At 37.6% G+C, this 144,179-nt stretch overlaps 8 protein-coding genes and 1 non-coding gene across 11 annotated transcripts; 5 read left to right on the top strand and 4 right to left on the bottom strand.

Moving 5' to 3' along the window:
- The first annotated feature begins 13,187 nt into the window (after positions 1 to 13,187).
- LOC122027570 (casein kinase 1-like protein HD16) lies at positions 13,188 to 35,497 on the top strand. 2 transcript variants are annotated; one of them, XM_042586558.1, is made up of 17 exons: positions 13,188 to 13,453; positions 14,341 to 14,841; positions 16,434 to 16,559; positions 16,638 to 16,711; positions 16,797 to 16,866; positions 16,948 to 17,003; positions 17,084 to 17,155; positions 17,226 to 17,320; positions 17,470 to 17,536; positions 17,601 to 17,730; positions 17,819 to 18,037; positions 18,160 to 18,290; positions 19,630 to 19,804; positions 19,893 to 19,983; positions 32,837 to 32,994; positions 33,579 to 33,767; positions 35,043 to 35,497. In XM_042586558.1, the coding sequence occupies exons 2-17, from the start codon at positions 14,392 to 14,394 to the stop codon at positions 35,100 to 35,102; spliced, it is 2,163 nt and encodes a 720-aa protein (XP_042442492.1). In that variant the 5' UTR covers positions 13,188 to 13,453; positions 14,341 to 14,391; the 3' UTR covers positions 35,103 to 35,497. The 2 variants fall into 2 exon arrangements, with proteins under 2 accessions (XP_042442492.1, XP_042442496.1); XM_042586562.1 differs by lacking the exon at positions 13,188 to 13,453 and adding an exon at positions 13,877 to 14,128.
- Positions 35,498 to 36,127: 630 nt separating this feature from the next.
- On the top strand, positions 36,128 to 39,256 carry LOC122007807 (protein JASON-like). The gene is made up of 7 exons (XM_042563336.1): positions 36,128 to 36,356; positions 36,457 to 36,505; positions 36,607 to 36,695; positions 36,843 to 37,066; positions 37,164 to 37,983; positions 38,071 to 38,153; positions 39,017 to 39,256. The coding sequence occupies exons 1-7, from the start codon at positions 36,243 to 36,245 to the stop codon at positions 39,081 to 39,083; spliced, it is 1,446 nt and encodes a 481-aa protein (XP_042419270.1). The 5' UTR covers positions 36,128 to 36,242; the 3' UTR covers positions 39,084 to 39,256.
- Positions 39,257 to 41,033: 1,777 nt separating this feature from the next.
- Positions 41,034 to 42,918, bottom strand: LOC122027584 (transcription factor JUNGBRUNNEN 1-like). Its single transcript, XM_042586573.1, has 3 exons — positions 42,353 to 42,918; positions 41,670 to 41,959; positions 41,034 to 41,573 (listed from the first exon to the last, which is right to left on the bottom strand). Exons 1-3 carry the CDS (start codon positions 42,561 to 42,563, stop codon positions 41,175 to 41,177), a joined length of 900 nt encoding a protein of 299 aa, XP_042442507.1. The 5' UTR covers positions 42,564 to 42,918; the 3' UTR covers positions 41,034 to 41,174.
- A 2,455-nt stretch (positions 42,919 to 45,373) lies between these two features.
- On the top strand, positions 45,374 to 45,447 carry TRNAE-UUC. The gene has a single exon. It is a non-coding gene; the product is annotated as a tRNA-Glu (tRNA).
- Positions 45,448 to 46,363: 916 nt separating this feature from the next.
- Positions 46,364 to 55,532, bottom strand: LOC122027593 (switch-associated protein 70-like). 2 transcript variants are annotated; one of them, XM_042586584.1, is made up of 10 exons: positions 55,377 to 55,532; positions 55,151 to 55,255; positions 50,619 to 50,680; positions 50,452 to 50,535; positions 50,323 to 50,354; positions 50,110 to 50,191; positions 49,437 to 49,665; positions 49,092 to 49,319; positions 47,271 to 47,563; positions 46,364 to 46,853 (listed from the first exon to the last, which is right to left on the bottom strand). In XM_042586584.1, the coding sequence occupies exons 1-10, from the start codon at positions 55,398 to 55,400 to the stop codon at positions 46,520 to 46,522; spliced, it is 1,473 nt and encodes a 490-aa protein (XP_042442518.1). In that variant the 5' UTR covers positions 55,401 to 55,532; the 3' UTR covers positions 46,364 to 46,519. The 2 variants fall into 2 exon arrangements, with proteins under 2 accessions (XP_042442518.1, XP_042442527.1); XM_042586593.1 differs by lacking the exons at positions 55,151 to 55,255; positions 55,377 to 55,532 and adding an exon at positions 50,779 to 50,939.
- Positions 55,533 to 56,155: 623 nt separating this feature from the next.
- On the top strand, positions 56,156 to 59,279 carry LOC122027607 (ras-related protein Rab5A-like). The gene is made up of 5 exons (XM_042586603.1): positions 56,156 to 56,279; positions 56,701 to 56,778; positions 56,900 to 57,067; positions 58,702 to 58,750; positions 59,108 to 59,279. Exons 1-5 carry the CDS (start codon positions 56,238 to 56,240, stop codon positions 59,233 to 59,235), a joined length of 465 nt encoding a protein of 154 aa, XP_042442537.1. The 5' UTR covers positions 56,156 to 56,237; the 3' UTR covers positions 59,236 to 59,279.
- Positions 59,280 to 61,195: 1,916 nt separating this feature from the next.
- LOC122000768 lies at positions 61,196 to 66,561 on the bottom strand. Its single transcript, XM_042555224.1, has 5 exons — positions 66,409 to 66,561; positions 66,183 to 66,287; positions 61,671 to 61,732; positions 61,504 to 61,587; positions 61,196 to 61,406 (listed from the first exon to the last, which is right to left on the bottom strand). The coding sequence occupies exons 1-5, from the start codon at positions 66,430 to 66,432 to the stop codon at positions 61,196 to 61,198; spliced, it is 486 nt and encodes a 161-aa protein (XP_042411158.1). The 5' UTR covers positions 66,433 to 66,561.
- An 835-nt stretch (positions 66,562 to 67,396) lies between these two features.
- Positions 67,397 to 74,007, top strand: LOC122027627 (ras-related protein Rab5A-like). Its single transcript, XM_042586622.1, has 7 exons — positions 67,397 to 67,520; positions 67,941 to 68,018; positions 68,140 to 68,307; positions 69,969 to 70,017; positions 70,376 to 70,449; positions 73,493 to 73,586; positions 73,704 to 74,007. Exons 1-7 carry the CDS (start codon positions 67,479 to 67,481, stop codon positions 73,808 to 73,810), a joined length of 612 nt encoding a protein of 203 aa, XP_042442556.1. The 5' UTR covers positions 67,397 to 67,478; the 3' UTR covers positions 73,811 to 74,007.
- Positions 73,955 to 76,200, bottom strand: LOC122027618 (L-type lectin-domain containing receptor kinase SIT2-like). Its single transcript, XM_042586611.1, has one exon. It carries the CDS (start codon positions 76,161 to 76,163, stop codon positions 74,139 to 74,141), a length of 2,025 nt encoding a protein of 674 aa, XP_042442545.1. The 5' UTR covers positions 76,164 to 76,200; the 3' UTR covers positions 73,955 to 74,138.
- Positions 76,201 to 144,179: the final 67,979 nt, after the last annotated feature.

Here is a 144,179-nt window from a genome sequence, read left to right on the forward strand (position 1 = left end):
GGCCTCTGCTATAACACCATAGAGCTTAGATCGGCCAGTTGAGCAGACATTATTAGTATCTTGTATTGAAAGACAGGCTGAAATAGAGATACAAGGTGATTGGAGAGCACAAATCATATTATATTTGCAGCAGGGTATTCTTCCGATTGATGCAGAACAAGCAAGAATATTTAAGAAGAGAGTTTCCCAATACACTATGATAGGGGAACAGTTATATAAAAGGGCTTTCTCTAGACCTTTGCTTAAATGTATTGGAACAGAAAATATACAATTTATCTTACAAGAGGTTCATCTGGGCTCATGTGGCAGTCATATAGGAGGAAGATCCTTAGTCCGCAGAATTCTACTAGCAGGATATTTCTGGCCTACTTTACATGAAGATGCTGCCAAATTTGTAAGAACTTGCATTTCTTGTCAGAAACATCAGAATATTCCACATCATCCTACATAATTATTAAGAACCTCTATAGTTTCCTGCCCTTTTGATCAATGGAGCATGGATATAGTTGGTCCATTTCCTATGGCAACTGCACAGAAAAGATTTTTATTAGTAGCAGTACACTATTTCTCTAAATGGGTAGAAGCATAACCACTTGCTCGGATTACTGAAGATGCAGTTATTAAATTCTTGTGGAAAAATATTGTTTGCAGATTCGGTATTCCTCATAAATTAGTCTCTGATAATGGAAGGCAGTTTCAAGGAGACAAAATCTTAGATTGGTGTAAAAGCTATGGTATTACTCAAGCATTCACATCTGTGGCGTATCCATAGAGTAACGGTCAAGCAGAAGTAACCAACAAAGAGATTATAAGAGGTCTAAAAACCAAACTGGATTATGTCGAAGGCAGCTAAGTAGATGAATTGCCCAGTGTTCTTTGGGCATATTGTACTACACCCCGAGAAGTTACAGGGATTACTCACTTCCAACTAGTTTATGAAGGAGAAGCTGTAATTCCTATCGAGGTGGGAGTAGAATCCGACAGAAGACAACTATATGACGATGACAATCTAGGTAGACGACTTATGGAGCTAGATCTAATAGAAGAAATTCGAGACAAAGCTATAACTCGTCTTATATCATACCGACAACGAATGAGACAAAATTATAACAAGAGAGTCATCCCGAGATTCTTTCAAGTGGGGGATCTAGTATGGAAGCGTGCCAAGCCCGCTGGGGATGTTAACAAATTAGCACCATAATGGGAAGGACCCTATAAGGTGGTAGAAAAACTAACATTAGACTCATATTATCTCCAAGACACAGAAGGAAGAATTCTCGGGCGCCGATGGAGTGCAAATTATTTACAGCCCTACCTAACTTAACAAGCTTATATCGCTCGAGAAATATAGATATCCCTGAACGAGCGGATTAATATCTCCTCAGTATATTCCAATCACCCAATCACGTGAAACTTAACACGTCCAAAAGAACAAATCAAGTTTACTTTAAGCAATTTCCCTCTGTTCGGCCTTGCGAACAAATAACAAGTATGCTCATAATTTATGTACTTCATTTAATTTGATAAATACAATGCAGGCCAAGTATTGCCCGAAAAATAGACACGGTTTAAATAGCATGGTGATTACCGGGCAAATATTTTTATTCTGCTCAAGCGGTCGTCAATTGGGAGCTTTAAGGAGTGCCCGATCAGGTTTTCTTAAGGAATCTCGAAGACGTTAAACCATCATAAGGTTAGTGAAAGCATTTTTAGTTTCACTCAAATCATAGTCGATCGGGAAATCTCTTGAAGTAACCCAGACGGGTCTTGTAAAGATAACTTAATTTTGAAAAATGACCTTTTAATTTTTTTTAAAAAAAATTAACTTTAAGCTCCCCTGAAAAGTGTCACTTAATTTTCTTTCTTTTTTTTGAAAAAATTAGATGTTCTTCTTTTATAAAAATACTTAGCTTTTTTGCTTTTCTTTTCCCATAAAAAACTTAACTAAATATTTATCTTTGAAAAGAATTTCTTACTTAGCTTTAAAAGATTTTTTCTTGAAGAATACTTAGCTAAAAAGAATCTCTTTAAAAAAATATTTAGTATAAATGCTTAACTTTGAAAAGAAACTCTTTGAAAAGATACTTATTTTTAACTCCTTTTACTCAGAAGATTTCTTTAAAAGCTACTTAGCTTTAGTTATTCTTAGCTTATCCTTTAAAAAAAATTTTTGAAGATACTTAACTTAACTCTATTTAATGTAACTTCTTTTACTTCTTAGTTTTTGAAACTTTGGTCCCCTTTAAAAAACTTAACTTGAAATTTGGAAAAGTACTTAAGAAAAAAAAAACTTAGGTTTTAAAAAAAAACTACTAATTTTTTTTTGCTCCCCCTTAATTAATTGCCTTAATTTTAAGGAAAATGTAAGCTTTAAATTTAGTCAATGACTATGACACTAAAGTCCAAGCATGAAAAAAAAAAGTTTAAAAATATATTTAAAATCATTATCTATTTTCTTGATTTTCCATCTCACCATTTCTAAATTATCAAACATGTTAAGCTTACGATTTTGTGTAAAATAGAGTTAAGTTAATCTTAATTTTGAAATTGATTTTGAGAACATTATCTTTGAATTTGTGGAAAATAATCATGTTTTAATTTTGAAGAATTGTTAAGTTTGAATTAAAGTTGATTTCAATTTAATCAATTTATTTAAATTTGGTTTGATTTAAGTTTGATTTGAGTTTGATTTGAGTTTGATCAGATTTGATTTAAGTTTGATCATATTTGATTTAGGTTTAATCTAAGTTTTATTTGATTTTGACTTGGTTTGATTTGAGTTTGATCATATTTGATTTAAGTTTGATCAGATTTAATTTAGGTTTAATCTGAATTAAATTTGATTTTGATCATATTTGATTTAAGTTTGATCAGATTTGATTTAACTAATTCTCAATTTGAAACTAAGTCCATCTTACAATTTTCTAGATTTTTAAATAGGGAACCTTATATGTTTTATGAGATAGTTAATTTTATTTCCAATTTAAATTAAAATTAAAGGATTGATTTATATTTAAGTTAGACTAAGGTTTGACAGTTAGCTGATTAAATATTCATTTCAATAATCGACTTCTAGGTTATGGCGAGGCACGAGACCTTCTTGAATATTGGAGCAACAACCACTTCTAGACAAAGTCTTTTAAAGAAATTGAATACCTAACTTTCTTTCTGAAAAATTCTTGGTCTAACTAATCAAGTGTCGATCAAGCCTAAATCCTTATTTATCCTAATCTAAGCAAAAATAGGAAAAACAATAAATCAAATAATCAAGTAAATCTATTTAATAAAGATGATCTTTCTATTAGATCCCCTGGATCATAGCCTTGATAAAGTCTATCAAGATAATGGATTTAATCTTTAGGGATCCAATATTGATTAAGTCCAACTTAATTAATCAAGTTAGACTTAGGGACCCATGATTGGACTAGGTTTCTATTTGATCGATTCACTAAAGATAGGTACGATCTGAATCTTTGTTTAACCTTATATCCGAGTTCGGATCTATTGTATATGACCCTTTGTTTTCCAAGAATCAGACCAAGGTTCTTGGAACCTAAAGTGAGTCATTCCAATGAGTCCTTGAGTTCTTTGACTTGAGTTTTTAAATTAGAATTCTCTTCCTCAAGTTGTTGGACTTGAATTGAGGTTCTATCTTGAACTTGTTTAGTCAAAGGACTTGGGTTAGTCTCTTGTTTAAAGAATTCAATCTCCTTTTGGAGTGACTTGACCTAGATATTAGACTTAGCTAATTTATGCATCAAATAATTAATTAAATTATATAATCATTCTTCTGTAGGAGTACTTACAGTGTTGTTCGACCCTCCAAAAATAGATACAGATCCATGGCTTCACTTAGATTCGGCTTTCGATTTAGCTCTGGTCCTGAACTCGGACTTAGCTTTGGCAACGTAAGCTTCTACCGGTAGAGCAAGAAAGCTCACTTTCTCGTGTTCTTCGTCAAAGTCTTCTGAGGATTCAGACCACATTACTTTCAAAGCTTTCCTTTTTCTTTGCTTTTGGTTTGGACACTCCAACCTGTAGTGTCCCTTCTAGTTGTACCTGTAGCAAGTCACTTCTAATTTTGGCTTCGTAGTTTGATTTGCACTCAGCTGCTTACTCTTGCTCTTGGATTGGATCATCTTTTTCTTCTTAAGTATTTTCTGAACTAGTTTGACTAGTTTGGTGGTGATCTTGTCTTCGTCTTTGAAATATGATTTATCTTCGGATTTGGGGTTGTTCTGTGCTTGGTTTTTGGTTTCTTCATTTTACTTGTATATGCAACCAAAGCAATATTTTTCTTGACTGGCAGTGCATTAGTTTGTTCATACAATTCAAATTCAAAAAATAGCTCGTCTAATCTAATTAAGGAAAGGTTCTTAGATACTTTGTAAGCATCTATCATCGATGCCCACAAGGTATTCCTTGAAAATATGTTTAACGTGTACCTTATTATGTCACAGTTCTCCAATTTTTGTTCAATTATGTGGAGGCCATTGAGTAGAAATTGGATCTGAGCATGTAATTGGCTTGCTAATTCACTATCCTGCATTTTAATATTATACAAGTAATTTAAAATAAGGTCACATTTACTTACTTTTGCATCGGAGGTCCTCTCGTGCGACTCGATTAGTTTCTCTCACAGATCCTTTGCACTTGTGAACGGACTGACTCGGTTTAGTTCCGCTTTGGTTAGTCTACACCGTAGAATCTAAGTAGCTTTAGCGTCAGCTTCGATCTTCTTCATTAGGTGTGGGTCGCATGACACCAATTTTTCGGTTTCGTTGAGTGGTAGTACGAATCCCGTTTAGATGATTATCCACATTTCAACTTGCGTCTTCAAGTGGTACTTCATCCGGCTTTCTAGTAGCCAAAGTCTTCATCAGAGAAAAGAGGTAGATGAGCGGTGTTGTAGCCTTCTTGATGTGCCATTAAAAAAAATCTTGCACATAATAAAGAATATGAAGAATGTCCCAAAACTTGGTCTTAGATTAATATTGCGTGATAAAAAGAAAATTTAAGGACTTGAGTGGTGTTGCACCAACTTTGAGATAAAAAATAACTTTATTGTGAAAAAACTAATCGGAAGGGGTGATAACACCGATTCAAATTGACTCCGAAAAATTTTAAAATGATACCACATAAAAAATTGCTTGAACAGTAGTTTCACCGATTCAAAGCGGCCTCGCTCTGATACTAATTGTAAGATTGCTGCACTAGAGAGGGATGAATAGCCCTCGTGGCTTTCACATTTTTCAGAAAACACTTGCGTAAAGAGTAAGTGCAGTGGAATAAAAAAAGAAACAAAAAGTAAACAACATGTTAACACAACCAAGTTTTACTGGTTCGGAGCCTATGACGACTCCTACTCTAAAGCCCGTACTCGTTGAATGCTTTTGATGGGAAATCCATTAGTAGTTCGAAAAAGGTTACAAGAATAGAGTATAAGAACTACAATGATTTAAAAATAGTAAATAAAATTATACTGACAACTTTTAAAGATCTGAAGTTGTGAGCCTTCGATCGTCGGAGCACTGTTTAGGTGTCATAGAAGCGTTTTTTGAGCAGCGTGCAAGAGAGAAACTTCTTTTAATTGATGTGTTTGAGCTACTGGTCGAAGCCTCCTTTTATAGCCCCGTTTAGGCACCTGGATCCCCTCTTGGGTGCATGGGTTGTGCTGACGTGGCAAGCTCTCGTCGAAACTTCATCCTTGAAGTTTATCCATGTCCAGGCGCCACGGACCCCCTCCAGGCGCCCGGACCACTAACATGGCTCAGCAAGTCGTCGCGTCCAACTCAGCATGAAGATGATATTTTGCTTGTCGGGGCGCCTAGAGCAACTCCGAGTGCCCGGACCATTCAGGTACTTGGTTAAGCACCCACTCTAGCGCACTCCCTCTGTGAAGCTTACCCGAGCGCCTAGACCAACTTCGGGCACCCAGAGTTCGAGCGCCCGGATTACCTTTTCCAACTTTTATCTTTCTGCAAAAAAAAAAGAGTTAGTCCAGGCAACAATATATATAAAGAATAATTTTGACAGCCTCCGGACTGTCCGATCATGACTTTGAGTTTTGCTGAAACTCTAGATCGAACTGATGCCTACTATTCTCTCTTGGGGAACGCATCCTCACCTACTTCTCTCAGGAGAATTTACCTTTTACCAAACTAGTCATTCAGATCGTTTGGACTTTTACTCAGCGTCTGAGATATCAGAACTTTCCACTGGATGTATGATCCCTAACCCGTCCAGCTTTTTGCCTAGTGTTCGCAACCCCAAAGACTAACCCTAGGATTTCGCCCAACGTCCTCAACCCGCCAAGACTTTGCTCAATCCCTCGGACCAGGACTTCGTTGCCTAATCATAGGTAGGACTTTCCACCCACCAAGACTTTGCCCAGTCCCCCGGACCACTCCCCCTTTTATAGTATCTATTAGGACTTCTTTGTCTAGTCTCAACTAAGACTTTCACATTGCCTAAGATCATTTAAAACTTTTATGCACACTTAGTTCAACTTTTTAGAATAACAAGAAATCTTAACTTTGAACTTTTTGTCATAATCAAAACTTAGGTTTGATTATCAGGTACTTCCTGTGCCACAAGAGGCACTTTATAGTTTATCCTTTCTTATGAATGCTTTGGGAAGCATGCAAATACTTTAAGATGCGCACGTAAATATAACAGTGACACTATAAAGGAGGTTTTCATTCAAAGGGGGTTTTCATTCACTAGTGAAGGTATGCGATGCTTTATAATTTTACACGTTTATTTGTTGCTATTCGTCTTCACCATTTCCTCACCACAAACTGATCACGGACTTGAGCATTGGAGAGCTAACGCTGAGGACTCCTTCCTTGACTCGGCACTAACACCCTTGGTATTGCAGGATAGTGCGGAATTTCCATTTCGTCAATAGCAGAGTCACGTCCCGCCTTCACCGTTCTCGGACAGGTACGGACTTGGGTTGCGAATTTGTGCCAATTGGATATTTTTGATATGTTACAGATGAATTCTAGACGCCTGTATGTTGATGGCACAATTTCTTTTATTATTTATTTTTTTTATTTATTTGTTTAACTTTGGGGTTAAGCCAATTGGATTTTACCTTTAGGATTCAGGAGTTGAATTATAGTGTTCAAGCTAAAAGAAAAATAAAATGAAAAAAATAAGTACTCATGAAATATAATATATATATTTAGGATGTTTCGGATTTTAGATTTAAAGAATTTTTTATTTTTAATAAATAAAAAAATCGAGACTCATGGATTAAATCAAAATTCTCAAATAAAAATAAAAATAATAATATATATATAGACAGGTAAATTATAAAAAATATTTTATCTTAGCAAAGTATCTTATTATATAGTAAAGTTAAGAAATCCAATAAAATATTTTATTTCAAGTAAAAATTAATTCATTTATTAAAATAAATACGCATCTAAATATTAACTATGTCAAACTATATGGAAATCTCACAGTCAAGCATGTTTAGTCATTAATTATTTAAATAGAGTAAGGTCATCGAATCTTTTTATCAAAAATATTTAACAATGTAGATGCAATGGAAATACAAATTTTATATAGACTTTTAGAATTTTAAAAAGATATTATTTTAATCATTATCTATTAAATCTAAAATCAAAGTACCATGAAAATATTGCATGTGATAAAACAGAGTAATAAAAACGTGATAAATAGTTAAGTTAATTAAAAGGATAGTAAATACTTATCAGAATTTTAAGGATAGAAGATATAGTAAGTCAAAATATATTTAAATTTGATTTTTTTTCTAAAAAAGTCTACTGTTCAAATTGAAATTCTCATTTCAATTTGTCTTGAGATAAACATTCGCAAATATCTTGGGATTTATCAATCTCAATTTAATTCATTTTAAGCTAATTAGATGTTGACCTTTTTAACCACTACACGAATATCAAAATTAACGATCAAATTAACAACAGATATTAATTTTCAACGTTAATTAGTAAGAAAATAAACATCAGTTAGCAATGAACATTAACATCTGTCATTAATTAACAATAGACTATATTTGTCTATTGCTAATTAACGATAGAAAAAAACTATCATCGATAAAAAATAACGACGGAAACTATTATTCATCACTATTTTGAGGATCAAATCATCAAATGTAGGGCTACATCCTAATTTTTTTATTCTACCCAATCTGGTCTTGCGATTCCCAGTAGCTTCCTATCTTCAACCTCGGACGTCCTCTACTCTCTGATCTCTGGTGTCAACTCATCTCCGATCTCTTGAGAACTCCTCCCTGGCGATACATTAACTCTTCTCCCCTTCTCTCTCCTCTCGGCTTCTTGTCATGAGCTCATGGCTGTCTATCCCCTCGGGGCGGTGCTATGGTTAAGACATAGGGTGTTGTCACATGAGATATTGGGATCGAAACTCGGTATGACCGAGCATAACCTCCCCATGTCTTGGTCATTTGCACTAATGGCTAGTAGTCACCCGTGATTTACCTTTTCCGTATTGGCCTAGCTAGGGACGGGTTGGCGGGGGCGCTGGGGACGAGCGAATCACCTTTTGCCACATGAGCTCATGGCTGTCTAACTATATTTCTGTCCCCTCGAATGGGTCTAGTGGCTAGCACATGAGGTGTTGCCACAATGAGATCTGGGGTTCGAATCTCGACAAAGCCGAGGTAAATGTCTCCCTTATGTGTTAGTCACTATTCTAAAGGCTAGTAGTCGTCTGTGATTTACCTCCTCCGTGTTGGCCCTGGGACGGGTTGGCGGGGACGCTAGGGGCAAGCGTATTCGCCTTTTGCCACAATGAACTCATGGCTGTGAGCTTGGCCGGCCATGAGTTCACAGTCGCGAGCTTGGCCGACCGGGAGATCGCGACTGTGAGCATGGCCTGTAATGCCCCGGTCTGGGCGGGCCCCACCCAGACCAAGCCAGGAATGCTACCAGAATTACTCATCGGGTTGACGACTAGCTCCACAGACCACCGGAGGTCCTTTCAGCGTGCTTTGTCCTCACTCGCACGCATCTTGAAAAACTTCCCAAGAGGGCACCCATCCTCAGATTTCTCCAAGCCAAGCGCGCCTAACTTTGAAGTTCTTAAGTTTGGGCTTCCGAAAAGAAAGGTGCACCTTGATAATATGGATAATACCATCTAACCTTTTAAGTCATACTTAACCAGAATCTCAGAATCGGGGTATTACATGGCCGGCCGGGAGCTCGCAGCCGAGAGCTTGGCCGGCTGGGAGCTCGCGGCCGCGAGCTTGGCCGGCCGGGAGCTTGCGGCCGCGAGCTTGGGCGGCTGGGAGTTCGCGGCCGCGAGCTTGGCCAGTCGAGAGCTCGCAGCCTCGAGTTTGGTAGGTCGCGAGCTTAGGCTCGCGAGTTTGACCGGTTGTGAGATCACATCAACAGTTATGGATTTTGGTTGCCAGATCGTGAGATCACGTCGACGGCTATGGATATTGGTCAGTCGGTTGCTAATTCTATCTACGACCTTAGTTAATTCTGTCCACAATTTTGGTAGCCGCGAGCTCATGTTGTTATATATCTTGTTGTATTTAAGGTATTATGTATTGTGATTGATTTAATTAGCAAATTGTTTGTTATTTTTTTCGTTATCTTCAAGTATATATACGACATTTTTTTATTTACACGAGCTAGGTTGTGAAGGCGACGCTATCTTACTCTGATCTTTCTCTTTCAATGTTATTGCGCATCTTTTAAGGTTCAAATTCAAATTTAATGTTTAGTTTAAATTTAAGTGTTATTGATAGTATTAATTCTACGTGTTTAAGATTAAGTTTAAAACATTTTCATGCTTAGTTTAACACGTTTAATCTCTAAGCAAATTCTTCCCTTATTAGGTTACAATGTACATGAATAAAGTTTAAATATACAGTAGATTAGAAAATAGATTTATCTGAAAAGAATATTTTACTAAAATTGAAGAGTTTATGAACTTTACTAAGAGTCATCTAGAATATATGAATGATGCAGAATTACATTTGTATAATCATTGTAAATGTAGAAATACATCATTCCATGATGAGAATACCATGAAAATATATATATATATATATATATATATATATATATATATATATATATATATATATATATATATATATATATATATATATATATATATATATATATATATATATATATATATATATATATATATAAAAGCTTATTTGTTTCGTCCAATTGAAACTTTAGTTGTTTCTTCATCTGACACAACTGCTCTAGGGGAATGATCATCTAATGAGAATGTAATATAATCAATGGTTTATGACATGATAAATGTAGTTGATTATTCTAATATAGATGAAATACCAACACTTGAAGTTCAACAACTATATGACATGTTAAGAAGTAATGAAAGAAAAGAAGACATTCCATTCGATCATTTCCAACTATCATTTACTATAAGGTTATTGAATATCAAGACATAAATCATTTCTCTGAATAATGTTATGATAACATTATCAATTGATGTCATAGTTGCTTTCTATTGATCACCTAATGACTAATAGCTTGTACCGTATAAAGAAATTGATGAGGGGTTTAAATTTACTAGTAGAGAAAATTTATTGTTGTATAAATAACTACAGGATATTTTTGAATGAAAATAATAAACCAATTGAATGTAGAATTTTATACTCATTCTTGTTATAAGTATTGTAGTTGCATACCAGGGAAGAAGGAAAAAAAAATTACATGAAAAGTTATGTATTATTTCTTGTTAACTGCTATACTTCAACACTTGTATGCATATGTCATAAAAGCTTGCCACATGTGGTAGCATTATGAATATATGCATAAAGGAGGTATAATGTGTTATTCTTGTGACTCCTCTACTTAGAAACATCTTGATACAATATTTTTCTTCTTTGCAATGGAACCATGTAATGTGAGACTATGACTTTACCTAGATGGATTTCAGTTATCTTGTTAGTCGGGACAATAATATTCATCTTGGTCAGTTATATTAACATCATACTATTTATTCTCATGGATGTGCATGAAAGACTAATTCATGTGATTATTCCAGGTTGAACCAATGTGAAAGATAAAATATAGGTTTGCTTGTAACCTCTATATGAAGTTGAATGAATTATGGAATATACTGTTGGAGAGTTATGATATTTTTTTTAATATTTTTAATAAAAACTAAGATATTAATAAACTTTAGAGATAGTTGGAAATTTATGTTGAATTTGTTAAAATCTGAAAAAAAAATCATTTTTTATTACTTATTTTTAATAATATATATATATATATATATATATATATATAAAATTTTGTTCCAAAATACTACAACTGGTACTATTACTGAGAGCCTTATTTATTTCATCCAATTGAAACTTTAGTTGTTTCTTCATCTGACACAACTACTCTAGGGGAATGATCATCTGATGAGAATACAATCAATGGTTTATAACACGATGAATGCAGTTGATTATTCTAATATAGATGAAATACCAACACTTGAAGTTCAACAACTATATGACATGGTAAAAATTAATGAAAGAAAAGTGTGAGAAGTCATTCCATCCGATCATTTCCAACTATTATTTACTATAAGGTTATTAAACATCAAGATAGAAATCATTTCTCAGAACAATGTTATGATCACATTTATCAATTAATGTCAGAGTTACTTCCTACTGATCACCTAATGACTAATAGCTTCTATAGTACAAAGAAATTAGTGAGGGGTTTAAGTTTACTTATAGAGAAAATTTATTGTTATATAAACAACTACATGATATTTTTGAATAAAGACAATAAACTAATTAAATGTAGAATTTGTACTCATTCTTGTTATAAGCATTGTAGTTGCATACTAGGGAAGAAAAAGAAAAATATTGCATGAAAAGTTATGTATTACTTCTTATTAACTGTTAGACTTCAACACTTGTATGCATCTGCCATAACAGCTTGTCACATGTGGTGACATCATGGATATGTATACAAAGGAGGTATAATATTTTCTTTGTGACTCCTCTATATAGAAACATCTTGATGCAATATTTTCCTCCTTTATAATATAATCAATTAATGTGAGATTGAGACTTTACCTAGATTGATTTCAGTTATTTGATTAGTTAGGATAATAATATTCATCTTGGTCAATTATATTAATACTATACGATTTATCCTCATGGATGTATATCAGGCCTAGCTCTAGTCATAGGCCATTATTATTCCATTGATCAAATAATTAAGTAAAGATATTAAAAAAATAAATTGAGTCATTAATATTAATTAATAATAATATACACATTAATAAATATCATGCTAACTCATTAATGACATCTTATTAATTAATTCATTATTCCTATTTACACATTACAGAGATTTTTTTTATATACACAACGTAAAGTAAAATGCTTCGTAAAAAAATTCAAAATTAAAATTAATAAAATTTATTTACGTTCAATGTCTCAAAAATATTAAATAATTTAACAGTGTTAAAAAATATATATCCAAATATTAGCGAGAAAACGAAATTTTATATAAAAATAATATTTTGTTTTAAAAAAAATAAATCAATTTTTTTTAAACCAGTCATTCTCAATCCTAAATTCAAATGAAAAAAAACTTGAGAAAATTTTTTAAAAATATATTAAAGGATTTTTTATTTATTTATTTTTATCTAGGTCTCGGGGAATCTTGAGATGACCCTGATGTGCATGAAAGACTAATTCGTGTGCTTATTCCAAGTTGAACCAATGGGAAAGAGAAAATATAGGTTTTCTTATAACCTTTATAGGAAATTGAATGAATTATGAAATATAGAGTCGGAGAGTTACGATATTCTTTGTAACATTTTTTAATAAATTTTAGAGATTGTTGGAAATTTATGTTGAATTTGTTAAAATATCAAAAAAAATATTTTTAGTGATTACTTACTTTTAATAATATTGATTTTTTTTTAAGATTTGAAGATAAAAATAGTAAATCCAAATTCAACCATATGCTTTTATTTTTATAAAAATGCATATGTTTGTCAGAAAATAAAATAACAATAAATAACCCATGCCCTAAAAATTGAATGAAACAAATCAAATCAATCAAGCACAATAGTGACCATCCAACGGTGATAATAAGGGCCACGTAGCCGATGGCCCACCCTATGCATGCATGAATTGTGGGCAGAGCACAAAATAAAATTTCCTCCAAGGAGCTCCACCTCCTCCTCCTCCTCCACCACCACGACCACCACCAACACCACCACCTCCTCCTCCTCCTACATCTCCTCACTCTCTCTTCCGATCTTGTGTTCACTTATCGCGTTCGATCTCTCCTCCCTCTGTGATTCCCTAGGAAACCCTATCATCGGCCTGATACCACCGCGCTTAGCTTCCCCTCGCATACTGTCGCGCAGGTCACTGCCGCCGCCTTGGTCGCCGGAGATACCTGCGCAATCGGGCATGGTGTACAGGATCTCCATAGTAAGATATCCGATCTTTTGTGTTCCATATTCCGATCGCGTCCGCCTACGCATTCCAGCTCGATCTTCCGGTTTTAAGAGAAATGTTTTCGAACTTTTGTATGCGGATTCACGTCGTGTTGCTGAGATTGATGGTTTTGAGTGAGCGGATGTCAGGATTACTTGAAAAAAAATTCGGTTTTTTTTTGGGCGCTTCGATGGGATGATGAAGGTTAAGTTGGACAGCCGATTGTTTTTTTCCTACATCTTTGTGGTTTCATTAATCTAGAGATGCTTAGTACGGTCCCAAGGTTAGATTTTTTATTGGACGCTCTATTTAGGCTTGATTGAAGGTCCAATCACTTTAGTCTCTGGTGGCTACCGATTTTGGTTGTGGTTGAGCTCTTTAGGGAAAAGGTACATTTTTTTGCTCCAAAATCGGGACATCAGATAATAGAGATACCTCTGCTTTTTTCCCCCCTCCTCCATTTGATTCCTTTTAAAAGGCATATGTTGTAAAAGGAGCCGTTTCTAGTGTTACTTCTTTACAAATCTTAAGCTTGATTCTTCCGTTCGTTGATTTATCCGTCAGAAGAAAATTCCGTCTGATTGTGTTATCGTAGCTCAGAGAGAACTATTTGTCTCCCCACTGATTCTTTTTGTGTGATTGCCATGCTACTTCTTTTTGTTGGTGCCAGTATGTCTTTATCAGATTCTCAATAGCTGTTTAACTGTTTTTATAGTCTTGTCTGGGATGTGTTTGTGTTATGCCCATTCAATAGACATTGCTTGTTTTCCTTTCTCTTTGTTTTACCCTCTGAGCTGACACAGGTCGTTCTTTTCTTGATAGTTTATATTTATCATGCAATCTAATGTGTAAATTGGTTTTGTATCATGCTCCGGATGAAGAGATCAGGAGTTCCCCAAGCTTAGTGTGAGTTTGACTTGTATGGGGATAGGATGCCTGAGCTGCAAAGTGGAATGCGACAAGGTCGTTTGAGATCAAAGAAACTTGAAGATATTCCAGCTCCATCACAGCTCCGAGCAGAAAGCCCGGTATTGCCGGCCACAAATCGAAGGCGTGGTGTCGCTGGGAGGGGAAGAGCCTCCAAGACTGCAGCAGTAGCTAAAGTGCCTCGACCAGCACCAGGCCGTCGGGCAGTTGGTGGGAGAGGGAGAGGCATCCAGCTGATTGATTTAGACCCTCCTGATCAGCCTTGCGAGATGTTGCCTAGGGCTGCTCTAGGAGGAGTCGTTCAGCCTGTGCCTGGTGTTGCACAGGATTTCATTTTGAACCAAGAAGCTGAGCGAATTCCTGCAAAACTTGCAGATTTGGCAATGAATGGTGGAAGTGCTGAAAAGGCTATAGGAGTTGAGGATGAAGCTACTACAACTCCTGTCCCTGAACAGGTATGCCTATTTATTTTTTGTTAGTAAATGTTGTGGTGGTTGCATGCTGAATTGCACGGTCTTTTCATACCTTGTCATTCTCGCATATGCTGTCATCTAGTTCTTTTGAATTGCTGGATTTGTGTTTTTTTTTTTTCTGTATCGAACAACTGCCTAGTGGGATAAGGCTTGGTTGTTGTTGTTTTTGTATTGAACAACTGCCATACACTAAGTTTGCTAGGGCATATGGTAATCACTTTGTTAGACAATTCATTTCTTGTTTAAATCGGTATACTAAGTAGACAGTTAGCAATTAGCTTTGATGGATGAGGAATTTCTTTATATGTAGCTGTTCCCAACATGCTTCATTATGTGTATGCCAACTCCACAGAGTTGCCTTAAGGCTGCATATTCATGCAAATTTGAATTCAAAAATGTGTTTTGTGTGGTTATTTAGATTTGTAATTTGCTTCATGTATTACTATTTGCACAAAATACATGCTGTTTGCCATGTACATTCATATATTGCCTAATTAAGAATGACAAATATTAATCATATATGCATATGATTTCCCATTAATATTTTCTGAACTGCCATCGTTATCTTGGTGCACATCATCATGAATCATGATAACACAGTATTCATCACTTAGACTATCCATTCTTCTACATTACTTTTCTTCATATACAAAATCCTATTACTGCTGTTTCTTATCTGAGTTGAAAATCTCATGAAAGTTATTCATAGGAGAAGTTTTCAAAGAAAGATATTTCTGGAATGCCATGATCGTATCAAGCGTTTGAAGCTTTCGTGATATCTTCCATAATAATCTTATTAAATATTTTTTTATGGACAAACTCATGATTTTGACATCACATTTAGATGATTAATGAAAAATCTCTCACAATTTAAAGATATACAATGTTTTTGTGAACAAACCACCAGGATCAATAATTTTACACATTGACCAAAAGGAGCACCATCCAAATGCTACAAAATTCTATAAATGGATTAATTGTGCAACCATAACTTAGATAAGCTATTTATCCATAAAGTGCAGATAATTACATTATACTTTCATGCCAAAAAGATATTATCACCAAACTTATTATTTCAATGATTGTAATGACTAGGACAAGAATAAGCTTAAGCTAACAAAATAACACAAATAATTTCAACATCAAGGAAATGAAACATGGTCTCGTGATTCCTTTAAACTCTGGCTCGGAAAGAAAGCTTCTATTCCAAACAAGCTATATCTTACTCAGAAAAGGCTGCCTTTTTCCCAGTCAGCAGCATCTGGGTCATAAGAAGCAATCTTAGCATCATGTGTGCTTGCCCATTTGTAAATGAAAATGGTGAATGTTTTAATTTAGTCACACATGCTTCTACATCATTCAACCATCAGTAAATGTTACTGCAAGTTGCTTGGAATCACTGCTATATTTTCTTCAAGGTAAAGTGGAATTCTGAAATATGAAAGTCAGGTTCATTTAGATTCAGTAGTTTTAGTAGTGATTTTCATCTTAAAAAACGAGCAATAGTCCATTAGCTATTGTTTCTGATTGTCACTTCATGTGATCACTCAGGCTTTGTCATGTATGTTTTACAGGTCCAAGTAGGTAATTCACCTGTATATAAGGTAGAAAGGAAATTGGGGAAAGGAGGCTTTGGCCAAGTGTATGTTGGCCGTAGAGTATCTGGTGGAACGGAACGAATGGGTCCAGATGCTTATGAGGTTTAAGTTATAATCTCTAGTTGATCTTAGTGTAATTTTACATAGTTCAAACAATAAATCTTATGCTTGTTTTTCTAGGTGGCTCTTAAATTCGAACATCGAAGTAGTAAAGGTTGCAACTATGCCCCACCATATGAGTGGCAAGTATACAAGTAAGTGACATCTATTTTTATAATTAACTTACTTGGCATATGTTCATTTTATCAGTCTGTCTAACCTATATATTCATGTCACAAGCACTCTTAATGGGTGCTATGGAATTCCTTGGGTTCACTATAAGGGACGTCAAGGAGATTATTATATTCTGGTGAGTGAAATATATGATTTTCTGTTTGGTGATTGTTCTGTTGATTTTGTTCAAAACTAACTTTAAAATGAAAATTGTCAGGTTATGGATATGCTTGGTCCTAGTCTTTGGGATGTCTGGAATTCTGTTGGTCAAACGTAATAAACATTCTATGCTTTAATGGGTACATCGATGATCTATTGTACTTATGTGATTTACTGACTAGTCTTGTAAACAGAATGACCCCAAATATGACTGCCTGCATAGCTGTGGAGGCCATTTCAATTCTGGAGAAACTTCACTCAGAAGGGTATTTAATTAGCATTTATTCAGTTAGCTTAATGGCCTTACCTTTTAGTATAACTTGATTTCTCTATCAGATTTGTGCATGGAGATATTAAACCAGAGAACTTTTTACTCGGGCAGCCAGGAACTGCTGATGAAAAGAAACTTTTCCTTATTGATCTTGGTTTGGGTATGTCTCGACTTTGGACCCAGAATCATTTTTACAACTATGTTGATACTCAGATTTTTTTTTAAATTTTTTTTAGGGGACAATATTAGTTATCTATATATATATATTTTTTTCTCATCAATAGTATTGAATATATGTACAATATGCAGCATCAAGATGGAAAGAAACTTCATCTGGCCAGCATGTTGAATATGATCAAAGACCGGATATTTTTAGGTGACTGTTTATCTGTTCTGTTTGAGCTATGGTGTCCCTTGAATTACAAAATTTTTGTTTGCAGGGGAACAATCAGGTATGCAAGCGTACATGCACATTTAGGACGTACAGGTAGTAGGAGGGATGACTTGGAATCATTAGCCTACACATTGATATTTCTCATTAGGGGAAGATTACCTTGGCAAGGTTACCAGGTATAAGAATTTGCACATATTTCAAAATATGGCTTTTATCTTGTCTGGTTTGTTTCCTGTTGTGCTAATGATACTTAGTTTAAGGCAGGGAGATAACAAGAGCTTTCTTGTTTGTAAGAAGAAAATGGGTTCGCCTGCAGAACAACTATGCTGTCTCTGTCCAGCCCCATTCAAACAATTTCTAGAGGCTGTGACAAATATGAAATTCGACGAAGAACCAAATTATTCAAAGCTTATTTCTCTCTTTGATAGTTTGATTAACCCATGCACTTTCTTGAGACCTATCAGGATTGATGGAGCTCTAAAGGTTTCTGGAACTATCCTGACTACTGCTATTTTCCCCTGCTTCTCATCATCATTGTATTAGCTATTATTTTGTTATGTTACCTTTAAAAATCCTGTGAATTTAGTAATTGTTCAAATATCTAGGTTGGGCAGAAACGAGCTCGATTGCTTGTAAACCTTGAAGAGGATGAGCAACCTAAGAAAAAGTTCCGATTAGGAAGCCCAGCAAGTCAGTGGATTTCTGTTTACAATGCTAGGAGACCCATGAAACAGAGGTAGAGAACAAAATAATCATAAATTGTTTCTATTTTTGTGCTCTCTTGTCATTTTCACGCTCTATTGCCGTTTAAATGATGCACCATTGGTACTGTAGTACTATCCTTGCCATTTCTCTGGAGTGTTTCCCTCCTGGTGGGATGGTGTTTCATTGTATTTTCTAATTTTTCATGATTGTAAATTCATGCTAACTTTTGCTGATTTTCTTTTATTACTTTCTACATTTGAAATGATGAAAAATTATTATATTTCGTTGGCTCTGCTCATGACCTATTCTTTCTCATCATTGTGCAATAATATAAGACTATAAACTGAACAAAACTATGTTCTAAACTTCATGATCATAAGTTTGAAATATCTGCCTTATTTTTATTTTTTAAAAACACAAGGCAGATAATTCAAACTTAAATCACGATCATGTTCCTGATCATAATTTAAATTTGAATTATCTCTCATGCAATTCAAAGTTTTGCCACCCCTAATTACCTGAGTTGTCAAAATTTGGATCAGAAACACTAATTAGCATAACAATATACATTTATTTACTCAGGAAGTTGTTCAGATCTGCTTGTGAAATCCAACGTTGGTACTCGCCGCATCTATTAGCTGGTTTTATGTCAGGGCCACACTTTAACCTGTGAAACAGAATTAGTTATTTTATTGGGAGAGAAAAAAGTGTGGAGGAGAAAGGAGAGGACACTGTTTCTATGTGCAGTTATACATAGTATCTTTAAAATAGAGAATCAGAAAATGGCAAACACATTCATGCTCCAGAGAAGTTATGCTTATTTGTTTAGGAATTTCCTAAAAATTGTATAAATGCAAGCTTTGTGTGGTCAGCACACCAATAATAACGAGGATGAATGTCAAATAACTGGTTTTATCATACAAAAGTTCTGGTGTGAGATTTATCTGAACTGGAGACTCCAAAGCATGATGGATCAGTTTGTCAATGTATCAACCATGTATCATTTAATTCCCAACCCATTGGAGATCGTTCTTATACTAAATGCTTGATTTCCTTATAGCATGCTCATTGTTTTATGATAATGAGAACAAAATGCTTATTTGTGGGTGCAGCGAGTATGTCACTGAGAGGTAGACTCACCAAATGACCTTGCTAGGCTTGCTTCTGGTGCAAATTTAGTAAAGAAGATAACTAGATCTGAATTGCTGTTTTGGATAGGGAAAGAATACTGGTTGGACAATTGCAGCTGGATTTCTTCACTATATTTAATAATTACTACAACCTTAATTTTCTAAATCTATCATATAATAGTTAATTAATCTATCATATAATAGTTAATTCAGTCAACCTTCTAATGAATTTCTTTTCAGATACCACTATAATGTAGCAGATGGAAGACTTCAACAACATATAGAAAAGGGAATGGAAGATAATCTATATATCAGTTGTGTGGCATCTTCTTCAAATCTCTGGGCCCTTATTATGGATGCAGGAACAAACTTTTCTTCCCAGGTTTATGAAATATCACCTGTATTCTTGCATAAGGTATTCACAACTAAAATTATGCAAGTCTTTTCTTATTTTAAGTGATGGATTTGAACATTTATGGATCTTGTTTTTCTATTTAATATAGGAGTGGATTATGGAGCAATGGGAGAAGAATTACTATATAAGTGCGATAGCTGGTACAAACAATGGGAGTTCATTAGTTGTGATGTCCAAAGGTTTGTAGTGAATGTTAGCTTGAAGATGCATGTTTTAACTTGCTCCCTAGAGAATCCAATCCATATAATTATTACTGCCACATGCAAAAACTCATACCTTCCGTTTTAGAGTCAATGGTCAGTGGCAACTGACTTCCATGCAGTTTATCTGCGTTTTAATAGTCACAAGGAATATTTGGCGTGTGAAAGACAAGCAGTGGTTTTTATGTTTATTTTGTTTCATTCAATATTTGGTTCAACTAGTTGACTTGGTTGCCATATCTTTAAGCTGTTAATTTTCTTTTTTACTTGGGCTTTCTGCTTGAAGGATTTTTCAGAATATTCTTTTTATTTTTGCTGCTCAATTTGCGCATTAGTTCATTGGTGTTTCCACGGGCCCCTAATTTTCAACTCTAATATACTTTGGTCATGGATCTGTGGTGGCTGATTATGCTGTTTTTTGGCTATATGAGATCCACCATATATGGAACTAAATGGAATTCGTGTAGTATGCAAAACCAACTGATAGTTATACAAATAAGACGAACATATTTGATTGTTCAGGGTTTGCCATCTCTTATGTACCAATATTGAATGGACATCGATTTATTGATGCAAAAATTGAAACTGTATGGGCATATTGTTTACGAGGGATTAAAACAGCAATTTGTACCACACACCTGATATGTGGTATGTTCCTATCTGGCTGGTATGAGCTTGGTCTAATAAACACTTTGTTTCAATTGGTCAATGTTAGGTCCATCAAGTGATACAGGCTTTAACATCCCATGCATACTGACTGATGAACTAGTTGAGAGTCCACTGACTAGTAAGTAGTAACTAGTTAACTGTTAAGCAAAAGGGATAATAAACATGGGCTCATCTGAACATAGACAACCATTTTGGCCGGAATAATCACTTTATCCTTCTGTTATGAACTATGAACTTGATTTTAGATTCCCAAGCAAAAGTTTGCAAGTTTAATCTTGGTTATGATATGAACTATTTAACTTGATAATCATTTTGTTGATGTACTACTGACTATGAAATCATGTACAGTGGATTCTGTAGGAAAACAACCTTGTTTGGTTCATGAAAATTTCTACTTTCAGTTTGCAGTTTTCAGAAAATAAAAAGAACCATAAAAATAGAAACAAAAATGAATATTTATTGCATTAGCCATCCTTAATAATTTAAACCTGCCAAAAATATCAACGTTAAATACTTGTTTTACATTTCCTTTTTAGTTTTTAAGTTTTGTTTTTTAAAATAAAAGAGAAAATTTTCCTAAAAGAAAGGTTTCATTTTTGGCATCTAGAAGATAAGGATTGATTGATATGTTTAAGTTGTGTACATGTATATTGTGAAGCACAAGAGGCAAATTCCAAGCCAAAATGGCAAGATATTTGAGGGAGGTTCCTTTAATACTAAGCATGTAAGAGGGACTCACTTAGCAATGTGGGACTGAAGGGTGGAAACTTTGCTCACTTTGACTACATATAAGCACCTTGAAATGCTTTGGCAAGCGTCTAACTATGGGACATTGTTGCCTTATAACACCTTGTTTCTTTAGCAACCATGATTCCTGATCCGGTAGTAAGAGCGGGCCCCCCCCTTCTCTTGCAAAGTCAACGCCAAGTGGAAGTCACCGGAACAGCCGCCCACCCAGAGGAGAGTGTGGTCCGACCGGACGGACGGCCATAGATGGCCGGTCCGACTGGACTGCCGGCCGGCCGATGGAATCGAGTACCCGGAAGGGTCCGGCCGGTTTGCACTTATAGTTGGTAGGCACCCTGTCAAATCGGGGTTCCGACGCTCAGTTAAAAAGGTCATGGACCGAGCTGACCTTTTGACCGATCACAGTCATAAAGCACCCCTGTTTGTTAGTCTCCACAAAGCACAAGTAAACCACTGCGGATGTCCGGTCGGATGTTTATGTATATTTCCGCTCGGACTACAAGTTTGGAGCAAAGGAAAGGGCCAGAGGATTTCTTTCTCTGACAACCTGTAGGTTTCACGTGTGTGTCATGCTCCAAATCTTGTGACAGGGATTCTGTCCCATCGAGGCATGCTTTGATCAGTAGCGATATGGGTCGTAAACTTTCCGACCTAGGAAAGGATGTAAGCTTTCGACACCGCATACCTAGGATAGGACGGGACACTTATGCACCTTGCACGCGTGCCCAAACCTTTCACACTATATAAAGAACCTCGTGTTTCATCGACAAGGGATTCGTATGTACTCGAGACTTGGAGCCACCTTGTTCATCGTGATTTACCCGACTTGAGCGTCGGAGGGTCGTCGGGAATCCCTTCCCGGCTCGACTTCCGCAGGATAGCCGAGCATCTCGACACTAGTCGAGACCTACATCGAGCCTTGGGCGTCACGTGCCCGGCTGCTGACTTGGTTCGGACAGATCAAATCGGCGCCTGCCTGGGAACGCCTCCGCATCCGGCGAGACAATGGACGAGGCCGGACGACAAGACACGTGACGCTTAGGGAGGAACTCGACGCCTGGTCGAGATAAGGGCCGCCAAACTCGTGGAGCAAAGCAAAAGCATCCGCCGAGCGGGCGGAGCAACAAGCAACGTCCGCGCGCCAGCCACCGTCGCATTCCACCGGGCCTTATTTCGCACCCCTGGAGCCACGCCAGCCCGAAGAGATATAGGATCTTCCTCAGATGAAATGCCAAGGCGGGATGACAGGAAGGGGAAAGCTCCCCGGACGGACTCATCTCCCGAGCGGACCAACCGCCAATTTTCGGAAGCCATTCTGCGAGATCCTCTGCCCAAGCACTACGTGCCCCCTACGATCGGCGAGTATAATGGAACAACGGACCCGGATGATCATTTGGGTAAGTTTGATAATACCGCCACGCTCCACCAATACACTGATGGAGTGAAGTGCCGAGTCTTCCTTACCACGCTCTCGGGATCGGCCCAGCGGTGGTTCCGTAGACTGCCGGACGGATCCATCACAAGCTTCAAGGACTTCCGAACGGCCTTCCTCCACCACTTCGCCAGCAGTCGGCGTTATCAGAAAACAAGCGTTAGCTTGTTCGCCATCAAGCAAGAACAAAAAGAATCGCTTCGAGCTTACATCCAGCGATTCAACCAAGTGGCGATGGACATCCCAACAGCCACATCGGAAACGATGATGAACGCCTTCACACAAGGCCTTGTTGATGGGGACTTCTTCAGGTCGCTCATCCGAAAGCCGCCCCGAGACTATGATCACATGCTACATCGGGCCAATGAATACATAAACGTGGAAGAAGCGCAAGCTACTCGGAAAAAAGAAGCTCCAACCGAGCGTGCACTTGTTCATGCCGAGCGGAAGCAACACTCCGCTCAGCAACCACCTAGAGGACCAAGGGCTGAAGCGATTCGATCTCCCCACACCAGATCGCACGTGCAAGAAGTGGGTGCCGCTCGGCCCAAGCCAAAGAAGAGGTGGACCCCAATGTTCTGCAAATTCCACCAAACGGATACGCACAACACGAGGGATTGCCGAAGCCTTCCCTTTGTGTCCAATCCTGTTCCCCGGAGAGCCGAACGACGGTCTCCTCCCCTCAGCACGAGGCAAAGGACCCAGGAAGCCGACCGGACCCGCATAGAGAGGCGACATCACCAGACGTCCGATCGGCATAGATCCCCAAGACAGGAGAGTCGCCGGACGTCCAGGGAACGGTCCCGACCATCCACTCGGGAGGAAGAAAACAGGAGCAATACTTCCCGGGGCGAAATCAACGTTATTGCTGGTGGGCCGACCGGAGGAGACTCCAACCGAGCAAGAAAGGCGAGCGTCCGGCAGCCGCAGATCCATTGTAGCCAAGAGCGGGCAAGTGGACCGAAATCACTTTCGGGCCCGGAGACTTGGGGAGTAGAAGTACCCCACGACGACGCTCATTAAAGCGGTAATAGCAAATTACACCATTCACCGCATATTTGTTGACACGGGGAGCTCGGTCAACATACTATTCAAGAAGGCGTTCGATCACCGTGCAAATTGACCGAGCCGAGCTGCTGACGACCCCCTCTACGGGTTTACGAGCAATGAAGTTCACCGGTCGGACAAATCCGTTGGCCACCTCGGGAGAAGAGCCGCCAGAGGACCAGACAACAACTGTGGTGGTTGACTCTCCTCATCCTACAACGTCATTTTGGGACGACCGGGCGCGGTTGTCTCAACCTTCCACCGTAAGATAAAATTTCCGTGGAGGACAAAGTGGAGAAGTGCGGGAGATCAACTAGCGACTCGGCGTTGCTATATAGAGATGATCCGAGCAGATTCTTGCTCGGAAGGTCCCCGAATCGAGGTACACGCCATAACCGAGAAACCTCCGCTTTAATTTATGATGAAAAGGAGAAAGTTCAGATCCATCCGACCCGATCGGAGGCCACCACTTTCATCGCCTCGGATCTAGAGGAAAAACAGAAGAAGAAGGCGATCCAATGCCTCCAGAAAATCATGATGTCTTTGTTTGGTCGACACACGAGTTGCCCGGAATTTCGCCTAGCCTAGCGCAACATGAGTTGCATGTCCGACCTGACGCTCGGCCATGAAGCGAAAAAAAGAGATTTTAGCGCCGAGCGAATGCCATAATCCGAGCGGAAGACCGACGAGCCGAGGTGCAGTTCCCGAGCTGGCTAGCCAACGTGGTATTGGTCTCCAAGCCGGCGGCAAGTGGCGAGTTTGCATTGACTTTCGGGACTTAAACAAAGCATGTCCCAAAGATTTTTATCCTCCGCCTTGGATAGATCACCGGTGGACTCTACGGTGTGAGTTAATTGCATGCTCGACGCCTACCGTGGCTATCACCACCGCTCGCCAAGATCAAGAAAAGGTGAGTCAGTAACGGCCGACGCATATTGCAATGTGATGCCGCTCGATGAAGAACGCCGGGCCACCTATCGGTGATGAACAAGGTATTCAAGGAGCAGATCGGATGAACCGAAGTTTACGTGGGCGACATTCTTATCAAATCCGTCCGAGCGCCGATCTTTTCAAGGATATGGAAGAAACCTTCCGAACATCTCGCAAATATGGAGTCAAGCTAAATCCCGAAATGCCTGTTCGGAGCTAAAGGAGGGCGTCTTGGGGTATATAGTGACCGAGCGGGGATCGAAGCAAATCCCAACAAGGTGAAAGCTCTGCAAGACATGCTTCCTCCCGAAACACAAGGGAAGTGCAACGGTTGACCGGTCGGATAACCGCTTTGTCCAGATTCATCTCCAAACCCGCCGAGCCTGCCATTCTTCAAGATCCTACGCAAGCTACTAAGTTCCAGTGGAACGAAGAGTGTGACCGAGCATTCAAGAGTTGAAAACATATCTGAATTCCTGCCTGACTGGCCAAGCCGATCGGAGGCGAGTCATCAGATATGTATTTGTCGTCAATCGAGTACGTAGGCTCAAGACTTGAGGGCGAACGCAAGAGCACTGTATTTTCCGAGCCATATTTTGAAGATGAATCTCGCCACACCGGCTCAGAAGTTGGCCTCATTGGTTCTAGCCGCCGCGCCTCGACCGTATTTCGGCCCACACAATCATTGTCTCCGACGGTCCACTGAAGAGTCCTGTTGAATCCGAGCGTCCGGACGGCTTATCAGTGGACGGCGAGTTCGACATCCAGATTACCAGCCCGGCGATTAAAGCCCAATCCTTGGCTGATTTTGTGACCAAGTGCAGAGGCCAGAACCTGGAGAAGATATATGGATGGGTCTTCCACTCGACTCGAGGGATCGATATTACTTATCTCACCGCAAGAAGAAAAGATGCACCTATCCGTCCTGCTGGACTACAAGGCCACCAACAACGAGGCGAGTATGAGGCCCTTATAGCCGGATTACAAGCGGCACGACATGTGGGGGCCGGTCGGGTAACTCTCTATTCGGATTCACAGGTCGCTCAGCAACTTTCCGGCACCTTTGAAATCAACTGTGTTCGGCTTAAACTCTACGCTGAGGCCTTTGAAAAACTCAAAGCTACTTTCCGAGAAGTGCTTATCCAGAAGATTCCCCGAACGGAGAACCAGGCGGCCGATGAGTTGGCCAAACTCGCGAGCTCAATAACGCCGGTCGCCATTCAGCAGCCAATTGAAAAAACGCTGATGGTGGCGCATGTCGACCGGATGCAAGGCCTCGCGTTTCCAAGTGACTGGAGGACACCTATTATAGAATTCCTCCGTTCGGGCACCACACCATCCGATGAATATGCAGCCCGGCTCCTCAGAAGAAGAGCCGGTCGGTTTACACTCATCGGAGATCAGCTTTACAAGAAAGCTTTCTCGCGTCCTCTGCTAAAATGTGTGAGCTCGGAGGACTCAGCTTACATCCTCCAGGAAGTACATCAAGGATCATGTGGAGGTCATCCGGGCGGACGCTCGTTAGCCAAGAAGATCCTCTTGGCCGGATACTTTTGCCGCTCGGACAGTATCTACATGCCTTTCATGCCAGAAGTATCACAACTTCTCCCACCGACCGGCAGAGGAGATGAAGGCATCAACCATCTCATGTCCGTTCGATCAGTGGGGAATGGATATTGTGGGTCCATTTCCGATGGCGACCGGGCAGAGGAAATTTTTACTAGTGGCGGTAGATTATTTCTCCAAGTGGGTGGAGGCCGAGCCGCTGGCAAAGATCACTGAGCAAATGGTTAAAAAATTCATCTGGCAGCACATCATTTGTCGGTTCGGCATCCCTCGCCGACCAGTGTCCGACACCGGGCGGCCGGTTACAGGGGAGATGTTGGCGGCTTGGTGCAAAACCTACGGCACGGAGCAACATTTCACGTCCGTAGCCTATCCTCAGAGCAACGGTCAAGCTGAAGTCGCCAACCGGGAGATTCTTCGTATTCTGCGCGCTCGGCTCGACCATTTGGGAGGGAGTTGGCCGGATGAAGTGCCGAGCGCCTTGTGGGCTATCCGAACGACGCCAAAAGAAGGGACGGGAGTCACACCGTTCCATTTGGTATATGGCGGTGAGGCTGTCATACCGGTCGAAGTCGGCGTTGAGTCAGCCAGGATCCAGAGCTATGATGATGACAACACCGAACGAAGAAACATGGAGCTGGACTTGGTAGAAGAAGAGAGGGCAAAGGCTTCCGTTCGGCTGATACCGGCATCGGATGAAGCAAAACTACAACCGTCGCCAGATCGTTCCAAGTCGGCGATCTTGTCTCGAAGAAAGTCAAGCCGGTCGACGATGTGAAGCGCCATGGGCGGGCCCTTTCAAAATCATCGAAAGCTCCGGGCCAGACATCGGAGGATGAGGACGGACGCCTAGATAGCCGTGAGCGCGAACCACCTCCACCTTACCGGGGTGAAAGGTGTATCATGAATCACCTGTATTTCATTTTTCACTAAATACTTGAAATGCAGAGATGAAAAGTCAAAAGAGCGAATATAAGGCATTATCATCGTAAATCGAAGGCCCCCGAGCCGATCGGCCGGGAGGTTTATGTGGAGCCTTGGCAAATAACCCGTGCCGTTCGGCCGGAATTAAATTGGTCAAGCCAAACGCTCGAAGATCGAAGGCCCCGTACCCTTCGAACGGAGGTATATTATCCGAGCCAAAATACTCGATGAAGTAGATCCTGAGCCGTGCGGCCAGGAAGGCATTATCCAAGCTGGGGGAAAGGCGAAGAGCAACTCCGAACGGAAGTGTCAAAATTAGCCTTGACGGCCGTCTAGCCCAGACGTTAAACCGCAGAGCCGCGCCGACCGGCTATAAATATCCGCGCCGACGAGCACCGTCGTTAAAAATCAAGAGACGAGCCGGCGTCTATAAACCCTCCGAGCGGAAGACCGACGAGCACCGTCGTTAAAAATCAAGAGACGAGCCGGCGTCTATAAACCCTCCGAGCGGAAGACCGACGAGCACCGTCGTTAAAGATCAAGAGACGAGCCGGCGTCTATAAACCCTCCGAGCGGAAGACCGACGAGCACCGTCGTTAAAAATCAAGAGACGAGCCGGCGTCTATAAACCCTCCGAGCGGAAGACCGACGAGCACCGTCGTTAAAGATCAAGAGACGAGCCGGCGTCTATAAACCCTCCGAGCGGAAGACCGACGAGCACCGTCGTTAAAGATCAAGAGACGAGCCGGCGTCTATAAACCCTCCGAGCGGAAGACCGACGAGCTCCGTCGTTAAAGATCGAGAGCCGCGCCGACCGGCTATAAATATCCGCGCCGACGAGCACCGTCGTTAAAAATCAAGAGACGAGCCGGCGTCTATAAACCCTCCGAGCGGAATACCGACGAGCTCCGTCGTTAAAAATCAAGAGACGAGCCGGCGTCTATAAACCCTCCGAGCGGAATACCGACGAGCACCGTCGTTAAAAATCAAGAGACGAGCCGGCGTCTATAAACCCTCCGAGCGGAATATCGTCGACACTGCGATTATTCGTATTCCCCGCCGATTGTCAGACCGAAGCTATTTTCCGATCGGACTCGAGGTATAAAAGGTTCGGATCGGCTTATAGCGAGCGATTCTGGCTAGCAGCCCAGATTGATATTCGGCCGGACGGAAGAGCTGGGGAAAACACTTCATTCTGGAAGAATGCACCTCGAATGCCCAAGGTATGATGTGATAGAAGACGAGCGGACCGTACAAGTGTTAGCCAGGGAACAGTGCAAAAAGATAGAGTACACGAAAGGAAAGCATTTCATTAAAATTAGAACCTTAGGTCGAGTGGCCTAAGTACAAAAAGGTTCATGTTCAGCCGAGCGACTCGATGTAGTCGTAGAGGTCCCTCGGAATGTTGCTCAGGAGCTCCACTTGATCGCCGGCTGGAATATTGGTGAACTCCGGAAGAAGGCCCTTCGACTTCAGATAGGTCATAGTGGCCGTAATTGCCAGGTCGAAAGCCGAGTACATCCGCTCGCAAATTTTCTCCGAGAACTCGGGCGATCGGATGTAACTTTGTCGGAGAGCGGCGACTCGGCTCGGCTCGGCATCCCGGTATTCCTTGAAGGTTGCCTGGGAGCTTGTCAGGGCCTCATTCAGACGTTCAATCTTCTCCGCATCGGCCGAGCGGCCTGCCTTCTCCCGATCGAGCTGCTCCGTCAGCTCCTTTATCTTCAACTCCAGGCCCCGGGCCTCCACGTTTTTCTTCTCCAGATCGGAGATGGCTGTGTTCTTCCGAGTGGTGGCCAGAGTTATCTTTGTGTCAAGCGACTTGACCTGTCGCTCGGACTCGGCTAGGGTGTGTTTTCTTCCGCTCAGCAGCTAGCAGAGTTTGAGTTTTCTTCACTCTTTTTGCAGCTCGGAGTAGGAAGGTCCCTGGGAGCCGCTCGGACCACCTGCCGCCCGCAGTTGCCTTATCTCCTCGTCCGCCATAGCTAGACGGTTGGAAACTGCTATCTCTTCCACCCACCTCAAACGAGAAGGCGCAGTTGTTAAGCCGAGCGGAAATATTTTAGGTAAAACAAATAGCAGCTTGCATGTGGCTGTTGGCTAAGTTCGGAGAGGGATCAGTGCTACGCGCGCCGAGCGTCGGCCCACATCTCGGCGAGGGGCCCTTTCAAAGTAACAGTGTGCTCGGGCACGGTCGTCCGGTCACCAGCAACTCTTCATCGGAAGATGAAGAGTAACCCGTATTGTGCCGGCGCGGAAGATCGCGAATGGATGGTCGAACGCTGGACTGATCGACGAGCGGGGGGAGGGTGCTGATTGGAACAGCTTCAGTGGGGGCTTCCGGCTCGTCCCGATCAGAGGGCGTCCGGTCGGATGAAATGGCTTCCGCCATTGGCGCTTTTCCCCGAGTGGTTGCCAGCGGCTGATCCTCCTCCCGAACGGACCCTTCCTCGGGGCCGTTGGTTCCCTGGAGGGGTAGCCCGCTGTCCACCTGCTGTTGAGAGGCCTGAGCGGCCGATTCACTGGTGCCGCTTTCTCCTTCGTGAGAACCGACCGGTGAATACCCAGCGCCTTCATTTCCTTTGCCGCCGCTGCCTTTCTCTTAAGGCCATCACCGAGTCCATGACGATGTCAGCTGCATGAAGAGAAAAAGAAATCAGTTAGCAATTAAAGCAAGTGCCAAAGCAAAGTTCTTACCGAAGCCGGTCGGAAGTGGGGTCTGTATAGGACTTAGCCCAAAAATGTACATCACTCCCTCGTGAAGAAGCTTGTTGATGTCAAGTCGTAGACCGGCTAGTACATTTGCGGCGTGAAGTCCGGTCGGGTCTTGAATTTCTTCATTCGGGAGGGAGGTAGACCGACTTGCCACTGGGTCGGAAAGTTTGGGACTGGGCATGCGGAGGTAGAAATAATAGTCCTTCCAATGTTTATTGGAAGTGGGTAGTTTATTGAAGAAGACCAAACCGGGCCGAGCTTGGAACATAAAGGTGCCGGCTCGGCTTGCTTAGGATAATAGAAATAAAAGAAGACCTCCGGTCGGAGGGGAATGTTGTGAATCTTGAACAAAACGACAACGCCGCAGAGGAGACGGAAGGTGTTTGGTACTAAACTTCCGAGCGGCACGCCAAAATAATTGCAGACGTCTGCTATAAAAGGATGGACGGGGAACCGCAGACCGGCGGTAAATTGGTCGCGAAAGACACAGAAACCACCGCGCGGCGGTCTGTGTGGCCGAGCGGCAGGACCAGCTAGGCGAACTTCGATATCCTCGGGGATTTCGAAATTGTCAGCCAAAATATCAAAATCCCGTTGTTCGAAACGAGATCGCATGGTAGTATACCATGGGCCTAAGGATTGTTCTTCGGGATGAGAAGAACTGGCCATGATCGGGGCAGAAGAAATCAAAAAGGAAGTTCCAAAGACGAAGGAATGGAATTTCAAAGACTCGAGCTAGGGGAAGAAATACGGATTAGATACCGGAAAGGAAGGAGGAGAGATCTAAAACCTTACTGAGGGGAGATGAATCGAGGAAAGGCGCCGGAGAGCGTCAGAAGGCAGCAACAAGATCGCCGGAGCTCCACAGCGCAGAGAGCAACAGTAGAGGTAACGGAGGCGTGTGAAGGCGAGAAGGAAACGAAGAATTTATAGGGTGAGGGCCGGTCGGCCTCCACCGTCGGATCCAGGTCACGGGAATCAATGCATACATCTAGCCGTTTATTTCGAATTGCTTCGGTCACATCAAAATATCATGCAACCGCCTCCGTACTCTGATGGCATTGCTCCACGTGGCAGTCAATCATTCGGAGCATTTAATGAAGGTATGATCGACATTGATGTCGAAGATTGGCGCAGAACGCAAGGAGATCCGGCGAAAGCCATCATTGATTCATTCAAGGATACCTCTGCCGCTGACCGGGCGGAGGAGATTAGCATGGAAGAGCCGTTCGGCTAGACTCACAGTCCAGTCAGTCGGACTATGCGCCTCCTTCGACTAGACTCGAAGGGGAGGCTTGTGATCCGGTAAAGAGATATAAGGGGGAGGGCTTTTTTGTAAAAAGGGGTTTTTTCAGGGAGCAGCCGCCCACCCAGAGGAGAGTGTGGTCCGACCGGACGGACGGCCATAGATGGCCGGTCCGACTGGACTGCCGGCCGGCCGATGGAATCGAGTACCCGGAAGGGTCCGGCCGGTTTGCACTTATAGTTGGTAGGCACCCTGTCAAATCGGGGTTCCGACGCTCAGTTAAAAAGGTCATGGACCGAGCTGACCTTTTGACCGATCACAGTCATAAAGCACCCCTGTTTGTTAGTCTCCACAAAGCACAAGTAAACCACTGCGGATGTCCGGTCGGATGTTTATGTATATTTCCGCTCGGACTACAAGTTTGGAGCAAAGGAAAGGGCCAGAGGATTTCTTTCTCTGACAACCTGTAGGTTTCACGTGTGTGTCATGCTCCAAATCTTGTGACAGGGGATTCTGCTGTCCCATCGAGGGCATGCTTTGACTGTAGCGATATGGGTCAGGTAAACTTTCTGACAGCCGCGTACCTAGGAAAGGACAGGTAAGCTTTCTGACAGCCGCATACCTAGGATAGGACAGGGGACACTTATGCACCTTGGTACGCGTGCCCAAACCTTTCACAGCTCTATATAAAGAACCTCAGGTTTCATCGACAAGGGATTCTGGTATGTACTCTGAGACTTCTGGAGCCACCTTGTTCATCGTGATTTACCTGACTTGAGCGTCGGAGGGTCGTCGCTGGGAATCCCCTTCCCGGCTCGACTTCTGTGCAGGATAGCCGGAGCATCTCGACACTAGTTGGAGACCTACATCAGCGAGCCTTGGAGCGTCACGTGCCCAGCGTCTGTTGACTTCTGGTTCGGACAGGATCAATTCCCATCAGCCAACTACTTGTCTTTTATCTCAAACAAGATTACATGGTGTAATTTGGCACAGAAGTGAAGTGAACAAGGGTTACAACAAAAATTAGGAGAGCTATTTTTCTTGAAGTAAATATTAGCTTCTTTTCTGTTAGATAGGAGAGATCTCAAGAGGCAATAAGGATTATACATTCGCAGTTAATGAAAATAATAAGAATTACAATCAGGCTGGTAATTTTTTGAATGATACTGCCACTTTACATGATACGTGGCAGTGATGTGCTAACTGATAATTTAGTGGTATGACCCTTCCCGGGACCACGCATTGGTGGGAGCCTTGTGAACCGGGCTGTCTTTTACAAACAAGTATAGCAAAACAGGGCTGATGTTTCAGTCACATGATGAGCTGTTTTTGCTTCACTAATAACATTTGAAGCACATCTTGGTCTTATGGATCTTGCTTATTAGTTCCTGCTTAATATTTCATTAATGTGGATGCTAGATTTACCTTACGCATGCACCTGTCATGTATGATTTTTTACCCTGCCAAATATGCTAAAACAATATACTTTGTTTCACGTTGGAGATCTTTTACTTGGCAATGAGCTGTTTTCTTGCTACGTTTTCTGATTTTTGTAGGAACCACTTATACTCAGCAATCCTATAAAGTTAGTGAATCATTTCCTTTTAAGTGGATCAATAAGAAGTGGAAAGAAGGATTTCATGTTACATCCATGACTACGGCAGGGAGTCGCTGGGGGGTAGTCATGTCAAGGAACTCTGGCTACTCTAACCAGGTATTATCAAATTGTGCCATAAGAAAATCCTTTGTTATTCAAATATTACTGCTTTCTCAACTAAATACATTTCTCATATGCAAAATTGGTTATTTACCTAAAAGTCGCTTTATGATTGGTATGTTAACTAGAAGAATACTTTGTCCTCTTTGTGTGCCGAGATGTAAAAGAGAATTGTGTTTTCCTTCCAATCTGTATGCATTTAATGCTGGTCTACTACTGTTGTTACCATGCTTAATGTAAATAAACTTTTCTTTTAATGTGCTTTAACTCTCTTGTATGCAGTTAATATATATTCATTCTTGGTCTATATATTGATCAAAATTTTCTCAATGCGATTAATTTGAAATTGGAATTTGCTTAGTTTGTTTTTGATAACTTTTGATTTCCTTTCTGTAAGTAATCTGGGGAAAGCATTTTGGTTATTGGCGGCTTTAACTTGCTGCATCTGAATTACTAGGAACTGACCTATCTAGTTGGAGGTGTCGATACGTAATTGACTAAATCGACAAACACATTGTTGATATTTGCAAGTTGATTGTGTAAACTGTCATAATTGTTGATGGATTTTCTCTTGTAATCAGGTAGTAGAATTGGATTTCCTTTATCCCAGTGAAGGTATCCATCAAAGATGGGAAAGAGGTTATAGAATAACTTCTACTGCGGCTACTCCTGATCAAGCCGCTTTGATTTTGAGCATACCAAAAAGGAAAATGATGGATGAGACACAGGAAACACTTCGAACTTCTTCCTTCCCAAGCAATCACGTGAAGGTGAATACCCATTATGATTAAGTTTATATAATAACAGATCTAATTTCTATTATGCCCATCATGGTTAAGTTTATATAATAACAGATCTAATTTCTATTATGGATACCTTGTTTGCTTTCTGGATAGTGGATACCAACAATTGTGGAGTCAATAGTAGCACTAAGCACATGCTTTCATTTGACGAATATTTTTGCACTCATCTACTTTCTTTTTTGATCCATGCTTCTTCAATTCTCACAATACTTGGTCTTAAACTCATGAACTCCCAACTCCCCTAAACTACTATGCATGTGCTTTGTTTGATGTTGTACTCAGATATAATTTTGTAGTTAGTAATTGCTTGTTTATTGCATTCAGATGGTTTAATATCCTAATCTAGTTATTTTGCCTGTAAAGGTAACTAAGTTATTGTAGCTACAACTAACAATTGAAGAATTAGATATCAGGTTTCAGCCTTTAATTAGTCTGACGTGTTGTTTAGTATAATGTTTCAGATGAATCTGCTATATGACAATTGCTCCATCTGCTCTGAGAATTTTAGCTTCCATACAATGTTTTGAATTTTGATGTCATCTTGCTGGTACTGATCACAACCGCTTGTGTGACACCACGATGAAAGCCTCCCTTCAAATCTACTCTCTGGCTACTATTTAGACGGGGAATGATAGAGAAGAGTCTGTAGATGTTTGTGGTGGTTGTCAAGGACAACATGCTTCTCCGGTGAACCCCTACCAACCAACCGTGCAGCCACAATTGTTGTCTTCCCTCATCTCCCTACTTCCTCTGCCGCATCTTATTCTCCTCCCTCGGTTGCTAGCGGTGCCAATTTGACATGGTCAAGTCGCTTCCATCATCTCTTGTTAGTTTTTCTTTGCTCCCTCTCCACAATTGTTGCCAGCTTGACACGAATGACCTGTGCTAACTTCTATCATTTGTCGACGGGTTCACATTATTTCGAACTCATTTTGACCTGGAATCAACACTGGTTCTCCCATCAAGATGTTAAACCTTGCTGTCGTATAGCATTAATTAGTTTTGCTTACCCGAAGTTACATATACCCACCCATCGAGTAAAAGAACCATTCACAGAATCTGACTGTTAAAAATTTGTGAATAGGTAGAAAATCCTCATGGCACAGTTAATAAACCTAGAACAACTTTGTATGGTGAAAGTGCACTCAGAAACAGTAAGACCATATCTCGATACCATATTTTATCATCGGCCTTTATGAAGAAATTTGTTGTGCATTTAAGTACTCTGCATTTTTTTTACAGGAAAAATGGGCAAAAAATCTCTACATTGCTTCCATATGCTTCGGTCGAACAGTGTGCTGATACTTGAGCTGGCCTACACTTCTGAGACTGAAAGGAAGCATATTGAAGTTGCTCTAACTCGAAAAAGTCTTCAGCGAAGTGCATCATACATGTCTGGCGTCGATGTTCATCATGAGTTGAATCAAGGAATGAAACAGGGGCTAGCTGGTATCTTCTCACCCTGTCATCTAATGTGTGTTCTAGAATTCGATTCTGGTAGTGGCTACAGATCCGAAAATACGAAACCTAAATGTTTTGTTGCCTCATCTGTAATGCAACTGAGAACAAAGGTCAGGCTTTCAGTCTATGTGGCACTTGTTCTCACCCAAGTGAAATGGAAAAAAGAGCTATTTTGGTTTCTGTATTTTCAAGAACATTTTGTTTTTAATAATTAGTGATGGATAACTATTTAAATATGATATGAAATTGATGGTTCCATTTATTACAAGTCCATGAGTAGTGTATCATTGATATGAAATCAGATGTTTGACATTTTCAATATGAAATCGAAAGGGAGTCTTGGTGCAACGATAAAGTTATTGCTTTGTGACCAAAAGGTCACGTGTTCGAATCCTAGAAATAATTTCTTGTAAAAAGCAGGGTAAGATTGTGTATAATGAATCCTTCCTCGGGACTTCGTATAGCTGGAGTTTTATGTACTAGGCTGTCTTATTTTTTTTTACTAATAAGGGATATTGATGATGGATCATAGCTACAACAAAAAGATGGATGGAGATAGGGTTTGCGGACCGCACATCTCAATGATAGCAGCGCGTATGGCTTTGGCCGTGCGCCAAGAGTGCCTATCATCAGAATAAAACGTAGTATTTTGTATTGAATAAATTTGAGGTACAACTTATGCACACTCGGAAGAACACCAAACAGATCTTTATGCACACTCGGAAGAACCCCAAACAGATTTGAATTGATAAGGCCTGAACTTGAGCCCAATAACCATATCATCAACAGATTATCGGTCCAATTAAAATTTAGCCCAGTTCTAAACGGTCGTTTTCTTCCCCTTTTTCTCGTCGCCGATTCAAATTTCTGAACGGCAGCCCCGAAATAGTTTTCCCCCAACCCGGCAGCTCCTCCTTCTCTACGATTTGGGATCATCATATCACTCGATCGATCTCCATTGCTCCCTCTCGATTCACCTTCATGTCGTCCGGAGAAGGGCTTTTGGGTTTCCTCGATGGTATTCTAGGGCGAGTCGGCTGTTTCTTCGGATGCATTCGGTCCAGAAATAATGTCGAAGGAACGAAGAATCGCAAGGTATGGAAGTTCCGATCTTGAGATTAACAGGTGTGTTCATCTTCTTCTTTATTTTATGCACCAATCAATCCGTGAAAATGTTATTTGATGGATAAATCAGGAGCCTTCGGTGTCAAAACGGCAGCTTGGATCCTTTTTCATCAACGAAGGTGCGACCGGTGATCGAATCAAACGTTGCATCAGATTTAAACTCACAGAGTTTCTTACTTGCTTGTTACTAATTTTTTGGAGAATTTCTCCCAATTTGTAGAGGCTGATTCTCTACCTGATGGAGTAGTTTGTCCAATCGCAAGCGACACCTTTGCAACTGATAGCTTATATAAGGAACTCAAGCGGGAGGTATTCCTGATTTTTTTTTGCTGCCAAGTATTTTTTTAATCAGTTGTTCATGAAGCGTACTCACTTATATGAGTGATTGAATGCCATTGATGAACTAAAATTCTAATTCCGTGTCATGTCTACATGTAATAATTGAAAATTGTACAGGTTGAGATTTTGAAAGCTTGTGGTGCTCTCCTACAAACTCCTGTAGAAATTCGAAAAGCTTCAGGGAAAGTAACACTTCAAGATCCTGATAAGCTTGAAGGCACATCTTCCAGTTACATTTTAAGGTTTTCTGGTATTTCTAAGAAGATTCTGTGGGATGAAAAGCATGAGATTTCGAGTATCCCACTACAGGTGCAAAACAATGATGGTATTTCACATGAGAGGTAACTTTGATTTCAGTTGAATGAATATTAATTCCACAACAGACTGTTTTTACTAGGACAAATATCTGACTTTTTTCATAATTGGGTTGTACTGTAGCTTCCTATTGGACAATCAACAGAGTCCACAGCACAATGACAGTCTTTTACCATCAGTTAATTCAAGCAGCTCAGTGCTTCTTGAAGGTGTACATGAATATTGTACTGAATTGGTGGTGGAAACTCATACTCCTGATACTTCTCCCTCTAAACATGAATCTCATCTCCAGTTATTTTCTTCTAAAGTTTCTCCTTTTGCGACTCCATTTAGAGTGACTGATGAGATGGAGACACCAGCAACTATTTACCCATCCAATCTGGAGCACATTAGAACAGGGAAGGGCCCCAGGATTAGGAATCAGTATGTGTATCCAGTTCCCATCGTGGAAAATCATTCACAGTGGAAAGTCTTGAATGAAGATTTCCCTGAATCGTTTCAATCACATTACAGTTTCAATCCTGATGCTGGAGAGAAGGAACAACAAATGTCTGCATCACAGCCTGAGGGTTCTGAATTATCTCTCAGAACCAGATTCTCTTCTCCAAGAAGTGAAAAACAGAAAGATGAGGTAGTCTATACAGATAAATATACTACTGGAAAGATATTGAGCACATTAGAAACACCTTCCAGTAACACAGATATGAAACTAGTTAGCCCACAGTACTCAGAAGTAGTGGCTAGCTTGTCTCAATGGTTGAAACCTCCAATGACAAGGGATGACTCACACAATAAAAAATCTTCCTCAGCAAAGAGTTCTGATGATAGCAGGCCTATTCTAGGCATGGTTGCTGCGCATTGGAAAGATGACGAGCCTGAACATACATTATATAAAAGGTGGGATGGAAATGGTATTCCAAACTCAACAAATAAATACAAGGAGGTAATGTTAATGACTTCAGTTTACAACTATTGCTCAGAATTCATTGATTATTTTCCTTTTGTTTCTGAGGATCTTTCCATGTTTCAGGATCAGAGAGTCAACTGGCATTCAACACCATTTGAAGAGAGACTAGAGAAGGCATTGTCTGATGAAAGTTTCGTATCACAAAGGTCTTATACTGTTGGTTATAGTTCTGTAACTATGGTGCTTATGTTTCATACATCAGGGGCTGTGCAATTTCTTGTTTAGTTTTCAAAGAATAACTCATTCAGTCATCCATTGTTTCACTTGCCTCACAGTCTCATCCTATCAAAAGCCTTCAGGATTGCTAAAACTCTTGGTTCAATCATTTTTTCCCCAGGGAACTATAATCTTTATCAGTGGTTTTAAAGTGGCTGCTTGTGTCGTGCCTGTCTAGGCAGATTATGAAGATGACTATATAGCGGCTGCATATGCCCATACATACTACATGCACAATTGAAAAAGAATTTGGTCGACTTGATTCAGTTTATACATAATCAAATTAACTTAAACCCACAAGTTACATTGTCTGGGTAGTGTGTATATATAAATAATATTATGTTATATTTCATTTGTCTTTGGAATGTATGATTTGCACGACTTTTTTTTATGTGAAAATAAATTTAGTGTGTTGATGAATATTTATTATATGTATGTTGGTCATTTGCAATCTTTAAATTTTAAATGTTGGTTGCATTACTCGCATCTCTCCTGATGCATATACGTCTATGCAATAGATCATGGCATTTCGTCTGCAAACTTTAAGATGATTATGCTCTCAGAAATTATACAATATCTCAGCATTCATGTACATGTAAGTGTTACTAGGTTATCTTGCAATACAACAGAATACATCAAACTTATTCAAATGCATTGTGAATATTCTTCTTGTAAGCCAGCAGCAGGAACAAATTTTATTTTATTTCTCCAATAATTCTTTTTGGCAAAACTCAATCTCATTGTTAATTCCCTATATTTTTTATGCTGCTGATGATTTGTTTCTTAATACTAGGAAACACATCTATGGAAAGAAAATGGAGTTGGGTGATGAAGATCTGAGTGACACAGCAACATCTTAAAACAGACCCTGAAGGTTAATTTTTCTCACTTGGTGAAGGTAATAGCTAACTAAATTAGTGAAAACTTTGAAGGTTGTTGTCAAATTCATGCATTCAATCTCTGCCTTCATAAAATAGGGATTTCCTTCCATATATATTATCAAAAATTATAAATGAAAAAAAGTGTCACACTAGATGGATTTTAAAAGAGGAATTTATTTTTTGTGATCTTATGCTACATCTTACTATTGATTTCTTTACCAACATTGCATTTTGGTAGTTGTTTGGATAAACAAAACAACAGCTGCAGAACTGAGATTGTGCCTATGTCATCGAGACAATACTATACTATCCTTTTGTCTTAATGATCAATTACTGAACTACAATGACCATCAGTGTTATTGCATATAAATATTTCTTAAATATGAGGATACTAATAGTGTATACACTTGGAGGAAAACATAACGAGATAAATGAAATAGCTTAAATCAAATGTATTATAGGGAAAGGATGTTCTTTGTTTACCATCCACTTCCAATTTTAATTAATTAATGCAGTAGAACTTTGCATATCCTTTAAAATTTATATCTACCACAATATATTCTTCTTGTTTTAAATATAATATGTGTTAAATTTTCATATTTGGAATGTTAAAATGATGATATGTTGCTAAGGTGACATTATACAGCATCAACAAACAATTAGAATCCCACAAAGACAATCTTCTCTATAGATTAGATTTCTTCTTGAGTTTGATTAACCAAAAGATCCACTCTTAAATTTCCAAATTTTATTCAATGATATTTATGTTTTAAATAAAAATTATAGTTTACTATATATGAATTTTTTGAATATTATGGCAGGTATAATAAAATCACCAAAAAATAAAATAAGATAAATTAAGTTTTAACTTTTTTTTTTTACATAGAATAGGAATTATAATTATTATTAACATTGATAGTTTCATGGGGATACAATATAATTCATTATGTGAGCCACATAGGTTTAACGGCCCTTAAATACATGGATCACATAGGTTTAACTCACATTAACATGTTTGAACATGACTCTTGCTTTAATACATTTGCACACTACACGTTTTCAGTCATTTGAACATTAAACATGGCTGGTTAGGCACGAAACATGATATCTCTAAGCATTTGTTTTTTGTTTTTGTTTTTGTTTTTTTTTTTCATTTTAGCTGATTATTTTTTTAATACAAATTGTGTTACATGACCTATTTATATTTATGAGCAGTCAATTTACGTAAAGCAGTGTCACATTCAACGTATAGACTTTGCCTTGCTGGGGAGAAATAATGGCCGAGGGTATTTTGGTAAAACTGCATGAATAGACTTTTTTTAAGGAAAATCCAACAAACTGTAGCATGGGAAAACCATTCTACTGCCACGTCACCACTATTACTTTTTAATTAATTTAATGCTCTTTTCCACCTTCTAGAATTGCAATTTTCTCCTATCAACAAGAAATTTATAATTTTAAATAGAGCTTGAATTTTTTTCATATTTGTTCCAGTCAACTTGTGGAAACCAACTCTTTTCTTTCTTATTTTTTTCCACAATGCAACAATAGGACTTACTTTATTACTTTGCATGACCATATAATGACACAAGCAGCATCCTGATGGGTAAAATATTAGGAAAAATTTCAAAATTTGACATGAAATTTGTCCTAGTTGTAAATTTGTCAACTTGGTCGAACGACCCTGTGGAACTGCCCGGTTGTCAACTTGATCCGATCCAAATGCATATGGAATCTGATCCACTATTTTGGATAATGATATTAATATTAGTTATTAATTGTGTGCCTTATCAAGTTTTTTTTACCAATAGAATGATTGCATCAATCATTAACCCAATGGAAAAGCTTGTATGGCAATTCTAAGAGATGATTAGAATAAACAGAATTGTAGATGATATATGGCGGAAAGTAACAGATGAAAACACTTGATTATTCTCATTCAATCATATGCTACTATGTGTGTTTATTAGAAAAGACCTTCAACATTAAGTAGAATTCTCTTTACAGTAAGTATTACCCGAAGATTGCACATATATAAAAAACAATGTTTCATAATGTTTTTATTGGCAACTATATACAATAAGAGGCGACATTTTGATTAGTCAAGAACTCCACAATCCTTCCGAGTTCATCCCAATTTCCATCTTTTAAGTCATAGTCATTCATGTTAGGGTTTACCTCTACCTTGGATTGAGGTGCTACAATGTGAGTTTTCGTCGAAGAGTTCCATTGCCATTGGTTTGCATTTATTTGGTGGTCATTCTCTTCAGTGTTGCCTTTCCTTTGATCTCCATGGGAATAGCTTGAAGGGATTAGGTAATTGCATTCATTTTGACTAATTGATTCAAACCTACAATTAGTTTTCGAACTAGAGTCCGGAGAGATAGATTTGATGTTGTCTATTGCTCTCCAATTGTTTCTTTTATAAGACACATTCCTCTTGAAAATTCTACATATCGTCCAAACTTCCTGCATCAAGTCATAAACACAAGTGGTTAACGATCATTATATGTGATGTCGAAGAGATCATTGCGTAAATTAGAAAAAGGAAGACATTAATCTCACCGCTCCTTGCGTGGTGACATCAGTATTAGCATTGTCCTTGCAAGGATGACGGAATTCATGCATCATCCAGTCGGTCTTGGTTCCTTTGCCTGCGCTTCCCTTGTAGTACACGAGAGACTTCTTTAGACCGATGCAATCATCGGCATTGCTCGATGAATATATCGGTCTATCGATACCAGTGGCCTTCCAAAACCCAGATCCAGTGACCCTATTAGGCCTTATGCTGTTCCTATATTTCCTACCCCTCAAGCAAAAGAAGTACCATTCTTGTTCTCCAGTAGATACAAATTCTAAAAGGTTAAATATTGCCATGTCAATAGTAGTAAACATGTGGGCATTTTATAAATTGAAAGGCGTAACTTGAAGATGAAGACTTAGAAAATCCATTATCTCGTGATTTTTATTTAGAATTAATTGTATGTTGTTATTTTTTTTTCAATATTAGTTAATCACTTTGGAAAGCTTGCTATGTATTTTATGACTTTATTTTTCTTGTATTTTTTTCTTTAATATATGAACTTCTAACACAACTAACATAATTAGGTTTTGGAGAGCTAGAAATCATATAGAAACCCAAATTAAAGTAAATGAAAAACACAAAAGGATATACGTTATTGAATATGTATATAAACTATGCATAAATATGAAGAAATAAAATTAAGGATCGAGTTGAGCTTAATTACTTGGAAGCTCCCAAGGATCATGCTTGTAGATATTTATCTCCTTGATGATCTCTATGCTGAATCTCTTCCTCTCCACTTTCCTCCGCAAGTAAAACCCTACTAGCTCTTCATCTGTGGGGTGAAATCGGAATCCTGGGAGAACCACATCTCTTTCTTGATCCATAACTTGCAGCTCTACTTCTTCTCTCTTCTTGGCCTCTTCCTCCTCCATGATCGAGCACTTTTAAATCCTCCGAGTCCTCCCTTTTCTAACCTCTCAATGCACTTTTATGCCATTAAGCACATTCATTCTCTTACCTATGAATTGAATGTGAAGGCACAAGGAACACAAAATGTCATATGGTGGTAGCTCTACTTAATGGTTAACCTTAAGTCAAGTCTTCATCTTTGACCTATCCCTCTCTTATATTTCTTCCTTGTCGACTCCTCCCACCATGAAGAAGCCCTCCCTTTCTAAGGTTTAATCCACTTCATCAAACTAACACTTCGATGAACAAAGTCTCTATATAGAACTAGAGGATCCTTCTAATTTAATCTATAGAAATCCCTTAATAATTGTGGAATGTGACTTTGGTTCAACTTCAACCATACATGGTTTCACTTAAAGTCCTTTATATTAACTATAAAGAGAAAGAATTGTAACATACTTTTCCATTGATGATAGCTTTAATTTTCTTGTGATATTATTTTTATGCCCATAATTAATTCCTAGTTATAAGATCTCGTTCAAAGATCTTAATTGTCTCTTGGGGAATAAGTTATGGGGCATAAAGTCACCAACTCCCTTAAAATTTACATTAACAAAGTCTTTTTTTTAAAAAAATAAATTTGACATTTAAGAGGAAAATGATATATAGGATGATTCATTATAGTAAAGATGATTATTACATCCATTCCAAATTTATCTCATAGGTTATTTTCAAATTATGTAAAGAAAGTAAATTACGAGATCAATTTATAACCGAGAGATCAGTTTATGATCGATTGCTAAATGACTAGAAAATAAAAAGTTTTTTTTGTTTTTTAAGGATATGCACCGATTAAAAATTGATCTACACGCTCTTTAATTTACTGGACACTCCGTGACAACCAAAGTTTAACCAGGCATAAGCAATTAAGAAGGAATTTTATATTACATGTAGAATTCAAGGTGGTACTAAGAGAATTTTCTATTTTCCTAATTTTTTTCTCATGACATGTGGAATAATATTTTATTTGTGTTGACGTGGAGATGCATGCACTAGAAGGAATATTTAAAAATTCAAAAAATGAAGAAAAAAAAAAATCATTTTTTTAGGTGTAATGTAGAATTTAGCTATGAGAATGATGGGGAATAATCTAGTTGCAACTAGAAGGCTAGAAGCTGACAGTTGACCAAAATCTAAGGACCACATCCAACCAAACTAGCTAATAAATTTAAGTTAGATTTTCATATTTATGATCAGGATGAAAAATATTCTCACGGCACGAAGATCTTCTATTAAGGACGGAATTTTAATTTTATTATTAAATTAGTGATGAAATTATAACTTTGGTCAAAATAATATTTAAGCACTAAATTAGGGATGAAATTATAATTTAGCATAATATCAATTATTATTAATAATAGTTTATATTCAAATTGTTTAAATTAGCGATAAAAATAAATTCCTATAGATAAATTAATAATGAATATTTAATTTCATCGTTAATTTAGCTGGCCGTGACCAAAGCAGGGCGAGATCTCTCTTTTTTTTTTATTTGAATTGATTTTTTTTTTAATTTTTATATAACTATTTTACTGTAATGATATAGTTATGTGAAAGAAAATAGGTTTATTATTAAAATATTTTTTTTTTATAATTAATAAATGAATGATTTTGATGATAAATATGGAATAATAAAATAGGTATTCTGATTGTTAATGTAAAATATTAAAGTGTCTTAATATTAATGAGATTTTAGGAGTATTTTAAAAAATTGTAAACGAGTATTTAAAAAAAAAATCATGATATTGTTCTTGATTTTAATTATTTTAAAACTTGAAATATAAGTTGAATTGTGAAATTACATGAAATGTAATCTAATAAATAAATTAGATATCCCAAAGGATACAATGCTAAAACATTTAAGAAAATAAATAAGACAATTAGAATTTTAATTAGTCGTGTTATATGTGTTATCAAAGTATTTATAGAAGTTTCTAACAATCTTAAAATGTAAGGCTAAAGAGAAATATGACCGTGCATATTTTTTTATATAAAATATTCAAAAAAAAATTATTAATAAGTTTTAAAATTATTTTCAGTATAAAAAAATATTAATATAATTTTATTTTAGCTTTCATCAAAATTAATTATTAAAAGATTTAAATTTTTAATAGAACATGAATATTCCACTAATGAATGTGTTCAAGCTGTCCTTATGTATTATATAGATGAATCAGGAGAAAAATTTTCGACCTTCGGCATTAAATGGATTAAACTCGGATACATTAATTATTAAAAAAATAAATAAATTGGATCAATTTAGATTTCTTCTAAGAATAAAAATAAATTAGATGCCTCAATGAGTGTAATGCAGTGACAATCACACGAAAAAATAAGAGGGTTCGGTAGGTAAACTAGGAGAAAATTGTCTACTTCCAGAAGGTTCCAGAATTTATAGAAGAGATATTAGTCGAAGAAATTGAGATATTTCATTTTTATCTGTAAAGTATCCTGAATTACTTTACTATACATGTAAATTGATCTGTAAATTTGTTTACAAAAATGAAATTCTAAATTTATAAAATACTGAGTTACGAGTAATTCTTGTTTATTTTTTGAATAACTTAAATATAAAAAAAAACGTTTAAAATATGTTTAATTCAGTAACATGATTACATGAACAAAAAAAAAATATACAATAGGACATGATTTGGTACATGCCCTAAAAAAATGCAAATTTTGGCAATCTATAAAAATGATTTTTATGTTTTAATAAAATTCATCATGAAAATTATAATATAAAATATATTAATTTACCGAATTTTATAAGAGTTCCATTGTCGTCTAGTCCGGTTAGGATACCTGGCTTTCACCCAGGCGACCCGGGTTCAAATCCCGGCAATGGAAATCGTTATTATTTTTTAATTAAAATTAGATTTTTAAATGTATTGCTTTTAGTTAAAAATTATTATCCTTAAGGTTTTAGTTAATAATTTATTTATCAAAATTATTTTTATAACAAAAGATAGATTGTATTATTTTTTTTTACTACTATGGAATAATTAACTTTTGATTATTTCCAATAAAAGTTATTTTTAATTTAGGTTTAGGATTTAACTACAATTTCATACTAAATCAAAAATTGAAAAACTTGATTCCTTTTTAATTAAAATTAGATTTTTAAATGTATTGCTTTTAGTTAAAAATTATTATCCTTAAGGTTTTAGTTAATAATTTATTTATCAAAATTATTTTTATAACAAAAGATAGATTGTATTATTTTTTTTTACTACTATGGAATAATTAACTTTTGATTATTTCCAATAAAAGTTATTTTTAATTTAGGTTTAGGATTTAACTACAATTTCATACTAAATCAAAAATTGAAAAACTTGATTCCTTTTTAATTAAAATTAGATTTTTAAATGTATTGCTTTTAGTTAAAAATTATTATCCTTAAGGTTTTAGTTAATAATTTATTTATCAAAATTATTTTTATAACAAAAGATAGATTGTATTATTTTTTTTTTACTACTATGGAATAATTAACTTTTGATTATTTCCAATAAAAGTTATTTTTAATTTAGGTTTAGGATTTAACTACAATTTCATACTAAATCAAAAATTGAAAAACTTGATTCCTTTGACTACTGCGCCCAATTAATGTATCTTTTCTTTTATTCTAGCTTCCGGTAGTTGGGTATCATAATGGAAATTATTAATATACTAAATATTGGAGATTAGTAAATGAGAGGACCATTAGGGAGTTCTTAGAAAATAATGAACTGTTCCTCCCACCATAATTAACTGACCACCAAATTACTTATTAACTACACATGACAAGCTAAAAGCTTCACCAAATTGTGATTTCTCTATACAAAACATATAATTTATCATATTTTTATGCGCAGCTCTCAACCTCTAAGCTCAAATTAGAAGACTATTTTTCTTTTCCCACTTGTCCATGGTTAACACTTGATCAAGGTTGAGTATCATTGTTGCGAGTGGTATCGACAGAAATATCCAGGCTGTTTCCTTCTGCTTCAGGAGAAATCTCGCGCACATCGGCTATTCTTGCAGCTGAAGACTGGAAATTATCCCAGTTGGCATCACCAACAGAGTGGATATCGACTCCATCAACTCCAAGTTGTATTTCACTCTCGGAAGAAGCTGGAAGTGGCCTGGGATCATTTAAGCAAGCTTTATCGACATCATCTTCCAATAAGTCGACATGCTTTGTCATTGGAAGAGTGTCATCGGGGGTGGAGTGCGCCTCCGATCTCTCTTCAAAAGCCTGCTTTGTGTTACCGAATCTGTAGAGGAAAAGAAACAAATCAAAGTTTTGCTATCAGGTTACAGACACTAACACTTTGTGATCATAAACAAACTGTAAATTAATTATGTTGGATAGAAAGAAGTGGTTCCGTAATCATCCAAGCACAAAACCAAGAATCAGTTAATATAGTTAGTAGCTCATAATAATTGGAATTTATTAGTGACAGAAGTAAAAAAATTTCATTAGAATGCTTTAGTTATATAACTCCCACAAAATGAAAACAAAATGTATTGCAAGAAAAAGATATTTGACAACTCTTCTGGCTAATCTGTGTTACTTGATCCTTAGTGAAAGTCTATCTATTCACGGTGGCAAAACTTTACCCAAGACAATTGATCATCAGATTTATGGATAACCTGAAATACTACCAAAGAATAAAACAATGACATAATACCTCTGTACTTGTGATTGCAACTTATGAACAAGAGCCAGGAGATCCTCTTTTTCTTTTATGGCTGCTAATGATTTCTCTACAGCATCCTTTACTCTGGCCTCAGAGTCCACCTCAGTTATTCTGGCCCTTTCTTCAGCTCTCACAACAGCTGCTTCTAGTACCACGGCTCGTTCCCTAGCTTTTGCAAGCTCAGAGCGCCACATGTGTGCCTCCTGAAGTGCAGAGTCTCTCTGCTTTAGCAACAGCTCTTGTTCCATTGTAAGGTTCTTAACCTTTTCTTCAGATTCTCTCAACTGCAAAAGTACACATCATGACAAAGAACGCACAAATAGAAGAGAGAATACAAGGAAATCAGCAACACGGCTCTTATGCCTAAGGTTGGTATTCATATCAACAATATTACTGACACACCATATCGCAATTTGACTTTAAGGTGATCCTTTCTTCAAACCATAGTGGTAGTTCTTTCCTCTCTGTCCACTCAAACCTGCCAATGTAATTTAAGTCTTCAAGGATAAAAAACCAGGATCGTGCACTTTATTTATTTGCTTTTAAACTGCTTATGCAGTGAATTATTTTCCTAATGGCTGTGGTCACCACCTTTTTAAATTTCATAAAAAGGCTATTTGGCCACACTAAGACCAAAATCTGCATATGTGTGTGTGAGAAACAGATGATCATAACAAAAGACCATGTCCATTGCACTTGTCAGTGTTTTGAGAGGTATTGGAGGTTGATTAATGTGCTATGCAAAGGTTCAAGGGTTGAGCTCACTGGTTGTGCAATGACAGCCCGCCCCTGTACTGGGATGTTGGAAAAAAACCCTTGCCTCGAGGAAAGTTAATCTAAGATTTCAAACAATTTTTTTTTTCACTTTTTTTTGTTCATTTTGTTTATCTGCTCTGTTTTTTCTGTAATTTTTGCTTCTGAAACTATATAAGTTGATGCGTGTTGCTAACAACCAAGACAAACATTAAATCCTCAGCCCTCAGCATACAAGTTATACCAGGTCTTAACAGTCAATGGTACCATGATTGTAACACTTCAAACTAAATTAGAGTCATAATATTCTCCCCTACTTAAGGCTTCTCATTATTTTTAAGATCCAGATAGTTAGTTGCGAGTTAGGGCTATTGTACTACTACACCATGTCATTCTCCATTAGCCCACTCAGAAAGCCATTGAGTAGGTCTGTTATACCATTTGTCACAACATAAATGGCAGCTCCTGCCAATGCGGGGGAAGGGTGATCTTTTGTCATAACATATTCAAATTAAAATGTTGATCCATTATTTTCATAGGCTTAAATAACCCTAGACTAGACTTGGCCAAATAAACTTAGATCAAGTGAAGCAAAATTCAGATATGGGATTAAATTGGAGTGTCAATGTTGTATTAACAACTACCACATTGAAAGCTGAGGAAGAATCATTCTTTTTTTTTTTTGCAAGCACGAGCTAATCAGATGCTGGAAGGCCATTTACAATAAAATGATTTGATCTGTGTTTCCTTGTTGCCTGTAGAATATAAACCATATATTCAATCAAGACAATAAACTAAAAAAAAAAATGGTGGTACAGTATGATATGGATTGACACTCGGAGTTAACATTCTAGGAAGAAAAATCTTAAGATTTATCTATCTAGGTATCAGATAGTGATCCAGTTCTTATTCAAATCAGAATTTTATTACCACAATTTAAGAATTTGGTTTATTAATTGCATCATTCATACCACTAACCATTCAGTTTACCTCTTGTAGAAAATAAATAAACAATATATATTAAAATTTTCTCTCAATTTATGAAATTGAAGGCATCACCTTAAGCAGGAAAATTTCGTGGTGCTTCTCTGCATCCTTCCTTAGACGCTCGATATCTGCACATGCAAGTCTTCTCTCCTCATTCATTGCATGAGCTGCAGAAGCAGCTGCTTCAGCAGCCTCCGCTGTCTCCAATAGTTTATCTGTTATATCTTTTATCGTGGAATCACGAGCTCGAATATCCTTAGCTAACTGATGTAGTTCTTCATCTTTAACTCTAAGAGTTTCCTGTGCCATGGAACACAAATAACCAAACATAAATAAACTGAGTGTTTGAAAATGCTAAAACTTAATGTATGTATACAAAATTCTAAATTCCTCATATCTGAAAATATTAGAAGATACCTTCATAATAGTCAAATCATCTAATTGACCATCACTTGGCTTAGTAGTCAACGAACCCAGAGCAGTTCGCAGGGAGATCTTCATGGCTGCTTCGATTTCTTTTGAGGCCTCCATTGCAGTTGAGTTAGCAGCTGCAACAACTGTAGCAACTGTTCCTAATTGTGCAGATCCACTGCCACTCAAGTTATTAACTGCTTCCCTATGAGCACGCAGTACCAACTGTGTGGCACTGATATTGAACAATACATAAGAGTGTGAATCAGTGGCTAAGACAAACCAAATATTTAAACTAAGAGAGAATATTAAAAAATTGTGTGTAACAATAATAAATGATATGACCACGAACTGCCATTTACTATTAGCTAAAAGGTTTGTAAAGACTGGCAAGCAGTAGTTGCAGAGAAATTGCAACACGTGTTAAGAGAGTGATGGATTTAAAGTGACCAATAAAGGATGGTGCATACACACTAGGAGTTTCACATCACGCAGAAAACCATATGCTAGTGACCAATAAAGAGCGGTGCATACATACTAGGTATTTCAGATCACATAGATAAAATATCAGAACTTGGAGTTAGGACTGTCACTTGAGAAATTATGCTTGAATACCTAAAAATATGCTGGCTTGTTTAAGAATTATACCAATAAAAAGCTTTTAGGTCAACAAGCTTACTGTAAAGTGGATACCCAGGCTTTAGCAGCACCAGGAGTCTCTGCACAGAAGAAATACTCCTTTTTCTGTGGTGTTCCAATATCTGTTATGTTAGTTGAGGAACTCGATATGTTTCACTACCTTCAACAAGAAAGAACTGGATATTTTGTCTAAAAGTCCCAATAAGAGCAAAAACTGACTCATAGAAATAACATAAACTATGATTATGGATACAAAAACAGCAGCCATCATATTTTGGCAAACCACTGCAAAAAGAAAAACAATACATCACAAGAGTCTTAATGGTACTTCATCCAAGAAAAAAATGGAAAACTCAGATCATTGTGCATATAGAAGCCTTACTGGAAGTTTATTGGTGAATTTGTGATAACGCTGTTTGAATCAAACATGATGGTTCCTTTAATACCTGGTTCATTTCTCCGAATTCTGTGCCAGGACAAAAATAAAATTCTATGATCGAGGTAATCAGTTGGAATTCATAAATACTCAATTACAAGAAGATATTATACTTGTACTCCATTTTTCCTGTAGTTGGATCTAGAATCACCCAACGCTCATTCCATTTCCTTAGCTGATCAACAATAGGTGAGCAAAGATCATTCACAATTTCTATAACGTAAATAACTATTATAACTGGATAACAACTTGGAAAACAAGGTAAGGACTCACTTTATTTGTACATTTAGCAAACGACCAACACTAGTATTTGATCTAAAGAGAGCATCAGCCTAACAACTGATAATCATACTAAGCTTCTTTCTGCTTTCACTATGTCAGCAAAGAGAAACTGTCAATTGACCTTCACATTCTAACTACCAAATTTTCTTGACCATATGCCATTTGTACTCATGCAACATCAAATTGCCAGACCGATTTGCTGTGGATATAAATTGGTAAATTAGACTAACTCAAGAAATTGTCTAAATACTTGGTTAGCTAGGTTTATATAACATAGAGGTGATTCATCAGTTATGTAGGAGACTAACAAAATCCACAAATCAAGATATTGCCAAGGCGCTTTATAGGCTCACATACATAAGGTGGCTCATCAAACACTTTTGTAGATTGTAGTATTAAGACATAATAGACAACTGCCAAACAAAATTCGCTTCCTTTTTCCATGTAAACTTACTTTTAAGCAACATCAAAAGTGAAAATATCAAATGCTCACATCAGCTAGTAACCTACATAACGAGAAGTTATAAAAAAATATTACGTAAATACTCTAAAACATCTTGATTTATCGGCAAATGTTGAATGAATGAATCCATCAAATTATTGTGCTAATACTATAATGTTCTCCGAAGGAACGTGTTGCATGCCTAGCAAGGACCACTACATCTTTATGAGAATTCGGGTATAGTGTGAAATATGCAAGAGTTCGCGTTGCAGCGCTTAGCAAGGACTGTTGCATTTCCATGGGAACTTGGGTGTAGTGTTAAATATATAAGAGTTCTCACATCATAGGTTGGATAAGAACAAATATTATAAAAAAAACTAACTGTCTAAGATTTGGAATATGAAATCTAGGAACGCTCACTAGTAAAACAATGGAGGTAGTAGATATGATAATTAAGAGAAGAATTAATATTTTGTATGTACAAGAGACAACATGGGTAGGAGAGAACGCAAAGATGATAAAGAATTCGGATTTTAAGTTATGGTACACAGGAAGGAGTAAAACAAAAAATGGAGTAGGTATTGTTGTCGATAGTTCGCTAAAGGATGAAGTAGTAGTTAGAAAGCGGATAGAATTATAACTCTCATGATAGTGGCGGCGAAAGAAACCATTAATGTAATTAGCATATATGCACCTCAAGTAAGATTAGATGAACACACCAAATTTAGATTTTAGAGCGACCTAAATGAGGTATTACAAAACATTCCGCTAACTAAAATGATTTTAATAAGAGAAGATCTAAATGAGCATATAGGCGTGAAGAATGAGCTTTATGATAGGGTGTATGGGGATTATGAGTTTGGAACAAGAATGAATAAGGAAAAACTATATTGGATTTTGTGATAACATAACCTTATACTAGCTAATACGTTGAACACTTGGTTACGTTCAAAAGTGAAAATAATAAATCGCAAATTGCTTTTCTTATGATTAGGAAAAATGATAGAAAGATTTATAAAGATAGCAAGATCATCCCTCGAGAAAATTTAACTACACAACATAAGTTAGTAGTGTTGGATATATGCCTTAAGTATATTATCAATAGAAGGGAAATATACACGATTCTTAAAATTAAGTGATGGAAGTTAAAAAATGAAAGCACAATATATTTAAGGAGAGGGTAGAAGTACATGTATTAGGAGAAATATACGGTAATTTGCATATGACATGGGATAAGATGATATCAAAGTTGAAAATAGTAGTTAAGAGTGTACTTGGTGAGTCAAGAGATGTGCACATGAATAAAGAATCTTGGTTATTGAATGAGAAAGTATGAGAAAGTGAAGGAAGAATTATATATTTGTACAAACGAGGAAAACTTAAAAAAATATCCAAGTAACTAAGAAAGAGGCTAAGCAGTGAATGAAGCTAAAAATGAAACTTTTGAACACTTATATCGAAAATTGAATACAAAATAAAGGGAAAAAGACATTTATAGAATAACTAAAGTAAGAGAGAGAAAGACAAAAAAATCGTATCCAAATAAGATGTATTAAGGATGAATGCAATAGGGTACTAATAAATAACGAGGAAATAAAAGAGCGATGAATGAGGTATTTTCAGCAACTTTTTAATGAAGATTTAGATGACCAACTTGACTTAGGTAATTTAGGTAGGTCATATGAATATAAAAATTGAAATTTTTATTGTAGAATTCAAACTTTAGAAGTAGAACAAATTTAAATGAGATGCAAAATGGAAAGATAATTGGACCAAATATTTCGATAAAGGCATGGAAGTGCCTTAGGAAACAAGGAATTGAATGACTTACAAAGTTATTCAACCTGATATTGAAAACTAAAAAACATGACTAAGGGTATGTACTCTAGTTTCCTTATATAAGAATAAAGGAGATATAGAAATTGTACAAACTATAAGGGTATTAAACTATGAGTTATATCATGAAACTTTGGGAAAGAGTAATAGAAAAAAGACTAAAGAAGGAGATCACAGTTACTGACTATGTTGCATGGATACGGGTCCGAGTATCGTATTGAATATGATACAGATACGACAAATTTTGAATATATATATATAATATTGAAAGATCATGAAAGATGGTCAAAACCGAGACTTTTACATAGTGTTCATCAAAAAAATTGAAAGCCAAAAAGAAAAAAAAAGGAGACTGAAAGATTAGGGTTTATATTCAAATTTCTAAATCAAATTTTTTTAACAAAATGATTAGGGTTTAAGCACTTTAGAGGAGTGAAGCAGAATTAGAAACAATAGTTTAGGGTTGACATGGTGAGCGGCAGCGTGGGGCGGCGAAAGAAAGGGAGGCGACAATGTTAAAGAGGTAATGAGAGGCGAGTAGGATGAGAGGTGAGCATAAAAAGATTAGGGTTTAGGGTTTAAAAGCCCACAACTAATTCATTTTTATTAATACTTTCCAATTAGTCCTAAATATTTTTAATTTTTTTTCAATTAAACCCTAAAAATTTTAAATATTTGCAATTTTGCCCAAACATATCCTAGCCATATCGTTGTCGTGTCCAAAACGTATATGCCTGGTCAAACCTCAAAAAAGTTCACGACGCATTTTTGGCCATATCCGATACGCGTATTTGTGTATCGTATCTGTATTCGTGTCGTATCCATGTACGATACTTAAAAATAAAATCGGTAAGTATTCGTGCTACATAGGTTACCAAAAATTAATTTGGATTTATGTCTGAAAGGTCGTCAATAGAAGCTATATATCTTCTCAGACAACTAATTGAAAAATATCAGAAACAAAAGTAAGACTTACATATGGTATTCATCAACTTAGAAAAAACTTATAATAGAATCTCAAGGGAAATTATATATAGATAATTCTAAACAAGAGAGGTATTAGCATAGAGTATATTGAACTAATTAAGGATATGTATGAGGATATAGTGACAATAGTGAAACATTAGATTAATTGAAGCTTTTCCTATAAAGATAGGATTACATCAAGGATCAGCTTTAAACCCCTATCTTTTTACACTAATCATGGATGAACTCAGTACTACGGTGCATGTTGTTTGCAGATGACATTGTTTTGGTAGATGAGACACTGAAGGAGTAAACGTTAAACTTGAATTTTGGTAACAAATACTAGAAGTGAAAGGTTCTGGGCATAGTAGAGTAAAGACAAAATATATGAAATTTAAGTTTAACAATATCATAATAGAGTAAAGACAAAATATATGAAATTTAAGTTTAACAATATCAGATGTAATGAGACAATTATTAAGATAGGAGATGACGAGTTATATGTAATTGATATTTTAAAAATTTATGGTCATTTTTGTAACAAGATGAAGGGATTAAGAGAGATGTCTTATATAGAATATAAACAAGATAGTTGAAATGAAAGAGAGTTTCTGGTATTCTTTGTACTCGTAAAGTACCTTTAAAACTATAAAACGACGGTTATACCCACTATATTATATAGAACTGAATGTTGAGCTCTGACTCAAACACATGAATAAAAAATGAAAATTGCAGAGATAAGGATTTTAAGTTGAATGTACGGACATACAAGAATGAAAAGGATCCATATTACCAACCTCACCTAGTGGGATGAGCTTTAGTTGTTATTGTTGGAAGGATGTTAAAATCCACTAAATGGCGCCAAAATTGTAACTTTCCTTGCAAATAAACTTGAATAATGATAATTCAGCAAAGTTTTATGGACAAGTCATTAAATGACTTGAGATCACTCGGAATCTTGTTTTCCGCGTACATACAGCATTTGAAGTTTCATATACCACTTCAAACAAGAAAAAAGAGAGGCATATATAGGGAAAAAAAAAGTTTACTGTACCGATCTCATAACTAGGAAATGTTAGACCCTAATTTCTGTGAAGAAGGATAGGTCAGAGGGCGTACCGTCTCTGATCGTTTCAAAAGAGGACCCTGAAGCAAATATTTCCCCGACCCTGACGTCAGCTGCCGCTTGATCTTCTCCAAGCTGCTCTCTGCATTTCCTGCCTCCTAAAAGTACCGAAAACACGAGCAAGCGTGCTCATTTTGGATCAGATTTGGATTAGGAGAAAATAGAGGCAAACCCCGCAATTGTTGAGGGCAAACCCTATAATTCAAGCTGAGGACTCACCGCAGATCTCCCATTAGAAGCCATTTCAGAGAACGGAGACGATGAGAAGCGAGAAATTGGGATCTGGGTGAAAATTCTGAGGAAACGGATCAAAAGAGGTTTTCGATGGGTCTACCAGAGGGATTACGTAATTACAGGCTCATATATTCCTAGTTTACTTCCTCAAGTTTAGAAAATTGCCCCAAATCTTGGTAAATGAAATTCACCGAGTTTTCAAAATTATAGAGGAGACAAATCTAATTTATCTAACTATACGAGGTAAAGTGACAATACGTGAAAATTATGATATTTAAATTGAAAATTATTTAAATTTAATTTAATTTAAATTTTATATTTTAATAAAATAAAATTTATATTTTAAATATTAAAATATTATTTAATTTAGAAGAAAAAATAAAAGAAAAAAATTGGGTAATGGAAAATAGATATGAGAGAGAGAGAAAATAATAAAAAATAGAAGAGAAAAGAAAATAAATAAATAAAAATAATAAAACTTTTAAGAGAATATGTGTAATACAAATAATTATTTAAATTTAATAAAGTAAATTAATTATAAATTTTAGAAATATTATCAATAAATATATAGATGACACGGTAAGTTGTATTTAGTCCCTAAACAAAATCTGAATCGGTAGTCCTTTTAGGAAGAAATGGTCCGTCAAACCAACGGTTCCGATTGTATGATCGGGAGCGGTACATGAAAAGAATGGCTGCGCCGCAGGATCACTGGAAATTGCTTTCCTTTATAGGTCCCGAGTCGTTCACACCGACTCAACCTTCATCAGCTGTCGACCCACCGCGAAGGAAGGTTCGCGCAATCTTGGTTTGGGATTACGTTTTCCAGATTCCGATCTTCGTGCGATGGCGGCTGCCGCAAGCAACCAGATCAAGAACGCGAAATTGGTAATCTGTTCAGCGCATTATCCCTACTTTTTTTTGGTGTCGTTGGTTGTATGGTATTTTCAAAATCCCTTATTTGTGAATTCATAGGTTGACTTCTGTGGCCATTTTTCTCTCGGTTTAGAAATTTATGAAATTTTACTGTATGATTTCCTCGAATCAATTCGCCTATTTCTTTGTTCGTGATTTTTGTTTCTTGTTATTGATCATGTCCTGCAACTTTGCACACCGATTCCACATCAATCTTTGATGAAGGTGGGATTATATTTTTTTAAAAATTACATTTATCGTTTGTCTTGTATTCACCGTTTAGTAAAACTTTTCTTCTACTTTTTCCTCTCAGATAAATTTTGCTATTTTACTTTGTTAGTATGTAATCGTGTTGTGAATTATAAATTTCTTACCTATTGGTTGTATTTATTAGGTCCTTCTTGGAGATGTGGCCACTGGAAAGTCGAGTCTCGTATTGCGGTTTGTGAAAGGCCAGTTTGTTGAATTCCAGGTTAGTGTTGCATTCTGTGACTCTTGTTCCATTGCTAGCTGTGTCATGGGATTTGTAATTTTAATAGGAACCATAGAGTTTTCACCTTGGGAGTTATGATTTGGATGCTTTGATTCTGCAGGAATCAACCATAGGTGCTGCATTCTTTTCGCAAGTAGTCGCTGTCAATGATGAATCAGTGAAATTTGAGATTTGGGATACTGCTGGACAAGAGAGGTACCATAGCTTGGCCCCTATGTACTACAGAGGAGCTGCAGCTGCTGTGGTTGTCTACGATATAACAAATGCGGTTAGTGAAATAGCATCATAACTTATTTGACCTAACTACTGGACTTTCAAATATTATAACATCTTTATTCGACCTTCTAAATGTGAACTTAGTGAAATAGGGTATTACATGATTTTTCTTTGCTTCTACAACATTATTGTTCGATCAAATTATGAAACCTTCATATATTGTGTAAACCAAGATGGTTATATTCAAACTTTAAGGTTATGATAATTTCATTGGAAACCATGTACCAAGACGTGAAACTTTAAGGTTATGTCTCCTAACTTCAGCTACCAATGGCCAATTTTTCCATTTGCAAGGACATAACAGATTTCTGAGGTCTTTATTAAACAACTTACAAGATGTGATTACTTATTATTGTTACTTTTTTTACTTGTAAATAAAATCAATTTCATAATTCCAAGATCAGTCAAAGCATTTCTTATTATCGTATCAATAGTGCTGAACTGCTAGGAAATAAATCTGGGATAAAAATGGTTTCTCACAGCCATTATTATTTCTCATGCACATAAGAGAAAATGCATTATGCTTTTAGTAACCAACTCACTTAGTAACATATATTTCGCCTTTTTTTCTTTAAGAACTTTGATCCATGAATGAAGAAAAATCATAAACGTTGAAAAAAAAAATCTAAGATTTTGAGAATTCTGCAAATTGTAAGCATTGTGCTTTGTTTTGGAACTTACTCTGAGTAGGAAAATAGGAAACTCTGGTGCCTTTTGAAAACCTACATAGCACTAACTTGTAAGCATATATTAAATTTGTTCTAAGGCATTAAGGCAACCACATATAGATGACTTTCTTTTATGGTTATTACACATCCATAGCTAACCTAGGTCCATCATTATATCACATTGGGCAAATCTTTTAACCAGTGTTTGGTATCATTTGAGATATGCTACTTGTATTTTATGACTTGCAATAATTATGATGGAAGATGTGCACTTTACTTATTTTTTTTCAAAAGACTTTAATAGGAGGGAAATCCCCTGATTCCCATTTAATTGGTTATTCATCAAGATTTTGTAGTTTACTTGCAGTAACACTAGACCAAGAGAATTTTGTCTTTTGTCTTGGTTAACTTTAAAAAAGGAATAAAAAACAAGTCTATGTGGTCAATTCAGTAGACAAATTATTGCAGTTAGATAATCACATCTTCCTTGATCTCAGAATCATCTAGTTTGGTTATCTTTGTTTTGACTAAAGAAACTTTTGGATGAGTCTTTGTACCTAATTAGAAGGCTCTTCATGGTATGTGATTATTGTAACTGCAAGCTTGAGGCCATTGCTATCTGGAGATGAGAAGATCAATTGTTCACAAGACTATTGAAGCTTTATTCATTTATTAACTATTTAGTTAATATAAGTAGCTTCCCTCCTAATTATATTACTTATCAAGTATCATGAAAATACTAAGAGATTTGTATAGTAAATTTATGATATTTTAAAGCAATGCTGTATGGTCAAAATCTAACATAATGGTTCTGAAGTTGTTCCTCCCATAAGAAACTTTAACATAGATATTAACTTATTATTTCTAAAGTTCAAACTAATGCAAAAGCATGCATTGGTTGTATTCTCAAAAGAAGACTCAAAATTCTGTGTTAAACATCATCTCATCCATTTTGCAGGCTACCTTTGCTCGAGCGAAGAAGTGGGTTCAAGAACTTCAGGCCCAAGGTAGCATTTAATTTGTTCAGTTTTGATAGTTGATGTGGTTAGAGTTCATTTTTTTCATGATTGAACGGTCAATGTGACTCAATTTCTCATTATTCATTAACTTCAGCTGATGTAGTATCCTTTAATATCACTTCTGGGTGGGTCTGTCTGCTTTATAAGAGGGATTTCATTCTGGATATTCTTGCTTCTTGTGATCTAGAAACTAAGATGACATTATAAGAGGAGAGCTTGTGATAAAATAAATCCACTATTTTTGTGGTGTTATTATCATTGTGATGTTTACAAAAATCAAAAGTATATACCATTGTTAATTAGTGTATCTCTATTCTTATGTGGAGAAACTTTATCCTGTTTCAGGTAGCCCAAATACCATTGTTGCTCTTGCTGGTAACAAAGCTGATCTGTTGGAAGCTAGACAGGTTTCAGCTGAGGTAAGAAACTCTTGGCGATGCCTTATCCATTATAGTAGATATTATAATTTTTAAGATGTATTCAGCTTATTATTCTTAATTTCATTGAGATTCACCTGATACACATTATAAAAAAAAAGACGATGACTAATTTTGTACTTACCTGAAAGTACTCATATAAGTATGACATGAAGACAAAGAGTCTATTAGCTGGTAGTACAACCAGGTTATATTTTTTCTCTGTTTAAATGCGAGAGAATACCAAATGGTTCATAGAACAATTTCCTGATACCAATGGAAGAAGAAATAGAATGCACTTTTAGTACCATAACTACCAATATAGTTCAATCTCCAGAAAATTGATAAGAGCTTCTCACTAATGAAGGAACGAATGCAGCTCTTTCATAAAGCTTTAGTAGACACTCTTCTGGAACAACAACAGAAAATTGCAGACCCAGATCCATTCTCTTTTTGGTTCAGAAATCACCAATGTTTCTATTTCAGCACTGTTCATTCAAATAACTATAGAAAATCATGCATAAGACTAATATTTCCTGTCCAATTATCCCACTGGAATTTTGTTCCGTTTCCATCATTGATCTTTCTTTTAAAGGAATCTCACTTTGAGGTCTTTCCCAATGAAGACCAAGTTGGTACAATCTCAGTCCAGTCACTTGTAAAGAAATGAGTTCATTAATGATAGCTTACTAGGTTGGTTTTTAGTTTCAGATACAACTTTCCACAATGGAGAACTAAGGTATTCAAAAGCACTCCTAGGCAGTAGGAGGTCGGCCCCTAGGCGACTCATGTTAAAATATTATTAAAATAAGGATTTACTATTTATCACATGAATTTGAAGTTTTAAGCTAAGAAGGTAGTAATATAGTTAAATACCTTTCAAGATATTTAATGAACACTAGTGATCAAGATATTTAATGATACAACTATTGTGTACACGCGTCGCGTGTGTAATATAATACATTAAAATCACATGGACTCTTTATAATGAAATTATATTAATTAAAACATTTTAACATTAAAATACTAAAGTAGAGTCATTAGGGTAAAGCACCTGACTTTTGAAAATCTGAATTATTTGGGTCTTTGAAAATCCAAATTGTTTGGATTTTCGAGTGTCACCCTATAACGAGCTTCCCTATGAAAAAAAGAATTTAATTTAATATTATATTTATCTTAGTAAAAAAACTAAGAAAAATATATTTTTTAACATTGTCGGCATAAAATATTTATAGAAGCTTTTGATCATAGTGTTGTCAATTCTAAGATGTGGGACTAAAGAGAACTATATTTTTTTATATAAAACAACCAGAGAAAATTAATAATAATACGCCGCAGCTGAGTCTCGAACTCTAGATAACTGATTGTTTCGCTTGTGGAATTACTAATAAATCTTGGAATTATTTTTAATGTGAATAGAAAAAAGAATATTAACGTAAATTCATTTTAGGCTTCACCAAAGTTAGTTAGTAAAGGGGGGAGATTTTTAATAACATAGTAAGATACTGATTGAATACCAATATAATCAAATACTTTTCAAGATATTTGACCAAAACACATTGAATATTCAAAGACGGTTCATCTCACCATTGATATTTGCTGATCATCTCAGTATTTTCCAGATCAAATACTGATTATCTCAGTATTTAATTATATTGGGCGTCACCATTTCAGTTATCATTCTTATTCCTAACATCAACAAAACCTAGAGAAAAAATAGCCAAGAGTAAGGAGAAAAATATTAGCTAGAGAAGAGGGGTTATTAAAGGGGAGCTTTGGCGCAATAGTAAAGTTGTTGTCATGTGACCTAGAGGTCATGGGTTGAAAACAATCTCTTGTAAAACAAGATAAGGTTGTGTACTATCCTTTCCCCGGGACCCCGCATTCACAAGTGTATCAGGCTACCCTTTTTAGAAAAGAGGTGTTATTGTTGCTACTGTTGTCATAAGGAGCATCGGGTGTGAAGAGGTGTCAGGCATGATTTTTGCTGTTATTGTGGGGAATAAGAAGCTGAAAGTTAAACCGCAGGATGGGAGCAGCGGAGTAGTGCGTAGGTACACCAAAGGGTCAGGAGCAGTTGAGGAACTCGATATGTTTCACTACCTTCAACAAGAAAGAACTGGATATTTTGTCTAAAAGTCCAAATAAGAACAAAAACTGACTCATAGAAATAACATAGACTATGATTATGGATACAAAAACAGCAGCCATCATATTTTGGCAAACCACTGCAAAAAGAAAAACAATACATCACAAGAGTCTTAATGGTACTTCATCCAAGAAAAAAATGGAAAACTCAGATCATTGTGCATATAGAAGCCTTACTGGAAGTTTATTGGTGAATTTGTGATAACGCTGTTTGAATCAAACATGATGGTTCCTTTAATACCTGGTTCATTTCTCCGAATTCTGTGCCAGGATAAAAATAAAATTCTATGATCGAGGTAATCAGTTGGAATTCATAAATACTCAATTACAAGAAGATATTATACTTGTACTCCATTTTTCCTGTAGTTGGATCTAGAATCACCCAACGCTCATTCCATTTCCTTAGCTGATCAACAATAGGTGAGCAAAGATCATTCACAATTTCTATAACGTAAATAACTATTATAACTGGATAACAACTTGGAAAACAAGGTAAGGACTCGCTTTATTTGTACATTTAGCAAACGACCAACACTAGTATTTGATCTAAAGAGAGCATCAGCCTAACAACTGATAGTCATACTAAGCTTCTTTCTGCTTTCAATATGTCAGCAAAGAGAAACTGTCAACTGACCTTCACATTCTAACTACCAAATTTTCTTGACCATATGTCATTTGTATACTCATGCAACATCAAATTGCCAGACCGATTTGCTGTGGATATAAATTGGTAAATTAGACTAACTCAAGAAATTGTCCAAATACTTGGTTAGCTAGGTTTATATAACATAGAGGTGATTCATCAGTTATGTAGGAGACTAACAAAATCCACAAATCAAGATATTGCCAAGGCGCTTTATAGACTAACATAAGGTGGCGCTTTTGTAGATTGTAGTATTAAGACATAATAGACAACTGCCAAACAAAATTCGCTTCCTTTTTCCATGTAAACTTACTTTTAAGCAACATCAAAAGTGAAAATATCAAATGCTCACATCAGCTAGTAACCTACATAAAGAGAAGTTATAAAAAAATATTACGTAAATACTCTAAAACATCTTGATTTATCGGCAAATGTTGAATGAATGGATCCATCAAATTATTGTGCTAATACTATAATGTTCTCCGAAGGAACGTGTTGCATGCCTAGCAAGGACCACTACATCTTTATGAGAATTCGGGTATAATGTGAAATATGCAAGAGTTCGCGTTGCAGCGCTTAGCAAGGACTGTTGCATCTCCATGGGAACTTGGGTGTAGTGTTAAATATATAAGAGTTCTCATACCATAGGTTGGATAAGAACAAATATTATAAAAAAAAACTAACTGTCTAAGATTTGGAATATGAAATCTAGGAACGCTCACTAGTAAAACAATGGAGGTAGTAGATATGATAATTAAGAGAAGAATTAATATTTTGTATGTACAAGAGATAACATGGGTAGGAGAGAACGCAAAGATGATAAAGAATTCGGATTTTAAGTTATGGTACACAGGAAGGAGTAAAACAAAAAATGGAGTAGATATTGTTGTCGATAGTTCGCTAAAGGATGAAGTAGTAGTTAGAAAGCGGATAGAATTACAACTCTCAAGATAGTGGCGGCGAAAGAAACCATTAACGTAATTAGCATATATGCACCTCAAGTAAGATTAGATGAACACACCAAATTTAGATTTTAGAGCGACCTAAATGAGGTATTACAAAACATTCCGCTAACTAAAATGATTTTAATAAGAGAATGAGCATATAGGCGTGAAGAATGAGCTTTATGATAGGGTGTATGGGGATTATGAGTTTGGAACAAGAATGAATAAGGAAAACTATATTGGATTTTGTGATAACATAACCTTATACTAGCTAATCGTTGAACACTTGGTTACGTTCAAAAGTGAAAATAATAAATCGCAAATTGCTTTTCTTATGATTAGGAAAAATGATAGAAAGATTTATAAAGATAGCAAGATCATCCTCGAGAAAATTTAACTACACAACATAAGTTAGTAGTGTTGGATATATGCCTTAAGTATATTATCAATAGAAGGGAAATATACACGATTCTTAAAATTAAGTGATGGAAGTTAAAAAATGAAAGCACAATATATTTAAGGAGAGGGTAGAAGTACATGTATTAGGAGAAATATACGGTAATTTGCATATGACATGGGATAAGATGATATCAAAGTTGAAAATAGTAGTTAAGAGTGTACTTGGTGAGTCAAGAGATGTGCACATGAATAAAGAATCTTGGTTATTGAATGAGAAAGTATGAGAAAGTGAAGGAAGAATTATATATTTGTACAAACGAGGAAAACTTAAAAAAATATCCAAGTAACTAAGAAAGAGGCTAAGCAGTGAATGAAGCTAAAAATGAAACTTTTGAACACTTATATCGAAAATTGAATACAAAATAAAGGGAAAAAGACATTTATAGAATAACTAAAGTAAGAGAGAGAAAGACAAAAAAATCGTATCCAAATAAGATGTATTAAGGATGAATGCAATAGGGTACTAATAAATAACGAGGAAATAAAAGAGCGATGAATGAGGTATTTTCAGCAACTTTTTAATGAAGATTTAGATGACCAACTTGACTTAGGTAATTTAGGTAGGTCATATGAATATAAAAATTAAAATTTTTATTGTAGAATTCAAACTTTAGAAGTAGAACAAATTTAAATGAGATGCAAAATGGAAAGATAATTGGACCAAATATTTCGATAAAGGCATGGAAGTGCCTTAGGAAACAAGGAATTGAATGACTTACAAAGTTATTCAACCTGATATTGAAAACTAAAAAACATGACTAAGGGTATGTACTCTAGTTTCCTTATATAAGAATAAAGGAGACATAGAAATTGTACAAACTATAAGGGTATTAAACTATGAGTTATATCATGAAACTTTGGGAAAAAGTAATAGAAAAAAGACAAAAGAAGGAGATCACAGTTACTGACTATGTTGCATGAATACGGGACCGAGTATCATATTGAATATGATACAGATACGACAAATTTTGAATATATATATATATATATATATAATATTGAAAGATCATGAAAGATGGTCAAAACCGAGACTTTACATAGTGTTCATCAAAAAAATTGAAAGCCAAAAAGAAGAAAAAAGGAGACTGAAAGATTAGGGCTTATATTCAAATTTATAAATCAAATCTTTTTAACAAAATGATTAGGGTTTAAGAACTTTAGAGGAGTGAAGCAGAATTAGAAACAATAGTTTAGGGTTGACATGGTGAGCGGCGGCGTGGGGCGGCGAAAGAAAGGGAGGCAGCAATGTTAAAGAGGTAATGAGAGGCGAGTAGGATGAGAGGTGAGCATAAAAAGATTAGGGTTTAGGGTTTAAAAGCCCACAACTAATTCATTTTATTAATACTTTCCAATTAGTCCTAAATTTTTTTAATTTTTTTCAATTAAACCCTAAAATTTTTAAATATTTGCAATTTTGCCCAAACATATCCTAGCCATATCGTTGTCGTGTCCAAAACGTATATGCCTGGTCAAACCTCAAAAAAGTTCACGACGCATTTTTGGCCATATCCGATACGCGTATTTGTGTATCGTATCTGTATTCGTGTCGTATCCATGTACGATACTTAAAAATAAAATCGGTAAGTATTCGTGCTACATAGGTTACCAAAAATTAATTTGGATTTATGTCTGAAAGGTCGTCAATAGAAGCTATATATCTTCTCAGACAACTAATTGAAAAATATCAGAAACAAAAGTAAGACTTACATATGGTATTCATCAACTTAGAAAAAACTTATAATAGAATCTCAAGGGAAATTATATATAGATAATTCTAAACAAGAGAGGTATTAGCATAGAGTATATTGAACTAATTAAGGATATGTATGAGGATATAGTGACAATAGTGAAACATCAGATTAATTGAAGCTTTTCCTATAAAGATAGGATTACATCAAAGATCAGCTTTAAGCCCCTATCTTTTTACACTAATCATGGATGAACTCAGTATGCATGTTGTTTGCAGATGACATTGTTTTGGTAGATGAGACACTGAAGGAGTAAATGTTAAACTTGAATTTTGGTAACAAATACTAGAAGTGAAAGGTTCTGGGCATAGTAGAGTAAAGACAAAATATATGAAATTTAAGTTTAACAATATCATAATAGAGTAAAGACAAAATATATGAAATTTAAGTTTAACAATATCAGATGTAATGAGACAATTATTAAGATAGGAGATGACGAGTTATATGTAATTGATATTTTAAAAATTTATGGTCATTTTTGTAACAAGATGAAGGGATTAAGAGAGATGTCTTATATAGAATATAAACAAGATAGTTGAAATGAAAGAGAGTTTCTGGTATTCTTTGTACTCGTAAAGTACCTTTAAAACTATAAAACGACGGTTATACCCACTATATTATATAGAACTGAATGTTGAGCTCTGACTCAAACACATGAATAAAAAATGAAAATTGCAGAGATAAGGATTTTAAGTTGAATGTACGGACATACAAGAATGAAAAGGATCCATATTACCAACCTCACCTAGTGGGATGAGCTTTAGTTGTTATTGTTGGAAGGATGTTAAAATCCACTAAATGGCGCCAAAATTGTAACTTTCCTTGCAAATAAACTTGAATAATGATAATTCAGCAAAGTTTTATGGACAAGTCATTAAATGACTTGAGATCACTCGGAATCTTGTTTTCCGCGTACATACAGCATTTGAAGTTTCATATACCACTTCAAACAAGAAAAAAGAGAGGCATATATAGGGAAAAAAAAAGTTTACTGTACCGATCTCATAACTAGGAAATGTTAGACCCTAATTTCTGTGAAGAAGGATAGGTCAGAGGGCGTACCGTCTCTGATCGTTTCAAAAGAGGACCCTGAAGCAAATATTTCCCCGACCCTGACGTCAGCTGTCGCTTGATCTTCTCCAAGCTGCTCTCTGCATTTCCTGCCTCCTAAAAGTACCGAAAACAAGAGCAAGCGTGCTCATTTTGGATCAGATTTGGATTAGGAGAAAATAGAGGCAAAACCCGCAATTGTTGAGGGCAAACCCTATAATTCAAGCTGAGGACTCACCGCAGATCTCCCATTAGAAGCCATTTCAGAGAACGGAGACGATCAGAAGCGAGAAATTGGGATCTGGGTGAAAATTCTGAGGAAACGGATCAAAAGAGGTTTTCGATGGGTCTACCAGAGGGATTACGCAATTACAGGCTCATATATTCCTAGTTTACCTCCTTAAGTTTAGAAAATTGCCCCAAATCTTGGTAAATGAAAATTCACCTAGTTTTCAAAATTATAGCGGCGACAAATCTAATTTATCTAACTATACGAGGTAAAGTGACAATACGTGAAAATTATGATATTTAAATTGAAAATTTTCCTTATTTCTAGAAATTCGAACAAGAACCTCACCTATTTGAGTATTTACTGAATAAGATTGTCTCGATAATTTTGAACAAGTAGGAGACGTAATTAACAAAGTTGGGTACTTTGCTTAAAAAAAAAAAGAAATTGGAAGAAAATGGTCTACGGTTTGAGACGTTTACCTCCACATCCCTAGACTGTGCCAATATTCCGATCAACTTTCTTAAATATATAATTTATTTTAATTTTTATATTTTAATAAAATAAAAATTATATTTTAAATATTAAAATATTATTTAATTTAGAAGAAAAAAATAAAAGAAATGAATTGGGTAATGGAAAATAGATATTAGAGAGAATAATAAAAAATAGAAGGGAAAAGAAAATAAAAAATAAATAAAAATAATAAAACTTTTAGGAGAATACGTGCAATAAAAATAATTATTTAAATTTAATAAAATAAATTAATTATAAATTTTAGAAATATTATCAATAAATATATTGATGACACGGTAAGTTGTATTTAGTCCCTAAACAAAATCTGAATCGGTAGTCCTTTTAGGAAGAAATGGTCCGTCAAACCAACGGTTCCGATTGTATGATCGGGAGCGGTACATGAAAAGAATGGCTGCGCCGCAGGATCACTGGAAATTGCTTTCCTTTATAGGTCCCGAGTCGTTCACACCGACTCAACCTTCATCAGCTGTCGACCCACCGCGAAGGAAGGTTCGCGCAATCTTGGTTTGGGATTACGTTTTCCAGATTCCGATCTTCGTGCGATGGCGGCTGCCGCAAGCAACCAGATCAAGAACGCGAAATTGGTAATCTGTTCAGCGCATTATCCCTACTTTTTTTTGGTGTCGTTGGTTGTATGGTATTTTCAAAATCCCTTATTTGTGAATTCATAGGTTGACTTCTGTGGCCATTTTTCTTTCGGTTTAGAAATTTATGAAATTTTACTGTATGATTTCCTCGAATCAATTCGCCTATTTCTTTGTTCGTGATTTTTGTTTCTGTTATTGATCATGTCCTGCAACTTTGCACACCGATTCCACATCAATCTTTGATGAAGGTGGGATTATATTTTTTAAAAAATTACATTTATCGTTTGTCTTGTATTCACCGTTTAGTAAAACTTTTCTTCTACTTTTTCCTCTCAGATAAATTTTGCTATTTTACTTTGTTAGTATGTAATCATGTTGTGTATTATAAATTTCTTACCTATTGGTTGTATTTATTAGGTCCTTCTTGGAGATGTGGCCACTGGAAAGTCGAGTCTCGTATTGCGGTTTGTGAAAGGCCAGTTTGTTGAATTCCAGGTTAGTGTTGCATTCTGTGACTCTTGTTCCATTGCTAGCTGTGTCATGGGATTTGTAATTTTAATAGGAACCATAGAGTTTTCACCTTGGGAGTTATGATTTGGATGCTTTGATTCTGCAGGAATCAACCATAGGTGCTGCATTCTTTTCGCAAGTAGTCGCTGTCAATGATGAATCAGTGAAATTTGAGATTTGGGATACTGCTGGACAAGAGAGGTACCATAGCTTGGCCCCTATGTACTACAGAGGAGCTGCAGCTGCTGTGGTTGTCTACGATATAACAAATGCGGTTAGTGAAATAGCATCATAACTTATTTGACCTAACTACTGGACTTTCAAATATTATAACATCTTTATTCGACCTTCTAAATGTGAACTTAGTGAAATAGGGTATTACATGATTTTTCTTTGCTTCTACAACATTATTGTTTGATCAAATTATGAAAACTTCATATATTGTGTAAACCAAGATGGTTATATTCAAAAGCCATTTGGAAAATAGTGTGGATGATAATTTCATTGGAAACCATGTACCAAGACGTGAAACTTTAAGGTTATGTCTCCTAACTTCAGCTACCAATGGCCAATTTTTCCATTTGCAAGGACATAACAGATTTCTGAGGTCTTTATTAAACAACTTACAAGATGTGATTACTTATTATTGTTACTTTTTTTACTTGTAAATAAAATCAATTTCATAATTCCAAGATCAGTCAAAGCATTTCTTATTATGGTATCAATAGTGCTGAACTGCTACGAAATAAATCTGGGATAAAAATGGTTTCTCACAGCCATTATTATTTCTCATGCACATAAGAGAAAATGCATTATGCTTCTAGTAACCAACTCACTTAGTAACATATATTTCGCCTTTTTTTCTTTAAGAACTTTGATTCATGAATGAAGAAAAATCATAAACGTTGAAAAAAAAAATCTAAGATTTTGAGAATTCTGCAAATTGTAAGCATTGTGCTTTGTTTTGGAACTTACTCTGAGTAGGAAAATAGGAAACTCTGGTGCCTTTTGAAAACCTACATAGCACTAACTTGTAAGCATATATTAAATTTGTTCTAAGGCATTAAGGCAACCACATATAGATGACTTTCTTTTATGGTTATTACACATCCATAGCTAACCTAGGTCCATCATTATATCACATTGGGCAAATCTTTTAACCAGTGTTTGGTATCATTTGAGATATGCTACTTGTATTTTATGACTTGCAATAATTATGATGGAAGATGTGCACTTTACTTATTTTTTTTCAAAAGACTTTAATAGGAGGGAAATCCCCTGATTCCCATTTAATTGGTTATTCATCAAGATTTTGTAGTTTACTTGCAGTAACACTAGACCAAGAGAATTTTGTCTTTTGTCTTGGTTAACTTTAAAAAAGGAATAAAAAACAAGTCTATGTGGTCAATTCAGTAGACAAATTATTGCAGTTAGATAATCACATCTTCCTTGATCTCAGAATCATCTAGTTTGGTTATATTTGTTTTGACTAAAGAAACTTTTGGATGAGTCTTTGTACCTAATTAGAAGGCTCTTCATGGTATGTGATTATTGTAACTGCAAGCTTGAGGCCATTGCTATCTGGAGATGAGAAGATCAATTGTTCACAAGACTATTGAAGCTTTATTCATTTATTATCTATTTAGTTAATATAAGTAGCTTCCCTCCTAATTATATTACTTATCAAGTATCATGAAAATACTAAGAGATTTGTATAGTAAATTTATGATATTTTAAAGCAATGCAGTATGGTCAAAATCTAACATAATGGTTCTGAAGTTGTTCCTCCCATAAGAAACTTTAACATAGATATTAACTTATTAGATATTAACTTATTATTTCTAAAGTTCAAACTAATGCAAAAGCATGCATTGGTTGTATTCTCAAAAGAAGACTCAAAATTCTGTGTTAAACATCATCTCATCCATTTTGCAGGCTACCTTTACTCGAGCGAAGAAGTGGGTTCAAGAACTTCAGGCCCAAGGTAGCATTTAATTTGTTCAGTTTTGATAGTTGATGTGGTTAGAGTTCATTTTTTTCCATGATTGAATGGTCAATGTGACTCAATTTCTCATTATTCATTAACTTCAGCTGATGTAGTATCCTTTAATATCACTTCTGGGTGGGTCTGTCTGCTTTATAAGAGGGATTTCATTCTGGATATTCTTGCTTCTTGTGATCTAGAAACTAAGATGACATTATAAGAGGAGAGCTTGTGATAAAATAAATCCACTATTTTTGTGGTGTTATTATCATTGTGATGTTTACAAAAATCAAAAGTATATACCATTGTTAATTAGTGTATCTCTATTCTTATGTGGAGAAACTTTATCCTGTTTCAGGTAGCCCAAATACCATTGTTGCTCTTGCTGGTAACAAAGCTGATCTGTTGGAAGCTAGACAGGTTTCAGCTGAGGTAAGAAACTCTTGGCGATGCCTTATCCATTATAGTAGATATTATAATTTTTAAGATGTATTCAGCTTATTATTCTTAATTTCATTGAGATTCACCTGATACACATTAAAAAAAAAAAAGAGGATGACTAATATTGTACTTACCTGAAAGTACTCATATAAGTATGACATGAAGACAAAGAGTCTATTAGCTGGTAGTACAACCAGGTTATATTTTTTTCTCTGTTTAAATGCGAGAGAATACCAAATGGTTCATAGAACAATTTCCTGATACCAATGGAAGAAGAAATAGAATGCACTTTTAGTACCATAACTACCAATATAGTTCAATCTCCAGAAAATTGATAAGAGCTTCTCACTAATGAAGGAACGAATGCAGCTCTTTCATAAAGCTTTAGTAGACACTCTTCTGGAACAACAACAGAAAATTGCAGACCCAGATCCATTCTCTTTTTGGTTCAGAAATCACCAATGTTTCTATTTCAGCACTGTTCATTCAAATAACTATAGAAAATCATGCATAAGACTAATATTTCCTGTCCAATTATCCCACTGGAATTTTGTTCCGTTTCCATCATTGATCTTTCTTTTAAAGGAATCTCACTTTGAGGTCTTTCCCAATGAAGACCAAGTTGGTACAATCTCAGTCCAGTCACTTGTAAAGAAATGAGTTCATTAATGATAGCTTACTAGGTTGGTTTTTAGTTTCAGATACAACTTTCCACAATGGAGAACTAAGGTATTCAAAAGCACTCCTAGGCAGTAGGAGGTCGGCCCCTAGGCGACTCATGTTAAAATATTATTAAAATAAGGATTTACTATTTATCACATGAATTTGAAGTTTTAAGCTAAGAAGGTAGTAATATAGTTAAATACCTTTCAAGATATTTAATGAACACTAGTGATCAAGATATTTAATGAACACTAGTGATCGTGCACACGCGTCGCGTGTGTAATATAATACATTGAAATCACATTGACCCTTTATAATGAAATTATATTAATTAAAGCATTTTAGTATTAAAATACTAAAGTAGAGTCATTAGGGTAAAGTACTTGACTTTTGAAAATCTGAATTATTTGGGTCTTTGAAAATCCGAATTGTTTGGATTTTCGAGTGTCACCCTTACGGCTTCCCTATGAAAAAAATTAATTTAATTTAATATTATACTTATCTTAGTAAAAAAAATTAAGAAAAGTATATTTTTTAACATTGTCGGCCTAAAATATTTATAGAAGTTTCTTTGATCATAGTGTTGTCAATTCTAAGATGTGGGACTAAAGAGAACTATATTTTTTTATATAAAACAACCAGAAAAAATTAATGATGAGAAAAATTCATAATAATATGCCGCAGTCGAGTCTCGAACTCTAAATCACTGATTGTTTCGCTTGTGAAATTACTAATAATTCTTGGAATTATTTTTAGTGTGAATAGAAAAAAAGATATTAACGTAGATTCATTTTAGGCTTCACCAAAATTAGTTAGTAAGGGGGGGGGGGGAGAATTTTAATAAAATAGTAAGATACTGATTGAATACCAATATAATCAAATACTTTTCAAGATATTTGACCAAAACACATTGAATATTCAAAGACGGTTCATCTCACCATTGATATTTGCTGATCATCTCAGTATTTTCCAGATCAAATACTGATTATCTCAGTATTTAATTATATTGGGCGTCACCATTTCAGTTATCATTCTTATTCCTAACATCAACAAAACCTAGAGAAAAAATAGCCAAGAGTAAGGAGAAAAATATTAGCTAGAGAAGAGGGGTTATTAAAGGGGAGCTTTGGCGCAATAGTAAAGTTGTTGTCATGTGACCTAGAGGTCATGGGTTGAAAACAATCTCTTGTAAAACAAGATAAGGTTGTGTACTATCCTTTCCCCGGGACCCCGCATTCACAAGTGTATCAGGCTACCCTTTTTAGAAAAGAGGTGTTATTGTTGCTACTGTTGTCATAAGGAGCATCGGGTGTGAAGAGGTGTCAGGCATGATTTTTGCTGTTATTGTGGGGAATAAGAAGCTGAAAGTTAAACCGCAGGATGGGAGCAGCGGAGTAGTGCGTAGGTACACCAAAGGGTCAGGAGCAGTAGAGGAATTATGTTGTAGTGACTCGAGAGAAATTGAGGATTCGGGATTCAGGCACCTAGGATGATTCCTTTGGTCCTCCATTTTAAAAGACCTGCTTAGTAGGGGGCCTAGCCCCTAGGCAAAGCTGACCTGTTCAAATCTGCCTACTGCATAATCTGCTTTTCAAAACGTTACCGAGAACAAAGAAGAGATGAGATTATAATAGAATTCCAAATTCAAAATACCCAAACCACTTTCCTGCAACGGTCTAGTAACAAGGCTCCAGTTAGCTAAGTTTCAGCAGAGGATTTTTCAGCACCATGTTGCCATAGAAAAGTGCCTTAAATCTTGTCCATCTCAAAGATCACTCATTTTAGGAACAAGGCCACACCTGTTTGGTAGCTGATGAGTGATTGAGCACGCTGTCCATCAAAATTCTCTGGCCTCCAATGGAAAGCATGTTTATTCGCTAAAACTCAAAGCAACCTTGTTGATTGCTGTTTACCAGAATTCCCTCCAATCACCTGATGCACATGTTCTGCTATCAATATGATAGAAAGAAAGGTAATTCGTCCACTATGAATGTATGTACAAGGGCTGAACTCCCTGGATTTGGTGAAAGGTAATCTGTGAACACAAACATAACAAGTTCAGTCACCGACAAGAATGCCATTTTGGACCATATAAATTCCTCATTTGGGGGGTCCTTTAACACAATTTTTAGTGTGTTTCTTTTGCACCAAGAAGTCCACATCCGTCTTAGGTGCTGATCCTTTTACTTGGGCGGAGATAAAATAATGTCTCCATTTTACTACAAAAGCTTATTCCAGAATTAGGTCTTCTAATGTAGATGCTATTTGCTGGAGTAGCTTGTTTGTTTGTGCAGTCTAGGATATATTTTTTTGGTGACTTTTCAAATCTTCATTTCCTCCTATATTGAAGATGGAGTGGCATAAATTGCAGGAAGCACAGACGTATGCACAGGAGAATGGTCTTTTCTTCATGGAAACTTCAGCCAAAACAGCAATTAATGTTAATAACATATTCTATGAGATCGGTAAGTTTTTTAGTCATGTACATGAAAGCATGGAGCCTATGTTTGTCGCATAACAGCGTGCCATTGAAATTACTTTCATCACGTATAACTAACACTTTTTGGGTGGTTGTCTTTCAGCAAAAAGACTAACACAAGTGAAGCCAGTACAGAACCCTCAAGGAATGACTCTACCTGGTAGGCTCGATAACAAACCAGTTGCCGCATCATCTTGCTGCTCCTCCTAGTAAAAATTTCACGCTGGCTCTAAAAACAAAACTGTGTTTATATGAGTCGCTTAAGGAGAATATGTTCTCAAGCATATAATTCTTGCTTTTATTGTTAGCACAAGGGCAACTGATCGCCCATTCGTTGTAATTGTGAAATAGTAGTTTTGTTGCAGAACTATTTATAAGGGCATCAGTAGTTCCTTTGCCAATTTGTACATGCTGAACCAAAGTGGGCATAGTAAATCCCTGACTGGCAACAATCTATCAAAATCTTGATGAAGTTCGACACCCTAAATCTTTGACTTGATTTCCTAAACTTCAAATCACGGTCATCGAAAACTCTCTCTTATCGACCTGAAACATACACACTGGATGCAGTCGCCACCGACTTCGCCGACACTGACGCCGTGGCCGTCGAAGGAAAAGACATTAGGTAATCATCGAAGCCGTCATTATGAAGCATCGCAAGAACACTGAAGCTCATGTACGTCGGTGATAGATCCGGCAGCGGCTCCTCACCTTCCAGATACCGCATCGTCTGCCTTATGCTCGGCCTGGCCGCCGGCAACGGGTGCGAGCACAGAAGCCCGACCTTCAGCGCCAACTCCACCTCCTCGGCCTCGTACTCCTCCACCCCCATCCTCGCGTCCCTTGTCGACGTAATCGACCCCGTTCGCCAGTTCTCCACAACCCAATCCACCAGAACCACCTGCTCCTCCGTCGAGGAGCTCACCGGCCGCCGGCCACAGACGACCTCCAGCACGAACGTACCGAACGCAAAGACGTCGGCCGCGGTCGAGGGCTTTCCGGTCCGAGCGAGCTCCGGCGCGAGGTACCCCATGGTGCCAACCACGTTGGTGGATGTCAGATCAGCGCCATGATCGTACAATCTTGCAAGCCCGAAATCTCCCAACCTCGCGTTGAATTCCTCGTCGAGCAGCACGTTGCTGGCCTTGATGTCCCTGTGGATGACGACCTGCTCCCAATCTTGGTGGAGGTAGAGAAGTCCCGCCGCCACGCCTTTGATGATCTTTAACCGCGCCGCCCAGCTCAGCACCGGCTTGCCGGAGTCATGGAGGAACTTGTCGAGGCTACCGTTGCGCATGTAGTCGTAGACGAGGAGGAGCTCACGTTTCCGGCGGCAGTACCCTAGCAACGGCACCAAATTCCGGTGGCAGAGCCGGCCGAGACTCACCACCTCTGCGATGAACTCCCTCATCCCCTGTCTCGACTCATGGGACACTCTTTTCACGGCGATCTCCGATCCAGATCTCGGAAGCACGCCTTTGTAGACCCTCCCGAAACCGCCGATCCCAAGCAACTCCTTGTCCCGGAAACCTCTCGTCGCTCTGTGCAAATCCTTGTAGGAGAACCGATGGGAGCTGTAATCCATCTCCCACTCCTCTAGTTCCTCTGCGTACTTCATCTTCCTCCTCACGATCAACAGAGCGACGGCGATGGCGACCAGAACAAAGATAGCGGAAGCTAAAGGCAGCAAGACATCGAAGAGCACGGATCGGTTACTCGATTCCGTGCGAGGGAGCGAAGGCAGCAAGGAGAAGTCCAGAGCTTGAGCCGTGCCGTTGACGCTGAAGCTCCAACCCAGAATGTAATGAGACGTCAAGAAAGGCCCGGTGGAAGAGGCGAAGCCCACGAACATGGAATCCATCAGAACTCCGCCGAGATCAATTTTGGTAGACAAAAGAGGCTTCTTTGGTTTGTCCATCCGCGCCGGAGCTAAGGTGACATCAACTCGCCTCTCCTTGCCGTCGTAGTCAACCCAAACTTGCATCACTCGGCCGCTCCGGAGGGTTAAGTTGTTGAAAGGTCGGCCGTCGTCGGGATAGTACCCGGCAGGGTTGGAGATGTTGGACCTCAGGCCGTTGACGTCGACTCCGACATGGTTTTCGTTGACGTCCCGGAACTCCGGGTTGAGGATGGTGTCGAGCTCGACGCCGAAGATATGGTTGGAGGACTCGCCGTTGCTGCTGAGGTTGAAGAGGCCCAGGTATTGGCTTCCGATGGCGCTGGAGAAGTCCTCGGTGGGGGAGATGATGAAGACGATGCCATGGCCGCTGAGGTTGGGGTCGACGGAGACGATGCCGAAGACAAAGGTGGTGGAGAAGGAGAAGACGGAGCCATCAGAGGGATTCCTGAAGTCGAACTTGGATGGGTGAAAGGCGTGGCCGGTGATCTCCTTGGTCGTGTTGGTGAGCATCAAGAGACCAGTCGTAGTTATGGTTGCAAGGCCTTCGAGAGTAAGGTTTGAGCCTCGGAAGCCATTGAAGAGGAAACCATCAAAGGAAGCAGCAACGATCTGCAGAAGGAAGAAGAAGAAGAGGAGAAGGAAGAAACAAGTCTTTAGGAGCATCGCTGGCCACAATGCTAGTCTTTTGGAAGTCGACTTTTTATTCAAGAGGAAACACTCAAATTTTTCTATTTTTTTAAAAAGACCCACTGCACTTTCATATTTTTCTAAAAATACATACTTTTTTTTTTTTCAAATATCCTCCTTATTTAAAATTTTTAAAAATATATAAAACATTCTTTTGCCGACCCCGTATTGTTGATCTAAGAGCTTTTTGACTAAGGGAGGTCTTGCAAATTTATTCAATTTATTAGTGAGATGAATTAGGGTCCACCTGTTTAATAGGTAAGGTATATAGGACTGTAAATGAACTAAATGTTCGTGAACAAGTTTGATATTCGACTTGGTAAAAGTTTATTTATGTTTGTTCAATATGCACAAGATTAACTAAACAAACAAGCTTGAACAGCTCGTTAAGCTAAACAAACAAGCTTGAACACATATGTGTTCAGCTCGTTTACGTTCGTGAACAACGTTCGTGAACAATGTTCATGAACAACGTTGATGAACAATGTTCATGAACCATATTCAGTAATAAAATTTTTTTTAATATACTAAATAAATAATAAAATAAAATAAATAAATTTAAATTATCAAGCTCAATAACCAATCAAACAACTGAAAGTTTTAAACAATCAAACAAGCTTGAATTGAGAGCTCGATAACATCTAAACAAACCAAGCTTGAACCAAGCTCAAGCCAAGCTCGAACCAAGCTCAAGCCAAGCTTGAATTGAGAGCTCGATAACATCTAAACGAACCAAGCTCAAGCCAAGCTTCAAACAAGCTCAAGCTCATCAAAAATAAACCAAGCCAAGCTTTAACACTCATTTCAAAAGCTTGGTTCATTTTAAACTCGGCTCGGTTACCTTATCAAACAAGCTTGAATACTCCAAAGCTCGGCTCAGCTCGGCTCGTTTACCATCCTAAAGGTATAGGCCACTCTACTAATAAATGAGTAGAGTTTCAAAAATTCTGGATTAGAGAATCACTGTCCAATTTAATTGCTCATGTAGGCCAAACAATCACAGTGCTCAGTCTAGCATAGCAGTTGCCCGACCATTCGATCTCAACTTAGCCACCTAGCCACTACTAAGGGTGTAAATATATTGATTTGAATAATATGAAAATATTGATTTTTTAAATTCGAATTTATAAATTTATGTGATCTATGAATTTGATTTAAAGTTTAAAAATATAAATAATTTTGTTTCGTGTTGGAGTTTAGTTTGATTGTTTAAATCTTGAATAAAATCAAATAGTTCAAAAGTTTGATTCAAATTATTCAAATCTTAATTTGAGGATATTGAAATTAAAATTATGTAAAAATAATTAAACTTCGATTTGAATTCGGCTCGTAAAGTGATTCATGAATAATCGAATAAAATATTATAAATATAAATTCATTCCAAAAAATTACCAAACTTATTCAAGTTCGACTCGAATTCAAAAATTTTGAATACAAATCAATTATTTTTTAAGTTGGCTTGCAAAACTCATGAACAGATTCGATTCGTTGGCATCCATAGTCACGATCACTCGACCTAGCCACCTAGTCACAATCACTAGACCTAACTACCTAGCTGTGACTGCTCGACCTAGTCACTTGGTCTTACATTCGTAGGGTCTGGCCTCACATCGGTAAGATTAACCTCGTAATATCCAAGTGGCCTTCATCAAGAAGTCATGTTTCATTGGAGCAAAAGATGATATTACTCATTTGAAACGGTTTAATACTACCAATCCTATGAACGAAGATATTTTATCCTAACATAGCTACTTTTTGCATAGAAAAAGTTTAGACATATTTTATATCCATTAAAAATTAACCACAAACTTTATTAGATTAAATACTATATCAACTACCTCAATACATAGGAATAAAAAACCATACCTAATGATAATATCGGCCAACGGCCAGGCCGCCACACGATCAGGGCCAATGGCCCGGTGGTCCAACAGAATGCCATCCGACGATCACATGGAAACTTTTCTTTTAATTTTTTTAACCAAAATATTTTAGGAAAGAAATACGTCCTCTGAAAAATATAAAACTATAATGCACAGTTAAGAAATTCCGAAACCGTGTCCTTTAAAAAATGTCATTTATTAAAAAATTTAGGGTCTGCATTGGAAGGAGCAAAGGCGTTTGACTTTGAATTCAAAGTCTTTGACAAGTCTTTAAGGTTTAGATTCCCAAAGCAATAGGATGGAAAATGACAGGATGGAAATATAATTAATTAGATACGTTCCTAGTCAAATGTAGGTTGTTAATAATGTCCATACTCTTTCTTACATTATTGGTGTCGTCCTGGATCGCCTTGGACTTTTCTCGCCAAATATCACCATGCACGTCTTCATCAAAACCCTATTTCACTTTTTAAAATCGTTAACATAATGACAAATGCCTGCGCGAGAATCAAACCAAATGAGTTTCACCATCTATTGATTAATCAGCTGAACGACATGCTGATCTAGACATTTAGACATTAACCTTTACCACAGTCGTATCGAGCTCAAGAATCAAATGAATATTACCAAAACAAATAATTGATCAATCTTCTTCCGAAGGACTCCTAATCAGATCTCCAACTTTCAATTTTTGCCCGGACTGAGTGCCCAAATCGAACAAGATTCCGTGAATTACATCACAAAAGTTTCACTTGAGTGGTAGATTCCAACCTGTTGAGGTTTTTCAGTCTACTGACAAATTTTTCAGTCCAAAATAAAATTGACCTATAAATATTTAAAATTATTGGCCAAAATAAATTTTGATAAGTAAATAATTGTAATTACCGTAATATTATTTCTTTACCGACTAAAATTAAATTTGGCTGGTAATATATAAATTTTTACTAGCCAATGTTAGATTTTTCGGTAATATTTAAATTTTTACTAACCAAAATTAGATTTGACCGATAATATTTAATTTTGTACTAATCAAATCTATTTTACTGGTAATATTTAATTTTTTGCCAGTCAAAATTAGATTTAATCAGTAATATTTAATTGGTCAAAGTTAAATTTGACTGGTAATATTTAAAATAAATTTTTGATGAAGACGTTGAAAATAAGTTAAATTTAATTGGTTAAACTTAAAAATTTTCTCTTAAGGACACTAGGGGCAAAAAAAAAAAAAAAAAAAAAAAAAAAATTACTAATAAATTTTTTCCGTCCAAAATAAATTTGACCTATAAATATTTAAAATTAATGGCCAAAATAAATTTTGACAAGTAATTAATTATAATTACCGTAATATTAATTTTTTACTGAACAAAATTAAATTTGACTAAAAATGTATAAATTTTTACTAGCTAATGTTAGATTTTTTTTATAATATTTAATTTTTTTACTAATCAAATTAAATTTGACCGATGATATTTAATTTTTTACTAATAAAATTTATTTAACCGATAATATTTAATTTTTTACTGATCAAAGTTAGATTTGATCGGTAATATTTAACTGGTCAAAATTAAAATTTATAATATTTAATTATTTATTGTCAAAGTTAATTAGATTTGGTTGATATTCTTTGTCGAAGTTAGGTTTGATTACAACAATTGTAATGATGATAATATCTCGTTATAACGTAACTGTACAATTAATCCTACGTTGTGGAGGTGCGCCTCGGCGTTCATCGCTTAAAGCGTTCAGGATATTGAACACATTCAAACATGCATGGGGTGGGCCAGGGCTGGGCCACCCCATGTGTATATATATATTTTTAATTTTATTTATTAAAAAAAATATAAATTATAAAATAAAAAATTTAAAATTAAATAAATATATTAAAAAATTAATATTATTTTTGAAAAATAATAAAATTATATTTTTAAAAGTAAGATTATTATTAAAAAAATAATAATAATTTAAATATTTTAAAACATATTTAAAATATATTTATTTAATATGATATAATTTTAAAATTATTGAGTAGATTGTGGGACCCATAAATAATGAGTGTTAATGTTAAAAAGAATGTGGATGAAAGAAGGAAGTTGTTATAATGAGTATGTGACAGTATACCCTATGTTTTTTTTTGATGAAATGATGGATGTTATAACAAAGCATTGCGGATATTCTTAGTAAATTTTATTTTTTTAATAGTTAAAGTTATAATTGATTGGTAATATTTAATACTTTATTGGTCAAATTTACTAACTAAAGTTAAATTTAGCCCTACATAATTAATATTTTTAAAAATAATAAAATTCATTTTAGATTTATATAAATATAGATGAATTTATTAAAGAATTATTAATCCATTTCATTTTAATAAAATATATTAAAAACTAATATGAATTTTTTTTCTTCCTGTTTGTTTACCGCCATAGTTTAAACATAAATTAATACGATAGTTTTCATCATTAAGAATTGTTTTAATTTTTTTTTGCAAAATTATGAGTTTTGAATACATATTTCTTTGTATTTTGTTAAATTAACATCTTTAGAAGAATATTTCTGACATTCATATTTGATCCTGTCCGAAAATCGAAGAGACGGAAAGTTAAGGATATGACGCTCACGCTGACCTCTTGTGGACTCCACGCGGACCTGTAACACAGACTACATCAGTGCCGAGCTAGGGAAGGGGTCCCGGCATTGGCTTTCCGACACTCAAATCAGTCACCGACGATGAGGAATGAAGCGGAGCAACAAGAACTGTAGCACAAACAACGAATATTGCATACCTTCGCTGATGCTTTGACTCCCCTTTATATAGAGCTCTGGTAGTGCGCGTGCACACTTCTCAAAGTGAGCACGCTTCTCAAAGCTTTCTCTGAAAAGATTTGTCAGTAAAGTGTCCTTGGCACAGTACCTTAACGAGCCGAGTATATCTTTCAAGTGATAGTGGAAACTTCTGCCGTATGATTTTGTAGCAGCCTATGCCTGGTGTCGGCTGCACCAACTCCCAAAAGGATATCCCTGGATATCATCAGGAGTGTACTGTCAGGCCGAGCGGATTGGCCGCTCGACCTGAATTCCGCCACCCTGGCGCCCCGTTTGGTCGGCCAAAACTTGTTGGCGCAGCGGCGGGGCCGGTGAGAGGACGCAGCGTCTGTAAAAAATAAAACTTTTCCTTTCTTTCCAACCAAGATTAGTAGCAATATCACAATTAAAATAAACTGAAATGAACAACTAATTAAAATAAAAGAGACAAACAGATTTGACTTGGTTACAACCTAGGTGGTTGTTAATCCAAGACGGTTGCAAAACTCTACTAGAAATATCTCATTCTCTGTAGGCGGAGAAGCCTCTTACACTCTTTGAAAAGCTCAAAAAATCTCTAGGAAATGATTACAGTAGTTGTTCTTAAGTTGTTGTCTCTTTCCTAGGTCCAGGGTAGGTTCTCAAGGGGCTGTTGTTTCTTTACATGGGTAGGTTCTCAATAAATGTTTATAGCCCTTGAAAAATCTTATATATTGCTTGAAGGCGTCTCCAAGGGGCTTGGAGGGCACCTCCAGCGAGGCAGCGGATAAAGCTTTATCCACTGCCAAACGGTTACAAAGACTGGGTCGAGGGCCCCCTCAATAAGCATGGAGGGCGCCCTCTACCCGCAGCGTATAAATAGCTCCAGCTTTCCTTTCGATCTTCTGCTGCTCCGTTCACTTGGGTGATTACGGCCAACAGAAATAGGGCTCACTCGAACCCAATTTCCGGTCTTCTCCTCGAGCAGACTTTCGCTTTGGCTTCTCGTCCCTCGAACGACATATGTTCTTCTCGTCCACCGGTGTACTCTTCCACAGCCCTTTCATCCCTCGGATGCACCGAGCCCGTCGGCTCCCTTCTCGTGCCATCCTACTCGCTAGCTGCGTCTTCCGCTCGACTTCCTGTGCTCCTAAGCTCCTGCACACTTAGACACAGGGATCAAAAACCAAACAGGACCTAACCCAACTTGGTTGATCACATCAAAACAACCACGGGGTCCAACAATCTCCCCCTTTTTGATGTGCATCAACCCAAGTTCAAGTTAGGGTAATAACAGACAAGTAGTAATTGCAAGTAAAATATTTTAAGTATAAAGTTTGCAATAAAAGAAATTGCAACACTAATTATGATTTATCAAAGTTCTGACCTATAAGATAGAGTTAGAAAAAATTCGTCAAAATTCAAATTTTTGATAAAAAAATCCTAACTTCCCCTACTTCCCCTAAACTTGTACCTATTTTTCCCTCTTTGATCACATCAAAAAATAAGGTAAAAAGATGAGAATTTAAGTTTTTTTAAAAAACCTTTTTTTTAAAAAAAAACAAGTAAACAAAATTTTAAAATAATCTAGTTTATGGAGGTTTCTAAAAATTGACAAACATTGAAAGTCATTATCTTAATTAATTTCACTAGTTTATTAGTTTGTCAATTAAATATCTAATTCAATAATTGGCTTTCGGTGATGCACTAGACCTTCTTGGTTATTGGATCATCAACCACTTCTAGACAAAACCTTTTAAAGAATTTAAACATTTATTCTTTTCTGAAAGCCATAGAAAAGTGTTTTAATCTAAGTAAGACTTTGGAACCCAATATAGGTTTCTTCCTATTGGGTTAACTAAGAATTTGGGAGCTACATATTCTCTGGAAAATTTTCTAAGTTGACCTTAGTGATGTCTAATATACCAATTTAATTTACCATAAATTCTAAGTTTTGATTTTTGAAAGTTATTCAAGCATGCATGGTCATTTTTCAATTTTTCGATTTCTATTTTCAATTTTTTATTTTCTAATTTTAGATTATCATACAATTATAAAGGACATGCTTTTCCTAAATTTAATTTCAATTCAGCATTTTCCTTTTCTAGTTTAACTAAATCTTTAGTAAGACTTTTAATAAATTTAAAGGACTGTTTGGGAGATAGAGAACATACCTCACTTATCTCAATTTCTGATGCTCCCCCTTCATCGCTGCTTTCTTCCGATGATCCTCCCCTTTATCTATGCTCATCTCTGAGCTGGTCTCATCTTTTTCTTGATGGATTGCCGTTAGGGCTAGTCCGGCGTATGCTTCAATTTCTGATTCGGAGGATAACGACTCATCCCACGTGGCTTTGAGGTTATGTTTGGATTGAGTTGGCTTCTTATTCTTTTCTTTTCCTTTGTTCTTCAGTTTCAAGCAGTCATCTTAGATGTGCCCTTCTTTGTTGCAATTGTAACATCGGACCTTCCTTTTATTTTGGTAATCCCTCTTTGTCTGTGATTTAAATTTATTAGACTTAATAAATTTATTAAACTTTCTTACCATTAGGGCTGCTTTGTGATCAACAATTGATTCTTCAGAGTCTGAATCGTTGGTTATTGCTTTTAAGACAACGTTATGATTTGGTCCTTTCCTTTGTCCTGTGCATCGAGATTCGTGTAATTCAAAAGTATAGAAAAGACTTTCTAAAGTACTTACCTCGAGATCCTTGGATATTATAGTAGGAGTCTACTATAGTTGTCCATTCGGGTGTTCGTGGGAACGCATTTAAGGCATACCTTTGTGCGTCCCGATTCATTACTGTTTCTCCAAGGTTTGTTAGTCCGGTGATCAGATCCTTGATTCTTCCGTGTAGTTATACTACTAACTCTCCTTCTTCCATCCGGAGGTTCGTCAGTTAATTCTGGAGCACGCCCCATCTCACAAGCTTTGTTTCGGAAATTCCTTCATGCAGTTCCAAGAACTTCTCCCAAAGTTCCTTTGTTGAGTCGTAGTTGCCGATTCAATTGACCTCTTAGGGTGGACGAACGTTGAGCAGATGAAATTCTGCTATACCGTTCGCCATGAAGTCTGCTTGCTCCTTCTTCGTCCACTGATATTCTTCTTTGTCTTTTGGAACTGTAAAATTATATTTTATTATTAAAAGAATTTTGAAATATATTTTGAAGAATACCTCCATTTGACATGTCCATTGTGCGAAGTCTCCGTCGAACTTTGGTGAATGAATACTTGTACCGACCATCGTCTTGATCTTGATGCTTCAGTCGACGATTAGTCCTTCTGAGGCGGTTGGGCTCTGATACCACCTGTTGGCGCAACGGTGGGGCCGGTGAGAGGACGCAATATTTGTATAAAATAAAACCTTTCCTTTCTTTCCAATCAAAATTAGTAGCAATATCACAATTGAAATAAACTAAAATGAATAACTAATTAAAAATAAAAGAGACAAATATATTTAACTTGGTTACAACCTAGGTGGTTATTAATCCAAGGCGGTTGCAAAGCTCTACTAGAAATATCTCCTTATCTGTAGGCGAAGAAGCCTCTTACACTCTTTGAAAAGCTCAGAAAATCTCTAGGAAATGATTACAGTAGTTGTTCTCAAGTTATTGTCTCTTTCCTAGGTCAAGGGGGTCCTTTAATAGCTCCTGAAAAATCTTATCTATTGCTTGAGGACGCCTCTAAGGGGCTTGGAGGGCGCCCCCAGTGAGGCAGCGGATAAAGCTTTATCCGCTGCCAAATGGTTACAAAAACTGAGTCGAAGGCGCCCTCAATAAGCATGGAGGGTGCCCTCTATACATCATGGAGGGAGCCCTCTATACATCATGGAGGGCGGCCTCTACCTACAGCGTATAAATAGCTCCAGCTTTCCTTTGGATCTTCCGCTGCTCCGTTCGCTTGGGTGATTGCGATCAACCGAAATAGGGCTCACTCGAACCCAATTTCTGGCCTTCTCCTCGAGCAGACTTCCGCTCCTGCTTCTCATCCCTCGAATGTCGCGTATGTTCTTCTCATCCACCGGTGTACTCTTTGTTGGATCGTGATCATTCGATAGAGGGAGGGGGGGGTGAATATCGAATTAAAATTTATCGAAAAGAGTTAAGCACAACGGAAAAAGAAACGAGCCAAAGACGACACAGAGATTTACTTGGTTCGGAGCCTTTAGCGACTCTTACTCCAAGGCCGGCACACAAGGGTGATTTCGGTGGACAATTACTAATAATTTGAATAGTAATTACAGAATTGAGGTACATGAATTAATTAGTAAAATAAAATCCGACAATTAGAAAAGAAAAAATAAACTAAAACTTTGCCGGAGAACTTTTGCAGCGTCGCAGGAGCACCAGAGATTGAATTGAGAGTTGTTGTTCTGACTCCAGCCTTGACCCTCCTTATATATAAGGTTCGGGGCGCCTGGAACCTTCAGGGTGCCCTAGTTGTGACGTAGCCGAGCCAACCAGCGAACTCCACGTGGCACAACGACGTTGGGGATAAAATTTGCCTCCGGGCGCCTGGACCTTGATTTCCAGTAGCTTCCTTCCTACAAGAAAACTTTAGTCCGAGACACTTATATCTCCTGCAAAACAGATTATTAGCACAGTTTATAGTTTAACAGAAAGAGTGTTAATTAGATTCCATCTCTCCGAGATCGGAATCTAGTCAAGATCTCGACTTAGAGTTCCGAAATAGTTCTAAGTCGAATCGACACCTAAGTTCCCTTCCTGGGAACGCGTCCTCACAGTCACTCCCCTTCAGTGACTTACCTTTACTTACCTGCCAGACGTCAAGTCAGCCCTTCGACCCGTCTAGACTTTGTGTCAGCTATCCGGTCAGCCAGTCGACCTAGCTGGAGTTCGTGCCAAACATCCGATCAGCCCGTCGACTCGTTTGAACTTCGTGCCAGCTATCCGGTCGGTCCGTCAACCTAGCTGGGCTTTGTGCCAGACATCAGGTCAGCCCGTCGACCTGTCTGGACTTCTCCTACACACTTGGTCAGAATGTTAGATCAACAACAAAACTAACTTAACCTATTTTGTCATTCATCAAAACCTGGGTTAGACCGTTAATGCTAATCGCACCAACAATCTCCCCCTTTTTGATGGAATGATAACTTGATTAAGTTAGTGTAAAATGCAAGTAAAACAAGCATTAATAGGTTTTTAAGTTAGTTTTTATTTTTAATTTGTTTTAGCTAACTTAACCACCTAACCCTCCCCCTTTGGCATTCATCAAACATAAACATGGAACAGCAAGTTAAGAAAAATGCAAGGTAAAAAAAGTTTAGAAATGTAAGTCAGATTATCTTGGGGAAGTATAACATAGAAAATGATTTAACTTTTTAACTTTCAAAACTAAATAAGATTTTATTTTTTCAAGACTTAGTTTGTAAGGTCAAACTTTCAAAACCAACTTTTGAAACTAAGTAAAATCTGTTTTCAATTTTAAGTTTGTAACTTTCAAAAATATATCATTTTCAAAACGAAGTATATAAAAAACTCTAAGTTACAAAACTTATTTTACAAAGTGAACTTTTCAAATTTAACTTTAGAAGGTCTAAATATCAAAGCTGAGTAGAAAACATGATTTTTTTAAATCTAAGTTTAAAACAATCCAATTAAGGAAATCTTAGTTTCAAAATCAATTTTCAAAATCAAGTTTGAGTTTGTAAAAGAAATAAGGTTTTGAAATTCAAATATGATTTTCAAAAATTGAGGACTCCAATTTTCAAAACCAACTTTTTAAAGAAAATTTCTAAAAATAATTTTAACTTTCAAAATCGTTTTCGAAAACTAATTAAAATTTTGAACACTTAGTTTTGACTTGATTAAAAAGAGGTATTTTGGAAAAATTAATTAAAAAAATAGTTAACCTCCCCCTGAACCTGACATTACAACATCTGTCTAACCAGTTAGCTACTTACTGACTATTCAGAGGATAGCAGCTTTCACTTGGTTAGTCAAGTTAAGACTAAGCATCAGTTAGTGTTTGACTACACTGAATAACTTAATTTGATTAATATCTCTTTGGTATTTAACGCTCAGACTTATATTGATGCGCTGACATAAGCCTCTTAAGTCCAACCAATTTGCCTATGCATCTCACCCCTTTCTATGTTTGGCAATCACAATCAAGGGAATCCTAGGATGTTGGTGAGATGCTCAAGTATTAGCCCTAGGGGAACATGATTTCTAGGGATTTTTTCTAGTCTACGGCGAAAACTGTTTTGAAATTCTAAAAATAGGAAATTTTGAAAGCATAAAAGTATTTTATCTTAGAATTTGAAAAGAGCCATTTTTGAAAATGATTTTAAAATTCCTAATCTATTAGACACATCCCTAATTTTCTACGTAGATTGCTAAACTCACTTTCAGGGAGGGGTTTAGTAAATATGTCAGCTAAATTAGATTTTGACTCAATGTACTTGAGTTCAATGTCTCCTTTAGTGACATGGTCCCTGATAAAGTGATGTCTAATTTCAATGTGTTTGGTTCTAGAATGATGCACTGGATTTTTTGTTAAATTGATTGAACTAATATTATCAATTAGTACTTTTACATTTGTGAGATTTAAGTTAAAATCTTTTAATGTGTGCATCATCTATAATAGTTGGGCAACACATTCTCCTATGACTATATATTCTGACTCAGTTGTAGATAGAGCAACACAGTGTTGCTTTCTATTAAACCAGCTAACAAGTGATGGACCTAGTAGTTGACATCCACCACTTGTGCTTTTGCGGTCTAATTTGCATCTAGCATAATCTGAGTCAGAATACCCTATTAATTCAAAATTATTAGTTCTGGGATACCAAATACCTACATTTGTTGTTCCTTTAAGGTATCTAAAAATTCTTTTGACTTAAGTCAAATGTGATTCTTTAGCATAGGTTTGGTATCTAGCACACATACTAACTGCAAATAAGATATCTAGGTCGACTTGTAGTTAAGTACAGTAGGCTACCTATGACACTCCTATAGTGTTTTAAGTCAACTGATTTTCTATTTGCATCTTCATCTAGGATTGTGTTTACTTCCATAGGTGTTTTTATTTCTTTAGTGTTTTCCATTCCAAAATTTTTAAGTAATTCTTTAGTGTATTTTTGTTGATAAATATAATTGCCTTCATTTGTTTGTTTGATTTGTAATCCTAGAAAGTAAGTTAATTTACCTACTAGACTCATTTCAAATTCTTGTTCCATTAACTTTGTGAATTCATTTAAAAATTCTGAATTAGTTGACCCAAAAATTATATCATCTACATAAAATTTGGACTATAAATATGTCCTCTTTTATTAATTTAACGAATAGGGTCGGGTCAATTTGACCCTAGTTTGTAACGACCCAATTTTTCCTATTTCAAGTTCTAAAAGTCCATAAAAATATTTGGAAATACTTTTAAAATATTCCAGAGATTTTTAGGAATTTTTAGAGTATTTTTATGTAATTTTTGGAGATCGTTTAGTAGGGTTACAAAAAGAAAGAAGTTTAAAAAAAAAAAACGTTGAAGGTGAGATTCGAACCCACGACCTCGGGTCGGACTGACCCAAGCAAAACAGACCCAACCAGCTGAGCTACACAGTTTTTGTTAACATTATATGGAGAGAAATAGATTTAAGCTATAGTCAGAACAAATAAAATAAAAGAGAAGAAAAATAAGTAGAAGCAGGGGTTCGAACCCAGCTCCTCGGCCCAAGCAGAAATCGGCCCAACCAGCTGAGCTACGCGGGTTTTGTTAACCAAGTATGTAGCGAAATATATTTAAGCTATAGTTGGAACGTTTAAAATAAATTGGAATTAAAAGTGCGCGGCTGAGGGTTCGAAGCCAAGACCTGTGGCTTCGAGCAAAACCCAACTGACCAGCTGCGCTAGCGGTCGGTGTTAATCTAATATGCAGCGACATATATATAATCTATAGTTATAATCGAAACCCTAGTTTTAAAAGGATCTAATTCCTTTTCTCCCGAGCCGAAAACCCTTTTCTTCTTCTCACGCGACGGCGCGACTCTTCTGCTCGGGCGAAAACGCAGCGGCGTTAGGGCTTCGATCCGGCGGCCGACGAGCATCTTTCTTCGAGAGCTCTTCACACATTCGTGACCGGCTCGTCGAGGGGAGCACGCAGACACGAAGAGATCGAAGAAATTTCAAGTCTCTGCAAGCCCTAGAAGCCGATCTCGGCTGTAAGTCCAAGAAATCCAAGGTGAGTTGCTTCTCACCTGCAGTAGGAGTGGTTTCCTTCGATTGGTTTTTGAATGAGTTTTTGTCTTTGAAGATTTCTGCAGTGATTTGAGGATTTAAATTTCTACACGAATTTTGTGTTTTGTACTACTTCTTCTAGGTAGTTTGGGATTCCAGATTAAGAACGTGAAGGATTAGGCATGTGGATTAGACTCCTCAGCCTTATGATTTGAATTTCATGTTTAGATAATTAACTGTTGTTACCTTAGTGGGCAGAATCGATTGGATCAACTTGTTGCCTTACAGATTTCGGGTTTGTTTCATGCTACAGCAAATTCCATGAGTAGGTGGCTGCAAAACCCTAGTCTCGGTTGTAATTAGATCAACCTTTTTAGAGAGCTTTTCAGTTTGTTTTCCTTGTAGTTTAACAAGCATGTACAGTTTTGGAATTTAGAGGTTTAATTTTGAATTCTTTGTTGAATTTTCTGTTGTACAGTTAGCATGATCGTGCTATATAATGTCATGGTAGGTTTAGATGTTTCCCTTGGAGTAGATAGCTTTTCTCAATGTGATACTAGCTTGGTCACTGCACTCTCAATTCCATTGTGCATTCTGATCATGATTTATCAGGATTTGTAGCAAACCAATTTTGATTCTTCCTTGCTAACGTTACTGCTGTTGGTTTTTGAACAGGTTTTGGTTGAGTAGATTTATCTTTAGTTTCATTTGCTATTTTAATAAGCAATGAACATAAGATAGTTTGTTTAAATTTTACAGTATGTTTAGAAAGCTTAGAGTTACTTTCTTCTGCTCTATTTTATAGCATGATTAGTAAGCTTAAAGTTGCTTTCTTTGCCCTATTTTACAGCATGTTTAGAAAGCTTAGAGTTACTTTCTTCTGCTCTATTTTATAGCATGATTAGTAAGCTTAAAGTTGCTTTCTTTGTCCTATTTTATAGCATGATTAGTAAGCTCAAAGTTATTTCCGTTTGCTATTTTAACAAGCATGAACAGCCATTTATTCTAATGGAAAAATAAGAATCCTATTAAATACTTTTAGAAGTATTAACAAGTAAAAGGAAGATAAAGAAAAGAAAGGGAAAAGGCTAAGGCCTTAAGTAAAATCCTGAATTCAAGACTTTAAGATTTTGGCACACAAGGTGCTTATTAAATGCCAAGGCATTTTATTATAAGAAGTATTTAAAGATAAAAAGTATTTTACTTTTAAATGACATGTACCGGACACAAGATCCAAGGGATGGGCTCCAAGTTGCCCCTAGGCACATGGCCTAGAAGGGATGGGCTCCAAGTTGCCCCTAGGCACAAGGCCTAGAAGTATCTTAGTAGTTTCGGGATTAGCTACCTCGATTCTTATTAAGAATGCGCGCTAAGTGGTACAATGCCGGGCCCAAAAGAAGTTTATTATCTATTTTGAAGTATATATATATACATATATATATAAGCTTTTGGAACAAAAGAAATAAACTTAATTTAAGTTCAGAAATCAGCAAGATAGTTCTTTTGTTTCAATTTCAGCAAGTTAACTGTCTTAGTTTTATTTCAGCAAGATAGTCACTTCTATCTCTAAAAATTCAGCAAGTTAGTTCTTTTATATTAGCATGCCATTGAGACTTTCTACTGCTATTTATGAGCATGACTAGCTTCACATGTTAGTATTTCAGTTAGTTATACTTACTTGCTGTTCTTAGTAAGCATGCAGTAGTAGTTTCAATTGTTTCCTTGCTACTAGATTATTCAGCATGTTTAGCTTTATTTGCTTTCAGCATGCAGTTAGTATATTATTCTTGTGAGCATGAGTAGCTTTACAAGTTTTGTAGCTTTACATGTTTAGTATTTCAGTTAGTATGCTTCCTTTATTGGATTATGAGCATGATTAACTATACATGTTTAATATTTCAGTTAGTATGCTTCCTTTATTGGATTATGAGCATGATTAGCTATACATGTTTAGTATTTCAGTTAGTATGATTCCTTTATTGGATTTTGAGCATGATTAGCTATACATGATTAGTATTTCAGTTAGTTTGATTCCTTTGCTATTTATGAGCATGAGTAGCTTTACATGTTAGCATTCAGTTTTAGCATGTTTTTATTTATATACGTGCATATCGAGTTTTTGTGAGTAGATAGCGCTCACTAAGCTTTATGCTTATAGACTGCACTTCCTCCTACTGCAGATAAAGGAAAGGAAAAGATTTAGCAAGGAAGGCGACAAGGTGGTGGTGATGAAGGTGTGTGATGCCAGGACTATGGAGAGATCATGAGTTTGCTAAGGAAACTGTCAAGACTCCTTTGAGTTTTCTTTCAGTTATTAAGTTGATAGAGATTGTATTAGTTGTTTCCTTTGTCTATGTTGATTAATTGAGTCTATTCCGCATTGTTAGTTGAGTTATTTCCTATTGTTGGAGCTATATTGTTTTCTATTGCTAGAATAGTTTTTTTTAGTGTCGTGTTATTATTTCTGCGTGGTTGTGAAAAATATGTTCCAGCCGCCTGTGGCTGTGTATATAGTGTTTGTATCCCAGTTTGGGGTCACCGGTACAGGGGAGACTCTGCCGAAATTTTTCGGTAGGGTTTTCCTAGAGATTTTTAATAAACCGGTTAAGTAGAGTAGTAGATAAGTAACGGTCACTCTTAGAGAGTAGTAGTAGTAGTAGTAAGAAGGGTGGTCGTTACATAGTTAAACCCTTTGGATATAAGGTAGGAGGTTAACCTTTCATACCATGCCCTAGGTGCTTGTTTGAGTCCATATAAGGTTTTCTTTAATTTAAATACATACTCAGGGTGTTCTAGACTTTCAAACTCAGGTGGTTGTCCTATATAGACTTCTTCTTTTATTAATCTGTTTAGAAAGGCTGATTTGACGTCTATTTGATATAGTCTAAACCCTTTATGGGCTGCATAGTTGAGTAGCATTCTAATGGACTCTAGTCTAGCTACTGGGGCATAAGTTTCATCATAGTCAAGTCCTTCAACTTGACTAAACCCCTTGGCGACTAACCTAACCTTATTTCTAGTAATTTCCCCAGTTTCACTAAGTTTATTTCTAAAAACCCTTTTTGTTTCTATTACCTTTTTGTTTTTGGGGGGTGGTACTAAGTCCCAAACTTCATTTCGCTCAAATTGAGCTAGTTCTTCCTGCATAGCTATGACCCAGTCAGGGTCAAGTAAAGATTCAGCTATGGTTTTAGGTTCAATTTTTGAAATTAAAGAGATTTGACTTAGGTTTCTAAAGGATGGCCTAGTCTGAACCCTTAGGTCTGGATCACCAATTATTTGACTAGTTGGATGATTTGGGTTGACTCTAATAGTTCTAGGAGGTTGACTTTCTTGAGGTTCTTCTTCCTCTTCGTGATTTGGGAATTGATTGATTCTTTCTGAATTATTATTTTCTTGAACAAATTCAATTGGTTGAAGTTGGGTTTATTCTTGGTTTTGTTTGAATTCTTCAAATTTTATATTAGTGGTTTCTTCAATTCTTAAGGTAACCTTATTATAAACTCTGTAACCTCTACTATTTAGGGAGTATCCTACAAAAATTCCATTATCTACTTTAGATGTGAATTTTCCTAAGTATTTTCTTGTATTTAAAATGAAGGTTGGGCACCCAAATACTTTAAAGTATTTTATATTGGGTTGTTTATTATAATAGAGTTCAAAACAGGTTTTATTATGTGTTTTATTTAGTGTTGTTCTATTTTGCACATAGCAGGTTGTACTCACAGCTTCTGTCCAAAAATATTTGGGAAGATTGTATTCATTTAACATAGTTCTAGAGGTTTCAAGTAATGTTCTATTTTTTCTTTCTACAACCTCATTTTGTTGAGAAGTTTTGGGGCACGGAAATTCATGATGATAGCCATTTTCAAGACAAAATTTATTAAAATTATGAATTTTAAATTCTCCCCCATTGTCACTTCTAATTCTTTTGATTTTAATACCTTTTTCATTTTCAACTTGTTTACAAAAGTTTGTAAAGATTTCAAATGTTTCATCCTTATTTTTTAAGAATTTTACCCAAGTGAACCTAGAGTAGTCATCTATTATTACTAGACAATATAAACTGTCGTTTATCGATTTGACCCCATGGAAGTCAAACAAGTCTAGATGTAAAAGTTCTAGTGTTGAATTAGTTTGAGATTGGTTAATTGATTTGTGGGTAGATTTTGTTTGTTTGCCTTGTTGACAAGCATTACATATGGTCGAGTCTAAGTTAGGTAATTTTGGTAAGCCTCTAACTAATTCATTTAATTTACTTATATTTCTGAAATTGGTGTGTGACATTCTTCTATGCCATAACCAAGTTTATTCTTTTTATGTTAAATAACACTTAACTGAAGAAGTGGTTAAGTTAATTACATAGATGTTGTCTTTCCTAAATCCTTTTAGGTTTATTTTAGGACTTTCTAGGTGCTTGATTAAACAATCTGAGGCTAAGAGCTTAACTTTATATCATGTGTCACACAATTGGCTTATACTAAGAAGATTATACTTGAAATTTTCAACTAGTAGCACATTTGTAATGATAAATTCAGTTTTTAGCTCAATATTACCTATACCAATTACCTTGAGTTTGTCATTGTTTCCAAAGACAACTGTTCCTAGACTTTTGTAAGTAAGTTGGGTGAACTTGGTGTGATCTCCAGTCATATGTTTGGAGCAACCACTGTCCAAAATCCACCTGATTTCCTACAATAGGTAGGAATTAAAGTTAGTTTAATTTTATTAAGATCATTTTCAAAGCTGGTTGTTTTATGTGAGAATTTAAGTTAATTTTTAAGCAAACAGAATCTAAGTTTAATAAATTTTTAAGTTTTTTTTAAAATATTTTTTTAAGGTTAATTTAATTTTAATTTACTTTAATTTAAATTTAAATTTATTTAATTTTAATTTAATTTAATTTTAAATTTAATTTTAATTTAATTTAATTTAATTTAAATTTAAATTTAATTTTAAATTTAAATTTAATTTTAAATTTAATTTTAATCCTTAGTCATCTCACCCGATCTACGTTTTCAATCAAGGAATCCTATAATTTTATGTGATGAATTAGGTTCAATTTTAGGATTTGGTTTAACTTTGTGTTAGATTCAGGTTTAGCTTTGGTCCAACAAATAGACATTATTTTGATAAACTTCTTGGCTATAGTAAATCACTTGGACATCATTAGAGTAACCATGCCTATGAGGTTTTCCAAATAGTCCTATCCACTGGACTTAGTACAAAACCCTGGTCTAACTGGTTAGGATTCATAAAGGGTAGCTTCGGTCAGTTCCACTTAGCCAAATGCACCAGGTCGAAACCATATCTTCCTAGACATGCATAGACTAAGCTTCTCTGACGTATTATCCTCCAAAACTTCACCAGTACCATAGTTCAAGTTAAATTTGAACCCCTTTCTAATTAGTCCTAAGTATCCTGCCGGATAGATTAGTTTGGGTTACCCTTCCGGGTAAGTTAGTTTTGAAGGTGCTAACTATTCTGGAGCCTCCCCCTGGATTGTTGACCTTTATTTTTGTTTTTTATTTCTTGGTTTATGTCTATTTCTTTTATAGTTATATTTAACTTCATGATATTCTAAATGTTGGTGGGTTTTAAAATACTTAGTTTTTGAATTTGTTGATTTAGATTTGTATTTAGAATTTTGATTTGAATTATCTGATTTTATATAGTATATTTTTTCTTTAGGTATGTAGTATTGGTTAAGTCCTACTTGCGTGGTTAAGTACGCTTTCGGAACCCAAGCTTTGCTTGTTGGTTCATGTTGGGCTATTAATGATTTAAATGTTTTATTTGAACTTGACTTATAGCCAAGTCCGATTTTGTTGTAAATTTCTTTTTGATTATTTAAGATTAAATCTAAATTTTTTGATCTTGTTGTAAATTTTTCTAACATTTCTTTTAATTTATTAATTTCTATTTTTAGTGATAAATTCTCCTCTTCAAGTGTTAGATCTTGAGTTTGATTATTTTTTGTAAATTGTTCCCTGAGGTTTTGGTTTTCCTCAAGGAGTAATTTGTTTTCATCTTCTAATTTAACTAATTTCCTATTTAAACACGAAATAATTTTAAAGAACTTTCAATTTAAACTTTGGAATACCTCTTCGGAAACGAGTACGGACTCGTGGCTCGATTCGAGTTCGGACCCGTCTTCCGATTCCTCCTCCGACTCTGCTTCGCGGGCCAGTAGCGCGAGGTGACTCTAGTGCTTCTGATCTTCAGTCTCCGATTCTTCCGAAGACGAGTCGTCCCACGTCGCTTTGAGAGCCTTTTTGGTCATCTTCGTTTTATCGTTCTTTGATCTCGTGCACTCGTTCTTGTAGTGCCCCTTCTTGTTGCACCCGAAGCACGTCACATTTCTTGGTTCGGTTGGAGTGTTGATCTTCTGCAGGTCCTTCTTGCTGAAGCTCTTCTTCCTCCTGGTGAACATTTTCCTTACCAGGTTCACCAGGTACTCTTCATCTTCAGAATCCTGGTCAGATTCATCTTTGGATTCAAGCTTGTTCTTCATTCTTTCCTTGGAGGAACCTGCAGACAGAGCAATACCTTTTTCGGATCTAGTGTTAGTCTGCTCATGTAACTCTAATTCATAGAATAGTTCGTCAAGTTTTAATTTAGACATATTTTTTGAAATTTTATAGGCATCCACGATGGATGCCCACAAAAAGTTACATGGAAAAGCGTTTAACGTGTACCTTATCAGATCTCGATTTTCCATCTAGTGGCCTATCACGTGGAGTCCGTTGAGGATATCCTTGATCCACGCGTGAAGCTGACTCGCCGTTTCTCCTTCCTGTATTTTTATATTAAAAATTCTATTTAATAGAAAATCTCGTTTTGTTACCTTAGCGTCGTTGGTTCCTTCGTGCAACTCGATCAACTTGTCCCAAAGTTCTTTCACGTTCTGGTGCGGTTCTACCCGGTTCAGCTCTTCTCTTGTCAGTCTGCATTGTAGCGTGTTAATTGCCTTGTTCTCCATCGATGCTTTCTTCTTTATGTCTGAAGTCCACTGTTCCGGATCAAGTAGATTTCCGGAGTTGTCAACTGGTGCTCTGTAGGCTTTTGTGACGCTGAGCCATTGGTCGAAGTCTGTCTTCAGGTAGACTTTCATCTTTTTCTTCCAGTACGGAAAACCATCCCCGTTGAATAGGGGAGGATGTACCGTGCTGAAGCCTTCAATCTGAGACAAGCTGACCCTGCACACAATAAAGCAACGACAAACAAAAGTCCCATGACTTGGTCTTGGATTAGTAGTGCGGGAAGAATTTTTGGGACCAAAATGTAGTTAGAGGGGAGGGGGGGGGTGAATAGCTCGTCACGATCGTCGTGCTCGTCGTTGCTCGCTTCTTGGGATGATGTGCAGTGGAAATACAAGAAACACAAACAACAACGCTAACTCTAGGAATTTACTTGGTATCCACCTCAAGAAGAGGTGACTAGTCCAAGGATCCACACACTCACGCACCCTCCACTATAAAAATACTCATTCTCCGTAACTACCGAAGGCGGAGAAGCCTTACAACCTCACAATACAACAATGAGAAAGAAAGAAGCAAAATACAAATGAATCTTACAAGATTACAATGAAAACCCTAGCTTCTTCTTCTTCTTGTTGCAACTCGCCTCTTGACTTGGATGAGCCTCCAAGAACCTTCAAGAACTGGCGGTGAGGAAGAAAAGATCGCTGTGGAGGTTTTCTGTGATCGCCTGTGGAGAAGAGAGGAAGTCGTGCGCAGAAAAACGCTCGCCAACGGCTTTATCCGCGCCAACGGTCGAATCCCAATCGATTGGGGAGGCTTTGGATCGATCGGTTGATCGATCCAGAGTGCCTCTGTGCTCTTAGAATCACCCTGAATCGATTACCCGATTGATTCAAGGCTTCTCGAGTGATTTCCAGTGCTCCAATCGATCGGCCGATAGATTGGAGGTTTCAATCGATCAACTGATCGATTCAGAAGCTCACTGTTCGCTCAAAAACTCTCCCAATCGATTGACCGATCGATTGGGAAAGTTTCAATCGATTACCCAATCGATTCAACCCATTTCTGCACAAAATCACATTGCCCAATCGATTGACCAATCGATTGGGAAGCAGAAATTTGTGTAGAGCTTGAAATTAGCTTTGTTTCGCATCCGAGATCACCTCATTTCGATATCTGAGTCAAAAGTTATGATCTTCGGAAGTTTACTACGTCCGAACTTCCTAGTTCCATGCCAACTCCCTATTGGACTTACGACCGCTAAGAGTTCGGTCAACTTTTGACTCATCTGGACTTTCTCTTTGGGCCTAGTGTCCGATCCTCCATTACCCACTTGGACTTCCTTCCACCAGATGTCCGGTCACTCTTGGCCCATCTTGATTTCCTTGTGCCTCGCTTCACTCACCAAGTCTTTCCATCTGCTTAGCTTCACTCACTAGGTCTTTCACCAGACTTCACTCATCAGGATTTTCCCACTGCCCGGCTTCACTCACCGGGACCTTCCATCTGCCTAGCTTCACTCACCAGGTCTTTCACCTAGCTTCACTCACTAGGACTTCTCATCTGCCTGGCTTCACTCACCAGGACTTTCACCTAGCTTCACTCACTAGGATTTTCCATCTGCCTGGCTTCACTCACCAGGACTTTCCCAGTCAAGTATCCAGTTAACCTTGACCTACTTGACTCTCCTTCACAATCTTCCCACATGAACAATTGCACCTGCAATCTTCATGTATTGTCAAACATCGAAACCCAAACATCAAGACTCAAACTTGAGCCAACTCAAGCTTAGTCAAATAGGTCAACCTTGACCTAGGGATATTGCACCAACAATCTCCCACTTTTTGATGTTTGACAATACCTTTAAGTTAGGCTAATCTCATAGCCTCAACTTTCTTCATGCTAATGTATGAATGATGGTTTCATTCATTCTCCCTCTTTCCTACAGAGCAAACTCTCTCTTTAGGTAATGAAGGCCTAACTTAACCACACATTCTCCCCTATTGGCATACATCAAAAACTCTCCCTTTAAAGAGTTACCCAACGTTGTTCACAACGTCACTCATGGCTCACAACACGATAATGAAAGTCCCATACCTTTCATTTTCCTTAATGCTCACCCTTGATCATTACCACTTGAACAATGAAGATATCCACTCTCCATTGTATTCAAATTCCCAACCTTGAGCATTTTCACGAAAGAAGGTTAACCACCTTCTAAGGTGTATGAAAAATAAATTTTCATGTCCTTAAAGAGTAACTCCCCCTAAAGATATGCACGTAACTTCTGTCATTGCACCAACAATGACTTGGAATCCCTAAATATATAGGAAATCCAAATTTAGAAGTTCTGAGGTTCAAAAATTTAATATTAAAACCAAACCTCAACCTAAACCTCTACTTAGTCTTCCTTAACCAATCCATCCTTGTTTTCATCATGAAAATTCACCCTAAAGGTATACAAATGTGTTTTGAGGGGTTAGGAGTGGTTTTATAGACTAAAAATGGTTTAGAATGCTGAAAACAAGCTTTCCCAGATAAAATCAGCATCCCCAATCGATTGGAGTTGGGTCATAATCGATTGAACCTACTTGAATCGATCCACTGATCGATTCAGCTAGTGTGGATTGATCGGTGGATCGATCCAGCGAGCTTCTTCTCGCGAGAAATGCCTTCTCAATCGATCACCCGATCGATTGAGGTGCCTCAATCGATCGGGTGATCGATTGAAGCTCTGAAATTGCTGAAATTCCATTTCAGTCAACTTCAGAAACTCCCCAAAAATTCTACAAAATTTTAAAAATCGTGAAAATTCATGTAGACACTACTTAGGGGATATACTATCAAGGAAAAATAGTTTTCTATGAAAATACTTTCTATTTTCCAAGATTGACACAAACTTAAAAACTTGTAAAAACTTTAGTGTTTTCTTCTAGTTTGTGTCTAACATTTCAATGATGATTACTATCAAAAGATAGTCTTCATCAAGGTTTTCTAAAAGCATTTTAAAATGATTTTCAAAACCAATATCCAACCATGTTCTTTGGGCTCAATGCACATAACTTGTACATTAGCTTTTCCAATGATTGGAAAACATATACCTATGTGTTTTGATGAACTTAAAACTCAAAAGAATGCACTAAATCAATATATTGAGTTTTGTTCATCATCCTAACATCTCACTTGTATCTAATGTGCACTAAAAACACATACAAGTCACCTTATAGTTCTTTTATGAGATGTAAAGTTTGGTTTTGCCCTAATCTAGGGATCATGCATATCTATCTAGGCATTTTGAGGTTAGGAACAACCACCAAGGATGTTATTTGTTAATAAATGTCATTTGTACTTGTTGGTGCAGTAAGCATCTGACGATTGAACCTCAGTTTTGATAATGACAAAGGGATTCAAAGTTAAGATTCCTTGTTATCTAACGTGGTTAAATAAGGTTTCAGGAAAGTCCTAACTGCGGTTAGGCAGGGGAAAATCCTAAGGGGGGGGGGGGTAACCTTAGGTCCTAGGGGGTGGTAACCCTAGGTGAAGGAAAATCCTAAGGGGGGGTAACCTTAGGTCCTAGGGGGCGGTAACCCTAGGTGGAGGAAAACCCTAAGGGGCGGCAACCTTAGGTCCTAGGGGGCGGTAACCCTAGGTGGAGGAAAATCCTAAGGGGCGGCAACCTTAGGTCCTAGGGGGCGGTAACCCTAGGTGGAGAAAAACCCTAGGGGGCGGTAACCCTAGGTCCTAGGGGGTGGTAACCCTAGGTGGAAAGTCCAGTTGGTCTGGAGGACCGGACTGACAACAGGTAAATCTCCTGAGTGGAGTAGGTGAGGACGCGTTCCCCGTAGAGGGAACAATAGGCGTCGGGTTGACCTAGGGTTTCCGGTCGGAAATCCTAAGTCAGACCCGGACAGTCCGGAGACTGTTATAACTTCATATTCATACTATTATTTTGTGTTAACTTTGTGTTGCAGGTATTTTTGGATTAACATACTTGCAGGTACCAAAAACACAAAAAAGAACTTGGATGAACAGTGTCCGAGGCGCCTCCATGAGGCTTGGAGGCGCCTCGGGTTCAAAATCCTGAGCTGGCGTGAGGAGCAAGCTTAAGGCGCCTTGGATGGATTGAAGGCGCCTTAGACAGCTTGGAGGCGCCTTGAAGGGTTTGAAGGCGCCTTCAGGTCGCGGCAGTCAAAGGGTTATCGCAGCGAGTAGATCGGGATAAAATTCTTATTTAAGGCGCCTTGGAGCTTGTTTAAGGCGCTTTAAACACTGTTTAAAAGCAGTGGTCGACCAGCAACTCAGAACAACACTTCTTCAAGCAATCTTCTGCAACGTGCTGCGAATACGACCATTCCCAAGTGTTGCAAGAACACCCCGACGACCCGAAGCTTCAGATTTAATCTTTTGTTGTCGGTATATTTTTATTACTGCTTAAATTGTACTTAAATTGTAATAATCTTTTCGAACTATAGTTGTTTCCCACCGAAAGCGGTCAGCGACCGCGGGCCTTCGAGTAGGAGCCGAGATAGACTCCGAACGAAGTAAATAGCTTGTCTTTCTGTGTGCTTGTTTTCTTTATTCCGCTGCGTTACTTCTCCGATAGTTTTTACGATTCCGATACGAACAAAATAGCCGCGAGCGCTATTCACCCCCCCCTCTAGCGCGTCTCGATCCAACAGTACTTAATTGCGAGGAATTAAACATAATGCATGATATGTTAAGACATACATCAAAGATAAATAATTTTCAAAAGAAAATTTCCTATGACTACATGATGTATGTATGACATGACATGATATTTTTGTGTTTTTCATAATAAGGCATGAGTGCAAGAATAAATATGATGTCATGACATATGATGGGCAAACAAAGCATGGCAAATTTGCATAAATAGAATACCTAGATTAACTATCTAAGTATCCTTAAACCTTAGCTAATCTTAAAATTTAAACCTAGATTGTCCAAGATTTCCCAAGAAAATGTCAAAACCCAAATTGACATTTCTTTTACTTTTCCTACATTTGTCAATTTAAGTTAAGTATATTCCTCAAATTTTGACATAATTTACTCTTTTAAAGAGTAACAAGTTAAAATAAGGCTTAGATTTGCCTTTAACTTCCCAATAAAATGTCAAAATCCCAACTTGACATTTCTTTACACTTGATCTCTTGTGCCAATTAAAATTATATCCAAATACTCAAACTATGGCACATTTTACTCCATTTAAGAAGTAAATGATAATCCTTTTGTTGGAGTGTATACTTAAAAGTTTAACTTTTGTACACATTTATTTTGAAATAAAGAATCACATTGGTCAAATGTTTACATTTTAAATGTAATTATTCAATTAATTTATATAGTAGATAACATGGAGTGTGGAGTCACACTTAGAAGATCATGTTGTCGGTTCTCTATAAATTATAAACAGTTGCTCACGACTAAGATGGAAAGGAACAAACCATCAGAATAGACGTAGTGTAATTAAGTATTAGTTTATCTTGACTAATAAATTACACTGATACACTTTAAGTGTATTGAGTAGGATCATTTAGGTAAGTTCTTTTTGTACTGACTTAGTAAAAGAACTAGACTTTAGTTATTATGGAAGTGTGTGCTCTTAATCCTAATATAATAACAAGCATGTATATTTAATATTTATTTCTTTGACTTATCAAAGGGTGAGGTTTAGCTCGATAAATCAATATGCCCGATAAGTTGGGAAATGATATTACTTATAGTATGTGTTGTTGATTATAGAAGGAATCTGTGTCCTAGTTATCTAGGTTGAGAATGTCCCCAAGAGGAGCTCATAAGGATTGCCATGTTAAACCCTGCAGGTGGACCTAGTCCAACATGACAATAAAGTTGAGTGGTACTACTCTTGGAGCTAGATATTCATTAAATGAGTTGTCAGTAACTCACTTAATTAGTGGACATTCGTAATCTTAAACACAGGGAGACTAACACACTCATGATAAGAAGGAGCCCATAATGTAATTTGGGATTGGTGCGGTAGTGCGGTAATAACTCTCTAGTGGAATGAGTTATTATCGATGAACTTGAGTTGTGTGTTCGGGGCGAGCACGGGATACTCAAGCTCATCGGAAGGCCAAAACTAATTTCTCCTCTAGGTTCCTGTTGTAGCCTCAATAAAGTCTCAAGTCCATCCAAAGAAAAGCCTATCTTGGTGTCCAAGAAGGAGCCGGTTCATTGCTTGGTGACCAAGCAATGACTGACCACATATTCTCTAGAAGTGGCCGACCCTTGCCTTGTGCAAGGGGGTCGGCCGCAATATTTAAATTAGGAAGGTTGTTTTTGAATTTTTAAATTTCCTCAGATATTTATAATTTGTAAAAAGAGAGATTTTAAAAATTTATAAAATTTTCCTAATTTAAATTAGGCCACAAGGTTTTAAAAGGGAGTTGTAAAATTTATAAAACTTTCTTTTAAAAAGAAATATTATTAGAGATGCTTTAAATTTTAAAACTTGGTTTTAAATTTTAAAACTTTCCTTTTAATATCCACATTAGAAAAAAAAAAAGTTTGTAAAATTTTATTAGAAGTTTTCTTCTTTTAAAATTTTATAAATATTTTTTTCTTTCTTTCCCTTTTAATAAGTGGCCGACCACCTTGCTTGGTGCCCAAGCAAGGGGCCGGTCAAATAATTAAACATCAACAAATAGTTGTTTAATTAATAAATCAATCTAGGATTGATTAATTAAAAGGAAAGAAAAAGAAAAAATTAAAAGGAAATAGGAATGAGTCTAATTTTTTATAAAACTCTTTCCATAATTTTCCGTTGGGAAACTAATATAAAAAGGGGGGAAGGGGAGGCCTTGAAAAACATAACAATTGATATTGTGTTGTTGGAGATCATCAAGTGGCCGGCCCCTCTCCCTCTCTTCCCTTTGCTCTCTTTTGCTCCTTTGTGGTGGTGGTGGCCGAATTCTAGAGAAGGAGGAGAAGCTCTCCGGGTGGTGTTCGTCTTGGAGGATCGTCGCCCACACGACGTCCAAGAGGAGGCGAGGGATAGGGCAGAAGATCTCGAGATTTTTAGCATAAAGGAAGAGGTATAACTAGTATTTAATTTCCACATCATACTAGTTAATTTTTCTTTGTATAAATACCAAATACAAGAGGCATTCGATTCTTGTTTTTCGAATTTAATTTCGATGTTGTGTTCTTTTTCTTTTTTCCTTGTGATTTGATTGTTCCTTTTGGTTAACCTAGAGTTATATAAGGAAATTAAATATTAACTTTCCTTAAAAGGCTTTGTCTACTCGGTGGTGGTTGCTCCCATATCCAAGAAGGCCAAGTGTCTCGCCATGTAGTACTGGAAACCAATTTTGGAAACTAATATTTAATTGAATTTATAACCTAGGTGATTTGGATCAAATGTGTTAAGTTCCGCAGGAGATCTAAATCTAAACCTAAAAGAACATATAAGTTAAACTTGGAATCAAACGTGTTAAGTTCCGCAGGAGATACAAGTTTAACTTAAAAGAACACATGGTAGCTAGGAAAGGTTCAGATCATATACAAAATTTTTGTACAGTGGAGCCATTGGGTTTTCCGAGTAGCAACCAACAATTGGTATCAGAGCTAGGGTTTTGCCTTTGTGTATTTGGTATTAGTTTAATTATGCACATGTCATACATAATTTTGGCAGCTTAATAGTAGGATGTGCTAACTTTGTAGATGCAGGATCCAACTATTATGACTTATAGTTATTATGTGTGTGATTGGACCCTTGGACATGTCAAGGGAATTTATTATGTGTGCATGATTGAATTATAAAATACAGCAGGAGCTGTATTTAGTTTTATTAGGATTTTATTTTTTGATCTAGATACATGTACATTCCTTTTATGGAATATAGGATCGATGGATGTAAATTTTATTTTATGTTCGATCTAGTTTACATGTACATTCCTTCGAGGAATATAGGATCAAAAAATGTAAAATTCTATTTATGTCGCGGATCAAATCTTGCAAGGTGTGGAACCTTTTAAGGACCAGAGACGCAGCGGAACAAGGAGCAAGATGGATGCGACAACTAAACCCGGTGGCAGTGGCCAAAGATGGCAGCAGCTAGGGATGACGACACATAGAGGACAACAATAGATAAATGCCATAATAGTTGAAAATTAGTTTTTCTATTTATTGCTTTTATATTGTACTGTGTGTGAATGTTAGTGTACATGTTTAGTAGGCTAGCATCATCAAAATTCCTCACTTTAAATAACTAAGTGGGAGAGAGATTTGTTTTAGTGAATTCCACGGTCTCCATTACTGGTTTGTAAGTGATGCAAACAAACTTGCGCGTTGGCTCTGAGTGCCTTCCTCCATATCGGATGAGTTTGTTTGCGGATCACTAGACCAAACTTCCATTTCGGATGACTATAGGAAATTAATTAAGAGCGTGTGATCTTCCCCATCGGAAGGGGCACAATCTTATTAATGGACTTAGTGTCAAGTAATGGTATACACTTAGGCACGTCTAATAGTATCCTCCCCATCGGAGTCACTGCTATTATTTGTGTGACCGAAGGAAACCAACTATTAATTTTATTTATCAAAAAGTTAGGTAGACAAGATAATAAAATTAATGGGATATACCCTCCTTTTACAAATGTTGAATTTGTATACGTCCACACTATCATGACATACAAAATTCACGCTGTTTTAAGGTGTTGGTTAATTTAAAATAGTATTATTTGAGGAATCAATAATATTCTTAATTTAGAGTTCTGACCAAAATTTATTTTGTGATTCTTAGGATGACTTTCAACCCACTGGCTATTATTCTAAAAGAAAACAGACTTACTGGTCCCAACTATATAAATTGGAAAAGAAACCTGGACATTATTTTAACTGTTGAGGGCTATAAGTTTGTACTGTCAGAGGAATGCCTAGAAACACCTAGCAATGATTCTACCCCAGAGGAGATTCAGTATCATAGTAAATGGGTAAAAGCTGATGAGATGGTGCGGTGTTACATCTTGGCTTCGATATCAAATGTATTGCAACATCAGCATCAGGACTTACCAATAGCCTATGATATAATGAACAATCTCAAGGAACTCTTCGGACATCAGAATCGGGCTGCTAGGCAAGAGGCAATGAGAAAACTGATGACAACCACCATGACTGAGGGGACTCCCGTGAGGGATCATATTCTCAAGATGATGGCTTACTTAAACGAAATACAAGTTCTTGGAGGGGAAATTGATGGGGAGACCCAGGTCGACATCATCCTCCAAACGCTGGCCAGAAGTTTTGAGCAGTTTCGCCTGAACTATAATATGAATAAAAGGATGTATTCATTGGCGGAACTTTTGACAGAACTTCAGGCAACCGAAGGGTTGTTTCGTCAACATTCTCAAATTCACTATGCTGAAAATGGTTCTACTTCTAAGCCGAAAGGCAAGAAGAAGAAGAAACAAAATGACTCAGCAAAGAAGGTGAATAAACCTCAAGGTGCAGGACAAAAAGCTTGAATAAAGAAGACGAAGGGCAAGTGCTTTATTTGCAAGCAGACTGAACATTGGAAGACGGACTGTCCTTGTAGAAAACAGAATAATAAAGGTATATCTCATACTCTAGTAGTTGAAACATGATTAGCGGTGTTATCTACCAGCACCTGGTGTGTAGATACGGGAGCCACTGATTATGTCTGCAATTCTTTGCAGGGGTTCCAGGAAACTCGATGACTATTTGATAGAGAGATAACTGTCTACATGCGCAATGCTACTAAGGTGGCGGCTGTTGCAGTGGGAGACGTCTACTTATAATTTGATAGGAATAGGAAATTGGTTTTAAGGAATTGTCTTTATGTACCCAGTTTTAGAAAGAATTTAATTTCAGTTTCTAAACTGTATTTGGATGGATATTTAGTTTCCTTTAGTAACAATGTGGTTATAAAGAGAAATAAAGTGATTATCTGTTCTGGTGCATCGGTTGGCAATTTATATACTTTAAATCTAATTTCTCCCACAAAGCAAAGTATGGAAATTAATAACACATCTTCTAACTCTAATAAGAGAAATGAACCTTCGGAAATGAACCAAACACATCTTTGGCATCTAAGGCTTGGTCATATTAACTTAAATAGGAATCAAAGGCTTGTAGCCGATGGACTCTTGGGTCCATTAGAGTTGGAAAACTTTCCAACGTGTAAATCCTGCTTGGAAGGTAAGATGACCAAGAGACCTTTTAAGGCCAAGGGGTATAGAGCCAAAGAAGCGTTAGAATTGGTTCATTCTGATTTGTATGGTCCTATGTCTATCCAGGCTAGAGGTGACTTTGAATATTTTGTCTCTTTTATAGACGATTATTCAAGATATGGATACATTTACCTAATGCGCCGCAAGTCTGAGTGCTTTGATAAGTTCAAAGAGTACAAGGCTGATGTGGAGAAACATCTAGGTAAAAGTATCAAGACACCACGGTCTGATCGTGGTGGCAAATACCTCTTAGGAAAGTTTAGGAATTACTTATCAGAGGTCGAGATTCAATCCCAATTGTCTGCACCTGGTACAATCCAACAGAATGGTGTGGCAGAACGAAGGAATAGGACTCTTATGGAGATGGTTAGATCGATCATGAGTTATTCAGAATTACCAAATTCATTTTGGGGATACGCTCTGGAAACAGCAGCGCACATTCTAAACTTAGTATCTTCTAAATCAGTATCTTCTACTCCCACAGAATTATGGAATGGGCGGAAGCCCAGTCTAAGACATATTTGGATTTGGGGTAGTCCAGCACATGTGCTGAAACAAGATGCTGATAAGTTAGAATCTCGTACAGAAGTTCATATGTTTCTAGGGTATCCCAGAGGAACGAAAGACGGTTTATTTTATAGTCCTAAAGACCAGAAGGTCATTGTTAGCACCAATGCCCAGTTTTTAGAAGAAGACTATATAATGGATCACAAGCCCAGTAGTAAAATTGTTCTAGAAGAACTTAGAGAGGACATGTCTACTTCAGTACCAACAGTACAAGATGAAGTACCACAAGAGACTGCAACACGTGTCACACATGATACACAACCACAGACAGTGCCTCGTCGTAGTGGGAGGGTTGTAAGGCAGCCCGAGATATTCATGTTTTTGGGTGAGTCTTCGGACTTGATCCCAGGCAAACATGAACCAGATCCCCGGACATATGATGAAGCACTCCAAGATATAGATGCAGTATCTTGGCAAAAGGCAATGAATTCCGAAATAGAATCTATGTATTCTAATAAGGTCTGGGAGCTTGTAGAACCACCTGATGGTGTAAAAGCCATTGGATGCAAGTGGATCTATAAAAGGAAAAGAGGGACAGATGGGAAGGTAGAAACCTTCAAAGCAAGGCTTGTAGCGAAGGGGTACACTCAGAAAGAGGGAATCGATTATGAGGAGACCTTTTCGCCGGTAGCTATGCTTAAGTCTATCCGGATACTCTTATCCATTGCCGCTCATATGGATTATGAGATTTGGCAAATGGATGTCAAGACAGCTTTCCTTAATGGAAGTCTTGAAGAAAACATCCATATGAAGCAACCAGAAGGGTTCATTGAAAAGGGCAAAGAGCATCTAGTGTGCAAGCTTAATCGGTTCATTTATGGACTGAAGCAAGCTTTAAGATCTTGGAACATCCAGTTTAATGAAGTAATCCAGTCATATGGATTTATTCAGTATCCGGATGAGTCTTATGTATACAAGAAGTGTAACGGAAACATGGTGGTATTTCTTGTACTATACGTAGATGATATTTTGTTAATTGACAACAATGTCAAGGTATTATCAGACGTAAGAGTATGGTTGTCCAAACAATTTGATATGAAGGACTTAGGAGAATGTGCACACATCCTTGGGATCAAAGTTATAAGGGATCGCAAGAAAAGAATGTTGTACCTATCCCAAGCTTTATATATATAGATACAATCCTTGCTCGTTTTAGCATGCAAAACTCTAAGAAAGGTTTCTTACCTTTTAGGCATGGAGTAGCCTTATCAAGAGATGTCTCCAAAAACATCAAAGGAGATTGAGGACATGAAGACAGTTCCTTATGCTTCGGCTGTAGGAAGCCTTATGTATGCAATGTTGTGTACGAGACCTGATATCTATTTTACCGTGGACATGGTTAGCAGATATCAAAGTAACCCTGGACAAGGACATTGGACTGCAGTAAAGCATATATTAAAGTACCTGAGAAGGAATAGAGATTATATGCTAGTTTACCAAGCAGACGATTTACTCCCTGTGGGTTACACGGATTCGGACTTCCAATCAGATAGGGACAACAGTAAGTCTACATCAGATTATGTGTTTACTTTAGGAGGTGGAGCCATTGCATAGATGAGTGTTAAGTAGAAATGCGTCCCAGACTCAACCATGGAAGCTGAGTATATGACAGCCTCTGAGGCAGCCAAAGAAGCTGTATGGCTCAGGAACTTTCTAATGGACTTAGATGTGATTCCTGGTTTGCCCAAGATCGTCACAATTTATTGTGATAATAGTGGAGCAGTTGCAAACTCGAAGGAACCACGAGCCCATAAGGCAAGTAAACATATAGAGCGCAAGTACCACCTGATACAAGACATCGTCGGCAAGATAGCATCAACAGATAACCTGACAGATCCTTTCACTAAGGCCCTTCCGGCGAAAACTTTTGATCGGCATGTGGAGGGGATGAGAATCAGATGTATGGTAACAGATATGACAGCTTAGACTTTTAGTATAAGTGGGAGATTGTTGGAGTGTATACTTAAAAGTTTAGCTTTTGTACACATTTATTTTGAAATAAAGAATCACATTGGTCAAATGTTTACATTTTAAATGTAATTGTTCAATTAATTTATATAGTAGATAACATGGAGTGTGGAGTCACACTTAGAAGATCATGTTGTCGGTTCTCTATAAATTATAAACAGTTACTCACGACTAAGATGGAAAGGAACAAACCATCAGAATAGACGTAGTGTAATTAAGTATTAGTTTATCTTGACTAATAAATTACACTGATACACTTTAAGTGTATTGAGTAGGATCATTTAGGTAAGTTCTTTTTGTACTGACTTAGTAAAAGAACTAGACCTTAGTTATTATGAAAGTGTGTGCTCTTAATCCTAATATAATAACAAGCATGTATATTTAATATTTATTTCTTTGACTTATCAAAGGGTGAGGTTTAGCTCGATAAATCAATATGCCCGATAAGTTGAGAAATGATATTACTTATAGTATGTGTTGTTGATTATAGAAGGAATCTGTGTCCTAGTTATCTAGGTTGAGAATGTCCCCAAGAGGAGCTCATAAGGATTGCCATGTTAAAACCTGCAGGTGGACCTAGTCCAACATGACAATAAAGTTGAGTGGTACTACTCTTGGAGCTAGATATTAATTAAATGAGTTGTCAATAACTCACTTAATTAGTGGACATTAGTAATCTTAAACACAGGGAGACTAACACACTCATGATAAGAAGGAGCCCATAATGTAATTTGGGATTGGTGCGGTAGTGCGGTAATAACTCTCTAGTGGAATGAGTTATTATCGATGAACTTAAGTTGTGTGTTCGGGGCGAGCACGGGATACTCAAGCTCATCGGAAGGCCAAAACCAATTTCTCCTCTAGGTCCCTGTTGTAGCCTCAATAAAGCCTCAAGTCCATCCAAAGAAAAGCCTATCTTGGTGTCCAAGAAGGAGCCGGTTCATTGCTTGGTGACCAAGCAATGGCTGGCCACATATTCTCTAGAAGTGGCCGACCCTTGCCTTGGGCAAGGGGGTCGGCCGCAATATTTAAATTAGGAAGGTTGTTTTTGAATTTTTAAATTTCCTCAGATATTTACAATTTGTAAAAAGAGAGATTTTAAAAATTTATAAAATTTTCCTAATTTAAATTAGGCCACAAGGTTTTAAAAGAGAGTTGTAAAATTTATAAAACTTTCTTTTAAAAAGAAATATTATTAGAGATGCTTTAAATTTTAAAAGTTGGTTTTAAATTTTAAAACTTTCCTTTTAATATCCACATTAGAAAAAAAGAGAGTTTGTAAAATTTTATTAGAAGTTTTCTTCTTTTAAAATTTTATAAATTTTTTTTTCTTTCTTTCCCTTTTAATAAGTGGCCGGCCACCTTGCTTGGTGCCCAAGCAAGGGGCCGGTCAAATAATTAAACATCAACAAATAGTTGTTTAATTAATAAATCAATCTAGGATTGATTAATTAAAAGGAAAGAAAAAGAAAAAATTAAAAGGAAATAAGAATGAGTCTAATTTTTTATAAAACTCTTTCCATAATTTTCCGTTGGGAAACTAATATAAAAAGGGGGGGAAGGGGAGGCCTTGAAAAACATAACAATTGATATTGTGTTGTTGGAGATCATCAAGTGGCCGGCCCCTCTCCCTCTCTTCCCTTTGCTCTCTTTTGCTCCTTTGTGGTGGTGGTGGCCGAATTCTAGAGAAGGAGGAGAAGCTCTCCGGGTGGTGTTCGTCTTGGAGGATCGTCGCCCACACGACGTCCAAGAGGAGGCGAGGGATAGGGCAGAAGATCTCGAGGTTTTTAGCATAAAGGAAGAGGTATAACTAGTATTTAATTTTCGCATCATACTAGTTAATTTTTCTTTGTATAAATACCAAATACAAGAGGCATTCGATTCTTGTTTTTCGAATTTAATTTCGATGTTGTGTTCTTTTTCTTTTTTCCTTGTGATTTGATTGTTCCTTTTGGTTAACCTAGAGTTATATAAGGAAATTAAATATTAACTTTCCTTAAAAGGCTTTGTCTACTCGGTGGTGGTTGCTCCCATATCCAAGAAGGCCAAGTGTCTCGCCATGCAGTACTGGAAGTCAATTTTGGGAACTAATATTTAATTGAATTTATAACCTAGGTGATTTGGATCAAACGTGTTAAGTTTCGCAGGAGATCTAAATCTAAACCTTAAAGAACATATAAGTTAAACTTAGAATCAAACGTGTTAAGTTCCGCAGGAGATACAAGTTTAACTTAAAAGAACACATGGTAGCTAGGAAAGGTTCAGATCATGTACAAAATTTTTGTACAGTGGAGCCATTGGGTTTTCCGAGTAGCAACCAACACCTTTTCATTTTCAAAGGTTAATAATAATAACCTTGAAAATACTCTCCGAGTGTCAACTTCATCAAAGTTGGGTTAACTACCCTTCTAATCGGAGTTGACACTCTTTATCCCATTTAAGGGGTAGAGAAAATGCTCCTACGAACCCAAAATCTATTGGAGCTCCTTGGATGCTCTAGGTACTCACTAAGGATAACTTCCCTAGATATCTTCTTAGTGACCTTGTTAGGCTTTTTAGAGTTCTTGGTCATCTTTTCTATGTCAACTCTAGGGATTTCTTCCCTTGTGACCTTTTTGTGACTTTCTTAGACTTCTTAGAAGTCTTAGTCATGTTTGTTGTTGCAAAAATACTTCTAGGGATAACTTTCCTTGTATTTTTGACTTGACCACTAAGCCTAGGATTAGTTCCATAACTATATGAAACTCTATGGTGAGAAGGCACATCCTTTTTGGTTTTAGGTTTGTATCCCAAACCTCTATAGCCATTGGATGGTTTTTGTGCTCCGAGACCTAGGTTTTGACTCTTTGACCCTTGTGTATTATTTATGATTTTTTTAAGAGTCCTCTCTAATTTATCAAGTCTTGACCTCAAGACTTGATTTTCTCTCCATAACTCCTCAACCTTAGATTTTTCATTAAATCCTTGAGCATTTTTATTTCTAGGCTTATAACTATGGTCCTTAGTGTTATTGCCTAAACTTTTACCTACCTTCCTAACCCTAGGTGTGGTAGTCTTAGCATGGAGAGCCATATGTTTTTCTTTAATGTTATCATGCTTCCTATTCTTATGGTAAATAGCATTAAAATGATATAAATTTGAATTAGCATGCTTTTTACTATTATTTAACGGGGTAGGCTCGACAAATGATACCTTGCGTTTTACCTTGGAGGCTCCCCCTTGAGTTGTGCTTCCTCCTTGAGCCTTGACCGCTTTCTTCCCCTTGGGACATTGACTACAATAGTGTCCCTTTTGATTGCAAGAGAAGCACACAATGTGCTTCTGGGAGCGGTCTCTTTGGGCTTCTCCTTGCCCTTTAGTGCCACTTGTAGGACCGTTAGATTCGATAGAGGGGGGGGGGTGAATATCGATTCGAAAAAGACGAGTATAAACGCAACGGAAAAATAAAGTAGACACAGATGTTTTTACTTCGTTCGGAGCCTGTGACGACTCCTACTCGAAGGCCCGTGGTCCTTGACCACTTTCGTTGGGCAATCACTAACAAGTCGAAATAAGATTACAGAATAAGTACAGGAAATGCTAGTAATAATAAAGCAATACCGACAAAGAAAAATTAAATAAACACTGGAGGAGCACTTTTGTCGGAGCGTTGTTGACGTCGCACTTGAACGTCGAGCAGCAAGACCAGCAGTAGAAGAGTTCTCAGTAAAAAATTGATTTTTGAAGCTCCGGGGCTTCTTTATATCCGGCGCTGGATCCCTTCCGGCGCACGGAGGTGACGAATCTCAAACCAAAATGCTCCACGTGGCGGCGACTTGGCTGGATAAAATTCGCCCGGAGCCCGGATCCTCCGCGCCGGACCTCGGGCGCCGGATCCTCCGCCGACCACCTTGTTCGAGAAAGACTCCTTTTCCTGCAAAACAAAGTTAGTCCGAGGTAAATATACATCCTGTAAAACAAATTGTTAAAGTTCAACAGATGGATAAGGAGAGTATGACTTAGATTCCGTCTTCCGAGACGGAATCTAGTCACGATCTCGACTTAGACATCCGAAATGGATCTAAGCCGGATCGACGCCTAATGTCCCCTTCCCGGGAACGCGTCCTCACAGTCACTCCCCTCCAGTGACTTACCTGCCAGACGTCCGGTCAGCCCGTCGACCCGTCTGGACTTCTCGCCAAGCGTCCGGTCAGCCTGTCGACCCGCTTGGACTTCTCGCCAGCTATCCGGTCAGCCCGTCGACCTAGCTGGACTTCGTGCCAGTCAGCCCGTCGACCCGCTTAGACTTCTCTCCAGCTACCCGGTCAGCCCGTCGACCTAGCTGGACTTCTCCTGCACACTCGATCAAAGTGTCAGACAACAACAAGACTAACTTAACCTATTTGTCATTCATCAAAACCTTGGTTAAATCGTTAGTGCTAGCCGCACTAACAATCTCCCCCTTTTTGATGGAATGACAACCTGGTTAAGTTAGTGAAAGCATATGCAAGAAACAACATGCATTTGTGTGGTTTTAAAGTTAGTTTGTGTTTTCAAATTGGTTTAGCTAACTTAACCACCTAACCCTCCTCCCCCTTTGGCATTCATCAAAAAAATGAACAAAGGTAAATAATCATAGTGAAGAGTTACTGTAACAGGTAATCAAATTTTGAAAGATATCTAAGTTTGGTTCAAAATTTGAAAGATAAAAGTGCAATTTTTAACACCAAGTCAAAAAATAGTCAAGTTGACTTGGGGGAGACAAGTTGAGTTTTGAAAAGTATATTTAAAGTTAATCAAGTTTAACTCTCAAGCGTGCGGAAATTTTCAAAAATAGGTTTTTCAAATTTACTTTTTATGTTTAAGTAACATCTAATTTTCAAAAAGGTAAGTTTTTTCAACTTTGATTTTTCAAACCAAATTTTTTTTTTTGTCAAAAATTAATTTTTAAGGCTAATTTGATAAAAGCTAAATTTTGAAATAGTTAACTTTTCAAATCAGGTTTGAAAATCAGGTGGGATTAAACTTTCACATTTTTCAAATACTTAGTTAAATTTAAATTTTGTAAATCAATGTTCAAACATAGGTTAGGTTTTAAAAGACATTTTTCAAACACACAAAATTTGAGTTAATTCTCCCCCTGAACTTGATATTTAACTTTAACCAGTTGTCTAACCAATTAGGTACTAACTAGCTATCAGAAGATAGTAGCTTTCACATGGTTAGTCAGATTAAGTTGATTACAAGCAGTCAGTTTTTTGACTAGACTGATTAACTTTAATCTGATTAATATCTAAGTTGTATTTAACGTCCAGACTTATGTTGATGCACTGAAATAAGCATCTTAAGTCCAGACAGTTGGCCTATGCATCTCACCCCTTTCTATGTTTGTCAAACACAAGCAAGGTAAACCTAGGGTGTTGGTGAGATGCTCAAAAACTAGTCCTATGGGTACATGCTTTCTAAGGATTCAAAACTAGTCTAAGGCCAAAACTGTTTTTGAAAATCTAAAAATGGAAAGTTTGAAAACAAATAAATTTGACTTATAATTTGGTAAAATCATTTTTGAAAGTATTTTTGAAAGATCCTAGTCTATTAAGCACATCCCTAATTTTCGTCGTAAGTTGCTAAATTCACTTTCAGGGAGAGGTTTTGTAAAAATGTCAGCTAAATTTGATTTGGACTCAATGTACTTGAGTTCAATATCGCCTTTAGTAACATGATCCCTGATGAAGTGGTGTCTAATTTCAATATGTTTGGTTCTTGAATGATGCACAGGATTCTTGGTTAAGTTAATTGAACTTATATTGTCAATTAATACTTTTACATTTGTGATATTTAAGTTGAAATCTTTTAGAGTATGCATCATCCATAATATTTGTGCAACACATTCGCCTATAGCTATGTATTCTGACTCAGTTGTAGACAGAGCAACACAATGTTGCTTTCTACTAAACCAGCTAACAAGTGATGCACCTAATAATTAGCATCCACCACTTGTGCTTTTGCGGTCTAATTTTGTAAGATACTGAAAAATTAAATAATAAAAGTTATGGGACGAAAAATCTTATTGGATTTTTCTGAAATTTTTAGAAATTTTTCGAAATTTAAACGGAGTCCGTATGACCCGTTTTGAGGGGATGGATTTGGGGTACAGTGAAAGCCTGTGTTGAAATACCCATTTAACTGGGAGTTGATTTGAGAATTAACTTAGACCTTAATTAAACTAACCTAAGTTTAATTAACCTATGTTAATATACCTAATCGGCTTCTCCTTTTCCCCATTCTTCCTCTCCCGATTTCCCTATTCTCGCGCGACTCTCATCTTCCCCGACCCATCTCCTCGCCCAATCGCCGGCCACCGCGAGCTCACCTCCGGCAACGACCTTCTCCTCCAGCGTGCCTCAGGCGGTTCTCCCTCCGATCTTATCCGGTTGCTGCCCCGATTCATTTCGTCCCGAGACTCACCAGCGATCGGTGATCTCCCTCTTCCCCTCTCGGCGTCGCCGGCGCGAGCAACCACCGGAGCGTTGAGGGGGAAGCAACTGGCCGATCTTTCTTCCTCTCTCATTTTCCCCTCTTCTGCTTCCTCTCACGTGCACGGATGACCCGACGCCGACGGCTTCCCCGACGATCTCTTCCTCGCCGCGTCATTGGAGGAACGCCGCCGGATCTTGGAGATAAGGAGGTTATTCGAATCATATCTGGTGGAGCGCTCGTCTTCTCTGCTGGTCCGTGCGCGCGGTCGACAGCGATCGGAGGGATCCGATCTAGGGCACAGCAAGATTTGGGATTCGCAACGCCCTCCTAGCCGATTGACCACCTTCAATCCTCCTCCTGGATTCTATCACTGGGAGAAAGCATTGGATCAGTGTGGGGTGGACCTTCTTGTTGCCGGCCATTGCCAATTCTACTTCTTCAAGCTGTGCAGGCTTCGGGTGAGAAGGTAAGGGGCCATTGAGGTGAGTTTAGTATTGTGGATTAGGGCTTCAACAATCCTTTGTTGTATAATGGATTTTCTGGATTGATTCTGGGAGAGAAAAGTATGTGTGTATGCTTTTGTAGTTTTCGGACAGGGGATCACAGTGCTGTTGAGCTACTGGGTTTGTTGCCATACCTCAAGGTGAGTGTTTTCTAGTGATGTGCCTATGGTATTCTCATTAGTATGATGCTAAATTAGGTTTTCTAAGGAATCTAGGGTTTTATGCTTGCTTAGATTATAAGTGGTGAGTAGATGTATTGATTTAACTCGTATCGATATTAGATTATGGATTTTTGGATTGGATGAGTTATGGGTTGGATAATTGAAGCATGTTAACAAGAAGAGTTAACTAATTGAATTGGATTAATTCATGAGGAGTTTTGATTGGATTAATTGATGGTTGTGGATTATGTTTGGTTTAGAAGGAGTTGGATTAAGGATGGATTTAATATCGTATTGGATTTGGATCACTAGGTGGAGTTAAACATGATCGTTATTGGTATGTATTGGATTGATTGAGGATGGTTTGGAGGATTAATCAGAGATCAGATTTAGTTGGAGTGATCCTAGTTGGGTTAGGGATTTTATTTAGCTATTTAATCATATGAATTTAGCTAAATAAAATATATATATATTGATTGATGCAGGACTTGGATTCGGGACGAGCGTCTCGACGCGGGATTACTTGACACGATCTCTGTATAAAGGCGGGTATTTCTTCCTTTGTCTCTATGTAGATTTTCTTTGAGCTTAGTGCATGGTTGTTATCTGATGGATTAGGGTACTTTACCTTATATCATGTTCGGTTGCTGTTTTTCCTGCTTGTTACTTTTGCTTGAGCTTAGAGATGATCTGTTTAATTCATATATAGTCTCCACTCTTGATATCTACTCTGCTGTGATTACACGTGTAGAGTATGTCTTGTAGGGATTGTTGGGTGTTTGTATTATCATGCCGATTGTGTATATGACAGGGATTGTACGTAGGATGGTATGTGTTATAGGAGTCATCATGTTGACCCTACATTTGCATGTTGTATGTACACACGTGTTTGGTTACGTACTTTTGGAGGAGTTGTGTTGATTGTATGTTTATGGTTTATACACGTGTCTGATGTGTTTATTATTGGAGGATACATGGTGATTGTACTTACGTTCTGTGCATATGTGTCCAGTGGGATTTTTGGAGATTTTTTGTTGATTATACGTGTGTAGTTGTGTACATGTGTTTGGTGAGAGGTGTGGATTTATCATGACGGTTATACTCTTGTTGGAGGTATTTTTTGAGGTTTGGGGTTGTTGCATGGATGATGATTATATATATATACATCATGTTCATCATTCATTGCATCTGATGACCGTTGTCTCCCTTGTGGTTGAGAGAGTCATCAGTTGGTTTGGTTTAGCACCGCACACTCGGCCACTCATGGGTAGTGGTAGTTGGAGCAGTTGCTGCTAGTCCTGTCGTGCCACCCGGTCACTAGGTTTAGTGAGATCCGGCGTTGTGAGCAGTCAGGGACCCTGATGCTATTTAGCTAGATAGCTATTAGCGGACTGTCCGCCTCGACCACTATATAGTGGGCTGGAGGGTAGTACAGTCGTCACAGACCCAAGCCTCTCGGCCATACAGGGGTCGTGGTGTTCGGAGAGGTGGCGGGGGTGACCATGGAGCATGCATGCACGGTGCATCTGGGGGTTATATTTGCATACATGCCTACTAGATACTAGTTGCATGTGTTTGTGGTATGTTGCATTTGTTTGCGATATGATTGTTACATTTGGTTGACATGCTGCATACATGTCATTTATTTTACATGTATATGCAGTCGTACTTATATTGCTCAGGTGTCACGGGTATATCTGTTGCAGATCCGGTGAGTTTACTGATCATTGTACCATGTGTCGATTCCAGATTGGGTATGTATCTGTCATTATGTTAGTTGTGGTTTGTACAGTTTATGTCAGGTTATTATGTCAGGTATGTTCAGATGCATTGATTATGATAGTATGATCATGTTTTTATTCCCTACTGAGACTGTATACTTGTGATCTCCATGTTTGTTTATGGACCATGCACTATCTTTTCTATTACCCGCTGAGTTACCTATACTCACCACCGCATGTATATCTTTATGTTTTCAGGTAGATGGTTGGAGTGTCGCTCGGAGTATCCTGTCTGCCGGGTCCTACGTCACATCCGAAGGTCGTTTTTGATTTTGTATATTCTTTTCTTATTTTTTTGGCGTTGTATTTATGTATAGCCATGCGGCTATCTTGTGGTTTTGGTGTTGTATTTGTGTTTAAGCTGTGCCGGCATGCATTGTATTTATTTGTGTTGTGTGGTTGTTGTATAAAGCCTAGCCGGCTAGCAGTGTGTTGATTGCGTTGTATTGGGCTTTCCATTTTTGTTTTTCCGCTGTGTTGGTTTGTTTTGTACAACCGTGTGGGCTGTTTTATATATAACTGCGTGGTTGTGATTGTTTCATTCTAGCCGTGTGGGCTGTTATTATAACTGCGTGGTTGTGTATATAAATATTCCAGCCGCATGTGGCTGATGTATATTTTGTTTGTAGTGATGCTTCATATTGTCACCGGTACAGGGGAGATGCTGTCGGATTTTTATCTGGCAGGGACTCCTTTGGGGGCGTGACAAATTTGCATCCAGCATAATCTGAGTCAGAATACCCTATTAGTTCAAAATTATTTATCCTAGGATACCAGATTCCTACATTTGTTGTTCCTTTAAGATATCTAAAAATTCTTTTAACCTGTGTCAAATGAGATTCCTTAGCACAAGTTTGGTATCTAGCACACATACTAACTGCAAATAAAATATCAGGTCGGCTTGCAGTTAAGTACAGTAGGCTACCTATTGCACTTCTATAATATTTTAAATCAATTGGTTTTCCATTTGGGTCACTATCTAAGATTGTGTTTACAGCCATCGGTGTTTTTATTTCTTTTGTATTTTCCATTCCGAATTTTTTAAGTAATTCTTTGGTGTATTTATGTTGAGAAATATAGTTTCCTTCATTTGTCTGTTTGATTTGTAATCCTAAGAAATAGGTTAGTTTTCCCACTAAGCTCATTTCAAATTCTTTTTCCATTAGATTAATAAATTCTTCTAAAAATTCTGAATTTGTTGAGCCAAATATTATGTCATCCACGTATATTTGTGCAATAAATATGTTTGTATTTAATGATTTAACAAACAAGGTTGGGTCAATTTGACCTTGTTTGAATCCTTTAGATGTTAGGTAAGATGTTAGCCTCTCATACCACGCCCTGGGTGCTTGTTTAAGTCCATATAGGGCTTTCTTTAATTTAAAAACATAATCAGGGTGTTCTAAGCTTTCAAAACCAGGAGGCTGACCTACATAAACTTCTTCTTTGATTAGTCCATTAAGAAAGGCAGACTTAACATCCATTTGGTATAGTTTAAATCCCTTATGGGCTGCATAACTTAGTAACATTCTAATGGATTCTAATCTGGCTACTGGGGCATATGTTTCGTCATAGTCAAGTCCTTCAACTTGACTAAATCCTTTGGCAACCAGCCTAGCCTTATTTCTAGTAATTTCCCCAATTTCACTTAGTTTGTTTCTGAATACCCATTTTGTTTCTATTATTTTCTTATTCTTAGGTGGTGGGACTAGGTCCCAGACCTCATTACGCTCAAATTGGGATAGTTCTTCTTACATAGCTATAATCCAATCTGGGTCTAGTAGGGATTCATCCACAGTTTTAGGTTCAATTTTTGAAATTAATGAAATTTGACTTAGGTTTCTAAAAGATGATCTGGTTTGAACTCTTAAGTCTGGGTCACCAATTATTTGATCAGTTGGATGATTTGGGTTTACCCTTATTGTTTTAGGAGGTTGATTCTCTTGATGTTGTTCCTCTTCTTCATGACTTAGAGTTTGGTTGATTTCTGGAACAAACTCCGGTGGTTGTGTAGGTTCTATGTCTTGTTTAGTTTCTTTAAATTTTATATTAGTAGTTTCTTTAATTTTTAAGGTAACCTTATTATAAATTCTGTAGCCTCTACTATTTAGGGAATATCCTACATAAATTCCATTTTCAATTTTAGAGGTGAATTTTCCTAAGTGTTCTCTTGTATTTAAGATAAAAACTGGGCACCCAAATACCTTAAAGTATTTTATGTTTGGTTGTTTATTATAAAATATTTCGAAGAAAGTTTTGTTATGAGTTTTATTTATTGTTGTTCTGTTCTGTACATAGCAGGCTGTACTAACGGCTTCTGCCCAAAAGTATTTAGGTAGGTTATACTCATTTAACATTGTTCTAGAAGCTTCAAGTAAGGTTCTATTTTTTCTTTCTACAATTCTATTTTGTTGGGGGGTTTTAGGGCATGAGAACTCATGATGGTAACCGTTTTCTAGACAAAAATTGTTAAAGTTGTGATTTTTAAATTCTCCCCCATTGTCACTCCTAATTCTTTTAATTTTAATATCTTTTTCGTTTTCAATCTGTTTGCAAAAATTTGTAAGAATTTCAAAAGTTTCATCTTTATGTTTTAAGAATTTTACCCAAGTAAACCTAGAGTAATCATCTATAATTACTAAACAATATAAGTTTCCATTAATGGATTTGACTCCATGGGAGTCAAAAAGATCTAAATGTAGAAGTTCTAAGATTGAGTTAGTTTGTGGTTGATTTGTTTGTTTGTGGGTTGATTTAGTTTGTTTTCCTTGTTGACAAGCATTACATATAGTTGAATCTAAGTTAGGTAACTTCGGTAAACCTTTTACAAGTCCATTTAGTTTACTTATATTTCTAAAGTTGGTGTGAGACATTCTCCTATGCCATAACCAAGTTTCTTCTTTTTGTGTTAAATAGCACTTAATGGAAGAAATAGTTAAGTTGATGACATAGATGTTGTCTTTTCTAAAACCTTTTAGGCTTATGGTAGGATTATCTAGATGTTTGATTGAGCATTCTATAGATAGAAACTTGACCTTATACCTAGTATCACACAATTGACTTATACTTAGAAGATTATATTTAAAGTTTTCAACAAGTAAGACATTTGTAATTATAAAGTCTAATTTTAATTCAATATTACCTATACCAATTACCTTGAGTTTGCCGTTGTTTCCAAAGGCAACTGTTCCTAGGCTTTTGTAAGTGAGTTGAGTGAACTTGGTGTGATCTCCAGTCATATGTTTGGAGCAACCACTGTCCAAAATCCACTTGGTTTCCTACAGTAAGTAGGATTTAAAGTTAGTCTTTTGAGCATGCATTAATTTAAGTTTAAAATTAAGATTTTGAAAATAATTTTTAAGTTTAAAATTAAAATTTTGAAAATAATTTTTAAGTTTAAAATTAAAATTTTGAAAATAATTTTTAAGTTTAAAATTAAAATTTTGAAAATAATTTTTAAATTTTAAAATTAAAATTTTGAAAATTAATTTTTAAGTTTAAAATTAAAATTTTGAAATTAATTTTTAAGGTTAAAATAAAATTTTGAAAATAATTTTTAAGTTTAAAATTAAAATTTTGAAAATAATTTTTAAGTTTAAAATTAAAATTTTGAAAATAATTTTTAAGTTTAAAATTAAAATTTTGAAAATAAATTTTTAAGTTTAAAATTAAAATTTTGAAATTAATTTTTAAGTTTAAAATTAAAATTTTGAAAATAATTTTTAAGTTTAAAATTAAAATTTTGAAAATAATTTTTAAGTTTAAAATTAATTTAAGTTTAAATTTTAAAATTAATTTTTAAGCCTTATTCATCTCACCCGATCTATATTATCAATCAGGGAATCCTATGATTTTATGAGATGAAATTGGTTTGATTACAGAGTTTTGGTTTAACTTGTGTTAGATTCAGACTTTGCTTTGGTTTCCACAAATAGGCATTCTTCGGATAAACTTCTAAGCTTGGTGAGTCACAAGGACATCATTAGAAGTAACCAACCTTTCGAGGTTTTCCGAATAGTCCTATCCACGGAACTTAGTACTAAATCTTGGTCTAACTGGTTAGGATTCGTTTAAGGGTAGCTTCGGTCAGTTCCACTTGGCTAAATGCACTAGATCGAAACCATATCTTTCTAGACATGCGATGCCCAAGTTTCCCTAACGTACTATCATCCAAAAATTTCACCAATACCATGATTCAAGTTAAACTTGGTCTCTTTTTAACTAATCCTAATTACCCTGCCGGGTTGGTAAATTTTGGGTTACCCTATCGGGTAAGTTAGTTTTGGAGGTGCCAGCTATTCTAGAGCCTCCCCCTGAATTATTGACTTTTAATAAATTTTGATTTTAGGCTTGTGTCGATTCTTTTTATAGTTATGATTAACTTGTTGATAATTTTGTTGATTTTCAAACTGTTTAGATTTTGAATTTGATTTAGGTTTGTATTTTGGATTTTGGTTTGGTTTATTCGATTTTATATAATGTATTTTTTCTTTAGGTATATAATATTGATTAAGTCCTACTTGCGTGGTCAGACACGCTTTCGGAACCCAAGCTAAATTGGTTGATTTGTATTGGGTTATTAATGAGTTGAAAGTTTTATTTGAATTCGACTTATATCCTAGTCCGGTTTTATTATAACATGCTTTTTGATTATTTAGGATTAAGTCTAGATTTTTTGATCTTGTTGTAAATTTTTCTAGCATTTCTTTTAAATTTTTAACATCATTTTTTAACGATAGATTTTCCTCTTCAAGTGTTAGATCTTGAGTTGGATTCGAATTTTTTAATTGTTCCTTGAGGTTTTGATTTTCCTCAAGAAGTGATTTATTTTCATTTTCAACTTTAGTTAATTTACTATTTAAACAGGAGATGATTCTAAAAAAATTTTTGTTTAAATTAAAATATACCTCATTCGAGCCTTCGGAAACGAGTACGGACTCGTGGCTTGTTTCGAGTTCGGACCCGTCTTCGGCTTCGTGGGCCATCAGTGCGAGGTGGCTCTGATGTTTCTGTTCTTCTTCTTCTGATTCGTCCGAGGAGTCGTCCCACGTTGCTTTCAGTGCTTTCTTTTTGGTTGGCTTTGGTTTGTCGAACTTCAGTTTTGGGCATTCGTTCTTGTAGTGTCCCTTTTTATTGCAGCCGTAGCAAGTCACGTTCTTTTGTTCTGAGGGAGAGTTGATCTTTTGAAGGTCCTTTTTGCTGAAGCTCCTCTTTCTCCTGGTGAACATTTTTCTTACCAAGTTCACTAGGTGTTCTTCGTTTTCGGAGTCTTGGTCAGATTCATCTTCATTTTCAGGCTTGCTTTTCTTTTCTTTGGAGGAACCTGCAAGTAGAGCTATACCTTTCTCGGCTCCAGCATTAGTTTGTTCGTGTAATTCTAATTCACAGAAAAGCTCATCTAATTTTAAGTTAGAAAGATTCTTAGAGATTTTGTAGGCATCCACTATTGATGCCCACAAACTATTTCGTGGAAAGGCGTTTAATGCGTACCTTATTAAGTCTCTGTTCTCCATCTGGTGGCCTATCGCATGGAGCCCGTTGAGGATGTCCTTGATCCTCGCGTGTAGTTGATTCGCCGTTTCACCTTCCTGCATTTTTATATTAAAAATTTTATTTAAGAGAAGGTCTCGTTTTGTTACCTTGGCGTCGCTCGTTCCCTCGTGCAGCTCGATCAACTTGTCCCATAGCTCTTTAGCGTTTTTGTGTGGACCGACTCTGTTCAGTTCTTCTCTTGTCAATCCGCATTGTAGAGTGTTGATCGCCTTATTTTCTGTTGATGCTTTTTTCTTGAGATCTGCTTGATCCAGGCGTTGTCCACTGGAATTTTGTAGGGTCTCGTGATGCTCATCCACTGGTCGAAGTCTGTTTTGAGGTAGACCTCCATGCGCTTCTTCCAGTAAGGGAAGTCGTCCCCGTTGAAGAGTGGAGGTCGCACTGTGCTGAATCCTTCTTGTTGGGACATTCTGTGCACAGGTAAATAACCCAAGACTTGGTCTTGGATTAGTAGTGCGGGAAGAGAAAAATAGAAAGGAATCTAGATTCGTGTTGCACTAATTTAAATTGATTAGAGAAATATTAAGTTAACGAAACAACAGTTTTAAAGTTAATTAAAAAAAATTCACCCCCTGTCTGATTGGTGGTTGCACTAAATCAGAGCGGTACCTGCTCTGATACCACTTGTAGGACCGTTAGATTCGATAAAGGGGGGGTGAATATCGATTCGAAAAAGACGAGTATAAACGCAGCGGAAAAATAAAGTATACACAGATGTTTTTACTTCGTTCGGAGCCTGTGACGACTCCTACTCGAAGGCCCGTGGTCCTTGACCACTTTCGTTGGGCAATCACTAACAAGTCGAAATAAGATTACAGAATAAGTACAGGAAATGCTAGTAATAATAAAGCAATACCGACAAAGAAAAATTAAATAAACACCGGAGGAGCACTTTTGTCGGAGCGTTGTTGACGTCGCACTTGAACGTCGAGCAGCAAGACCAGCAGTAGAAGAGTTCTCAGATAATTGAAGCTCCTGCCTGGGCTTCTTTTATATGCCGCGCTGGATCCCTTACCGGAGTGACGAATCGTCAAACCAAAATGCTCCACGTGGCGACGACTGGCTGGATAAAATTCGCCTGCTCCGGATCCCTCGGCGCCGGACCACCTTGTTTTAGAAAGACTCCTTTTTCCTGCAAAACAAAGTTAGTCCGAGGCAAATATACATCCTGTAAAACAAATTGTTAGCACAGTTAAAGTTCAACAGATGGATAAGGAGAGTATGACTTAGATTCCGTCTTTCCGAGACCGGAATCTAGTCACGATCTCGACTTAGACATCCGAAATGGATCTAAGCCGGATCGACGCCTAATGTCCCCTTCCCGGGAACGCGTCCTCACAGTCACTCCCCTCCAGTGACTTACCTCACTTATCTGCCAGACGTCCGGTCAGCCCGTCGACCCGTCTGGACTTCTCGCCAAGCGTCCGGTCAGCCCGTCGACCCGCTTGGACTTCTCGCCAGCTATCCGGTCAGCCCGTCGACCTAGCTGGACTTCTCGCCAAGCGTCCAGTCAGCCCGTCGACCCGCTTGGACTTCTCGCCAGCTATCCGGTCAGCCCGTCGACCTAGCTGGACTTCTCCTGCACACTCGATCAAAGTGTCAGACAACAACAAGACTAACTTAACCTATTTGTCATTCATCAAAACCTGGGTTAAATCGTTAGTGCTAGCCGCACCAACACCACTTGGCTATTCTTCTTGGCCAATTTTGGGGATTTGCTTTTGTAGTGTCCATGTTCCCTACACTTAAAACATATAATATGATTTTTATTCTTAATTGAACCATTTTTACCTTCATGTGTAAGGATGACACTTGCTCCTCCATTTGATGTTTCTTGATTTTTGGAGGATGCAACATATTCTTCTCCATTTGACCCGGATGTAGAAGCTTCTCCTTCTTCTTGATCCGATGTCAACAAAGGTCTCTCCCCCTCAATCCTAGAGGTGGAGACTTCTTCATCTTCCTCTTGCATATGGAACAAAGAGTATGCTCACTCTTTGCCCTTTTCATTGTTTTCCTTTGAAGATGAACCTTCTTGGACCTCTTCTTCGGAAGTTGAGCATCTCTCAACTTCGGAGTCCTCTTGCTCTTGGTCTTGCTCCAATGAGTTGCCCTCTTTGGATTTGTCTTGATTTGGTACAGTGGATGGTTCTTCATGAAGCTTGGCCAACTTGCTCCACAATTCCTTTGCATCTTCAAATTCTCCAATTTTGCATAGAATTGTGTTTGGCAATAAATTAACCAGTAATTTGGTTACCTTGTCATTCTCCTTGCACTTTTGGATTTGTTCTTGGCTCCACTTACTCCTCTTGAAAATTTTTCCATTTGAACTTGTTAGAGCTTTGAAGCATTCCATGAGAGCAAACCATTGCTCTATCTCCATCATAAGAAAATTTTTTATTCTTGATTTCCAAGAATCGAAATTCGTGGATACATATGGTGGAGGCACCCTCGTGTCAAATCCGAGTCCATATCGGAATTCCATCATGAAGTTGGGCTTCTTGAATTCTTTGACTTTGACAAATTTTCTCCAACTTCTTCACCCTCTAGTTTTGTTGCCCCTTTCGGCGATGATTCCGGTGAAGAGCGACCTCGCTCTGTTACCATTTGTTGGGACCAAAATGTAGCTAGAGTGGGGGTGAATAGCTCGTCGCGATCGTCGTGCTCGTCGTTGCTCGCTTCTTGGGATGATGTGCAGCGGAAATACAAGAAACACAAACAACAACACTAACTCTAGGGATTTACATGGTATCCACCTCAAGAAGAGGTGACTAGTCCAAGGATCCACATACTCACGCACCCTCCACTATAAAAACACTCATTCTCGGTTACTACCGAAGGCGGATAAGCCTTACAACCTCACAATACAACAATGAGAAAGAAAGAAGTAAAATACAAATGAATCTTACAAGATTACAATGAAAACCCTAGCTTCTTCTTCTTCTTGTTGCAACTCGCCTCTTGACTTGGATGAGCCTCCAAGAACCTTCAAGAACTGGCGGTGAGGAAGAAAAGATCGCTGTGGAGGTTTTTTGTGATCGCCTGTGCAGAAGAGAGGAAGTCGTGCGCAGAAAAATGCTCGCCAACGGCTTTATCCGCGCCAACGGTCGAATCCCAATCAATTGGATTGCTCCCAATCGATTGGAGAGGCTTTGGATCGATCGGTTGATCGATCCAAAGCACCTTTGTGCTCTTGGAATCACCCTCAATCGATTACCCGATCGATTAAAGGCTTCTCGAGCGATTTCCAGTGCTCCAATCGATCGACCGATCGATTGGAAGTTTCAATCGATCAACTGATCGATTCAGAAGCTCACTGTCCGCTCAAAAACTCTCCCAATCGATTGACCGATCGATTGGGAAAGTTTCAATCAATTACCCAATCGATTCAGCCCATTTCTGCACAAAATCGTGTCGCCCAATCGATTGACCAATCGATTGAACCCCCCAATCGATTGGGAAGTAGAAATCTGTGTAGAGCTTGAAATTAGCTTCGTTTCACTTCCAAGATCACCTCATTCCGATATCCGAGTCAAAAGTTATGGTCTTCGGATGTTTACTACGTCCGAACTTCCTAGTTCCATGCCAACTCCCTATTGGACTTACGACCGCTAAGAGTTTGGTAAACTTTTGACTTATCTAGACTTTCTCTTTATGTCAAGTGTTCGGTCCTCCATTACCCACTTGGATTTCCTTCCACCAGATGTCCGGTCACTCTTGACCCATCTGGATTTCCTTGTGCCTCGCTTCACTCACCAGGTCTTTTCATCTGCCTAGCTTCACTCACTAGGTCTTTCACCTGACTTCACTCACCAGGATTTTCCCACTGCCCGGCTTCACTCACCGGGACCTTCCATCTGCCTAGCTTCACTCACCAGGACTTTCACCTAACTTCACTCACTAGGACTTCTCATCTGCCTGGCTTCACTCACCAGGACATTCACCTAGCTTCACTCATTAGGATTTCCCATCTGCCTGGCTTCACTCACCAGGACTTTCCTAGTCAAGTATCCAATCAACCTTGACCTACTTGACTCTCCTTCACAATCTTCCCACATGAACAATTGCACCTGCAATCTTCATGTATTGTCAAACATTGAAACCCAAATATCAAGACTCAAACTTGAGCCAACTCAAGCTTAGTCAAATAGGTCAACCTTGACCTAGAGATATTGCACCAATAGAATTAAGAATAATAACAAGAGCTAAATTGGTGTTGCACTAAATTAGATTTAATTGCAACGAAAAAAATTTCCAAAAAGGTAATAATACCAGTTTGGAATTATGCGAAAAATTGAAGGCCGAAAAGGAATAAAAGGAAAGTTTCACCCCCTTGTCTGATTGGTGGTTGCACCAAATCAGAGCGGTACCTGCTCTGATACCACTTGTTGGATCGTGATCGTTCGATAGAGGGGGCGGGGTGAATATCGAATTAAAATTTATCGAAAAGAGTTAAGCACAATGGAAAAAGAAACGAGCCAAAGACGATACAGAGATTTACTTGGTTCGGAGCATTTGACGACTCCTACTCTAAGGCCCGCACACAAGGGCGCTTTCGGTGGATAATTACTAATAATTCAAATAGTAATTACAGAATTGAGGTACAGGAATTAATTAGTAAAATAAAAGCTGACAATTAGAAAAGAAAAAACAAACTAAAACTTTGCCGAAGAGCTTTCGCAACGTCGCAGGAGCACCAGAGATCGAATTGAGAGTTGTTGGTCTGACTCTAGCCTTGACCCTCCTTATATATGAGGTTCGGGGCGTCTAGAACCTTCAAGGCGCCCTGGTTGTGACGTAGCCGAGCCAACCAACGAACTCCACGTGTCACAGTGATTTATAGCCCAATTTTGTCGCAAATTGGGCATCAAATGATGAAGTACCAAACCCCTCCTACGCTAATGTAGCATAGGAATGACTCGGGTCGTCCGCCAACGAAAGTAACGATAGGATGGTAAACTTAGGATCGTATGCTATTTCTATTTTGGGGTTTTTAATATGGAATTGGAGGTTTGGATTTTGATTATAAATTTAACAAATTAAAAGCAGAACAAGTATAGAAAACTAATCTAATGCTGGAATGAAATCTAACTAGGTGTGAATAATTAATCCACAACGCATTGTCACACTACGCTATGGATTAACTATCAACACAATTAAACTAAGAAATGAAATGACAAAGCATTCAATGAAATTTAATCTAAATAATGAAAGACAATGCAAATAAAGAAACTATATCTATCCTAACTAACCATTGAAGATTTTCCTACATTGCATTGTCACACTACGATACAAGATTATCTTTCAATGGGCATAACATGAAATAAAGCATTAATGAAACTAAAAATATAATTAAGCCTAAAGCATGAAACAAAACCTAAACTAATCTATCCTAATTGCATTCAATCGAAACTAGAACTCAACTAAATTGAAAGAACAAGACAAAGCAAGAATTAATCGAACTAAAATGCATCCAAATAAACCTAATTATTGGTTGAAGCATTTCATCGAACATGTTATATGCGCAGATCAAATTAGGTAAAGTGCGTACAATCTAAACATGGAAGATCAAGTTTGCTACAACCATTCACTAAGAATTAACAAACATCAACAGTAAACATGAAATAAACTAAAAATTCCAACTACAATCCACACAACTTCTTCCGATACCAACGACTATCTCTGCCGTCACACGGAGACCCGGCTCAGAAGCCCCAAAAACCAGTGAACAGTAGCTCTCTCCGGTTGCTGCTAGCTTCAACAACAGTGAGGGTGATGAATAAATCCTCCAGCGAGAACCCTCACTGTTGTTGATGTAACGCCCCGCCTTCTACTGACTAGGCTGTAAGGCCGGGGGTTACATTATGCTAAACTGTTCTTGGAATATCACTAAATACCAAGGTGTGGAAAAGCTGCAATAATTTAAAATTTCTACTAATTGCTATCAAATCTGGAATTTATATTCCAGATACACTCTTATTATTGTACATATGCTAAAGAAGGAAACTTAACTTTCTATTTGGTCAAAAACCTGAAATTAGACACTTCTAGCTGAAATCAGACATTCCAATCAATCGGCTGATCGATTGGAGTTGTCTGATCGATCCATTGATCGATTCAACATGCTACTGTGCACGGGGTCAATTCTGGATCGATCGGCTGATCGATCCAGCCTGGCCAATCGATCCAGAAATCGATTCAGAAGCTCTCTGTTCGCGGGATTAAAATTCTCGATCGATCGACTGATCGATCCATGGCCGATCGATCAGCTGATCGATTCATCAGCTTTCTGTACGCGGCAGATCGCTTCCCAATCAATTGACTGATCGATTGGGGATCCTCCAATCGATCGGCTAATCGATTGGAGTTCTGATTTCTGCGATTCTTGCTGCATTTCACCTCTATTCCACATACAACCCCATTGTATCAACTTAAAAGCATTACTAACTTGCTAAGCATGTCATTACTCTCCTCATACCTAATTATTTAACCAACATCAAGACAACTAGTGGTCTAAGCATAATATAGTGCACACATTCATAATTCATGACACTTAATACTCTAGAAGTGCAGAAATTAACCAAAACTAAAATACTGAGTCCTTAGGTAAACTACTCCCCAAGGGTCTTTATTTCAAGTTCCTGCTCACACACATCTTGACGCATTGCCCTCCAGCCTCCGCTAATCCATCTTTCCTTTGCCTTTATCTGCAGTATAAGAAAAATGAAACTATAAGCTTGGGAGCTTAGTAAGAAACCATCTACCTCACAAAAACATGCATTCGATAAAATCATGCTTTCAAAAGATGCTATTTGAAGTACATGCTGATGATCATGCTGTAAGTGCTAAAACATGGCATATAGACAATTAAGTCATGCTAACAAATGCTGAACAAAGGAAAACTAATCTTTGTATCAACAAGCTAACTAAATCGATACATAAGCTATGCTATTTGTTATAGCATTAAGAAAACTAAACTGGAACTAAGCTGTATTCACATATCTGGTTTGTGAAGTTGAAAACTATTTTCCATAAATAGATAAAAATACTAATCATGCTGCTGATGGGCCCGACAACTGTACTTGCTGTGCGCGCATCCCTAACTAGGCCCAAGGTAGCAAGTCCCGAATCTAGTAGGGTTACTGGGTTATCTAAATCTAGGGACGACTATGGGAGCCCAACCCAAGGACAACTGAAGTCCAGTACAGTGCCACTGATAAAGTAAAATACTGATTTTTAATCTGACTATTTTGTCTTGTTTTGACTAGGTTATCTGAACCTAGAACTAGGTTATCTGAATCTAGAGGCGACTATGGGAGTCCACCCATTAGACCATAGTCCCATATAAACTGAACAAGACTATGTACGCTATTTAAAATGCATCTATAGCATTTATCTGGGTTATTAAAATGTCTATCGTGGCATATTATGGTGCTAGTCATTCTATCGAGCACTTGGTGTGCACTAATTCTGCATATGGCTAAACTGAGACTGAAAACACATACGTTTAACTACTTATACTGCAGGTGAGGGGTTACTTACATCCTACGCTAGTTTTCTTATAAATCTGATCGCTAGGATTCTGGAGAAGATGATCTCTTCGGTGATCCTCTCACGTCTGTGCGTTCTTCTCGCGGAGAGGAGCGTCCTCGTATCCGAGATGTCACCGGAAGGTGCTCCTACGACCCTAGGGATGGAACCCTAGGTTTCCTTGGGGTTTGTGCGCCGAGAGGTGAGGAAGAGAGAGGTGGCGTCGGGTGAGGGTGAGGGAAAAGAGAGTTGTCGATCCAAAATAATAACTCTCCACTTAATTTCCCTATTTATATTAAGTGATTAATGCACCCCAACTAAACCTTAAATATAATTGCTCTCCTTTCCTTTCAGCACACCCCTGCTGGAGCCCCTTGGTTACTAAAGTCATCTATAAGTCGTAGGGTTCGGTAGGTCTCGGGTTCAATTCCCGCTTAGGCTATTTTACATTTTTACTTAATTTTGCTACTTCTGCTACTTCAAAAATTCTATAAAAATATTCTAAAATTCCAAAAAAATAATAGAATATTTATAAAATTAATTTGAAAATTTTTGGGCATTATAGTTGAAGCTAGCAGCAACCGGAGAGAGCTACTGTTCACTGGTTTTTGGCGGTTCTGAGCCGGGTCTCCGTGTGACAGCGGAGATAGTCGTTGGTATCGAAAGAAGTTGTGTGGATTGTAGTTGGAATTTTTAGTTTATTTCATGTTTACTATTGATGTTTGTTAATTCTTAGTGAATGGTTGTAGCAAACTTGATCTTCCATGTTTAGATTGTACGCACTTTACCTAATTTGATCTGCGCATATAACATGTTCGATGAAATGCTTCAACCAATAATTAGGTTTATTTGGATGCATTTTAGTTCGATTAATTCTTGCTTTGTCTTGTTCTTTCAATTTAGTTGAGTTCTAGTTTCGATTGAATGCAATTAGGATAGATTAGTTTAGGTTTTGTTTCATGCTTTAGGCTTAATTATATTTTTAGTTTCATTAATGCTTTATTTCATGTTATGCCCATTGAAAGATAATCTTGTATCGTAGTGTGACAATGCGATGTAGGAAAATCTTCAATGGTTAGTTAGGATAGATATAGTTTCTTTATTTGCATTGTCTTTCATTATTTAGATTAAATTTCATTGAATGCTTTGTCATTTCATTTCTTAGTTTAATTGTGTTGATAGTTAATCCATAGCGTAGTGTGACAATGCGTTGTGGATTAATTATTCACACCTAGTTAGATTTCATTCCAGCATTAGATTAGTTTTCTATACTTGTTCTGCTTTTAATTTGTTAAATTTATAATCAAAATCCAAACCACCAATTCCATATTAAAAACCCCAAAATAGAAATAACATACGATCCTAAGTTTACCATCCTATCGTTACTTTCGTTGGCGGACGACCCGAGTCATTCCTATGCTACATTAGCGTAGGAGGGGTTTGGTACTTCATCATTTGATGCCCAATTCGTGACAAAATTGGGCTAAATCAATGGACAATAGTTGGGGCTAGAGTTGTGAGTAGTCAGGACCTGATGCAATGTTGCAGATAGCAATCTACTATGTCGTGCGTGAGGAGAAGAAGAGGGGTAGGTTTCTTAATGGGTTTGGGTTTCGAGTTTGGGTCCATTAGAGCTTAGCTCCGGATCCAATAATCAATAAGAATTGAAATTGGGCTTTTATAATCGGGCTTTGGGTAAGGCTTAGAAGTGTAGGCTTTAGGAATGGGTTTGAGAATTGGGTTGAGTTTTTGAATTGGAGCTCCACTTCTTAGATGAACCCTTGGATGCCTTGATCTCGATCAACGGTCCATATCGCTTTAAATCATGATGAAGGGCCGGATCACTTGATTTGACTGAAGGGGCAGGATCTCACTGGATCTTGATCAACGATCCATATTAATTCAGCTTGATCTTCCTCATTTGGCCTCCAAATCAAGCTAAATTCGATCCGGTTCGATCCTAATCCATGGCTCTTTGAATTTCCTACAAAAATCATATAAAAATATGAAATTAAATTCTATAAATTGTAAGAAATTTATAATTAAGTCCAAAATATATTCAACTCATAAAATGTAATATAAACACAAAATTAGCATGTGAGAAAATAAAAATGCTAAGTAATAAGAGCCAAAATAAACAATACAAATGCTAGTTATCAACTCCCCTACATTTATTCTTGCTCGTCTCGAGAAAGTAAATAAAACAAGAAAGATAACCAAAATGCATTCCTTTAGCAATTCTCAACCATGCTTAGAAAATAATGAAAAGAAAGTTACCTAGGATTGTTATATTCAAATAACTAAAGCAATCATGGATTCAATTCATACATTGATTAACAAATATGATAACTTCAATCCACAATTAATAAATTGAGAATGATAACCAAATATCCTCACAAGGAAAGAATGGTGGCTCTCCTCTCATATAAATACAATAGTGGAGCTCACTCAAGCTACTCATGATTAATGCACTACCATAAGCTTGATTTTCTTCTAATCTCCACCACTATAAACATAAGAGTGCACAATAAAATAATGAAGACATTATTTGAAATATAAGGGAAACATGAATCAAAACAAATGATAGTGTAAGAAAGAAAAAAGGAAGATAAAGCAAGGTAAGAGTGGAAGACATGGATATATTGGAATGATACATAGATGAGTACAAGTAAACAATGCCCCAAAAGATACCTCATCCAAACTTCCAAGCTAGCTTTCCACAACTCAATAAAAATATGAACAATCTCTATGATAAATTTTCAATAAACATGCACTCATGATCTACAATAAAAATCTAAATTTTGCTACCATAAAGATTATCACTAACAAAAAATTCTATCACCTTTCATCAATACAATAAAAATGTGAACAACTCCTACTCTAGCATTTCAATAATCATCCACTCATAATATACAATAAAATCTAAATGTTTCTAAAGTAAAAATTATCACTCACAAAAATTCTACCACAAATGACTAAAAATAGCACAACATGTCAAAAAATATTTTTCCTTTTTCTATTTTTTTCCTTTTTTTTATGTTTCTATTTCCACTTTTTTTTCTTTTTTTTTCATTTACTGATTTGTCTTTTTTTCTCATTTTTTTTCAACATGTTGTGCAACTTCCTATACATCATCAATAATAGCTCAAATAAAAAGATAAATAGCATGACTTACCTATGGTGATCAACCATGGTTCACCATGCTTCCCCTAAATTCTACTAAGCTATTTCTCTACACCCACACTTAAATTTTTGTCCGTCTCGGGCAAAACACTCATCATGTAACATCCAAGATATCCACATCCATAAGAAGAATAGAGGGAAATAAATGAAGATAAATGGAGGAGAGAAAAGAGTGATACGATGGATGATATGGATTTTATTCAAGAAACATGTGATAACAAAAGAAATGAATAGAAACAAGTGAGATAGATAGCCTTCATAAAAATCATGCAAACCTATGATAATGTGGTCTCGAAAGAATTAAGCAAGTTCTAGAGTAGCATTAACCACAAGTGCATCACACATCAATAGGAATAATAGGCTCAAAAATATCCTCACTAGGTATATCAAAAAATTATCATCTCAATCTACCAACATGAAATCCATCATCAAGTTGTAATCACATGCAATCCAAGAATCCAATCATGACAATAAATCATCAAATTTGACAATCAAATTTAACTAGCTTTCACAATTTCTAAAATGATAAAAAGAACGCATTGGGAATTTATTATGAAAACTAACAAGACAACTAAAAATGAGCAACCAAGCAAAAGCAAATAAAGCAAGGCAATATGTACAAGCAAAAAGAAAAAGTGAGATGGAACAGACTCCCCTGAAATTCTGGCGGTCGGAGTCGATTTAGTTCCAGAAGCCATTATGGAAGTGGGATGAATGCAGGTGAAATGGAAAATGCTCCCTCCACCTCCGCCTCCTTAAAAATTTTCTCCGGTGGCCGAAGACGGTTCAGTTGGAGTGTCCATTCCAGAAGCTTCATTATTGCATAAAATGTTAGGGCTTTCTTCAAGTGATAGAATGCATCCTTGCGTGATTTACTGAAAATGAAATATCTGTAGAAATCCTGCACACTAAAAAGAAAAGGATGCAATCCCTGCACGCATGCTGTGTGAGATGTATCAGAAACAATATCAATATAAACAGAGCATGAATCAAAAGACATGTCACATCTACTACAATCAAAATGAACTACCTCCATGGTATTTCCTAAAAATTCAGAAGAAATATCATCCTTACCATCTTGAAAGATACCTGGAGGTTCTAGTATAGTGAATGTGGCATCATCTCGATCAGGTAAAGGTACTGGCTCTAGATCAGGTTCAATCAATGGAAGTGATTCTTGAGACGCCCCTATACTTCCATCATCAATATGTACAATAAAAGACTCAACCGGTGATAGAATAATCGAAGGAAGCGATTCTTGGGTCTCCCCTACACTTCCATCATCATCTCCTATACCTGCAACATCAAGACTATCTGGAACAACAATATCATCAATAACAACATTATTAGGATTAACTACAACATCACAATATAAAAAATTAGAAGAGTCATGTAGAGTAGTTGAAACAAGGTCAGGAATATCACAAACTCTACAATCTATCTCCTCAGAAATTGATGCAGTAGGTTGATTTGATAACAACTGTAACTGTGTCAATGAATGTGTTCTTGGCTGGAATTGTGTTTCTTGATGTTGTACAAGTTATTGTGACTGCTCCCAAAAATGCTGCTCAAGCTGATGGTGCTGAAAGTAAGGCTGATAATATTTGGGCCACTTTGAAATCCCTTGTTGTGTATTCCCATACCTGAATCCTTCAATTAAATTATACCTGTCCTGCTGCTTGTTCACTGTTGTTGAAGCTAGCAGCAACCGGAGAGAGCTACTGTTCACTGGTTTTTGGGGTTCCGAGTCAGGTCTCCGTGTGACGGCGGAGATAGTCGTTGGTATCGAAAGAAGTTGTGTGGATTGTAGTTGGAATTTTTAGTTTATTTCATGTTTACTGTTGATGTTTGTTAATTCTTAGTGAATGGTTGTAGCAAACTTGATCTTCCATGTTTAGATTGCATACACTTTACCTAATTTGATCTGCGCATATAACATGTTCGATGAAATGCTTCAACCAATAATTAGGTTTATTTGGATGCATTTTAGTTCGATTAATTCTTACTTTGTCTTGTTCTTTCAATTTAGTTGAGTTTTAGTTTCGATTGAATGCAATTAGGATAGATTAGTTTAGGTTTTGTTTCATGCTTTAGGCTTCATTATATTCTTAGTTTCGTTAATGCTTTATTTCATGTTATGCCCATTGAAAGATAATCTTGTATCGTAGTGTGACAATGCGATGTAGAAAAATCTTCTAGTTAGGATAGATATAGTTTCTTTATTTGCATTGTCTTTCATTATTTAGATTAGATTTCATTGAATTCTTTGTCATTTCATTTCTTAGTTTAATTGTGTTGATAATTAATCCATAGCATAGTGTGACAATGCTTTTAATTTGTTAATTTATAATCAAAACTCCAAACTTACAATTCCATATTAAAAACCCCAAAATAGAAATAACATACGATCCTAAGTTTACCATCCTATCGTTACTTTCATTGGCGGATGACCCGAGTCATTCCTATGCTACATTAGCGTAGGAGGGGTTTGGTACTTCATCATTTGATGCCCAATTCGCGACAAAATTAGGCCATAAATCAAATTGGCGCCGTTGTCGGGGAGTTGCGCGAGCCCTAGCCCGCTGCAGAGAATCGCGCGAACAGAATGGTCACAAGCTACTATGCTGTGAGTGAGGAGAAGAAGAGGGGTAGGTTTCTTAATGGGTTTGGGTTTCAGGTTTGGGTCCATTAGAGCTTAGCTCCGGATCCAATAATCAATAAGAATTGAAATTGGGCTTTTATAATCGGGCTTTGGGTAAGGCTTAGAAGTGTAGGCTTTAGGAATGGGTTTGAGAATTGGGTTGAGTTTTTGAATTGGAGCTCCACTTCTTAGATGAACCCTTGGATGCCTTAATCTCGATCAACGGTTCAGATCGCTTTAAATCATGATAAAGGGCTGGATCACTTGATTTGACTGAAGGGGCAGGATCTCACTGGATCTTGATCAACGGTCCATATTAATTCAGCTTGATCTTCCTCATTTGACCTCCAAATCAAGCTAAATTCGATCCGATTTGACCCTAATCCATGACTCTTTGAATTTCCTATAAAAATTACATAAAAAAATGGAATTAAATTCTATAAATTGTAGGAAATTTATAACTAAGTCCAAAATATATTAACTCACAAAATGTAAAATAAACACAAAATTAGCATGTGAGAAGATAAAAATGCTAAGTAATAAGAGCCAAAATAATCAATAAAAATGTTAGTTATCACACAGCGACGTTGGGGATAAAATTTACCTCCGGGCGCCCGAACCTTCGAGCGCCCGGGTACCTCCCGGGCACCCGGACCTTAATTTCCAGTAGCTTCCTTCCTACAATAAAACGTTAGTTCGAGGCACTTATATCTCCTGTAAAATAGATTATTAGCACAGTTTATAGTTTAATAGAAAGAGTGTTAATTAGATTCCATCTCTCCAAGACCGAAATCTAGTCAAAATCTCGACTTAGAGTTCCGAAATGATTCTAAGTCGGATCGGCGCCTAAGTTCCCTTCCCGGGAACGTGTCCTCACAATCACTCCCCTCCAGTGACTTATCTTTACTTACCTGCCAGACATCAGGTCAGCCCTTCGACCCATCTGGACTTCGTGCCAGCTATCCGATCAGCCCGTCGACCTAGTTGGAGTTCGTACCAAACGTTCGGTCAGTCCGTTGACCCGTTTGGACTTCGTGCCAGCTATCCGGTAGGTCCGTCGACCTAGCTGGGCTTCGTGCCAGACATCAGGTCAGCCCGTCGACCTGTCTGGACTTCTCCTGCACACTCGGTCAGAGTGTTAGATCAACAACAAAACTAACTTAACCTATTTTGTCATTCATCAAAACTTGGGTTAGACCGTTAGTGCTAACCGCACCAACACTCTTTCGCAGCCCTTTCATCCCTCGGATGCATCAAGCCCGTCGGCTCCCTTCCTATGCCATCCTTCACGCTAGCTGCGTCTTTCGCTCGACTTCCTATGCTCCTAAGCTCCTGCACACTTAGACACAGGGATCAAAAACTAAACAAGACCTAACCCAACTTGGTTGATCACATCAAAACAACCACGGGACCCAACAGAACCTTGTTGTTCCTTAGTGTGTGTCTGCTCGACCGAAGGTTCACTTTGATATTGCCGAAGCCTGATGCCAGGTCGAGCGGGGTAGCAGCTCGGCAGAAGCCTGTTGTAGGCCGAGTGGGATAGCCGCTCGACCGAAGTTGAATTCTGCACATCGATCTCTGTTGTCTGGCTGAGGGGGGCAGCCGCTCGACTTTTGCTTTTGACCATTCTCCCTTGAGTGTCGATTGTTTGATTGCTCCTCGTATCAAAGGCAATGGCAGGTCGGAGTCACCTCCCCGGTCGGGGCATACCTCGCTCGACCGGCCGATGCCATCTCCGCCTTGACTTTGACCTCTACCGTGGCAGCGGGGGTGGGACCCTTCATCATCACCGCATCATAAGCCTCCCCCTCAAGTCTAGTCAAAGGAGGCTATAAGTCCGACTGACTGGACAATTGTCTGAGTAGGTTTCCTTTCGATCAGCCTTCGACACTATGTGATTTCTCGTCGAGATAAGACCGATCCTCGTCAATCAGCCTATTGAAGCTTGTCGTTCATGCGTAGGTATGCTCCCTCGATCCGATCGGCATGACGAAGGTTTGCACTTGTGAAATCTTTCCTTGGATTATCTTGGACAAGCGCGAGCCAAGCTGACGTCACCTAAATTTATGGGAAATCATGTAACTCTCTACGCATTAAGGCTGAGCGTGCTCCCATGCCGTCATTAAATACCAACCCGTGGCGACGTGCCACGTGTCCTGCCCTTACCGCGTACGCCTGATGTGATAGGGTACCGATGTGACGTTTGGCGGTTTAAATTCAACGGTCAGATCTCGACCTAGGTTTCTGCAACCTAGATCGGACGACTCCGGTTGGCCGACCCCTAGGCTTATAAGCTCGTGCGTGTTGCCACACTTGCGCACTTCATCTTCGTGCTCCTCGATGCCAGACTCTTTGTGCTCCGGCGATCGTTCTCCTCCACTGTTCTCCGGCGTTTTTTCTTCTTTCGTTGTTTCACCGGTGACCCATTTTCAATAAGCTCCCTCCGTTGACCTTTTGCTTTCGTGTCTTCCGGCTTCTGTGTTTCTTCGTCTTTATCTTTTTCGGCGTCTGTGTGTTCCAGCGACCATTCCGTCAGCAAGTTCCTTCTCTTGCTTTCTTGTTTTGTAATGGCAAGTTCATCGCAACCTCCCCCCAACATCCCGGGGTTCTAGTATACTTTTACTGAGTCCCGGTTCGACGCCGGCGACGCTGAGAGTCTGAAAGAAGCTTTTAAGCTTCCTCCTGATTATGAAATCATTCTGCCCTCTCCTTCTGATCGACCGGATTCTCCGCCGCCCGACTGTATCACATTCTTTCAGGACCATTTTACCGTCGGCCTGTGGTTTCCCATCCACCCCTTCTTTTCTTCTGTGTGTAAGTATTTCCGAGTCTCCCTCCATCATCTAGTGCTGAATTCCTTTCGGTTGCTGTGTGGGGTGGTTGTTCTTTTTCGCCAACACGACATTCCACTTACTCCCCGACTCTTCAATTACTTTTATTATCCCATGTCGTCTGAGTCAGGGACCTTTCTTTTCCAAGCCCGAGTGGGCTTGGTTTTCTTTGATAAAATGTCGACTTCCAATAAACACTGGAAAGAGTACTTCTTTTTCGTGTGCTTCCCCGAGCGACCGGATTTCCTCATGCACTAGCAGCTCGACGTGGCAATCCGACCTCCATTGAAGAAGTACAAGATCCGATTGGACTACCTCAACGTAGCTTCCATGTTGGCCGGTCAAAAATACGACATCCATAAGCTGTTGTTGGAGGGTGTCTTGTATATCTTCTGTTTGAGTCCGATCCGCACCCGGCTCCCATTCAGCCTACGTATGCGATCACTCTACTTCTTTCTTTGATTCTAACTGATTTTTCTTCTTTTTGTGCAGCCGAAGTCATGCTACGCATACGTCTGGACGACAAGGCAAAGCTCGCAGACGCCGTGATCAACGCGGCCACTATCGAAGAACTGGGGAGCCACGGCCTGTAGCCGATTGGCTTGTAAGAGGAACCGTGGGACGAGAGCGAAGCGGCTCCCACTTTGGCCAGTGGCGGAGTGACCATTGCCCCCAACCTCTTTCCGAATGGCGTCCACTCATTCCAATTGAGGACTCAAGCTTCGCTTCCTCAGATAAGCCACTAGCCAAGCACAAGAGGCGACGTGCGGAGCCTTCCTCGTATTCTGCTACTTCAGGGGCGGTCTCCGCCGAACGGGTGGAGACGTCGACCCCAGCTTCTGTCCAGACCCCGAGTCGTCAGATCGGATGCCCTCCCTATCCAATCTGCCTCAGGGGACGGTCTGCGCGCAGCCGGTGGCCTTCCTTCCACCAAGATCAAAGACCAAGAAGTCGGGCATCCGGCTAGCTTCTTCGTCACGGTCGTCTAGGCGAACCACTTCTGCGCAATCGCCCCCGAAAGGCCAATGACACATTACGATGATTTTGCATCTGCCGACCGAGGAATGGTGCGAATCCAGCGCCAAGTCCCGAGCTCCAGAGCACCAGATCATCATCCAAGGGCCGCTTTGCAAAATATGGGAAGATGCCCAGGCCTGTGCGGCGGTGATACCTCCGGGGGCACTCGCGGACAGCCACACCCAGATGGGAACTGGGGTAAGTTGTACATTTACATAGTTTACTTTCGATCGATGATTATGTCCGCTTTATTGTTTGCAGTATTGGGTGGAGAGCCTGACTATGTGCTAATGGCTGACGTCTTTGGAGGAGGAAGTAAAGCAACTGAAGGCGTGAGTTGTCAATCCTCCGCCGCTCAAGAATAAACAAATGCCGAGGTGGCCAAGCTGCGGGCCGCTCTGGAGAAGAGCAACAAACTGCTTGAGGCCGAATGGGCCAAGAGCGCCGGGCAGGCCACGATGCTGGAGCGACTCAATAAGCAGGTCGCTACTTTTGACAATAAGATCGAATCGGATAACACGCGGAAGAACCGGGTCATCACAGGCCTCGAGGAGAAGAATAAGGAGGCCCGGGCCCTCTCCCAAAAACTCAAGGAAGTGGAGGACTTCCTGGTCGCCGAGCGGATAAGCCGATCAGCATAAGAAGCTGCCCTCCGCGGCCAACTTGCCTCTAAAGATGATGCGCTGGCCATCGCCAAGGGTGAGTTGGAGGTCTCCCGAGTGGCCCTGACGACCTACCAAGAAGCCGAGCCTAGCCGTTTTGAGGCTATGAAGAAGAATTACCTCCGCTCGGATGTTTTCAACGAAAAGGTCGCCGATCAGGCTCTGCGTCTCTTCGATCTAGCCATAGATGGGATGATCAGCCAGCTCCTGGAGGGTGGTTACCTGCCCGCGGCTCTGACTAGCAGCATCATCAGCCGGGATAAGTTCACTGTCGCGCTGCCTGACGATGTCTTGGACTATCTTGAGTGAGGCCGAGAGCCCCTGTAGAATGTAACATTTTTGAAATCTTAATGAATGCTCGTTCGCTTGGACGAGTTTTACCTCTTTGAATATTTTCTTCGAGCGTTGCATGAACTCGTGGCCTCGTGCCTCCGATCGTCCATAATTAGTCTATCCAACCGACTGATCATTTTTATATTCAGTCATGCTTTTACGAACTTTCGATCGGTCTCAGGGATGTCTTGAAGAATAGTGTCGAATGGTCACTTCATTCTGAAGACTTCGAGCTTCTGAGTAGCTCGGGTTCATGGTCAGCTATTCATCGACGCTTGCCCACTTACTGAGCTTTTAAACACTGCTCGACCCTGATCGGGGGAGACAAGGAATCCCGCATGCTAGTTCGAGATCAGTGAAGACCACTCGAGCCCGAACGGGGGAGATTGGAAATCCGATATGCTGGTCCAAGACCAGGGAAGCTCATTTGACCCCGAACGGGGGAGATTGAAATCCGATGTACTGGTCCCAGATCAGTGAAGCCCACTCGACTTCTAGAGCATGTTGCTCTAATATAACTCAAAATCCGGCTAGTCGGCACGGAAGTCTCTGACTCAAGGGTTTATAGTCGCCTCTGGGAATCACTTATCTCAAGCTCAAAGGGAGGTTCTAGTTGTCCCAATCACTAATGAAGAGAAAAAAGATGCCCTCTTTGATATTGGGGCCGACAAAGCACCTGACTCGGATGGTTTCAATGCGAAATTCTACACCACAGCTTCAGACAAGATAGGAGATGACTTTATAGCAGCGGTAAAGGAGTTTTTTCATCATGGAAAGCTCTCAAATCAATAGAATCATACCTCTATTGCTTTAATTCCAAAATCTGATCACCCTTCGTGTGTCACTAATTATAGGCCTATTTCATGTTGCACGGTCTTCTACAAAGTCATTTCTAAAGTATTGGCGGCAAGGTTAGTAAATGTCATGAGTAGCTTGTTGGATCCGACACAAGTAACTTTTGTTAAGGACCGGTCCATCGGAGAGAATATACATCTAGCCCAAGAATTATTGAGGAAGTATGCTCGCAAGAGAATTTCCCCAAGGTGCATGATTAAAGTGATTAAAGTTGATCTCAAGAAGGCTTTTGATACGATAGATTGGGGTTTTCTCATGTATGCACTTATTGGTTATGATTTTTCCCAACAATTTTGTGGATGGATACATGAATGCATAAGCATGGTTTCTTATTCGGTTAGTCTCAATGGAGGATTATATGGCTTCTTTAGTGGGAGAAGGGGCTTGAGGCAAGGTGATCCTCTCTCGCCTTTATTATTTGGGTTATGTTTGGAGGTTTTCTCACGCTCTATGAAAGAGGCATCAAGACTGGACGGATTTCACTATCATCCTAGGTGTGCGGAGGTGGAACTCACCCATCTAGCCTATGTCGATGATTTATTGATGTTTGTTAGGGCGGACGTCTCCACATTGAACCTCATCATGAGTTGTTTAACGAATTTTGGTGACAAGGCAGGGCTTAGAGTAAACCCATTGAAATCCAATTTATATGTGGCTGGAATTGATGAACAATTGCGTGGACAATTACTTCACATCACCAGTTTCCAGCAAGGGTCTTTTCCTTTTCGATATCTTGATATTCCATTAGCCACGAAGAAGTTACGTATTGCAAACTATGGATCACTTCTTGAGGCAATCACAAAGAAGGTAATCTCTTGGCCGAAGCACACCTTATCACATGTCGGCTGGATAGAATTAATAAGATCGGTGCTCCAAGGTGTTGAATGTTTTTGGTTATCCATTCTTCCTATTTCTAGTGGAGTGATAGAAAAGATCTATGACATTTCTCGATCTTTTGTATGGTCTACAAAGCACCCTTCTATCTGTTGGTCAACTATATGTCTACCAAAAGAAGAAGGAGGTTATGGGTTACGTGACTTGCAAGCATGGAATATGACTCTCTTATGTCGGACTTTATGGAACATACAAAGCCAGAGGGACTCTCTTTGGGTGAAATGGATTCATCATCACTATCTCCGTTTTGTGGATTTTTTGGCATTGGAGGGGTAAGCCTTTAGATTCTCCCCTTCCCAAATGTTTACTTCAGATTAGGGATGTTCTTCTACAATGCACTACCTCAATAGGAGCAGCAAGAATGAAGCTCACTGAATGGTTCATGGAAGGGGAAAACGGGATAGCTTTGGCCTATAACTTCTTCAGGCCGAAAATGCCCAAAGTCCCTTGGGTTTCAGTGATTTAGAAGCTAATTTTAATGCCCAAACATCGATTCACAACTTAGTTGCTTGCTCACGGAAAGTTAAGGACAATAGACAGTTTGTCATATGAGCCAAACAAGATGTGTGCTTTATGTCAACAAGATGAAGAGTCCAATGACCACATTTTCTTTGAGTGTGCAATTGCAAAGTCTCTTCTTGATAGGGTTGTGAGATGGATGGACATCAAATTTGATATCACTAGCATGATGAAGTTACTTGATGTGTTTCAGCGACATTATGAAGGGAAAGGCCGACAAGTCAAGGCCCGATATCTTGCTATATCTTCGATGATTTATCTTATGCGGGAGGCACGCAACCGATCACGTTTTGAGGGCATTGTACCTTGTGTTGAGATGATGTTTCACAAAGTTCATATTCATGTCTGGCGCTTTGTAGACATCAAATGATGTATGATATGGTGCATGAGAAGGGGGGCAGGTGGCTGACGTGGCCAAAAGTAAAGCCCATGGGATGGTCATATGTCCGGCCCCCATGGAGGTCAA

Source organism: Zingiber officinale, chromosome 1A (genome assembly GCF_018446385.1).
Source record: "Zingiber officinale cultivar Zhangliang chromosome 1A, Zo_v1.1, whole genome shotgun sequence".
In the NCBI taxonomy this organism is placed as follows: domain Eukaryota; kingdom Viridiplantae; phylum Streptophyta; class Magnoliopsida; order Zingiberales; family Zingiberaceae; genus Zingiber; species Zingiber officinale.

What these genes read in the sequence shown, in the direction of transcription:
- LOC122027570 (XM_042586558.1), top strand. Translation starts at nt 14,392, where the DNA reads ATGCCTGAGCTGCAAAGTGGAATGCGACAAGGTCGTTTGAGATCAAAG. An exon ending in CCTTATTGATCTTGGTTTGG is followed by an intron (nt 17,321 to 17,469) that starts GTATGTCTCGAC and finishes TACAATATGCAG; the next exon opens with CATCAAGATGGAAAGAAACT. An exon ending in TACCTTGGCAAGGTTACCAG is followed by an intron (nt 17,731 to 17,818) that starts GTATAAGAATTT and finishes AGTTTAAGGCAG; the next exon opens with GGAGATAACAAGAGCTTTCT.
- LOC122007807 (XM_042563336.1), top strand. Translation starts at nt 36,243, where the DNA reads ATGTCGTCCGGAGAAGGGCTTTTGGGTTTCCTCGATGGTATTCTAGGG. An exon ending in ATCCTTTTTCATCAACGAAG is followed by an intron (nt 36,506 to 36,606) that starts GTGCGACCGGTG and finishes CCCAATTTGTAG; the next exon opens with AGGCTGATTCTCTACCTGAT. An exon ending in ATAAGGAACTCAAGCGGGAG is followed by an intron (nt 36,696 to 36,842) that starts GTATTCCTGATT and finishes AAAATTGTACAG; the next exon opens with GTTGAGATTTTGAAAGCTTG.
- LOC122027584 (XM_042586573.1), bottom strand. Translation starts at nt 42,563, where the DNA reads ATGGAGGAGGAAGAGGCCAAGAAGAGAGAAGAAGTAGAGCTGCAAGTT. An exon ending in TGATCCTTGGGAGCTTCCAA is followed by an intron (nt 41,960 to 42,352) that starts GTAATTAAGCTC and finishes TTAACCTTTTAG; the next exon opens with AATTTGTATCTACTGGAGAA. An exon ending in ATGTCACCACGCAAGGAGCG is followed by an intron (nt 41,574 to 41,669) that starts GTGAGATTAATG and finishes GACTTGATGCAG; the next exon opens with GAAGTTTGGACGATATGTAG.
- LOC122027593 (XM_042586584.1), bottom strand. Translation starts at nt 55,400, where the DNA reads ATGGCTTCTAATGGGAGATCTGCG. An exon ending in CTTCTAATGGGAGATCTGCG is followed by an intron (nt 55,256 to 55,376) that starts GTGAGTCCTCAG and finishes CGGTACTTTTAG; the next exon opens with GAGGCAGGAAATGCAGAGAG. An exon ending in ACAGGAAAAATGGAGTACAA is followed by an intron (nt 50,536 to 50,618) that starts GTATAATATCTT and finishes GTCCTGGCACAG; the next exon opens with AATTCGGAGAAATGAACCAG.
- LOC122027607 (XM_042586603.1), top strand. Translation starts at nt 56,238, where the DNA reads ATGGCGGCTGCCGCAAGCAACCAGATCAAGAACGCGAAATTG. An exon ending in AGATCAAGAACGCGAAATTG is followed by an intron (nt 56,280 to 56,700) that starts GTAATCTGTTCA and finishes TGTATTTATTAG; the next exon opens with GTCCTTCTTGGAGATGTGGC. An exon ending in TCAAGAACTTCAGGCCCAAG is followed by an intron (nt 58,751 to 59,107) that starts GTAGCATTTAAT and finishes ATCCTGTTTCAG; the next exon opens with GTAGCCCAAATACCATTGTT.
- LOC122000768 (XM_042555224.1), bottom strand. Translation starts at nt 66,432, where the DNA reads ATGGCTTCTAATGGGAGATCTGCG. An exon ending in CTTCTAATGGGAGATCTGCG is followed by an intron (nt 66,288 to 66,408) that starts GTGAGTCCTCAG and finishes CGGTACTTTTAG; the next exon opens with GAGGCAGGAAATGCAGAGAG. An exon ending in TTTTGAAACGATCAGAGACG is followed by an intron (nt 61,733 to 66,182) that starts GTACGCCCTCTG and finishes ATTGTTGATCAG; the next exon opens with CTAAGGAAATGGAATGAGCG.
- LOC122027627 (XM_042586622.1), top strand. Translation starts at nt 67,479, where the DNA reads ATGGCGGCTGCCGCAAGCAACCAGATCAAGAACGCGAAATTG. An exon ending in AGATCAAGAACGCGAAATTG is followed by an intron (nt 67,521 to 67,940) that starts GTAATCTGTTCA and finishes TGTATTTATTAG; the next exon opens with GTCCTTCTTGGAGATGTGGC. An exon ending in GCCAGTTTGTTGAATTCCAG is followed by an intron (nt 68,019 to 68,139) that starts GTTAGTGTTGCA and finishes TTGATTCTGCAG; the next exon opens with GAATCAACCATAGGTGCTGC.
- LOC122027618 (XM_042586611.1), bottom strand. Translation starts at nt 76,163, where the DNA reads ATGCTCCTAAAGACTTGTTTCTTCCTTCTCCTCTTCTTCTTCTTCCTT.